Source organism: Electrophorus electricus, chromosome 8 (assembly GCF_041902795.1).
Source record: "Electrophorus electricus isolate QZ-2024a chromosome 8, ASM4190279v1, whole genome shotgun sequence".
In the NCBI taxonomy this organism is placed as follows: domain Eukaryota; kingdom Metazoa; phylum Chordata; class Actinopteri; order Gymnotiformes; family Gymnotidae; genus Electrophorus; species Electrophorus electricus.
This window is the reverse complement of record NC_137504.1, coordinates 32,746,421-32,890,599: the sequence shown is the minus strand read 5'-3', so window position 1 is coordinate 32,890,599 and position 144,179 is coordinate 32,746,421. Positions and strand designations below refer to the sequence as shown.

Genomic DNA, 144,179 nt, shown 5'->3' with positions numbered 1-144,179 from the left:
ATGGCAGCGACTGCAAGGTCCTCCAGAGAGTAGTGAGGACTGCAGAATCCATCATAGGCAACATACTTCCAGCCTGACAGGATACCTATCAGTCTATCTTTCCGCAGCTTGAGGAAAATCAAAAATATTTAGCTAGTCAGTAGCCATCTAGCCCACGGCCGGCTCACCATGCTGCCATCTGGCAGGAGGTTTCGCAGCATACAGGCCGGAACAAACCGGCTGATAAACAGTTTCTACCCTCCGGCTATCACGCTCTTAAACAGGATGTGAAACAGTTAGTCCTTCCCAGGATAAGTCTAATGTGGTACTTTATCACCATTACTATTAATATATTAAAACACACCACTACTTGAACATTTCCACATAGTCACTATTAATCTACAATGTATAGTTTATCTACAGATTACCCTTAAGAGCAGAAGGCTCCTCCTTAGGACCCTCCTGAGATCACATTGTTTATTTTGTTGATTCTATTATGTGTATATTATGTATATTTAGAATAGTCTGTATATTTTGTGTATATTTTGTATATTGTTGTCATCTTGTTATTCATTACGTACACTGTGTGCACAATTATTAGGCAAGTTGTATTTTTGAGGATTTTATTATTGAACAACTACAGTGCTCTCGGTCAATCAAAAATGTTAATAAACCTCAAACATGAAAATTTAAGAAAGTAAAAGTGGGGTTTTGTCTTTTTTAGGAGAATATCTATGTGTGCCTAATTATTGAACAACTTTATTGAACAAATTAGTGTGCAGAATTATTATGCAACTAAGTGAAAAATGGAAATTTTCCCATTTCACTTGTTTATTTTAATCTGTTAAAGTGAGAATAATAAACAAAAGAAAATCAGTGACCAGTATGGCCACCCTTCTTTTCAGTAACAGTCATAAGCCTTCCATTCATGGAGTCTGTTAGTTTTTAATCTGTTGACGAGCAACTTTTTGTGCAGCAGGAACCATGGCCTCCCAGACACTGTTCAGAGAGCTGTACTGTTTTCCTTCACCTTACATCTACCATTTAAGGAGGGCCCATAATAGGGTTTAGGTCAGATGAGGAATGGAGCCTTGTCATTTTTCTTTCATCTTTAATCCCTTTACTGGCTAGCCACGCAGTGGAGTACTACGATGCATGTGTTGGAGCATTGTCCTGAATAAAAATCATGATCTTCTTGAAAGATGCAGACTTTTTCCTGTAACACTGTTTGAAGAAAGTGTCATCTAAAAACTGGCAGTACGTTTGGGAGTTGATTTTGAGTCCATCATCAACCCAAAAATGTCAACTAGTTCATATTTAATAATACAAGCCCATAGCAGTACCCCGCCTCCACCTTGCTGGCATCTGAGTTAAAGTGGAGCTCTGTGCTTGTTACTGATCCAGCCACAGGCCCATCCAGCTGGTCCATTAAGATTCACACTGGACTCATCAGTCCATGAAACCTTTGGAAAATCTGTCTTCAGATATTTCTTGGCCCAGTCTTGACATTTCAATTTGTGTCTCCAGGGCACTCAAGGTAGGTTGCAGTTCTGGAATATGACAGCACTCAAGGATAATGGGTTCCTGGTCGCTTCACGTTTTGATTTTTCTTAAATCTTTGACAGTAATTTGCATCTTTTTTTGTCAACATGTTTCTTGCGACCCCACTGACTATTTGCAACAAAACATTTGATGGTTCTGTGATCACGCCCCAATATCTTTGCTTATACCTGAAAAGGTTGGTAACCACTGCTGTAAACAATCCCTTAAATTTAGGTTTGAATTCATCGCTGTTTTCTAATATTTCTTCCTTTTCATATTATTTCTTTTTTACTTGGTTTTTACATATTTAATAAAGGGCCTCATAAGGGCCTCCTCTTTGTGTTCTTATATAAAATTTCTCCTTTTGTCCTAAAATCAGGAGGGACATGCCCACTTCGGTTCGGGAAAACACCTGCCTCGCTCCAAATCACCCACTTATTGATTCACTCACCTGTTCCTTGTGTGTTTCTCATTATTTAAACCCACAGGTCCCTGGGGACAGTGCTGCGCATTTGCGGACTAAACCCGGAAGTATCGAGACAGAGTACTACGTTCATCTATCTTTATTGTTTTCCTTTAGTCATTGTACTGACTTTGTTTTTGCTATGGAGAATAAAGAGCTCTATTTTTCAGCCATGCTTCTTGCTCCCTCTGTGTTGCCAACATCACAATACAACTGTGCCACCTAGGATTCAGCACATGCCTGTAAACCAGCAGACACCCAGCATTGTCATAATGTGCATATCAAGTTGAAATCTTGTGTCCGGGTTTACATTATGTCACGGTGCACCAGACAGTGTGAGACACACGCACACACACACACACACACACACACACACACACACACACACACACACACGCACACAGACACACACACCACACCTGACACAACTGTAATCATTAACAGATTTATGTATAAATGTTACATACATACAAAAAGGTTGCACACAGTGGAATGGACTATAAATTAACTTGACATGGGAATGTGGGCAGTACTAAGTAAACTATAAGTTGTGAGTCCTGTCTAATTCAGAAGCTCTTTTGACATAGAAATGTGCTTGCAGAAATTGTGGAATGAGGGACTCTAGTGCTCACTTTATCTGAATAAACAAAAGTTTGCTTTGTGGTGGAAGAGGTGTGGCAAGCACATCAAGTCAGGGCAAGTGCCACAGCACTAATCTGTGTGTATATACGGACACAATGAGAAATTATGGTAACATTTATGGTAGCATACTTCCATTGGAACAAAAATAAAATATCTATTAAAAACTCAGCAACAGTTACTGTGTTTCCCCTATGGCTTAATCTAACATTTTTTGATGTTAGTAATTTCACACAAACAAGCACAACAGATTGGAACACTACTCAAATGGTGCTATCCAGGCATCATCTTGGAAGTACACTTGAGTCCATCCTCACCTCCACCACATGCATTCAGTTTGGTTCCTCGTGAGGAGGAACAAGCCAAACTCCAGTGCATAATTAGTGCTACAGAGAAGATATAAACTGCCAACACACACAAATGCCTAGTATGTGTAACATATCTGGCTAATAAAAACAAATTCTGAGCACCTGACAGTGGTGGTTTTCTGCTGCCATTTATTGCTTCATGAGTTACCCTCTTTGCTATGAAAAAATATTTTTAACTTTAAAAGTTTCTGTGCTACCTTAACATTTTTAGATTACATTAATGGAAAAATAATGTTATTGTAAGGGTTCCCCCCTAAGTGGCGTCACTGTCATGTTACAGACTCTTTTATTTTCTTTTACTTAACTTGACATTACTCACGCTGCGGGTTTTGTTTTGTGTGGTTATCTCTCTGACTTGTTGCATGTTGTGTGTGTAATCCCTGCCAGTTATTGTATTCACCTGTGTCTTTTCATTGTTAATTACCTCTGTATTTAAACCTTATGTTCTTTTCTCTTAATTGTTGGTCATTTTTTTCCAGTGAAGGATGAAATGTGGTGAGTCAAAACAAAAAACAAATATAAAGAAATGAATAAATAAACAAATCTGCAACATAAAAGCTAAATAAATTAATACAGGACATAAAATATTGAATAGTTTTTTTATTGATACACTTGTATTTCTATGTGTAGGCTATATATTTATGCATTTATCTGTGGATATCTCTATTTATTAACTTTTTTCTTTCTTTCTCCACTATGTTAATGAAGTAAACTAAACCAACACATTTTTGGGTAATCATAGAGAAAGCACTTCTATTACATTCGTGTTGTTTTAGAATCACATTAGCACCTTAAGTCCATTTAACAGCAGGGGAGTATTTCACATAGCAGGATTTCTCAATTTAGTCATGACTTCAGCCAAAAGTCAAGACCGTCCAACAGGAGAGAAGATAACAGACCTTCCTATTGGACAGTGCTCAACTTTGATCTTAATTTATATAGATTAGCAAAAATCCTGCTTTGTGGAATTGGCCAATATCCCAGAAGAGGTGCAGCAAGCACTCCACTGTGACAATGGAACTGGGGATGAGCCTTACAGTAGACTATGTTGAAGACCAGAAGGCTTAAAAACAGAATAGAATTGGAGTAATAAAAAAGAATGCAGCCATATTTTTACTTTGTTTATTTTAATGTTATTTTTTCCTAAGTACTCATTACCTGATATTGCACCAAAATAAAGTCTGAGTGCGGTATCACGGTAGAATCACAAGAGGGCACTATTCACTGCAGTGATAGTGCAATGAGGTTCTGAAAGATCCTTCTCATAATTTAATACACTAATAACACTTTTCCACTGGCATGGTGCCGGTGCCAAAATCGCAAATGGTACCGTGCTTTTCAATCACAAAATCACAGGTTCTCGGCCAGAAAAATTGGTGCTGTGCTGGCCCTAGACAATACTCGATGTCAAAAACAAATATGGACAATCGTGCAATCTATCCCTGCATAATCATCCCAAACTTGCCGATTTTTAATGGAATAACGGGTTGTTATCAGTGATTATAATGAATTTAGAACCCAGCAAGTAACTGCTGAACTTTACAGCTGTTGCACATTTAAGTGCAAGGAGCTCCAGTTTTGTGCTACTGTACTTAATGTATTTCTTTCTCAAATGTCTGCTCGCATATGCAATGGCTCACTTAACAGCTCCTTGTTGCTGGTATAGAACAGCTCCAAGCCTGTTGTTACTTGCATCAGTCTCTGCTATGAAAGGCTGTATAAAATCAGACATACCATATTGATGACACACATTTAGAGAAAACAGCAGGTGAAATGCTGTGATACCTTTTAAGGACACAGACATATCTATATCGTGGAAAAAAAAACCCCATAAAACTAGTTAGATGTGATTGTCCCATATTAAGACATTTAATTATATAGACTTCACACAATCTGATATAACATGACTCCTTGTGTTACTCAAAGCTAACAGACTACAGAGTGCTGGTGAAAATACAACATCTGAGACAAAGATGAAATCACTATCCATACTGATCATATGTCACATGAGTTCTCCAGAGGCCACATTAATATTTCTGCTGCTCGCAACTATGAAGCAGGTTAACAACTGAGCAGTAAGCTCTGGCAGTCTGTTCATGGTAAGTGTGATGTCTCAAGTGCTGCAGGGCGAGGAACAGGACATACGGACTCCATCGACGCAGACAGACATTTACTAGAGGACACGTATAATTGGCACTCACATGCAACATCAACGATAAACACAAACGCGGACAGTGACTGACAGACACTAACACGTTTAAAATCGATAATGCGAACAAACACTACACGACATGAACAAAGGCAATGACCAACAAAGATGCACACGCCAACAGGAGTTTAAATACATACCGACAATCACATTAAACCATGTGCAGGTGTGTGCGAACAAGGGAGGCGTGGTTACAAATAATACAAAGTGAAGCCTCACTGCACTCAGCGGGCCGTACCACGTGACCAGTGGGACTGGGAGCAGTCCTTGACAGTGAGTGTGGTTTAATTTGTCTGTTCAGATTTCAAATACGTGCTTTGAGTTCAGGACATATAAGTAGTTTTGAATTAAAAAATCAACATCTTATAACAACATATAATGGAGTACAAACTATTGCACAAAAGCCTACATAAATAAATTTAATTTTTAATATACTGTCGTTTTACATTGAAACACTGCAAAACTCAAATGTCTTCACTAATCTGACACTGAAAATCCCACACTATCTTTAAATAAAATGAATAACAACAAAACAAAAGCCCTCATACCCAACAAAGACAAGAATACATATCTGGAATCATTTGTTGGTGTCTGTTTTTTTTCAAGACTTTTCAGTATCAGCAGAAGTGTCAAGTGTGGATATACAAATTTATTCATTCCAGTAGGCCATTACAAATACCTGACTGCATAGTGGTCCACTGTAACAGAGTGAATAATTTTTGTAACAACCTTGTCTAGGTAATTAGGTTGTAGCAAAAGTAGTGATGTAACACAGCTAACAAATGCATGTGGAGCAGAATAAAAAACATAGTGTGTTTTCTATTGTGGATTTGTTATTACTAAGACTACCCAGAGAAAGAAATAAACACACAGGACTACACTAACTCCCTAACAGTCACAACACCTCAAACCCAACAAAAACATTAGCCACTCCCTCCTAACAGTACACCAAACCAAAACATTAAATATAGAAATTTAAAGCAATAGCCAGAGGTGCAAGTGAAACACAAGCTCAGTGTCCAGCTGGGAAGCAAAGTCATATGAGAAACAAAAAACAGCCAAAGTATCACAATCAGAATCCACTAACAGATCCACTAACACACAAACAGATATATTAGTTAGATATATTATTCACACCCGATTTACCCAGAACGTCATTGATTTTTGGCACCAGCTGAGTCCCAAAGTCCCAAACCCTGTAATCAATCATAAGGCTCTCCTTTCCTAGGCTTCCAAGTTCCACATCATTGAACTGCAACACTCTGGCCGTGTCTTTAGGAACATACAAAGTTTCACCATACTTCTGTAAGGCATAAAACACAGCACTCTGCTTAATTGCTCTTGGGTTCACAATCATCTTGGTAGACTTGAAATCATCTGGACTAATAGGTATTTTGTAAACATATTTAAGTATGTTAACTCCAGGCACAGACCTCCATTCTGGAAAATCAAATCTCCCTTCATCATCTGAAACCGATATGGGATGAATGTGGGTCTCAAAAAGAAATTCTGTAACATCAGAGTTCTGATTCTGGAGTTCTATCAGTAGCAATGGCAAGGTGGCATGTTTGTAAGGCAAAATGATCTGCTCCATGTCAGCCAGCAAAACATAACGGGACAAATCCATGTTTCTGTAGATACAGTCGTTCATGATCGTTAGCTGCCCATAGTTATGAACCTGACCCTTAAAAGACCATTCAATGTCACTCTCAATGTACTCATCTATTGGCCTTGATATAATATCTAGAGCATGTTCTTTTTGGTAGTACTGTAAGACTTTCTCCATCTCAGGGCCACAGCTATTGTTGTAGATGAGCATCTTCTGCACACCCAGATGTTTATAAATCTATGCTTTGGATTACAAACAGTAATGTCAAAAGGAAAGTCCAGGTCTCTAATTTCTTTGTTCTGAATTGGCAAAAAGGGGAGAACCGGCTTTCCACCTTGCACATATGGGATAACACTAACATGGGTTGCATTGCATGATGGTTGCTCTGGGCAAATTATGTTGGCTGCTCTGTATGGGAACCCATAATGCATGCTATGAAAAATGACCTCAGCTGCTATAGTTTGCACTGTGTCTTGAGTGCAACAGAACTTGCAGTGGAGTGGAGTTTGTAGAGTGAGGTTTATGATACTAATGACACATATCATCGCTCCTTCTCGGTGATCTCTGTAGGCTGAAATTATTAAACATCTTGCCTCCTTTATGAAAATTAGAGTCTCAGCAGATGTATGCATCGGACATTTATTGTGGTAATGATGAGTGTTTGGCTGCAGACCAAAATAAGTTTTTAAAACAATCCACAAAATAATAATATGTAGAAAGTACATAGCAAACATTTTCCAATTTTTCCTTTGAATTTGGTTTTCTTGGATGATATCATACATGTGTTTGTCTGATGCTTCCTTTCTATGGAAGTATGATGCTTCCTGTATGTGGTAGTCTGATGTTTCCTGCCTGTGGTGGTCTGATGCCTGAAGGGTATCTGAGGTGGTATTAAACTAAAAAGAGAAAAAGAGTTGTAAACTTCCTTAAGTGTGAAACATTGGGGTTTTGGTTCATGTTTCTTTTGTAGGTTATTATCATGGCTGGACTGGGAGCTACATTTCTGGAATAGCCCACTACAATTACAGTGAATCCTTACACCCAGGAAAAATATATACCCTCTACAAGCCATATTGTCAATTATACTGATTCAGAAATTTGATTAACTGAGACATGTATGAAGCCCTGTAAAAGAAAAAACTCGATAAGCAACAGTAATTACAAATTAAATTAATTACATAATAAAGCAATTATACAACCATTAAAACCAACCAACAGACAAGCTATTAAGCGCTCATAAAGCAGTTCCTACAATCTCTGACAGGTATATAAAGTGAATAAGGTGTGCATGGCCACCTGTCTGCCTGTCCTGTTAAACCACGCTGCTATATTACATGGGTTTCCAATTTTCTCAACGCTTACACGACAACGAGCAAGCAATCGCTTTTTTGGGTTGAAGACATATAAACCGAGATTCGTTCAATGCATATATGCAAGTGAAGGCGAACGTAAGGGCAAATATGCGAGGACGCATGCGGAATAACCAGTTTATGCGTTTTATGCGTGTGTATGAGTTTAGTTTTTTCATAGTTCATCAGAGCTTTCCAGTGAGTTTCAAACGTGCCCCTACTCCGCAGTTCACCCTCTGATTTTTTTTCTGAACCTAGGTTCAGACCAGCACAAGATGATGAAGGTCATAAAAGAAAAAATACATATGTGGAAAGTCACTAAAAACAAACAAAAAATGAAGTGTTTTCTTAAGATAATTTGTGTTAATGAGGATTAATCCTGTTTTAACGGTGTCTTCGTACGCATGCTTGGCAGATTGCGCGTTTCTATTCTTTTAAGGTATTCGGATAGTATTGTGAAAGTCCCAGCCTGTCAAAACTTTACTACGGAGGGTCTCCCCGCATCTGTCCCGCTAAAGAGAACTGTGTATGTGTCCTTTTCCCTCCGCATTCACGTTACAAAACGCTGACTATAGTGAAATATCAGATTTAACCTATATAGTATAATTAAACTCTAAATAGACTTATTGGTAAAAGAGTTGAGATTAGAATATTACATGTGCATAACAAAGTCTGCTGTTACTCTTACGAGTTCGTCGAATGAGATTGAAAAGACTGCAGTGCATCTGTCTTTCAAAACCCACATTCTTCGTCAAACGAGCGTTTATACTATTTTAGTCCAATTTGACATAAATAAATAGACCCTAGTCAAACTTGACTGGTTTGGCGCTTTGATCTACGCACTGACATTCACCCAGTGGTTCTTTCGGAATCATAAATTAACCATATGTGCGATCTTAAAATTATGTAATTATGCTTTTTTTTTTTAAATGACTGTCTCAAATTTTAGATTCTTCAAAGCAGCTCCTTAACCAGCTCCTGTGATGTTTTCTCTCATCCATGAAAACATTCTCACATATGCTAAATACTTGTAGGGTGATGGACTAAAGTTATGAATGAAAACTATTTGCTGAGGGAATATTTAAAATTAATTTTATGTTGTAACTTTTATGATCATTATACATATATATTTGTTTGGAAATGAATTCTTATATAAGATATCAACTTTTACTATTTATACTTCTCTTAAAAACAAATACAGTTATAAACCATTAGATGAGCCTACATTCAAACAGGTATGTCCAAGGTTTTGACAGTATATTTGAAAGTGTAGCGTTACTTACTGTCTTTGTTGTTTATTAGCAGAGCATAAAGAGCAGTGTTTCATCAACCGCGGTCACACCATATGCACTTAAGAAAAGCTCGGATATCCACATGGAAAGGTGGGGTGCGCGTCTACATCTCCCATTACGGTAGCCCGTTTTTGAAACGCCGTATCAAAAAGATGCTCCCGCTTTCGATGCAGAAACTGAAAATGTAAAAGAAACTTCCACATTCCTACACTAAAATGACAAATGAATATATACTGGGCCAAATAGACATTTCAGAAAATTGTAACATCCTATTACTCCAAATTCCTACAGTGAAAAAGGACTGAGGAGCGTTTCAAAGACAAAGTTTAAATCAAGACTGGAATATGCCTTATTAATCTGGAATAGCTAATCATGTCTTTAGGGATTTCCGAAACACAGATTAACTACTGATTACTAACACTTGGGCTATGAAGTCCTGAACTAAAGTAAACAATATTAATTTAAAACCACCTGTGCTAGTCTGAATTAGCCGAAGCAAAGTTGCCTATAAAACAATGGAGCTAGATTCTGAGATCCGGCAATCTTTGGAGAACATACAAGATGATGGATCCACACACCTACTTTAAGTAAATGAATTCATTTCGCCTTGCCATTACTTTTCACTCCTGTTTTAATTTACTGCTCTTTTGTAATTTAATCCCAGACAATTTGTTTAATTTGTGGAACTGTGCCCAGTCCTTTTGGATAAGTGTCATTTTCAATAACCATAACAGCACAAATTAATAGACATGAACATCTCTAAATAAATATACATATAAATATAAAGTGGGAGGTTACCAAAGTATAAAAACGGATTTTTTTTTCTGGGATGGACCTGCTACAGTTCTTCGCGTTACGAAGATTTTGAGAAAAGCACCACGGAATTATTCCACAGAACATCACGTATTAGTAGGGACATTCAAAACATATATTTTTTTTTTTTTCTTTTTCTTTTTGTCGCTATTTTCTCCTTTGGGATTCCAGTAACCTAATTTTGGGACAGTATAATTGCGCATTAAGAACTTTAAACAGTTTTAAGCAGATTTTTCCAAATTATCTGATCAGCGTCAAATAGATGTATCCAGAAAACGGATTATTATTAAATAACTCACAAATTTAGCGAGACTATACTGAAATAGCAGATCTTACTTATATAGTATAAATAAACGGTAAATACACTTAATGGTAAAGAATTGATATTAGATAATTACTTATGCATAACAAATAGCCAACTGTTACTCTTAGCACGAGAATGTAACGAGTTCGTCGAATGATGTCGTATCCTAAACGATCGAAAAGACTACAGCGCGTTGTCTTTCAAAACCCACATCCTTCTTCAAACGAGCGTTTATAATAGTTTAATTTAATTGGAGATAAATAAACACTAGTCTCTGTGAACAGAATGACAGTGACACAAGTTCATGTTTCAGACATGATATGAGGTTGGTTCATGTCATATTGACTGGTTTGGCGCTTTGATCTACGCAGCGACGTTCACCCATTGGCTCTTTCTGAATAATAAATTATTCTGATTATCTAAACATCTGTGCTATATTAAGTAAATAATGCTATAACATCTGTAAAATAAAAAATAAAAAAAGGATCTAATTTAAAATGTTTATCAGTGAAAAAAAAAGACCTTTTGCGATATACACTACCTATCAAGAGTTTGGACACACCTACCGTTTTTGTTCATTTTCACTCATTTTTGGAAAACAGCAAATGTAACAAAAACGCACATATATTTGTTTAACAAGCATTTGTAATTATGCTTGTTAAACAAATATTGGCTGTCTTAGATTTTAGATTTTTCAAAGCAGACGGGCTCTCTGCGTGCTCTGAACCAGCTCCTGTGATGTTTCTGTCAGCCATGAAAACATTCTCACATATGCCGAGCATGATGGTAACGATGACAGGGCAGCAGCACCTCGACTTGAACCAAAGTGTTTTTTGAAGGCACCAAACATGAGCTTTGTACACATATGAGCCAGGTGTAAGGCCTTTGCTCAGTTGTTGTTGGCTCCAAGTATGGCATAAACAAAAAATCCTCTGGCCGTATTTACTGTCACTAAACAATATACCATTGTTTACTTCTCTTTCAAACTAAGCATGCAGAGATGAGTTAAGGAAAATATGGTAATCATGAGTAACACCTTTGCAATGTGCAACAATGTTTGAAAACTGCAATTGGTGAGAGCATACACCCTGGACATTTATGGAAAACCAATCCATTCGTTTCCTGCATTCCTCAGAATCTGGAATAGATGGTTGTTTTATGAGAATATGGATCCCATCTATGCAGCCTAAGACTCCTGGAAAGTTCCCATTTTCATAAAATTGTTCCTTATTGTTCACCTGGATTGTTGCATCAGTGAAGTTTATGTACTGTTCTCTTAGTACACAAATGGCAAAATGTTGTAATGGGTCACTTTTGTCAGCAAGAATATGTCTAGCCACTGGCACTCATTGGTCTTCATTGACATTATCCAAATAATCAATTTGTCTTCTTTGACAAATAACATTAATCTGAAGTTAAACCTGCCTCCTGGGAGGAGGCTACGATAAACACAAAGGCATGGAGTACAAACTTAAATACATGGGCTTTCAAAAACATTCACCAAACACATAAATGCAAGCATTCAAATAAACAATGAACCTAAGACATAAAAGCATCAAACACAATGTACAGCCAAGACACAGGGCAGTCAGCAGGCTTTAAATACACGAATTCAACAAGGTAGAAATGAGGCACAGATGTAAGCAATCAAATGAGGGGTGGAGAAAATGAAATTATCGCATGGAACAAAAATACACAAGACAGGGAAAACAGGGAAAACATGGAACACGGAAGCTGGCAGGAACTAATTGTGACACTACGACTATTTCTAGCCATGACTAGCAAAGCAGATTTCTGTTAAATTGGGTTAAAAGGCCATTTTAATCAAGGACTAGGCTTAATCTCTGTCTAGGAAACCCTCCCTGAAAGTCATAAGTATGTCCACAGCACATTTGGCAGTGTGAAATCAACACCAAGTGTTAATTTAATACTTTCTCAGTGTATATATAGGTACAGAGTTAATTTTACACTATTAAGAGTTGGTATTTTACACTACCTTCAGTGTTTGGTCCTCTGGGCATCCCACTCCCTCATCACGTCTTGTTATTATAATCTCAGTCTGACTATCTCCACATTCTTTATATTTGGATCTTGCTGGAGCAAACCAACAATGGGCATGTTCATGCTGCTTTATGAAGAACAAAAATATATCAACATTACTTATGCCTAGACCATAGCATATAGCATATTGGTGGTTGCAGTTCAGTTTTAAGAGTTCGTTTTAAGAAATATGAGCATGTCAGTTAAAATGCTAGCTCTCTCCTGACTGATGGTGTCTCCTGCTGTGGACATCATCTGCTCTGATGGTGTAGAAGATGCCTGCATGCACATAACATTGTAGAAGATGCCTGTATGCACATATACTTGCATGCAAGGTCTGACATCAGCAGCAATTCCTTCTTTTCCCACTATGCATTGGTCTGATTTGCATGGTCACTATCCTTTTCTGCAAACAGCTCCTGTAAAGCCAGAGCTCAGTCAGGGAACACCTAAAAAGGTTTTTAAAAGCATCACAAAATGTTTGTCAACATGGGTAACTGTGTTCATCAATATAAACATTAGGTATTATGATAGACTGGGATTAAATACCATAGACTTAAATGATAAACTTACATTTGCAGTAGTTTTGTCATAATACTCCCCATCATTGTGATTTTCTTTTCTCCTCTCCTTGGTCTTCAACACGAGCCACTTCCACTGTATACTACACATAAAAAGAGAAAAATGTACATCTTAGATCTCTTTTATAAGGATAATGTTAACAATTATCACACCTGAATAGAGAATCTGTTACACACTTCCATTGTAGCCCATACTGTATGTGGTGCTTTACATTTACCTGACACTTTTATCCAAAGTAACTTATAATTAAGTATGACTTGAGCAATCTAGAGTTAAGTGGCTTGCTCAGGGGCCCAACAGTTGCATCTTAACAGTGGTGAGGCTTGAACCAGCAACCTTCCAAGAACAACGCAAGTAACTTAACTACTGAGCTACCACTGCTTTCTGAGCAACTTCCTACCACCTTAAAACAAATGATCTATCCCATGTATCCTACCTAAACCAGACAGAATCAACAATTGAAAAAGGCAGCAATGCTTTGACAATAAAATTGATTATTGCTCTGTGACATTCTTCCCTCCTCTCAACTGACACCCTCAGCTTTTCTGCAATAGAGAAAGGGGTTGTTTCTGCATGGACAACCACATTAGTTTGAACTGGCCCAGCACTGTCAAAGCCCTCACCTACAACATGAAAACAGCATGCAAGTAATTAATAGGGCTCACCTATGAAACCTACGGAATTTGAATTATAATTACCGATATGTTCACTTGACATCTGAATTGTAGCCAACTAACTAGAGAATACATGCTAGTTTTGGGCTAATGTTAGCTGAATCCTAACAGGCTTTTAATGATGACAAATGTAATAGTAATGTTAGTAGTGTTAGTATTCTTTGGCAAAGCCAGAAGTTAAACGTTAACAGTAAACTGTAAAAATACCTGATGATATTTTATCATTGGAACCGTTAGTGTCTGCGTGTGGTTGTAATATATATTAGCACATAATCTCCCATCTCTGTTAACGGCGTAGTCCTGTTCTAAAATTCTGCAGTTTTCTTGATGGAGATTAATTCAGTGTGTGATCAAATATTTAATCAGATTTGATGTATTACCCGTTTTGGAAACCTTTTTGAAGGAGGGCCAGACCTTCGACCTCATCCACTCTACTAGCTCTGTGCTCCCTGCGTTTCTGTGTGTCAGAGACCCAGTCATGTTCCTTTTTGTGCATTGGTAAGATTAATTACAATAATCCCTCATGATTTGCATTTTATGCCTAGTGTCCAAAATAGGCACCGATATTTTTTTAGACTTTTTAGTACTCTGTAGTACCGAGACGCTTCGATTGGTGCTTTAACGGTATCAAATTTCAGTACCCAGCCCTGTCTGTAATTGTCACGGCCCGAGTGCTGCAGGGCGTTGAGCAGGACGCACAGACTCCCTTGATGATGTGAAACATTGAATGACATAAAACAAAGGACACTCATGGCAATCACACAAAATAACACTAATAGACACATGACACTGAGACCCTGGTTCACACCCTCATCACCTCCTGTTTCACTACTGTAACTTCATTCATCTTCACTGGCATCCATAACAAAACCATCCACTCACCTCAATATGTTCAAAACTCAGCCGCAAGAATCCGCCTTCATATAAGGAAATCGGCCCACATCAACCCTAGTCCACATCAGCTACACTGGCTCCCCACCCCTCAACCCATTCAGTTTAAAACCCTCCTCCTTACACTCAAAGCTCTGCACGGTCTGTCACCTCCCTACCTAGCTGAACTCCTACACTCACACTGCCCCACCCGTACACGTCGATCCTCTATATGCAGGTATTCCTTTCCATCCCCAAGTTTATATTGGTCTCTATAGATGGAAGATCCTTTAGTGTCATGGACCCAAAATTATGGAACACTCTACCTCAATCTCTCCATCTCTGCTATTCACTTTCCTCTTTCAAATCTCAACTTAAAACATATATCTTTTCTCAACATTTTTCATAACTTTTCCTATCCATATCTGTTAAGGTGTTGATTGTGTCAATTATTGTCTTTTTTTCTCCATCTGTGTCATTGTAAAGCGACCTTGAGTCCATGAAAGGTGCTATATAAATTAAACGTATTATTATTATTATTATTATTATTAGTAGTAGTAGTAGTAGTAGTAGTAGTAGTGTCAACTAAAATGATGTTTATTATCTGGCAAAACACAGGCATTTGACTTTGGATATAACTGCAGTCATGGTGTGCTAGACACCCTGTTCTAGACACACACACACACACACCACTCACATTCTCCTAACTACCAGCACCTGTTCCTTGTTTATTTTCTCCACTATACTTTACCTCTGGTGCAGCGCATTGCTAGCCTGTGTCTCGCTATAAAGATGTCTACAATCTCCTGTATCCACGCATTGAATACTGACGGCCAGTGTGCTTTCTTTTCATTTCGTGCATTTTTAAAAAAAAAATTATTTAGTGGAATGGAGAAAAAGAGACTCCTTTTGTGTACTTACATCTTGCTTTCTCCCTCTCAGTGTCACAACTGCATAGAATAAATCCAACTGTGTATTCTGTCCCTTCAATGTTTACCCAGCTGGAACAACACAGGTCTCTCTGTGAATCCTTATTAAGCAAAGTCAGTTTTTTTGTATATGTTTTATATGTTTTAGAGGAGAGGTCTCTCCCATGGTAGGCAATTGCCATTTGATGTGTTTTAGTGAGACAGTCAGTTTTTAAAATCTTCCAGCATGTTCTAAAATAATTAATACACCTCATGCTCCACATATGTAGCAATGAACCAACTTTTTGTATTGCTGACAGGCAATGTACCATGAAGTGATGTTTTGGTATAAGATTTACATCAGGATACAGTTACTTGAAGCAATGATGTTTTTGTATAAAATGCTTTAGATAGATACAAAGGCCTAGATAGATGGTAAGATAGATCAGACAAGTAAGTCAGACAAGGGGAAAACACTATATTCATAAGGAATAGATTCTGAACAGATAATCACACTTTGAAATAACATTCTTTGTCAGACAACAGCGTCGGCTTTAACTGTGCATGATGTCAAAAGAATAATTCTGACAAAGACAGAAAAAACTGTATTCTATTAAAGGTTATAAACTCTTCTTAATGCAGTGACGGCATTATAACTGAATCAGCTGTGATTTTACAATACATTAGCTAAAGTTACTAGAATAATAGTTATTACCCATTGAACGTATCGTAATAATAATTAAATTGCTAATCTGACATCTCATGTGACTCACTAAAACAACTACAAACCTGTTTTTTAAATCATATTTCAGATTTAAATAGCCTTAGACCTCACTTGGATTTGCGAGAGGAGACGGCACATATTTTGCAAAAATCCTGTTTATATCTTTTGTAACGGGTGTAGGACGTGCAGGAAAAGAAAGGAAGTAAATGCGAGTGTCCAATTGAATCATTTAATGAAATGTATGAAAACAAAACCAAACATAAACACGCAACAACTAGAAGAGAACAAAGCCAACGTAACGACCACAACCAACAAACAGTCGGTCAGAAGAACATAACAACCCCCAGTGGTTGTGGTGAATGAGGCACAACACTCACCACCTAGAAATAATTGTAACTGTTGGCTCGCAACGACATATGTCCGCCACCAAAGGAAAGCCACGATCCTAATCCCCCACAGGTGTCGTCGCTCGTATATAGCTGCTTAACAAAGACCGCTCTCCATGAAGCTTTGGTGTGTCAACGTGTACCCTTAGCTCGCACGCAAGCGGCAGTAGAAGATTCTCCTGTTGGCTTTCCTGCCTGTTCTATGAGGGACAGTTGTCCCTCATGTCTGTCTCTCACTGCTGGGGAAGTGTTCCTCTCTCTCTCTGTTTTTTAGGAGGACACATTCCTTTGCAGGCAGTGTCCCTGTGATTTTATAGTTTGTCTTACCATTGTTACAATTTAAAATGTGTCATTATTTACCATTTACTACTAAAGCTTGCCATGGGGTCACCATGATGACATCTTTCCAGCTATTGCGTGCACACACGCGCATACATATAAACAAAAAACTAAATAAATAAATAAATTATATATATATATATATATATATATATATATATATATATATATATATATACATACATACACACACACACACACACACACACACACTATACGCACACAGACACCCCTCTTCCATATGTACTTACTCATGTAGCACACTACACTGCTTGTACATAAGAGTAATAAACATGAAAACCAATAAACTGTAGAAAAAGAAAACCTACATTAGAAGATTTAGTTACAAGGTGTAATATTTACAGAACTGGGTATATTGAAACTGCACGTTCTAAAACATTTGTCATACAAATTTCAACCGGAATCCTTTTATTTGTTTCCTTTAACTGTGGAGTTTCCCATTTAGACTCCTGTAATTCTTTCTGATAGTGACTCTGCATTAGCCATGACATGATCTTATGATCTTCAACAGTACACAGTCACACTTATTGCCCCCACATGTATTAGTGTAATTTGGTTACCCACATTTGATGAATTACTCTACAGTGCTATGTGGTTACGGCCATGATGAACCCTGTAGCTGCTGGTTATGGGAAAACAGGTGTCCAGCAGATGGCGCAAAAGTTCCAATCTCCAGCTGCTCCTTTAATAACTAAATAAGGAAAGCCATTATTTTTTAGAGGAGTTTAAGGATGAATTCCTGAGATAAAACCAGGTGTGAAATGGATGGGGTGAGACCTGTGGAGGAGTGTGGCAGGTGATTGAATTGAATTGAAAAAAACTATTCATGTCTCTGTGAGGGCAATTTGTTGCTTAGGTTGTCACATGTAAACTACATTAAAAGGTACACATATAATACAAACAGAATAAATATAGACATACATATGAACTGTTAAAAATGGATTAAGATAGAAGCAAATTACCTAGATTAACCTAATAAATCCAACTGCTGTATCCACTTGTTGGGTTTGTCCTCTCAGGATCCTGATGGCTGCAGGCATAAAAGAAGCTTCACTGATGCACATTTGAGACATCGCTATGCCAACTGTGCGGCAGTAATTCAAAAGTATAGTACAGTGGAACAGATAGGCCACCTGTGATTGAACACCATTTCCTAGCAATGTTTTCTTCATAAAAAGCAGCAAGAGACCTGAGTGGGAGGGCTGTATTTTAGAACATGTGGATAAATGACTTTAGAATGTGTACTACACTCTAAAGACCTATTTTGTTTTTTGGGGGGGTTACAAACTGAAGCCAGGAGGTTAATGAAAGTAATGCTCTCATATAAGAAACTTTAAAATGTCGACAGAATGCATGTATGAACAGAAAAAGATTGTAAGTGCTTACAATACAGTATAAACTTTGGAGAGGGTGAGTATTATAGGTAACATTATTATGGTTCAATGGTTAAAATACTATTATTCTAAACCCTATGCATAAGTCTACCCCTGTCTCAGCCTTCCTTTATAAGCCTATACTTGATGTTGAGCCTTGTGCTAGTCTTGCACAAAATCTCACCTCTGTCTTATCCTAATTCAAACCCTAAAGGGTTAGTCTTAAGAATTTGCTTAAGCTTAGACGTAGTTATCTGTCTAGCAATTTGTCAATGCCAAATCCTGGCAGCACTGGATTTGAGTTGCCTTCTCTAGAGCCTGGGCCTGAGAAGGGACTAGCTCAAATTGCTGGAAATCCTGGCATAGATCTCCCAGCTCTGGAAATCCTGGTATAGATGTCCCAGCTCAGCTTGTCTGACTGAACTATCTATCATACTCTCTATCTTAAGGAAAACATTCCTGAGTTTATTGGTCTGATGTGTGAGTCCTCCATGTTTGTGTTTCAGTCATGCTGCAACACTGATGAATATCTGCAAGGAATATAGTATATTGGCATAGGAGATTTTACAACTTATCCTGTTTGTAATTACAGTTAAGATGCTGATGTTTGTGATGGGAGTTACTTCTAGTTACAGCCACTGTTTTCAAAATATTTTGCAATGCTGATTCAGTTATATTAAGATGACTTCAAAACATGAATCCATTAGTGTCCAAACTTTGTATCCATTAGATAGTGAGCAAATTCCTGAGAACAAATTAGAGTTCACCTAAGATTAAATCTGTTGTGTTGAATATTCAGTTGATAGCACTTTTTCATTCACAAGTGTTACATACTGCTGTATGTATTGTTGGCTTTGTGCATGTCCAACTCTGTCCTCTGTCCAACCCGTACCTTCCAGTGATGGTGCCATTGTCCTGCATCATCGTCCTGCAAAAAAATCAACATCCTACAAAATACAGTGACTATAAAAGAGCTTATAGAGATGCTGTTTTGCTAGCCTACAGCTCACTTGCGTTACCTTTATTCACTTGCCTTGTTACTTTGTGTTCTGATTATTGGTTTGCTCCTTTTCACTTCTGCCCCTGTACACACAGAAAGACACATACCCACACATTTGTGTTCATATATGTTTTGAGGTTGGTTAGGGAGGGAGGTGAAAGGGTCTTGTTGTGCCTTTTTGTTTTCCACTTAGTGAGATCCTCCCTTGTACAGTTGGTGTGGTTTTTCTTGTTTGTTTGTTTCCTTTTTCAGCACTGGCCAACCTGACATCTTCCTTTCTGTGTGTTTGTCTTCTGTGTATACTGTGTCATACAACACGAGAGGGCGTGGACAACACGAGAGGGCGTGGCACCACAGACTAACGAACACACACACACACACACACACACACAGGTGTTTGAGGAGGAGGGAGGGGCCGTATCATGACACAGAGTGAAACAGCTGAAGGCAGAGTAAGGAATAATGAATTTGTATGATTTTTACAAACATAAACACACACACACTTACACACTTGTATTAATCCCCACATTTTCTGTAATGTTTCATTTCTTAATTTCCATCATTATGAAAACACAGGAATTACATTGTAGTCATGTTATGCCCCAGAGTCAGAGTGGCCTATTTCTATGGGCTGTGAGACAACGTCAGCTGATGTGACCAGTGACGCCAGCCAGATGTCCGGAGGTGGACAGAGAGACAGAGAGAGACAGAGAGAGAGTGAGAGATAGAGAGATAGAGGTCTGTGCTGGAGACACCAGCTGCAGGTTCCTACTTCCCAAGCTCTTCTTCTTAGAAACAGCTTTTAGTTCCCATCCAGACATGCACCTGGGTGCTAAGAACGCTCACATTACAAAACTACTGAATGAACAAACTGCCTTTGGTTGGCTAACACAGCCAGTAATTATCAGTGCAAATTTTTGAGTGAAGCTAAACATATGTGGTACTAATACTGTTGATGAGAATGGTGATGTCAGTCATGACACTGCTGTAGGCATCTTTCCTAATCAGTTCAATACAGTAATGGAAGATGTGTTCACTTGGGAATGTACACACTTTTTAGTTTGGCCATTTTTTCTACTCATAAATACAATCCCTCTGCAAATTGAAACTGTGTGTGTGTGTGTGTGTGTGTGTGTGTGTGTGTGTGTGTGTGTGTGTGTGTGTGTGTGTGTGTGTGTGTTCAAGGTCCACTGCCAGGATTTCCACCCTGATTGAGACTCCACTCTGTTCCTTGCCGGGTTTCCCATCCATCTGTGTCGGCTATTTAAAGGTCCTTCCCAGAAGAGAGGAAGAGAGAGAGGAAGGAGACTGTGTTATTTTGGAGTTGTTTCACTGCGACTGAAAATTTGTATGACGTTTTGTGTATGACCTTGTTTTTCCCCATTTTTGGACTCACACACACACAATTTTTTCCCCCTACACACACACACACACACCCCTCAGAAACTCCTTGTTTGAAGCACTACCATGTAATGCTTGGTAATACTGCAAAAAGATTTAATCCTGATTTTTTTCTCATGGACAATTCTCAATTGTTTTCATGTTTTGTTTTGTTTTTAATAATGGAAAATTCAAACAAAGATTATTTTTATTAGAGTGGACTTTGGCTGTTTCTTTTAATTATCCATAACAGACAAAAATGATGCAAGTACAACAAAACTGTGCAACTATAAAAGCAATATAAGAAACCTTTCCTAAATTAATTTTTATCTATATCCATTCAAGAATAAATTTGTCAATTATTTTTCTTAATGTGAAATGCCACTACATCAGTCATTTATTTAAGTCATATAAAACAGCACTAAAATTTAGCAGATAATAGTAAATATTCACTCTGTTACAGTGTGCCACTAAGCAATCAGGTTTTTGTAATGGTCTAGTTTAATTGAAGTTTGTATAAGCACACTTGACACTTCTGCTGATACTGAAAATTCAGGCACCAAAAATGATTCCAGATATGTATTATCTTGTCTTTGTTGGGTATGAGGGCTTTTGTTTTGTTGTTATTATTCTTATTTAAACATTGTGTGATTTTCAGTGTCAGATTAGTGGTCAATTGAGTTTTGCAGTGTTTCAATGTAAAATGACTGTATATTTAAAATTTAATTTATTTATGTAGACTTTTGTGCAATAGTGTGTATACCATTATTTCCAAGATTTTGATTTTTTTATCCAAAACTACTTTTATGTCCTGAACTCAAAACATGTATTTGAAATCTGAATAGACAAATGAAACCAAACTTACCATGAACAGATCTTACTGCTCAGTTGTTAACCTGCTTCAGAGTTGTGAGCAGCAGAAATATTAATGTTGACTCTGGAGAACTCATGATTTGACACATGATCAGTATGGATTGTGATTTCATGTTTGTGTTTCAGATGTTATATTTAGACCAGTATTCTGTAGTCTGTTAGCTTTGATTAACAGAAGAAGTCATGTTGTTAATGTGAGTTTGTGTGAAGTCTATATATCTAGTTGTCTTAAGATGGAACTATCTAATCTAACTAGTTTTAGGGATTTTTTCATTATATAGATATGTCTGTCCTCATCAGAGAATTGCTGTTTTCTCTAAAGGCTTGTCAACAACATGGTATCTATGGTTTCTATGTCACATGATTTTTAAATTTGGTCTCATGAAAGATAATGATGCAAGCAATCCTATGTATTCCAGTTACCTTCCAAGTGTTTTGAGTGTTTTCTTTTTTATCTGTGTGGGCGTGGACCCCAGCAGATTGATTGACAGCCTCAGTGTTAAACGTAACCGCCCAGTTAGACAGTATGGAGTCAGTATGGATCAGGCTGGAAATCAGATAGCATCAGTGTGGCTTTACTTGTACCTTTACTTGTACAAATTCTTTCGTGAAATTAGAACACGGCACAGTTCATATTTTAAGAACTTATTTTTTATCTGTGCATTTCTTATATATTAATCACTTTTACATTAAAACTGTTGGCTAACGTTTGTTAGCTAGCTATCTTATATTTGGCTGGTTTACCAGGTCTAGCTAACAGGCTTTGATTATACACAACAGGAGCAAAACATGACTATTTGCAATTTCAAAATTACAAAATGACCAGTGTATCGTATCATGAAACATTATTGTTACGTGCCAGATGTGTTTTTGGGTTGGTTGTTTTTTTCCTCTTTTCCTTTGCTATATCTTATTGCAGGTATACCAGTGAGAAGCCTTGTTTGTGGAAATCAAATCTCTTTCTTTTATTCCTTCTGAATTGGTGTTGGTCATACAGTACGTGGACCCTTGAAGCTTTTGTAAGAGTCTTTTTTGGGTACTGATGTCAATGTGTTTCGTGAAAGGTTACATAAAGCGTGGGATTGTTGCTCAGTCAGCACAGAGCATGAAGGAAATGAAGGAAACTTTCGATAAAATGGCAGTGTCTTGTAGTTTTAACCAAGGAGTCTGTGTGTTGGCTGTAATGGAAAAATTACATTGCATTTGTGTTACAAGAATGTGGAGCAGTTCTTCTTTCTCCAAAATCTGTGCATATTGCTAGAACATCACAACTATACCTAGTATAATCTGCTAATTTGGTTTCTGAGAAGAATGCTCCAATGCGGGGCAGATAAACCAGCAGGGAGCAAAATGACCCCTTTTTAGGTTGAAAGGGTTGAGAGGGCAGAGAGTAGTATAAATAAGCACAAAGGAAAAGAGGATCCTGCCTCTCCCTTACTCAGATGCCCTCATGCTGAGACAAATAAGATTTGCTTTTGCTTTATCCAGTGGTGTCTGACTCATCTTTATTTTAGGATTTTAGATTTTCATCACATTGCCTTTACTGCCTGTGTCTGGTTTGTCTGTTGCAACTTATTCATCTGAACCGTATGTTGTAGAGACAAAGCTGAGTGATACAGATTATTGTTACAACTCTTGCTAGGCTCCAGAGCATGGGGGAAAAGGATATAATGAAGTACAAGTGGTATTTATTCGTAGAGGGTTGTACCTCGGGAGATGACAATGCCAAAATAACAAACAAACAGTTCTGAAACAAAAACAAATAATATAGCTTGCCTAATGAGAAAAAAAATAAACAGAAAGGATCAATAAAAATGTGCCCTAACTCCCTAAACCAAAACAGAGGAAAAAGAAAGTACCCAAAATAAATGGCGTCATCTCCCCATAGACATAACTGAACTGTACAGACATAACCGAACTAAACACAAAATCCTTGCATACTCACGACCCAAAAACAAAACTGTTCAGTAACAAAGGTACAAAATAGACACAATGCCAAGTATGCGAAGGTAGCGCTCCAGGCTCTTCTCCTCAAATGGCTGTATATGAGGTGGGGTAAGGTAGGATCACCAATCAGGCCAGACGTTGCAATCACCGTCAATCATCAGCACCTGGTGCGGCGATGGAAATTAGGACGACAAGACAACCTGCAACAAAATACATAGAAACAGACAAACAAAATGACCCACCAAAGGTCGTAACATTATGTTATTAAGACTCCTGAACATCTGAAAAGTTCTTGTGTCTGTCACATCAACATGTTGAAATCATATAATTATAGAAATGTTCCAATAACTGATAGTGTGCCCAATTCAGTTTCTATGGGAGTTCTTGCAGCTTTGCTTGTGCCTGATACATGTAATACAGATGAGAACATGGACTGACTGACCTTTTGTAATAAATCCATTCCCACTGCCAGGATTCCTAATTCCGGGCTGTGTTACAGATATCTTCTCAAATTAGTCATTTGTCGGAAGAACAGCAGAAAGATATCATTGGTTTAATTGTTGAGTTTTGCACGATATTTGGTGATGTTCCATCTCAAACTCATGTGTTGCAACATGATGTTAAAGATACTGTTGGAAATCAGCACTCTTATCGTGTTAATGCTACCAAAAGGGCTCTCATAAAGCAAGAAGTGAAGTACCTAGTGGATCATAGCTTTGCTAAGCCCAACAATAGTCTGTGAGGTTCGCCTTGTTTGTTGGTTCCTAAGCCAGACAGAACATTTAGTCTCTGCACAGACTATTGGAAAGTAAATGCAGTCACCGTTTCTGGTTCATACCCTTTACCACATATGGATCATTGTGTTGATAATGTTGGTGCTGCTTGTTTTGTAAGTACGGTCGATATGCTGAAAGGGGTCAAAGATCCCTTTGACCCCTGAGGCTTCAGAGATTTCTGCTTTTGTCACTCCTGATGATTTTATGTAGTACACTTTATGGCTTTTGGACTAATAGTTTAACATAGGATATTTTTACTTCTTATCCTTTGTATATGTACGATGTACAATCCCTCAATTTATACCACTGAATTCTAAACATGCTTACAAAAGAAACAGTTTTTAGAAACCCTATTTTATATAGTTTACTTTTCTTTACCAGTAGCATATAAATTGTTTACAACTAGATTTTAAGCATTAAAAGCTGGTCAACTAATAATGGCTATCAATATTCTCTAAAGTTATTAAAAAAGAAAGAAAGGTGTTGCAACCTCATTTGAATGATGATGAAGTTATAAACAGATGAGTCACGAGGTTTTAATGACTTGCGGTTGCTGAATTCACTGTACGGGCTGGCCAGAATAACAGCAAAAATAAATAAATAAATAGATAGAGAGATAAATAAATAAATTACTGAGATTTTACACTTATGGGTTGTTCACTTATATCACCGCAAGGGGGAGACAGAGGCCCACATAAACCTAAAGTGAAAACATTACTTAGCTTTACATCAGTTATTGTTGAAGTATTATATAACCACTAATGCACATTAGACCAACTTAACAAAATGTTAACCAAAAGGACAGACAGACAGACAGACAGACAGACACACACACACACACACACACACACACACACACACACACACACACACACACACACACACACACTCTCTCTCTCTCTCTCTCTCTCTCGCTCTCTCTCTCTGCGCTTATTTGTTGAGTATTTATTGCTGTTGACTTTACTTTCTCTTTTGCATTTCATAGCCAGCTCACCACTGCGCTCTTGTTTTGTATTGTTTTTATGCACTGGCTTCTCGCTCCCTCCCTATCACTGTCGCAAAAATATAGCAATATTTGTAAAAAGATGAGCCTGTTCATTTTTAATTTGGGTTTTATGCAAGAACCACTACTAAGAACATATTTATTGAGCAATTTAGAAGAACTCACTGCATTCACCATTTTTCGTGCATTTAACTTTTTCTCTCGGCATGAACAACATTTACAAGTGGTCTAGACATGTTGTGGCTAACAAGTCATGTTGTCATAGGGTTAGCATTAAGTTTCAACAATGACGTTCGAGTACATCCTGACCCTAACAATAGAGTAGACATTAATTACAGCATCAAACGTTAGTGCTGTTTCAAAATAACATGATAACATGTCTGTACTGGATAACATTGTTCATTTACACCTGTCTAAAATTACTTCAGTTTAATATTGTTTATTCAGAATCTTTTTGTTTTTCTTCAAATGAGTCAAAGTTAACAGCCTCATAGCTATCTAGCTAGCTTCATTCTCTACTACATGACAGCATATTTCGATATAATGGGCCTTGTCCACGTCCAGGTTTTAGTGAGTTTGTGCACCTCTTCCACTCGACCACCAATCACCGCACCGCCACAGTAATAATCTTCCATCCCCTGAGGAATGTAGGCCTGTGACTCAGGCCTCCTCTCATATGGGAACTCATCACTCATAACTGTAATAACCAGGGTGTATCACAGCAATAATATCACCCAGAGTCTCTGCCCCCAGTGACCAGAGAAATTCTATCTACATCGAGGCTGAAGATGTAGTCGACCTCAGTGGTCAGTTGGGTCTAATCGTAAAGAAAAATGTTGGGATAAATATTAACGTGAGTGTTACATTTATAGAATTTACAGACCAAGTGAGTGTTGTATTTATAGAACTGACAGAACACAATTGCCGAAGTGTCATTTGAAATGAAAGTTTATCGTCTGACCCGTTCACATACATGAGAATGGGCGGGATTAAAAGTTGTAGCGTTACTGCACACAGCCACTAGAGGGCATTAGAAACACAGTGGCTTCAATTTCCCCCACTGTCGTCCAGTCCACGAGTGTATACAGTCTATGATACAGTATGTTATCAGCACACTGAGCAGCCTCCTCTGTGTCAGGCAGTACGTAACGTATTTGCAGGTACCGTGAACGTTCAGATAGCTCCCTCTCTTTCAGCGAGTCAAATGCTAGCATGTCTAAACCGGTCATCTTTGAAACGCGCAATTACTGGTAGGAACAATTCTGTCCTCCCAAAATATTTGTAGGAACATGTCCATACCATATACAAACCTACGCTCAACTACATGTTTCATTTAAAAAACAATATATATATATATTTTTCCTCACGTAAGTGTGTAATGGCCTCAGACTTTTCTGTCGAAGAGCTGGAACCCATTTCAAAACTTAAAAATGCGTTGTAAGTACATAGAAAGGTAAATGTGTAAAAGAGAATAGAAGAAAAATTAATGGAATAGAATAGAGTCTTCATTGTCATTATACTCAGGTAATAAGAAATCTAGCATGACTAAGTTATATTAAGGTATGTTTCATTTAAAAAAAGAATTCTAAAAAATGTTTTACCTCTCGTGAGTGTGTAATGGCCTCAGACTTTTCCCACTCCAAAACGACCAGTGCAATTTAAAACTGCGCTGTAAGTATCGGTAGATCGGTATATAAGTAAAGTAGAATAGATGAAAATGAAATGTCATAGAATGGAATAGAATCTTTATTGGCATTATACTCAGGTACAAATAAATTCTCCTGATATGAAGTTAGTTAAGGCAGACCGTATATGAGGTGATGAGTGATGTTTATTCATGGCAAATAAATTCTCATTAACCTACAGTCCATAGTCATATAATCATTACACAAAGATATTTAGCCAGAAAAAATAGGACAAAATAAAATGCATAGATATAAAGCGAAACACGGAGATAATTACAATGACCGACAACAGAAGAAAGGAAGACAAGAAGTGTAAACGGTGAATGGTGGGGGCATAAATAACACGAGAAAAGGGCGAAGACAGAAGCGAAACTAAAATAAGAGCAATGCCGCATGGGAACCACGACTAAAGATTGATCGATATGGACCTGGATTTTAAAGTCATATATGGAATAAATTATGTAAAGTGTAAGGAATGTCGAAAGACACTTACAACCAAAAGTCACAACATGATACATTTGTTTCAAGACATAAACTACGACACAAACAAAAATACAAGCTGCCCCTCAACTCCCAAAACCTCCACTGTAAGCGATTAGCTGCTTCGTTGTTAGTGCTGGTGTATTTGATTTGAAGAAATTACTGATGTAGTTATAGAAAAATGATCGACAAATTTATTCTTGAATGGATATAATTAAAAATTAATTTAGAAAAAGTTTCTTACATTGCTTTTATAGTTGTACAAGTTTTTCTTGCATAATGTTTGTCTGTTATGGATAATTAAAATTAACTCTTTCAAGATTGCCTATTATAGATTGAGCTGGTTGTTATTTTTGCACATACAAAGTACACTCTAATAAAAAGGATCTTTGTTTGAATTTTCCATTATGTAAGGACCAAAATACATGAAACCGTAATCGAGAATTGTCCGTTAGTTTGAAAAAAAAATCAAGATACTTTTTTTTTGCAATATTGCACGGCGTTACATAGTAGTGCTTCAAATAAGGTGTTACTGTGGTGTGTGTGTGTGTGTGTGTGTGTGTGTGTGTGTGTGTGTGTCTGTGTGTGTGTGCGCGTGCGTGCGTGCGTGTATCTTTGTGTGTGTGGCTGCACAGTGGCGCTTTTGGCCAGGATGCTTTCGATGGTGCTACTGTAGAACTTCACTAGCAGTAAATTAAAACATTCCTATTGTAATTGCTATTGTAAGCGAGTCACTACCAGACTGCTGATTTCTTGGTGTACTGAGTGGTTTATGAGTAAACCTCAGAAAAATGAGAAAAATAATCTTCATGTATCATGATATTGTGTGTTTGCCGTATCACCATTGCCTACTTCTGCTCAGCCTCCTTTGCTGGTCTTTTTGCATTTTTGAGAAAATTAATATTGTACTGGCTCAGGGAAGCACATGAGCATAGGCCTGTCACAAAAGCTCCTTTCATATGTTTCTGTCTTATGCATATACCCTGTCACATTCAAGCACAGCCACACCCACATGCTGTGGTCTCACACTGTATTTAAAATGCATTAGCAGCATCGGCCCTTGACTGAAATGTTGATGAAGCAGTTCTCCTTGCCTGGGGCAGATGTGCTCTCTGATACCACTGCCCTGATTCCTACTGTATACTGTCACACCAAGTTCTTCTACTAAATACAAGAATGTGAACTCAATTCATATAGCAAGTCTATCTATCTATCTATCTATCTATCTATCTATCTATCTATCTATCTATCTATCTATCTATCTATCTATCTATCTATCTATCTATCTATCTATCTATCTAATTTGCAGCGGGATTATAATTACGAGAAAAAAAATGTGTGTACATTCCCATGAGAACAGATTTTCCATTACTGCACTGAACTGATTAGAAAAGATGCCTACAGCAGTGTCACTATTACTGGCATCATCATACTCATGAATTAGTACCACATATTCACTAAAAGATGAGTAATGATGATCACTGACTGTGTCACTGACTGTCAGTGTGTAGTCAACCAAAGGCAGTTTGTTCATTCAGTAGCTTTTGTAACGTGAGTGTTCTTAGCACCAAGCAGAAGAGCTTGGGAAGTAGGAACCTGAAGTTGGTATCTCCACCACAGACCTCTATCTCACTCACTCTTTCTCTCTCTGTGTCTCTCTCTCTGTCTCTCTCTGTCTCTCTGTGCACCTCCAGACATCTGGCTGGCGTCACTGGTCACACCAACTAACATTGTCTCAAAGCCCATAGAAATAGGCCACTCTGACTCTGGGGCATAACATGACTACAATGTAATTCCTGTGTTTTCATAATGATGGAAATTAAGAAATGAAACATTACAGGAAATGTGGGGATTAAGTGTGTGTGTGTGTTTCATTATTACTTACTCTGCGTTCAGCTATTTCACTCAGGGCTTCGATGTTGGCAGGGAGGGTGTGATATGTGAGTGTGGGAATGGAGTGTTTTAATATTCTATAATAGCACAAATTCATTCTTCTTCACTCTGCCTTCAGCTATTTCACTCAGGGCTGTGAAGTTGGCTGTCATGTCTTCCACAAGAACACAATACTCTAAGGACTACAATATCCATAAAGTTCCCAGTCACCTGATTTTTAGTAGCACCTGTATCTCATTAACCCTGATATATTTCCCTATATAAGCCCATACCGTTGATTGGGCTTGTTTGCCTTTTGATTGTGAGCTGTTGCTTGGATATTTTTACTTTGGCTTGTTTTCCTGGATTCTGCTCTCTTGTCTGCCCCATACTGGTTTTTGGATAGTACTATTGTATCTTGTTTTATGAACTCTGGCCATTTTACTATGTCTTTGGATACCCCTGTGCAATTAAAGCAAGCCTGTTTTACTGCATTCAACAGTGTCATTGTTCCACAATCTTTGACACAGGCAGGGAGGGAGGGAGATGTGAGTGTTTTAATTCTGCATAGTAGCACAAGTCAAGAAACAAAGCAGCACTAGCAGTAAGACTTGGGACATCTAAGTAGTAGCAGGACCACAGTGTTGAGTAACACACAGTACTGGACGTGTGTACCTGTGGGCTTAAATACAGGGAGAAACAAAGGATTCAAAACCAGGCACAGGTGGCCATGATTAGTAAACAGGTGATTTGGAGCAGGGAAAGTGTGTGTGTGTGTGTGTGAGAGAGAGAGAGAGAGAGAGAGAGAGAGAGAGGGCGAGGGCGAGGGCTTATCCCTCAGGCGGGGTGCTTGGCACACTGCCAAGACTGTTACTGCTGTCACTGCAATGTATTATGCAGTAGTGTTCGTGCTTGTGTGAGAGAGATGTGGAGTTGCAAGACACAACTAGTCACGCACCTGAGAGAGTAGAGTTAATCGTTAATGACACAACCAGTCACGCACCCGAGAGAGTAGAGTTAATCGTTAATGACACAACCAGTCACGCACCCTAGAGAGTAGAATTCATCTTTAATGACACAACCAGTCACGCACCTGAGAGAGTAGAATTCATCTTTAATGACACAACCAGTCACTCACCCTAGAGAGTAGAATTAATCGTTAATGACACAACCAGTCACTCACCCTAGAGAGTAGAATTCATCTTTAATGACACAACCAGTCACGCACCTGAGAGAGTAGAATTCATCTTTAATGACACAACCAGTCACTCACCCTAGAGAGTAGAATTAATCGTTAATGACACAACCAGTCACTCACCCTAGAGAGTAGAATTCATCTTTAATGACACAACCAGTCACGCACCTGAGAGAGTAGAATTCATCTTTAATGACAGAACCAGTCACTCACCCTAGAGAGTAGAGTTAATCGTTAATGACACAACCAGTCACGCACCCTAGAGAGTAGAATTCATCTTTAATGTTCCACAGCAGCTCTCACAAAATGGGGCAGATCTTGACATTGGAATCTCATAGCCTTCTCCTATGTCAACAATGTAATGACAGCTGACATGCATGCATGTTTCACTGCATTTTTGTCTGTTCACCCAAACGTTACAGAAGACTTTGACAATCATGGAGTCGGTGGGTACAGGTATTTGTCGGGACACCTTAGCTGCTCAGGGCAGCTGTTAGGTCAGCATCATCAGCGACTGGAAACCTTGAGTAACATGGAAGGAGAGCTTACAAGGCAAATACAACCACATACTGCTTTGGTACCCGTGGTAACGGAATTAACGCATCATTTGGCTACCCTATCTACCAGTGAGATAAGAACTCCCAGTGCTGTCTCGCTTCCTCCAGCCGCAGCAAGCAACTCTCCTTTTCGTCTGGCTCTACCCAAAAGATACAATGGGGATCCTGCGGGCTGTAAAGATTTTTGCTACAGTGTTTGTTGTATTTTGCCCATCAGCCCCCTATGCACAGATAGAGCCCATATTGTTCTCGTCGTTTTTTTACTAAGTGGCAGGGCTTCAGACTGGGCTAACAATGCATGGACTGAGGATGCAGACCTTAATAGAGATTAAGACCTTTTTACCAGGCAGTTTTGGGCCATTTGCATTTCTGAATGATGGAGGACAACCTCCGTCTCAGCGCAGAAGAAAAGGAATACCGATACCATTTTGGGTTATGCATATATTGCGGAAAATCTGGGCATATTTTCTGTACTTGTACTGCCCGCACCCATAAAAAGTAAAAGGGAGAAGTCCCCTACATGTAATGTGGAGACATCACAATATAGAACAGTGAGTAGTCTGCCTTTCCTTACTACTCAAAAACTGTTAAAATAAAGATAAAGACTGAGCTACTCTATAAGAACTGCATTACCATTGTTCTAGAACTAAATGAGTCTGGAGGTGCTCATAGTTTTATCACAGAACAACTGGTAAGGAATTTGAAGATCAACACCGTCTCTCTGTCACCTGTATTAAGAGTAAGCTTCCTGGATGGCAAACCCATAGGATCTGGTCTCATCACTCACCAAACTGTTCCTGTTACCTTGCGTGCCAGTGCACTGCACACAGGGTCTATTTGTTTTTTTGTAGTTTCCAAGGCAATCCATTCCATGGTATTAGGCCAAGCATGGCTTCAGTCTCATTATCCCAGCATTTCCTGGAAGGATCCTGCAATTATCTCCTGGTCTACCTTTTGCAGAAAGTATGTATCAACATACCATGTCTAGTTGACGCTCAAGTGATGTGGAATGGTCTCGCTAATGTCCTGTCTGTATTCCAGAACGTATTGAGAGACATGCTCAGTAGGTTTGTGGTTGCCTATATAGGTGACATACTAGTCTACTCCTCATCTCTTCCAGAACATGTAGCTCATGTCTGGAGGGATCTCCATCGACTACTAGAGAATCATCTATATGTCAAGGGAGAGAAATGTGCCTTCCGTCTCTAGAAGATGCCCTTCCTGGGGTATATTATAAGTGACATGGGAGTCACCATGGAGGATAAAATGGTAGACCCTGTGGTGAATTGGCCGGTGCCCCATACACCAAAAGAACTACAAAGGTTCTTGGGATTTGCACATTTTTTCAGGTGTTTCATCCAAATGGAGGACCCATGAAACAACACTGGACTCCCAAAGCAGAACAGGCCTTTCTGTCTCTAAAGAATGTATTTACTGAAGTTTCTGTGCTCAACATCCAGATCCAGAGGAACCATTTGTCATAGAAGTAGATGCTTCAGAGGTGGGAGTAGGAGCCATCCTCTCTCAAAAAAGTGGTAAGCCATTAAAGCTTCATCCAATTGTTTACTTTTCATGGAAATTGTCGCCAGCAGAGAGGAATTACGATGAGGGGAACAGGGAGCTACTGACAAGTTAAGCTGATGCTGGAGGAGAGGAGGCATTGATTGGAGGGGCTAAACATCTGTTCACTGTGTTGACGGATCACAAGAACTTAGACTATACAAAGAGTGCTAAAAGATTTGTCTTGTCAAGCCAGATGGTCATTATTCTTCACAAGATTCAATTTCCTGATTACCTTCAGACCAGGCTCAAAGAATGCTAACGCAGATGCCCTACCCCAGATCTATGATGTGAGTAATGAGAAAAAAGACATAGATCCCTTACCCATTTTATCTCAAAAGGAGCTTTATAGGAGCCATACAATGGGACTTTGATGAGGAACTGAGAGGCAAACTGTGGACAGCTAGCATATTGGTGGGAGACATACATGACTTCATAGCATCATGTGCAGAATCTAAGGCTCCCTGCACTCTACCTTCTTGTAAGCTCATGCCCTTTCCAGTACCAAAGAAACCTTGGTCTCATGCAGTGGTAGATTTTGTTACCTACTTCCCCATGTCTGATGGAAAAAATACTGTTCTAACCATTGTAGACCGTTTTTCCATGGTGGTGAGATTTGTACTGTTACCCTCTCTCCCCTTCACCTTCAAGACAGCAGAGATAATGCTCCAGCATGTGTTTAGGAATTATGGAATACCTAAGGATATCGTGTCAGACCAAGGTACCCAATTCACATCCCAGGTATGGAGAGCATTCATGGAGAAGCTGGGGGTAAACATTAGCTTGACTTCTGGTTACAACCCACAAAGCAATAGTCAGGTGGAACAAGTAAACCAAGAACTGGGAAGGTTTTTAAGATTATACTGCAGAGATCAGCAAGAGGATAATATGGGTGGAGATGGCACAAAACTCCATTATCAATTCTGATACTGGATTAACATTATTTCAGTGCATTCTAGGCTACCAACCATGCCATGGAATTCTGAGTCCTCAGCATCACCAGCAGTGGATAAATGGATGAAATGGAGTGAACAGGTATGGGAGAGCACGCACCAACAAATCCAGCAAGCCATATCTTGTTTCCAGCATCAGGCAGACCAAATAAGATCACCTGCGCCAGTCTATTTACCAGGAAAGAGTGTGGTTTTCCACTAGGGATATGTATCTTAATCTTAAAGGTAGCTGTAAGTTATAACCTTAGAGAGAGATCGTATATACTAACAGTCAAAATGATTTATTGCTTGACTTGATTGATTGATTTGACAGCTGTCAATCACCCCTCCCCCCACATATTTATATTTATTTATATTTATAAACATATTTATTGTAATAATGTTATATATATATATATATATATATATATATATATATATATATATATATATATATATATATATATATATGATGTGACAATATTATATGAAAATAAAATAAAACACAATGAGGGATCCTCATTGACTTAAAAGAATCTTTAATTGAGAAATAATAAGGTGATTAATGTAAATAAAAGTTATCAGTCTTAAATGAATACGTAGCCCCCAGTCTTTAATGTCCGCTCTGCTCCGCTGCTGGTCATGTACTGATAATCAAACATGTGTATGGGTCTCAGTTGTCTCTCTCTCTCTCTCTCTCACTCACCCACTCACTCACCCATCCCACTCCCCTCCCATTGGCTAATTCTCTAAGAAGTCACACCTCTTCCCAAGTCATTCCCCCTACCCATGCAGGAATACACTTTCTAAGGGTGACAGTCCCCCTAAAACCAAACTCCTCCCAGGGTCAGAAATAGTCCAGAAAGTTCAGTTTATGCCGCCTTTTTTCTTTCTACCCAACCACCCAGTTTGACCAATCCTGTGCAGTGTGCAACTTCTCCCTCAACACCAGACCCTCGTACTCGCTCATTTAAGTTTAGTTGTACCCCCGATGTTTGAATAGGAATCATCAAATTAATTATTTAATAGTGAAATAATGTGATTAAAGTAAATAGATTCACCATTTATTTTTTAAAGTAAATAGATTCACTGACTTCGAAGTTAAAGTTTTTATATTTAGATAGCCATGAGAATAAGAATAGCTGTCGATCAAACGAGTTTTAGTCGATCAAAATGCTTCACGTACTCTTTGGCACAGCAGTCATATTACATATTGACCAATAATCATCAGAATAAAGACACTGACAATATCCTTTCCTAGATATCTCGCAAAAGAATCGTTACGATAGCTTGTACATAATACGTATTGATTGTTTGTTAAAATGTATGTTTTATCTAGACCTGAAATTAATTACAACACTAAGCCCCACCGAGATAAATCATACAATGCACTATAAAGTCTTTCAACCATTAGCTAAATAAATAGCTAAATACACGTCAGCCTTTTTAGTAACTTATACTAATATAAGGTATAGCATGAATTACTTAAGCATTACTGAATTGCTTACCTGTTGATAAAAAAAAAAACATATAATGGTTGATCCATTTCCATGTTTGTTCGGAGGTCTTGGCAGAATTTTCAAATGTATAGCTTACAGTTAGGGCTGTGAACTAAAGGAGTGAAGTACTGAAAACACGGCTTTAAGAAAAAGTCGATGGGGAAAGAAATGGTTTTCGGATAAAAGTTGTAAATTACGTCCCGCCCTCCTGCAACACTACTCTCAGTTGTAGAATGCATTGAAAGTGGTAAGGGTACAACGTATGATGACGGACAAAAACCTTGTGAGATAAAACTTATAGAGTAACCACATTCGTTAGAGAACAGAGAAAAAATAAATAAATGAAAACTTTGTGATGTTTTCTGAAAAGTTTGCTTATTGCCCTGTTTGAGTACATCTGGCAAATAAGATGTGAAGAGGTGTCTGTGTGTGTGTGTCAGTCAATGACCTCTGACTGCAGAGTGTGTGTCAGAGAGGACACTGAACAGACAGAGAAAGTGGAGAAAAACTGGTGTAGTATGAGACTGAAAAGTTTAATTTTCTTTATTTCACATTATTTCACTATTAAATAATTAATTTGATGATTTCTACTTAAACATCGGGGGTACAACTAAACTTAAATGAGCGAGTACGAGGGTCTGGTGTTGAGGGAGGACCACGTGTCACTTTTGAAGCCCTTTGTGGTAGGACCGTTAATGGCTCCTGGATCTGAGAATGCTCCCCCACCGCTGGAGATTGATGGTTCCCCTGCTTACACCCAAAGACAGATACTGGAATCCAGGAGATGTGGCAATGAGATACAATATCTCATAAACTAGGAGGGTCTATAGGTAAAGAGTTCATTTTGATACTTTATTAAGTGTCGGTATTTTACACTTCTTTTAGTGTACATGCCTGATACCACCAGTGTGGAGGTAGAGATTTCTCACTGCACTGATTCTACTTGTTCACAGTTAGTTATACTCTATGAAATACAAAAACAAGGACGATGTCGCTATGCCCAGTGCTGAAAAAGGAAACAAACACAAGAAAAACCACACTAACTACACAAGGGAGGATCTCACTAAACTGGAAAAGAAAAAGGCAAAAGAAGACCTTTTCAGCTCCCTTACTAACCTCAAACCATACATGAACAAAACCCAACAGAAACAGCCACCAACCCTACACATGGGGTGATATGTATAACATAAAAAAACAAACTATGTATGGAACTAAAAAAGCTATTTGCATGGATCTATGTATATATGTACTCTGGCAGAAGTACAAAAGGGCAAAGCAAAGCTCATTCAAAATACTGAATGGGATAGGATAATCAGAAAGTAACAATCACCAAAGTAACAGTTACAAATACAAATTGTTACAAAGTAACAATCAGTGAAAATGCAAGTGAATAATGGTAACACAAGTGAGCTTTAGTGTTTCATAGAACTGCACGGGTTGGACAGAGGACAGAGTTCCAGGTCTGATGCTGTAATCATGAACAAGCAGAACATACATACACAACACATACAGCAGAATGTAACATGTGTGAATGAAAAAGTGCTACCAAATGAATATTCAACACAACAGATTTAATCTTAGGTTAACTCTACTTTGTTCTCAGAAATTTGCTTACTATCTTATTGTGATTTTGGATCATTTTGAAGTCATCTTAATATAACTGAATTGGAAATGCAAAATGTTGTTAATTTCCATCACAAAAATCAACAAATTAACTGTAATTACACACAGGATAAGATGTAAAATATCCTATGCCAAACCATTACTCCTTGTAGATATTCGTCACTGTTGCAGCATGACTGAAACACAAACATAGAGGACTCACATCAGACCAATAAACTCAATAAAACCAATAAAATTCAATAAAATTCATTAAAACTAAGTTGCTTTATTGAAAGCATCACATTTTCATTCACCTCCTAGCTTTAGGTCGTAGCCCACAAAAAACAAAATAGGTCTTCAGAGTGTGGTACACATTCTAAAGTCGCATGTCCACATGTCATATTTCTACATGTTCTAAAGTCGTGTTCACTTGTTCTTTTTTATTGAGGAGTCAAAGAAATTGAATGACAACAAGGCAGCAAACAATAACAATGAATGTTGTCAATAGCCCTAATCAAGAGTGATCAACAGAGCGAATGGACAACATAACATTAAATATTAACAGTGGTACAAGTAGAAAAACTAAACAGAACAATGACCACCTTAAGTAAATCAGCTTGAATTAAAGATATAACGTTTTCAGAATAGGGGGATCAGATAGTAATCAGTCGGAGATAAAACGTTCAACTTTCTGGGCATTATTTGGTTCAGCAAATAAGTTTTTCAGAAAAAAGAATTATGAAGAACAGTCTCCTTATCCAAACAGGAAAATTACTTGTGTAACGTAACATCAACATTCTTGGCCTCCTCAGGTGAAGTGCAGACACGGTACTTGCCGGCGAGTGTTATCTGGAGATGCACTGGGTAGAATTTACCATATTTAACAACTTTACTAGCGCAAACCTGTTTATGAACGCTGTTGGAGGCAGCGCGAGTTCTCGCTGTCTTGGCAGTAAATTCAAGGAAGACCAAGAGCAGCATACCAGAAACAAAGATCTAAGCAGAATACCAGAAACAATTATCTTTGCTAGTTGCCATCTAGTTCATTTGAGGATATCACTGCAGTCTTCATAATAATGCAGTCTCGCTATAATAGGGCACCATGATTTGCTGAGCTTTGGCTTGGGTGTGTGGTGGAAATCTCCAGTCCTATAATAAAAATGAGCCGGACACCAATGGGTAAACCAAAACAAATCTTATTTATTATTAATATTATTTATTATTATTATTTTTGCATCTCAGTTACACACATACAAAAAGTCTGTAAGGGAGACACAGGATCCTCTTATCCTCTGTGCTTATATATACTACTCTTGGCCCTCTCAAGCAAGCGAAAAACAACACCAAAAAAGGTTTGTTTCAATGCATTTCTACCTAAAAGGGGATTGTTTTCTCCCTGCCAGTTTATCTGCCCCACAACAGAGCATTCTTCTCAGAAACCAAATTAGCAGATTATATTAGACATAGTTGTTGTGATGTTCTATCAATGCGCACCATGTTTAGAGAAAGAGGAAATGTCTGTTCCATATTCTTGTAACACAAATTCAATGTAGTTTTTTCATTGCAGGTGCAAGGGAGTGATGGGCCCTATCTACCAGCAGACTTTTATCCAGTGAAAATGCCTCTTTCAGGAACTTAGATATGGTACAAGTAGTCAGCAAAAATTAGTCGCTTTCCGGGACTCTCACAATTCGAAGATTTTGGCGGCGAGATCTGGACTCTTAAGTCCTTATAATTAGCATCAAGCATGTTGAGCTCTTTAGTAAGAAACTCAACTTTAGCTTGTAGCACAACCACCTCATCAGTACATAACAACAAGGAGTGTTCGATGTCCATGACTGTAGTCTTCATACTAGCATACTCAGACCTCAATTTTGCAAAGTCTCGAGTAAGCTCAGTCTTCATGTCATAGAGCTCCTCTTTAATGTTGGAATGGTATTCTTTCAAAACAACTTGGAGCTCCAACAGCAAGAACTAGCTCGGATCTCTATGCCGCAGTGTCTGTAGTAGGGGCCGGTGTAACGCATGCCTCTAGTTCAGTTTGGAGGTATTGCAATGAAGATGGTCGACTTGTCAGAATTAAACAAGCGACATTAAAGACTAATGGTGTTAACAAAAGCTGTAGGAGTTTCAATAGATTAAATGTTTGTTTCACTCTGCGGGAACCACCAAACACACGTTTACTCCATGCCGAAGTTGTTCACTTGTTCTAAAATACACTCCTCCCACTCTGGCCTCTTGCTGCTGTTAATAATGAACAAACTGCTAGGAAATGATGTTCAATTACAGGTGACCTGCCTCCTCATCTGCACTATGCTTTAGAATTACTACTTTTCTTCCAGTTAGTGCATGTTTATATTCAGATTTGCTTTCATTCGTTTCATTAAATTATAATGTCTTGTAAAATGAATGCACTTTGAAACAGACGTGTTCATGAGATAGGGAGCAAAGTCCTGAGAACACAGTAGAGCACCTAAGATTAACTGCTATGTTGAATATTCAGTTGGTAGCACTTTTTCATTCACAACACTTGAAAAAAATACTTTTGATCGTATTTTAGAGCCTCTAATAACTAAAGATCTGGAGAGCCATGGTAATGACATGCCCTTTTCTGATGGTCGGGTTTATAAGACATTTCTCAGATAACTTCTGGTAAAAATTAAAAATTAAGCGTTCACTCTATTCTTGCATTGAATAAATAATTTAACTACTTTTGTCATTATTGTTTGATTGAAAAAGCAGAAGTTCAGAATGCGTTCAGTGAGAGCACTACACACAGTTACAGTCAGAACAGTGTAGATTTGACTCAAAGTTGTAGTTGTTTTTATAGCGAGGCCCAGGCTAGCAACGCGCAACACTGAAGGGGAGGTCCTGTGGGTTACCAATAGGGGAGAAAACAAACAAGGAACAGGTGCTGGCAGTTAGGAGTTAGGAGAATGTGAGGGGTGGTGGGAAGGGAAACAGTGTGCGTGTCCCTAGTCGCACTGTGATAGCTGTTATATCCAAAGTCAAATGCCTGTATTTTGTGAGATAATAAATAGAATTTTAGTTGACAATAATGTGTAAAATTTGATTACACAAGAATTTAATGAACATTATCATGCTGTTTGAGTTTTTGAACATGTGGAAAAAAATTTACTCTTTGAAGCATTACAGAAAACGTGACTTGCAAATTGCCTATTCTGGCCATTACACCATGACTGTGACAGGTACACATGTCTGTTAAAAAGGAATCCAAGTTCTCACTAATGGAAGTTTCATTGTTGTTTTCTTATATTCATTAATTTGCGGTGAAGGTAGGAGTTAATGATGTTTATAAACACTGCAATTAACCCCACTGCAGAGAAGTGGTGTTAACTAACCTGTATGGTAACTGGTGTTAACTAACCAGTTATGTGAGTTGGTGTTAACTAACTGTGACCAAGTAAAATTAATGCAGTGAGAAATCTCCCTACATTATGTACATTATATACATTAGTGCTACACTATACAGTTCTAACTATAATGTGCAGTAACATAGTGGCAGTGTCATTAGTGGCACTGACAGCAGTGGAAAATCAACTCTATACCAATATACACACTGAGAAAGTGTTGCATTTTACCCTCACTGCTGATTTTACACTGCCAAATTTGTTGTGGATATACCTGGGCTATGACTTTCGGTCCTTTTTAGGAATCTCGAGTAATGGGATGTTAAAAGTTTTCCTAAATGACTATCTGGATCTGTATATATTCATTTGTCATTTTAATATAGGAATGATGATGGGTTTTTTTTTCTATTTTCAGTTCCTGTATTGAAAGGGCGAGCGGCTTTTCACATTTTTGCCGTTTCAAAAACTGACTACCGTATACCGTAGCATGTAGACGCGCACCAAACTTTCAATGTAGATGAGGATTCGAAAGTGCACATGACGTGACCGCGGTGGGGGAAACTGCTCTTGAAGCTCTGCTAATAAACAACACAGACAGTAAGTACAGTTCCCAATATACTGTCAAAATCTAATCGTTTATACCAGTATTTTTAAGAGAAGTATACTTGGTTAAAGTTCACAATTTATATTGATTTCAGAAACAAACAAACATATAATTTTCCCTCAGCAAATAGTGTTTATTCCATCACCCTACAAGTGTTCAGAATATGTGAGAATTTTTTCAAGACTGATAGAAAGGAGCTGGTTAAGAGAACGCAAACACGCAAGAATCTAAAATCTAATACAGTCAATATTTGTTTAACAAGCATAATTAAATATGTTTATATGGTTTTTGGGTTTTTTTCCTCACTTTTTTGTTACATTAGCTGTTTTCTCAAAATGTAGAAAACAGTAAAAATAAAACGAGTAGATGTGTCCAAACTTTTGATAGGTAGTGTATATTGCAAAATGCATATTTTCATTTATCAGGTTTTTAAAATGGGATCCTAATTTTTGAATTTACAATAGTTGTAGCCTTATTTACTTAGGTTTGCCCAGATATTTGGTTAATGAGAATAATTTATTATTTAAAGGTAGCCACTGGTGAACGTCGGTGCGTAGCGCCAAACCAGTAAATATGACATGAACCCTCCTCATATCATGTCTAAAACATGAACATGTCATTGCCATTCTGTTCACAAAGAATAAGGTTTATTTATGTATGTCCAGTTAGACTAAAATATTATAAACGCTCGTTTGAAGAAGAAAGTGGGTTTTGAAAGTCTCTTCAATCGTGTGGGATACGGCATAACACGCTCGACGAACTCGTTAAATTCTCATGCTGAGAGTTAACAGTAGAATTTGTTACATAAGTAATGTTCTAATGTGAATTCTAATTATTATATTCCGAGTTTACTTATAAGAAAAAGAATAAGAAAAAGAAAAAAATATTTTGAATCGCTGTAGTAATACGTAATGTTCCATGTAACTATTCTGGTGGCGCGTTTCCCAAAGGCTCCGGAATACGAAGAATTGTAGGAAGGTCCTTCCTCGGGGGGAAAAACCGTTTTCGTACTTCGATAATCTGCCACTTAATATTTATATATGTATATTTGTTTACAGATATTCATGTCAATTATTGGTGCTGGTGTGTTTTTTCAAAATGAAATTCACTTATTTACTCACTTGTACTTAATAACATAAAATTAAATAAGATGCTATGGTATCACAAGTCACATCTAGCTAGCGAGGTGAAAGGCTAAATAACTGGACTCCTGGATGGCTACTAACATTACCGGGTACTGATGGGAATGTGAACCGAATGCATAAGGCAACGTTTGGAAGAAACCAATGAGAAACGGGGTGTGTTATCTATACCATCATTAGAATACCTGTGATTTATAATTTAAAATGCCCATACCTCGTATTATAAAAAACAATAGGAATAAAATAAATTAAAACATAATTATAAAAATACAGATATCAAAAATCTGGCTGGGCACGTGTCCCAAACTTGAATGGGCATGATGTCCTTAACTAACACGACCCATTCATTATTCACAAAGTGCTTCTTTATTTGGGCCTGGATCGGACTTCTGCAGCAAAAAGGCAAAGACGCCTTGCTTGTTCTATGCATGAAAACACAGCAGCAGCAGCAGCAGCAGCAGCAGCAATAAAAATAATAACAACATTGATCATTTATTTATATAGCGCGTTTTACAACAGATATTGTCACAAAGCAGCTTTACGAATGTCCAAGTCCGAGCCCCCAGTGAGCAAGCCAAGGGCTACAATGGCAAGAAAATTTCCCTAGGGCATGAGGAACAAACTTTGAGAGGAATCAAGACTCAATATGTATGCTCTTAGGCTGTTTGCAATGCGTGTCTAAGGAATAGTACTCATTCATTAAATTTCGGATTATGAAGATTTACGAGGACCTTTGTTTGTTGTTTGTTTTATCATTTTGAGGAAATGCTTCCCAGACCAGTCTAAGAGAACATTTATGTAGTTCAAATTTTCCTACGCAGACATGAAGAAATTAGTGAAAAAAACATTTGAAACATACCACATGTGTGCCCTTCAGGGAATACAAATACAAGGTAGCTGTAACCAGAGACAGTAAAAACAGAACAAAGGGATAAATTAAACTGAGATAAACAATTAAACAATTTAGACATAGCAGGGGTGAACCCGGGGTGGGCTAACCATAGGGAGGACTGGAGCAGGTCACTTTCGAGTCGCTGTAATTGTAGTGGGCTGGTCTAGAAATTTAGCTCCCAGTCCAGCCCTGGTAATAACCTACAAAAGAAACATGAAAAATAACCATAATGCTTTACATTTATGAAACTCTTTTTCTCTTTTTGCTTTTATAAAACCTCAGCCATCCTTCAGGCATCAGACCACCACAGGCAGGAAACATCAGACCACCACTAACAGGAAACATCAGACAACCACTGGCAGGAGGCAACAAACCACCACATGGAGGAGGGAACAGACCACGATAGGCAGGGGTGAACAGACCACCACCGACAGGAGGTTTCAGACCACTACAGGAAACATCAGACCAACACAGGCAGGAGGCCTCATACCACCACACACAGGAAACATCAGACTACCACAGGAGGCATCAGACCAGCACAGGCAGAAGGCATGAGATCACCACAGGATGCATCAGGCCACCACATACAGGAAGTACCAGACCACCACATGCACGATATCATCCAAGAAAACCAAATTCAAAGGAGGAATTGGAAAACCTTTGTTAAGGTTTTTCTACATATCATTATTGTGTGGATTGTTGTAAGAATTTATTTTGCTCTGCAGCCAAATACTCATTACCACAATAAATGCCCAATGCATACATCTACTGAGACTCTAACTTTCTTAAAGGAGGCAAGATGTTTAATAGTTTCCGCTTACAGAGATCACCGAGAAGGAGCGATGATACGTGTCATTAGTATCATAAACCTCACTCTACAAACTTCACTCCACTGCAAGTTCTGTTGCACTAAAGACACAGTGCAAACTATAGCAGCCGAGGTCATTTTTCATAGCGTGCATTATGGGTTCCCATACAGAGCAGCCAACATAATTTGCCCAGAGCAACCATCATGCAATGCAACCCATGTTAGTGTTATCCCATATGTGCAAGGTGGAATTCTGGATCTCCCCTTTTTGCCAATTCAGAACAAAGAGATTAGAGACCTGCACTTTCCTTTTGACATTACTGTTTGTTTTTCCAATGTACTTGCTGGTGAAAATAACAATATTCTTCAGATAATCCAAAGCATAGAGATTTATAAACGTCTGGGTGTGCAGAAGATGGTCATCTACAACAATAGCTGTGGCCCTGAGATGGAGAAAGTCTTGCAGTACTACCAAAAAGAACATGCTCTAGATATTATATCATGGCCAATAGATGAGTACATTGAGAGTGACATTGAATGGTCTTTTAAGGGTCAGGTTCATAACTATGGGCAGCTAACAATCATGAACGACTGCATCTACAGAAACATGGATCTGTCCCGTTATGTTTTGCTGGCTGACATGGAGCAGATCATTGTACCTTACAAACATGCCACCTTGCCATTGCTACTGATAGAACTCCAGAATCAGAATCCTGATGTTACAGAATTTCTTTTTGAGACCCACTTTCATCCCATATCAGTTTCAGATGATGAAGGGAGATTTGATTTTCCAGAATGGAAGTCTGTGCCCGGAGTTAACATACTTAAGCATGTTTACACAATACCTGTTGGGCCAGATGATTTCAAGTCTACCAAGATGATTGTGAACCCAAGAGCAATTAAGCAGAGTGCTGTGTTTTATGCCTTACACAAGTATGGTGAAACTTTGTATGTTCCTAACAACATAGCCAGAGTGTGGCAGTTCAGTGATGTGCAACTTGGAGGCTTAGGAAAGGAGAACCTTACGATTGATTACAGGGTTTGGGACTTTGGAAACCAGCTGGTGACGAAAGTCAATGAAGTTCTTGGAAAATCTGTTGTGAATGGTTAACTAATAGACCTGTTTGTGTGTTAGTGGATCTGTTAGTGGATTCTGATTGTGATACTTACTTTGGCTGTTTTTTGTTCCACGGATGATTTTGCTTTCCATCTGGATGCTGAGCTTGCGTTTCCCTTGTACCTCTGGCTGTTGTACATTTGTATATAGTGTTGTTTTAGGTTGGTGTACTAGTAGTAGGGCGTGTTTATGTTGGGCTTGGGGTGTTGTTACTGTTGTGTGTTAGGGAGTTAGTGTAGTTCTGTGTGTTTCTTTATTTCCCTGGGTAGTCTTGGTGTGTTTTTCCAGTGTGGATTTGTTTATTACTATGTTTTTTTTAATTCTGCTCCACATACATTTGTAAAAATTCTTGAAAAACAGACACCAAAAATGATTCCATATATATATTCTTGTATTTGTTGGGTATGGGGGCTTTTTTTTTCATCATTATTATTTTTATTTAAACATTGTGTGGAATTTTCATTGTCAGATTAATGAATTAAGTTGAGTCTTGCAGTTTTTTAATGTTAAATAAAATGAAAAAAAGGTTATTTATAATTGGTGGTTAGCAGGTTTGCCTCTCAGTGCTAGGGTCTTGGGTTTGAGTTCCTATCTGGGTGGAGTTTCCATGTTCTCATTGTGTCTGCACGGGTTTATTCCGGGGTTCTTCTGCTTGGATACTATAAATTGTTCTGTATGAATGTGACCTATGTACGTATGTAGATATATGTGTGTATGTATGTCCAGTAATGGTTGGTGCTCTGTCCTGGTCTTAACCCCCCCTTCCCCTGCACCTGGTGCAGTCTCCCAGGGGGCTGTGGTTTGTGATAAAGAGTATGTTGTGTGCAAATTAGCTGCTGCTTCTCATTGGGTTGTGAGTGATTTGAATGTACTTTGATTTCTGTCTGTAAAATGTCCTTGAGTTTTAGAAAGGTGCTATATAAATGTGACTAACAATAATAACCAGAATATAGTCTCAGCACATTCTGTAAAATACCTGCAAATAAACTGGAGTCCATTTGACCTGGCAAATTATGAGTGTAATAATGATAATTTACTTTAAAGTATAATATAGTGTTACGGTTGGTCGGCCATCCAGCAGGTGGGACACGCCCACTCCTGCTAGTGATCACACCACTCACCCGCACCGCTCTCAATCACCCGCCTATTAATTGGTTATTCTCTATAGATAACATACAGCATGAAAGGAACTTTCGTGACTTTCATGACTATGCCCATCAAAAGGCTTCTTTGTGCTGTTACAATATTCAATTACTCAAAAATGCAGAAAGACCAGCAAAGGAAGCTGATCAGAGGTAGGCAATGGTGATACGGCAAACACACAATATCACATACTTGAAGATGTTCACGATGCACAATATGCATCATGATATTTAGATTTGGATTGGATTGAATTAGATTTTTATTTCACACTCACATAGCAGTTTTACAGAACCAAATTAGCTTATAGCCATTTATACTGTATTACAGACTTAGAGAGTTTCAAGTAAAGTGTTACGACCCTTGGTGGGTCATTTTCTTTGTCTGTTTCTTTGTATTTTGTTGCAGGTTGTCATGTTGTCCTCGTTTCCATCGTCATACCAGGTGCTGACGATTGACGGTGATTGCAACGTGTGGCCTGATTGGTTATCCTACCTCACACCACCTCACATATAGCCGTTCGAGGAGGAGAGCCCAGATCCCTACCTTCGCATACTTGGCATTGTGTATTTTTGTACCTTTGTTACTGAACAGTTTTGTTTTTGGGTTGTGATTTGGGAGATGACGCCATTTATTTTGGATACTTTCTTTATCCTCTGTTTTGATTTAAGTAGTTAAGGCACATTTTTGTTGATCCTTTATGTTTATTCTTTTTCTTGTTAGGCAAGTTATTTAATCCATTTTTGTTCCAGACCTGTTTATTTGTTATTTTGGCATTGTAATCTCCTGAGGTACACCCCTCTACGAATAAATACCACTTTTACTTTGTTATATCCTTTTCCCCATCTCTCCTTTTTTCTGTTACAGTCTGGAGCCTAGACCGGGTCGTAACAGAATTGGGTGGTGGCGGTGGGATCTGAACCCATGCCTGAAACAACACCTGAACCCACGCCCACAGAGTCTCCATTTCATCAATAGATTATCAATGATAGATAGATATATATTGTAACCCAGTTATAAGAACTTGTATTTGTGAGCCCTGATATCCCTCTGTTCGCATTTTTCTGAGGTTTAGTCATAAAGCATTTACAGTGCACTGGCACATGAGCAGACGAGTATTGTCCAACTTACAAAAGGAATCAGTGCAAAAGGTTTTTAATTTACTGATGGTGAAGTTTTACAGGAGCAGCATCAAAAGCATCCTGGCCAACAGCGCCACAGTGCGGTACAGCACAGCACAGTCACCAAGCGAGAGGATCTGCATGATGTTGGGAAGTCAGTAGATTACATTGCAGCCTTTGGATACTATTTATACTAGACTGAAGAAGAAGGTTAGCAGAGTCAAAGACATCACCACATAACCCACACATGGACACACACACACACACCACACGTCACACATGCACACACACGCACACACACACACACACACACACACACACACACACACACACACACACACACACACACACACACACACACACACACACACACAAAATACTTGGCAATACTGCAAAAAAAAATGTATCTTGATTTTTTATTCTTATGGACAATTCCTGATTATTTTCATGTTTTTTTTTAAATAATGGAAAATTCAAACAAAGATTATTTTTTATTAGAGTGGACTTTGGAAGTTTCTTTCAAATATCCATAACAGACAGAAATGGTGCAAGTACAACAAAACTGTGCAACTATAAAATAAATTTTTATTTGTCTAACATTTTACTTAATGTGAAATGCCACTACATCAGTAATGTATTCAAGTCATATAGAACAACACTAAAATGAAGCAGCTAATCACTTATAGTGGGGTTTTTGGGAGTTGCTCACATTACCTGCAAATACATTACGTACTGCCTGACACGGAGAAGACTGATCAGTGTGCTGATAACATACTGTATCATAGATTGTATACACTCGTGGACTGGACGACAGTGGGGTAAATTGAAGCCACTGTGTTTCTAATGCCCTCTAGTGGCTGAGGGTAGTACAACTTTTAATCCCGCCCATAACCATGTACGTGAATGTGAATTTACACCTTTTTTGGCAATTGTGTTTTGTAATTGAATAATATAACACTGACGTTAATATTTCCCCCAACATTTTTCTTTGCGATTAACTGGCTTTATTTAAGGCGATGAGGTGACAGCTAATACTGACAGTCAAGTGTGAATGTACAGGTAGCTGACTCGACATTAGCTATATGAAACTTCACTTGACCTTTTTTGTACTTTTCACTGTGTTAATAACGTTGACAGTTCAATTTGACATTTTGTAAGTAAAGCAAGTTCTTGTTCAAGTTCTTTTCAGTTTGCTAAAGTAGCTAGCTAAGTGGCTAGCTACTAGCATTAACTTTCTCTAATGCTACTTGAATGTCAAGTGAATCCTGTTACATTCACATAGCAGTTTACATTTACGATGTACAATCATGGCTCCCTGGAGTAACATAGGGGCCACTAATAGGGGCCACTTGTTATGGTTGAGTATGGTGTCAAACCAGTGGGCCCTGATGAAGAAAAGTCATTGAATTATTGTTATTAGAGCTGGAATACTAACTTTTATTAACATCAATATTTCATTTCAGTTTGTCATCTTTCCTGGGTTCTTAAGAACACTACAAAAGCAGGGACTTACTCACCGTTAACTAATTACTATTTATATATATTTTAATTTGATCATTTGTAATTCATTGGCAATCATGTAAACTGAATGCTATATCTCTGTACATTTTCTTTTCAAGTTTCAAGTTTCAAGTTTCAAGTTTGGTTTATTCGTCACATACATAGTCATACACAGTATAACTTGCAGTGAAATGGTGGAGAGTGCTCTGTCCAAACTGAGGAAATGAAACAGGGGTGCATAGAGAAATATAGATATTCTCTATATGTGAAATATATATATGCAAGATAAATATATATATTCTATGTATGTACAAAATATATTAACAATGTATGCACAATATATGTATATCATGATTATATACACAATGTACAATGTATATGGTTGTGTATATATGTACACAATCTACAGAATGTACAGATCCATTTCATATAATAACATATCTACAGTTGTTGTATAACAAGGTAATTGAATATAAATATACAGATATACAGTTATGTTACATGGTGGTGGTGGTCCCCACAGTTTATCAGTTTCCCTGATTCAGGGCCCGAATGGCCTGTGGGAAGAAGCTCCTCTTCAGCCTCTCTGTCTTGGTCTTCAGGGAGCGAAAGCGCCTCCCTGACCTCAACAGAGAGAAGAGTCTATTGTTGGGATGGGTGGGGTCCTTCACAATTCTGCTGGCCTTAGTCTGGCACCGCTTGTAGTAGATGGTCTGCAGGTCAGGAAGTTCCGTGCGAGTGATGCACTCTGCTGAACGCACTACCCTTTGGAGTGCTTGTCTGTCCTGCTTGGTGCTATTCCCAAACCAGACTGTGATGTTCCCCGTGAGGATGCTCTCGATAGTGCAGGAGTAGAAGTTCCGCAGTACCTTGGAGGGCAGTCTGAAGTCTCTTAGGCATCTGAGGTGGTAAAGATGCTGATGAGCCTTCTTTGCCAGGGAGTTGGTATGGCGGGACCAGGACATGTCCTGCGAGATGTGAACACCAAGGTACCTGAAACTATCTACTCTCTCCACCGTGGTTCCACTGATCCTCACAGGTTGGTAGTGCCGCTCCTGCTTCTTGCTGCAATCCACGATCAGCTCCTTTGTCTTACTGACGTTTAGGAGGAGATTATTTTCCTGGCACCAGTTTTCCAGGTGTTTAATCTCCTCCAGGTAGGCCCTCTCGTCGTTGTCCGAGATCAGACCCATGACAACGGTGTCGTCAGCAAACTTGACAATGATGGTGGAGCTGGAAGTGGCTGTGCAGTCGTAGGTGGACAGTGAGTAGAGCAGGGGACTATAATTCATTGGCATTTATTTTATTAGGCTTTTGTACAAGCAGCCCAGTGTGCTAAACAAGTAAGTACATATTAAATAGTGTAACGGGGGGTCGGCCTCTCCGCAGGGGAATCACACCCACTCGCCGTGGGTTCCACGGTAAACACCTACCTCGTTCCCAATCACCAGCCTACTAACCCGGTGCACCTGTTCCTTGTCTCTCCCGTCACCTATTTCAACCCGCAGGTCAGTAGGGAGGACGCTGCGCATTAACGGATTACTGCGTGAGGAGTTCCCATGCCAAACCAAGCCAAGCATTTGTAATTTTGTTGCCAAACATTTGGGCCTTTGCCATGTAGAATAAAGAGCACTTTCTGGCAACCTTGCCTCTTGCTCCTTCTGTGCCGCCACTGTCACAAATTGGTGTGTGTGTGTCCAACAGCAGGAAAGATCATGGTGACGCCATGGCTTGCTCCAGGGGTGTGGGAGGAAACATTTGACACAACTCTGACTGACATCATTTACAAAATGCAGAACATCACCGTGGCAACCACTGTGTTTGTTCTGGGGAATTATCACCAGCTGATGGTGTTTAAGAACCTTTTTTTGTGGGCAGTAATGTGTAACTAATTTTAATATTGCATTTTTTTAGAAAATCATCTTTTGAAACATGACAAAATAAGTTATTGGTTATTGTTACACCCGATATAAATACAATATGTCATTTTTAGTACAGTCTAGAGATATCATCAATTAAAAACAGCTCCTAAAAAAGCACAAAAATTGTCTGGCAGCGAAGCACTACCTACAGAGAAGCACTATATGCAGGGTTACCTGCATTATTATATCTTTATAGACCAGCCAGAGGTCATTCCTATGGTAACACTGGGTGCCAACCATAGTTTGACTGCACTGAAAATTCCAAGTTCAAACCACTGGCAGGAGTTCACACTACACAGGACGGAGAGGCTTGGGAAACCCAACTGACCAATGAGGTCGACTACATGTTCAGCCTTGAAGTGGATACCAAATTCTATGGTCACTGGGGGGCGGAGACTCTGGGTGATATTGTTGCCGTGATACACCCTGGTTATTACAGTAGATCATACGATGAGTTCCCATATGAGAGGAGGTCTGAGTCACAGGCCTACATTCCTCAGGGGATGGGAGATTATTACTGTGGTGTTGCGGTGATTGGTGGTCTAGTGTAAGAGGTGCACAAACCCACTAAAAACCTGCCGCATGCAGCTGGACATGGACAAGGCCAATTCTATTGAAGCAGCGTGGCAGGAGGAGTCTCACCTGAAAAAGTACTTCTGTACAACAAACCCAGCAAGGTCCTGTCACCTGAGACTTTTCACTCATTTATACACACCCTCACAAACATTTTGTCATGCAGTCCTTCACTGATTCTCCCAGTATTCACTGCTAGAAATTGGCAGTTATTCACATTTAATGCTTGGAAAATATAGATGGTCTTACAAATACAATTTTCCCAGTCAGTATGCAGCAGTTTGATTATTTGTTTCTCTTCAGAAGAAATGTCTTAATGCTTGTTATTAGCATGAGAAAAAGGTGCTTTCCATCTGAGGCACATTTGCACATTTGTGGCTGATTCAAAAGCAGACGTCAGGTATATGAAACAAGGATCTGATTCAGAAGGACTTTTATTTTACAATAAATACAACTTCTTATTTTTAATCCTGACATGATGTAAAGCTTAAGTCACTTAGTACAGACTACATACATTGTTTGGTGAAGATACATAGTGCTAGGTAAATTTTTTTCTTTGCAAAGGTGGAGGTAGTACATTGATTGCCGTAGAAATACAAACAGAAAGAAGGCATGACACACCTGCAAGTTCATCGAGAGCTCCAGGTACAACTTATATAGGTTTACACACACACACCACTCACATTCTCCTAACTGCTAACTACCAGCACCTGTTCCTTGTTTGTTTTCTCCCGTTTTACAACCCACAGGACCGCTCCTCTGGCGCTGCGCATTGCTAGCCTGGGCCTCGCTATAAAGACGTCTACAACTTTGAGTCAGTCCTACGCTGTGGTCCTTTAGTTTGGTCCTGGAATGAAAAAGAAAGAGACTCCTTTTTTTTACTCACATATGGGTACATTTGCTTGAACATTGAATGATGTTTGTGTTTGTCAATTCTGACACACATGGAAAAAACTGTAAAATATTAAAGGTACAACATTTTCTTACACCACAGTCTGAAGATTGGTGCTGTTCTGATTGTAATTGTGTGTAGTGCACTCATTGAATACATTCTGAGCATCTGCTTTTTCAATGAGAAAAGTAGTTAAACGACTCATTGAATTCAAGAATAGGGTGAATCCCTAATTTTTTATTTGACCTAAAAATGTCCCATAAATCCAACTATCAAAAAAGGGAATGTTGATACCATGGCTTTCCAGAGCTTTAATTATTAGGGGCTCTAAAATAGGATGAAAACTATTTTTTCAGCTCTTGTGAATGAAAAAGTGCTAAAAATTTGAATACTCAACACAGCAGATGTAATCTTGCTGCTGGCCCGAGTGCCGATGGCCGTGGAGCAGGACGCAGACTCCCTCGATAGATACATTTATTAACACAGAACATATACTATGACAGTGGTACTCACACACAACATTAACAATGGACATGACTATAGATTTAACTGGACACAAACTACACAAACATTTAACAAACATCAGCAAACATTGACCAACACACACTAGGAGAGGTTTAAATAGACAGAGAAACACTCGATGTTAAACCCCATGCAGATGCGTGCAATCACGGAGGGTGTGGCTACAAAGGAGGGTGAACCCCTTGCATGCGGCAGGCCATACCATGTGACTCGTGGGGGCGAGCGCCCCGTGATAGCAGAGTTAATCTTTTGTGCTCTACTTTGTTCTCAGGAATTTGCCCCCTATCTTATGGACACATCTGTTTCAAAGTTCATTACTTTGATTAAATCTGAATGTGTCACAGTAGCCATACATTGTATTCAGTGATACACTCATCATCAATCCAGTAGTGTCAGTAAGAATTAACTCCACATCCAACCAGTAGCACTCCTACCAGTGTCAGTTGAGAATTCTGTAGTAATTGTAATGCTGATGTTTTTCCATTGTGCAAAACTGCAATGGTAAGCAATAAGGAGGCATACATGTGGAGAAGAGTGAGATTTATTATGGGTAAATCCAGAGTTCGTGTCATTGTAATAGTCCAGGGTCAAATTACCAACATAGAGAGTCTGAGAATAGAGGATAAACTAAAGAACAGCACAAAAAGACAAACAGGGGATGCAGGCTATAACAAAGAGCCTAGGAAACAAACAACTAGGAATAACAAACAAGGTTTGATTCACATACACAGAGGCTACTATTAACAAACAGAGGCTAGATTTACAGAACGATAACATGGAAGACACAAACAACAAACAAACAAACAAAGACACAAGACAAAACAAACCATGGAGACATGGATGCTAGGAGGGAGGCCAATCATGACCAAAACTGAAGAAACAATGAAGGTGATGAATAATCTAAACTCATCATAACAATCATAATAACATCAGGCTGCAGAACTCATCTTGGAAATTACCAATCTGTAATAGGCAAACAATACTCCAAAGAGCTTCACTTGTTACGAACCCCAGGAACAACCATCAGCCCCGCACAGCCATGCCCACTCACGCACACCCTCGATCTAACTCACCAGAATTCAAACACACCTGATTCACATTCCCCTCATTAGCAACCCCTCTATAAGATTCCCTTCCCCGGGCACACGTTGCGAAGTATCGTTCCCATGTGGCGTACCAAGTGTTTCCTCATTCTGTGTGCCCTCCTGGTTATTGACTCCTGCTTGCCTTCTAGACTTCATCTCCTGCCTGACCCTCAGACACCTCCTGAACGCTACCCTGTGCATCGACCTCGGACCGACCTGACCACGCTTACCCGTTTCACAAAATATATAAGTTTGATTGCTAACATAAAACCTCAGGAACTGGATCCACTCCAACATGTGTGCATTCATTACACCACTATGCTACTTTATCTAATTATGGATCACCATCTGAAATACAGTGCATGGAATTACTAGATTCTGAACCATTTTCAAATTAATAATTTTTGAATGATAGTTGTCCACCCCCACATTTTGGTCCCATATTGAATAGGCTCTCACTCAACCATTAACAGTAGTGTAGTGTAGTATAGTGTAACGCGTGGTGGCCCGAGTGCCGCAGGGCCAGGGGCAGGACGCACAGACTTCCTCGACAGGGATGAACATTTATTAACATAAACGACAGCAGCACTCACACGTATTGCAAACGATGAACATGAAACGATTGATGTTAAACAAACACGATATACAAGAATACATCTAACATAAACACGTTACATTCCGACATTACGCCGACAATGACCAACCATGCCGCACACCCTGACGTGAGTTTAAATACATACAGACAAAACGAGGTGCAGGTGTGTGCAGGTGTGGTTACAAACGAAAGTCCTCTTACTACACGTGGCTGGCCGAACCACGTGACTCACGGGAGGCGAGCGTTCCATGACATATTGTAGTACCAGTAGTAGTACTACTAGTAGTAGTATAGTAGGTGTTTAAGGAGACAGTACCCAGATTAACTAGAGTAATTTCATTTATGACTATGATTATGATTATTGCTAAATTAAATTATTATTTGGCTAGATTAAATTATTATTTTATTTTAGTTTGCATATGACAATGTTCCAAATATAATCCCAAGTTTGAGGATATTCACATTCCCATGTAAATAATATTCTTTACAATGTGTTATGCTCCTGGACTGCTGCAGTGCACTCCTGGTCCAGTTCGGGATTTGGGTCTTAATGGCAACCTCCTTACTGTCTCCGCCCTGCTTTAAGTGCTTGCTGTGGCCTATATAAGGACCCTGCGGGGAGAAGATGTGAGTTTGCCCAAGTTAACACTAGAGTCAGTGGAACAGTGTATGAGGTGCCTTAGTTTTTTGGGGTCTTGGCTATACTTACCTTGTCTTTTGATATCCTTATTCAGTTTGTGTTTGTGGATATCTAGATCTGTATGTAAACATACACTGGGTTTTACATGTGTTGTCCTATTGTGTTCTATTCATAATTGTGATCCCTGTGTTAGAGTACATGATCTAGTGTATATTTATGTATATAGTTACTGATCGTAGGGAGTGGTGCCTGTTTGTTTGGGATTGGGGTTATTGTCTGTTTATTGTCAAGGAGTTAATGTAAGATTTTTTTTTTTTTTTGTGAAGTGTAGTTAGATGTGGTGTTTCTTTTGCAATGTGGCTTTTGTTTATGTTGGCATTCAGCCACTCCTGAAGCTAATCAGTGTTTAAATATATGTGTGGTGTTGGTCTGTTTGTCAGGCTTGAAAACGTTTGCAGTAAAATTTCGTCACCAAACTAGGAGATGATTTGATCACAAACGTTTCGTCACCAAACTAGGAGATGTCTCCTATGTTTTTGTAACATTGGACGGTTAAACAGGATGCGGGGACAAGGCATGTTGAACAAAAACATATGTTTTAATTAAAATTTAACTTTCATTACTTAACACACACAAACACCCTACTTGGGTCAACCACCGACAACTTCACTGATATGACACGAGACTTATATACACGCATAACAATTACAAACAACAAGGATCAGGTGAACGACATGAGAGGGTGTGGCAATACAGACACACACATTTGAGGGGGAGGGGCCGTACCGTGACAGAGCCCCCCCCACAAGGGGCTGCGGCCCCGAGACCAACGCCAAAAGGCGAGGTTGGAGGACCGGACAACCAAACACGGGCCAGCGCGAGCAGGGCAGCAGGAGGAAGGACAGGGACCAGGACGATGACACAGGGATGCACACATTAACGGGCATGGGCGCAGACATAAAGGGGAACAAAGTGACCGGTACATTTAGTGTAATCAGGACAGGCATGGTGACGGGGACAGGCACATGAACAATGCCACACACATTAAATAGTCCGGGGAAGGGGGAAGGAACCCCAGCCAGTCCCCCGGTCGTCAGCTGGGTTGGAGACCAACCAGCCTGGCAGGGATTGTCCCTCGCCAGCTTCGGTAGCGGCGACTGTTCTGGTTTCAGCGCATGCACGTTGGGAAGCACACCAGCTGTGTTGCCTGGTTCTGGTGCTGGCACTGGTGCCGCTGCTCTTTTGCCTCCATGAGGCTTAGGCATAGGCACATGCTCTCTGGGGCTCTTCGCCTTAGGCGGAGTAGTGTCCTCTGACGACGATGTCTCCCTGCTACCCACCCGGGGCAGCCTGCTTGCTCCTGGGCGGTGTGCCCTGGGCAGTGACTTAGACGGAGACTTAGGTGCTGGAGGCTCATCATTCTCGGAGCTTTTGGCATCACTGTGGGAGGGAAGATCCCTATGAGGGTCCTCTTCCACCTCCATTGGAGTGTCCTCCTCATGATCGGAATCTATATCCGACCGCAGACAGATGTTGCTACACTCCCCTGTCTATCCATAATCCGTATAGCCATGATAATTGCCCAGGCAAGGGTCGTAGGACCCAGCAGGGTCCATCTCTCAGTGCCGGTTCTCATGGTCCGGCTGGACTCCGTAGGACTCCGCAAAGTCCGATCCTGGAGCACACACAGGGCCCCCTCAAAATCGTTCAATGGGTTCCTCCTTCCTTGTGGCTCCTTGCAGCGAGGCCAGGATGAGGGAAGGTCTCTGGTGGATAGTAGGAGTCCACAGAGTCCGACTCCGAGGACTGGAAATCGTTATACCAGTCCCGGGTGCCAGACGTGGTTCCGTACGACTCCCCTGCTTCCGCACCTGGACCTGGAATCAGGAGGTGCCCAAGAACATGGGGGGCTTTGCTGCACAGGCTGTGGGACAACATTGACTTCCCTTCTTTCCCTTCTTTTTTCCTTTTCCAGGCATCCATTGTACGTCGGTGTTTCTGTAACGCTGGAGAGTTAAACAGGATGCAGGGACGACGCACGTTGAACAAAAACATATGTTTTAATTTAAATGTAACATTCATGACTCAACACACAAAAACACAATACTTGGGTCAAACACCGACAACCTCACCGATACGACACAAGACTTATATACACACATAATAATTGCACACAACAAGGATCAGGTGAACGACATGAAAGGCCGTGGCAATACAGACACACACACACAGTTGAGGGGGAGGGGCCGTACCATGACAGTTTTTAAATAAAACGTTTGCAATCAAATATCAAGCATGGCGAACAGACCAACAACTGCACCGACCTGGGCTACCAACACCATCAATGTTTAGAACTGCTTTGAACAACTTGGGGCACTTCAAAGCAGCTCTGCGTTGGGAAAATTTCACCTGTAAGCATGCCTCCACACGTGAACAGCTATTTTTACTTCATGAATGTCTGCGTCAGGATATTCTACCTTGTAGTTTTAACTATTGGCCACCTATCAATAACCCAACAGTCTGGACATCTTCACAACAAAAGCACATCTTTCATCTGATGATAACTGATGCCCATAACTCCCTCAGGAAATAAAGTGTTTAGACCAATACAAGGATGAATGCACCAGAATAGTAGGATCACAACTCACAGAAGACCTGAGTTTAGCAATACATTGCAGAGTTTCCACTTCCAAAATGAACATACGTGTTAGCTTACAAAGCAAACTGCCTAAACTGATGCATAACAACCAACAACACCTGAATGATGCTTGGAACATAACTGACAACTTACAGATGGACAAAAGCAGTTCCTTGTCAATTGACTCACTTTCAATCTCAAAGATGCATCACACACTGAATTTCTAGCCAATCCAGAAAGCGGCATTACATCACAAGGACTCAAGGAAGAATCACAACAACAAATACGCCAAATCATAGTACCTGCCACTGACATGCTATTGGTAACCTAAGGCCACATCAAGGTAAAACACAGAGGCTATAAAAGATGACAAAACTATCATAATCCTACTGGCTCATTTAAACAGTCTTCCAGAAAAAAATGGTGGTTTATTTAAATGAGAAAGAGGTGGGCAATTTTTAATCTGCAGCTACATTGGCAGACAAATATGTTTTAATACATAAAACCATCTTTTACTCAACTCAGCATAGTAAGACTGCAGGTTGTTTGATGACTAGTAAATCAATCAGCAAAGCCACAGTTAGTTCAGAGCTGCCACCACCACTGGATGAGACCACTGTTTCACACCCATGAGTGTTTTTATTGTCATGACCAGGGGCATATTGTTGTCATGTGTCCTGTTTTGAAACACAAAAATGCTCGTAAGAGCGCATCTGTGAAAAAAGTAAATGTGTATTGCAAGGTGACTATCGACCCTGGGAATTGTGAAGTACCTACTGCTGATGTTGATCCTGTCTTTAAGCCTTTTATGTTCTCAGAAACTGTTGCACTGACAGAAGGTGAGCAGAGCAAATCCATAACTATCCTGTGAAATACTAGGGCAGCTCAATCTTTTGTTTTGGAATAGGGTTTCATTTATCTTTGGTAATGATATTGCTGGTGGTACACTGTTTCGCCTTCTTGAGGTTATGGCTGAACCTTTGGAAAATATGGCCATTTCTGATCAGACTTTGAGCCTGTATTCCCTGCTTGCATCAAGTTCAGTGAGGTGAGCTTGTCAGAAACATTTTTAGGTAATGAGTTGGTCTTAGAGTTTAGAGTGCTCACTACTCAGAAAGATGATGCTAGTTGTGCCACTTGTACAGACAACTCTGGTATGGCAATGGACGACTTCATATCAAACGAGGTTTTAATGAGAAAATTGTCTCCTGCAAATACCAGTGGTGAATGGGAGGAGGTGCAGCAGATTGTAGTTCCTAAACCCTATAGAACATGCCATGTCTTTGGCTCATGATCACCCTTTATTGGTATCCTAGGTATCTGAAAAACAAATGGCCGTTTGTTGAAACTTTTCTTTTTGCCTGCTATGAAGTCAGATGTAGTTAGTTACTGTCGATATTGTCATACATGTCAGCTTGTTGGAAAACCAAATCAAGTCATCCCTCCTGCTCCCTTGTGTCCCATTCCGGTAACAGGTGAACCTTCTGAGAGATTGTTGATTGATTCTGTAGGACTCTTACCAAAGACTAGTTATAGAAATTATTTGCTTATGTGCACAGCCACTAGATTCCCAGAAGCAATCCCACTGTGTTCATTAAAGTCAAAAACCACAATAATGGAACTTAAGTAGATTCAGCCTGATCAGGGTTCCAACTTCACATTAAAACTCTTTGCTCAGTTCATGTTAGAGTTAAAAATGCCACACCAGGTTTCAAGTGCATATCATCCTGAAAGTCAAGGAGTATTAGAGCGATTCCATCAGATGTTTAAGAATATGCCCTGCTCTTATTGTTTGGAAGCAAATAAAGTCTGGGATGAGAGTGTTCCCTTGCTGATGTTCGCAATACGTGATGCTGTTCAAGAGTCTTTGGAGTTCGGTCCAAATACCCTAGTTTTTGGTCGTGAAGTTTGTGATTCCCTCAAACGGTTATATAAGAAGTGGTTAGCTCCCAGTACAACAAACTCTTCATTATCTGTGGATAAGTTTGTAATTATGCTCTGTGAACAGTTAAATGCCACTTGTATCAAAGCTAGACAATTTAATGCAGCTCAGGAATCTATGAAAGGTAAATACGACCATGCTGCAGTCAATTAATCATTCGAGATAGGAGATAGTGTTGGTGCTTCTACCCATGTCTGGTTCAACCCTTTGGACACATTTTTTTGGTCCATATGTAGTTCACCAAAAACTGTCATCCACAAACTACATTGTGATTACCCCTGATCGAAGACATAATGTTAAAGCCTTATGTTGATCATAATGCTGAGTTGAAGGTTACTGCCATAGCTCATTCTTCACCTTCTGTTCAACCACTGTAATGTCAGATTACACTCCAGATCAAGATTATCTTAGTCTGGGTAGAAACAGCTTTCCTACTGCCAGATTACCAAATTCAGAAGCATTGAAACAATTGGCTACCGATTCATCACATTTATTTTTAGCCGCTCAGTCCAATCTGTTCACATTGGTTGACTGGTACCCTTCTTTTTGTTGATGTACCTACCCATACATCAATTTTAGAACATGATATTGATGTACAAGGTCTTTCTCCAATTAAAAAACATCCCTATCCTGTGAGTTCTCAGAAATGATTGTTTCTGAATAGAGACTGAATATTTGTTGGCCAATAATCTTGCAAAGCCCTGTAGCAGCTCCTGGTGTTCACCATATTTGTTAGTAGCGAAGCCTGATGGTACTTTCTGTTTTTGCACAGACTACTCGGAAGTAAATAACGTTACAGTACAAGATTCATTCCCTCTCCCCAGAATGGATGATTGTGTCGATAGAGCGCATTCTGCAAAGTTTGTCAGCAACTTAGATTTACTACTGATCGTGCATCAGAGTTCTCCACTTTTGCTACAGCAGACACTTTTCTGCACTACCCCATTATGCCTTTGGATTATGTAATGCCCCTGCTACCTTCCACAGTCTTATGACTATTGTTTTGAAAGGTGTATAGAATTGTGAAGCTTATCTCCATGACCTTGTTGTATATTCAACATGGGAACAGCATTTGAGGACACTGGAGGCTGTATTCACTAGGTTGCAATGTGCTTCATTAGTCTTAAATTTGGAAAAGTGTGACTTTGGAATAAGCATGATTAGCTACCTTGGAAAAATGGTAGTTCAAGGGCAGGTGTTTCCCTTGGATGCTAAGGTACAAGCAATTTAAGGCTTTTTCGGTTCCCCACACAAAAGGGGATCTACGTCCATTTTTGGGGATGGCTGGCTACTATCATTGCTTTTGTAAAAGCTTTTCAGATGTTGCCTCATCTTTGATTTCACTTATATGTGTGGAGGAAAAATCAGTTGGACTTGAGCCAGATGTGCAGATGAGCGAGCTTTATTGGTTCTGTCCCTTATGCACCGAGGGATAGAAGCCTCAAACTTCTCTCGCACATGAGTTCATATACCCCCACCATTCCCTGTTGTTCTCTCATGTGCTAATCTCTTGACTCCAGGTGCCAGGCATCTCAACCGTCCTTGAACATTCTTTCCTGCTAAAAAACAAGTTGTTACCCCCTGCTGCTGCACCCCTGCCCAGCAACAGCTAAGCGATAACTGTCATACTCCATCACTTCTCTATTGGCCTTTCTTGCAGACTGGTCAAGACAAGGGCAAAGGTCACATATTTCTTACTTCCTCTTTTAAGCAAGCATTAAGCATTTTCCCTCACAATATGCAAAAACACTTCTGTTGTATGGACTTCCGTTTGTCAAAATGCTTTTGACTCTGTGAAAAGTTTCCTGTGTAGTTCCCCTGTACTCCTTGCTCCAGATGTTACAAAGCCTTTTAAGCTTGACGTGGATGCTAGTGGTACTGGTGCAGGTGCGGTACTACTACAGGAGGATTCGGCTGGTACTGACCAACCTGTCTGTTACTTTTTTATATATATATTAGGGGTGGGACTTTAACGCGTTAATTTCGATTAATTAATTACAGGGAAAATAACGAATCAAAACATTTAACGCATTTTAATCACACTTTTGCACCGTGGAACGTTTCTAAGTGCACGAGTTCCAGGCATACAGATTATATTGACGCACAATGTGATGAGCATGATGGAAATGACGGAAGAGGCTATGCTGGTGGGTGGTAAATTTAAATACAAGAAACTTCCAGATGGAAGTACAAACAAAAATGTTGTTATTTCCACTTTATGCATGAAGGAGTTTGCTTATCACAGGAGCACTTCCACCCTTCGTTATCACCTCAACGCAAAACATGTTGGGGCTAGCGCGCAGGTCAGTAATATTAACTTAGCTGCTAAATGTGATAGTATTCCTAGTACGAGCAAACAGTGTCGCCAGTCAACACTCGACCACATGTCGGGGTTCACATTCAGAAACAAAATGTCAAAGTCCACGTCAGACAAATTGACCAATTCACTGGCGAGATGAATTGCTGTGGACTGTAGACCGCTATCTGTGGTCGAAGATAAAGGGTTACAAGAGACGCTGTCAATTGCGTCAGCTGATGCAAGTTACGAACTGCCGTCCAGAAAGACGTCGAAAAAAATCCAGCAGCTGTATGATGAGGAAAGGGAAGTAAAACAGGTTATTGTGAAGATTAATTAATTACAAAGCTTCTAATTAATTAGATTCATTTTATAATCGAGTCCCACCCCTAATTATATATATAACAATTGTGCACACAGAATATATCTCTGTCTGTGTTCACAATTGTTTACTCAGTACATCCAAGTTTCACTTCATCTACTAGTCCATTGGTTAGTCATTTCACATACCATTCCACTATCAAATAAGTCTTATCACATTGCTGTTGCGACCTCACTGCCTAGACAGGGTCATAAAAAATGTAGTTAATATAATTTCCACCACCCCAAAAATATATTGATGTTTTATGTAAGAAATAAAGATTTTAGTCCCCAGTGTACAAATTTAATTAAACTTATTCTTTGTGTGGGTTCCCAGTGTGTGTTTGTGTGGCTGGATGTGTGACACCTCATTTACACCAGGTATTACAAGTGGTCAGTTGAAACACATCCATTTACACCTCATCTTTTCATCTGTGTTGTCTCACTTGTGTTCAGATTTCATGCCAACATTTCTTCTGCTGGTAGGTAAGAGTGGTGCACATATAAATTATATCAGTACTAAAAGTGACTCTGCATTAGCCATGAAATGTTTTCAACAGGACACACTCACACTTATTGCCCCCACATGTATTAGTGTAATTTGGTTACCCACATTTGATGAATTACTCTACAGTCCTATAGGGTTACGAAATGCTATGTTCAACCCTGTAGCTGCTGGTTATGGGAAAACAGGTGTCCAGCAGATGGCGCCAAAGTAGCAATCTTCTCTTCCATCTTCTCCCTCTGACATCTAGACCCAAGAAGAACAAAATGTCTCCCTCTATGGCTGTGTACAGACTTCCTTAAAGTCAGATACACTGTTAAGGAAAACCATTCCTGAGTTAATTGGTCTGATGTGAGTCCTCCATGTTCGAGTTTCAGTCATTCTGCAACACTGATGAATATCTGCAAGGAATATAGTATATTGGCATAGGAGATTTTACATCTTATCCTGTGTGTAATTACAGTTAAGATGCTTAAACAAAATAGTGCACAAGGCTCAGGTGATTTTTGTAATGAAAGTTATTTCTGTGCACATTTTTGCATTTTGCATTGCAAATTAGGTTATATTAAGATGACTTAAAACATGAATCCATTAGGGTTCAAGCATTGTGTTCATAAGATAGTAAGCAAATTCCTGAGAACAAATTGGAAATCACCTAAGATTAAATCTGTTGTGTTGAATATTCAGTTGGTAGCACTTTTTCATTCACACATGTTACATTCTGCTGTATGTGTTGTGGACTTTATGTATGTTCTTCTTGTCCATGATTACAGCATCAGACCTGGAACTCTGTCATCTGTCCAACCCGTGCAGTTCAGCGTTGGCATCATTGTCCTGCGTCAACATCCCACAAAATCTGGTGACTATGAAACACTAGAGCTCACTTGTGTTAACATTATTCACTTGCATTTTCACTGATTGTTACTTCGTAACAATTTGTATTTGTAACTGTTACTTTGGTGATTGTTACTTTCTGATTATCCCATTCAGTATTTTGACTGAGCTTTGCTTTGCCCTCTTGTACTTCTGCCAGAGTACATATGTACATAGATCCATGCAAATAGCTTTGTGTAGTTCCGAGCATAGCTTTTCTCTGTTATATGCATCACGCGAGGTGCAGGGTTGGAGGCTGTTTCTGTTGGGTTTTGATTGTATATGTTTTGAGGTTCGTTAGGGAGGGAGGGAGAGAGGTGACGGAGTCTTGTTGTGCCTTTTTGTGTTCCAGTTTAGTGACATCTTCCCTTGTACAGTTAGTGTGGTTTTTCTTGTTTGTTTTTTTTTTTTTCACCGTTGGCCATCCTGACATCTTCCTGGTTTGTGTGTTGTCCTCTGTGTTTCACACAATATAACTAACTAACTGTAAACAAGTAAAATCAATTCAGTGAGAAATCTCCATTGCCTCCATTGCAATGTGAAATGTACATTAGCACTACAATATACAGGTCTAACTGTAACGTGCAGTAATATAGTGGTGTGAGAACCACACTGGTGGTGTCAGGCATAAACACTGACAGCAGTGTAAAATACCATCAATTAATAAATGTAAAATTAACTCTGTACCTCTGTAGACACTGAGAGTTACATTAAACACTCACAGTGTTGATTCTACACTGCCAAATTTGCCAAAATTGTAATGGGATGTTACAAATTTTCTTAAATGTCTACCTGGTTCTGTATATATTCAACTGTAATATTACTGTAGGAATGTTGATATTTCTTTTAGATGTTTAGTTTCTGCATTGAAAGCAGGAGCATCTTTTGACAGCAACGCCGTTTCAAAAACGGGCTACCGTAATGAATGGTCTTTCCATGTTGGTAGCGCGCCCGAGTTTTTGGTAAGTGCATATGGTGCGACCGCGGTGGGTGAAACACTGCTCTTTAAGATCTGCTAATAAACAACAGACAGTAAGTAACGCTGCAGTTTCAAATATACTGTCAAAACATTGGACATTCCGGTTTGAATGTAGGCTAATGATTTATACCTGTTTGTGTTTTAGAGAGTATATATAGTGAAAGTTAATATAAGAATTATATAAGAATATGTTTATAAATAAAGTTTAGATAAGAATAGATTTCATATATATATATATATATATATATATATATATATATATATATATATATATATATATATATATATATATAGAACAGTAAAAACATTTAAATAATACAATTCATTTTAAATATTCCCTCAACAAATAGTCTTCATTCAGAACTTTAGTCCATCACCTTATAAGTATTTAGCAAATGTGACAATCCAAGCATGTTAATAAAACTCAAAGGCACAAGGGTGATTGCTTTAAAAAATCTAAAATCTAAGACAGTCAATATTTGCTTAATAAGCATAATTACATAAGTGTTATTTCATTGTTTTTGTTACATTTGCTGTTTTCCTAAAATGTAGAAAAGTAAAAATGAACAAAAAGAGTAAGTGTGTCCATAGTTTCAATTATCTTTTCAGTAATCAAAGTTTAAAAATTAGATCCACAGATGCTTGGATAATGAGAATCGTTTATGATTCAGAAAGAGCCACTGGGTGAATGTCGGTGCATAGATCAAAGTACCAACCCAGTCAATATGACATGAAGCCTCATATCATGTCTGAAACATGAACATGTGTCATTGCCATTCTGTTCACTGTGTACATCACAAAGACTACGGTTTATTTATTTATGTCCAATTAGAATAAAATGTTATCTGTTAGTGTGCCATTACGCCCATTTGAAGACCAACGTAGGTTTTGAAAAACTCTTAAGGCGCAATACTGTCCCCCAGAATTAGGCTAATGGAAACCCAAAGGTGAAAATAATGACAAAAAGAAAAAGAATTTCTCTACTGATATGTAATGTTCCATGTAACTATTCTGGTGTGCATTTCCCAAAAGCTTCTGAAACCTAAGAACTGTTAGGGGTCCATCCCCAGAAAACAAAATCTGTTTTTGTACCTCCCACTTCATATTTATCTGTATCTTATTTGAAGATTTTCATGTCAATTGTTTGTGCTGTTATGGTTATTGAAAATGACACTTATTCACTCACTTCTACACTAGCATACCAATATTTTAAAAAATGCTATGCTATCTATCACAAGCCACGTGTAGCTAGCAGAATGATGTCATCACAGAGAACACACACACACACACACAAACACACACATACACACATACACATACACACACACACACACTGCTTTTTTTTAACCCCTTGTGGAATTGGTCCCACTCCTACAGCTTTTGGATATCTGTTCATTTATTTTTTCAGAAAATTCTCTCCTTTTTTTGAAAATGTGTTGTTTGGTTTCATAAAGATCTTCCCTTCTGAGACAAATACTTTATAATCTTATTTTATTGTTAGCCAAATTCCATATTCATAAATGCAAATATTCAAATCAAAAGCCCTCTTTGAATTTTTTGTTACCTGAAAACTGGTTCTGATAATAAACAAAACACTGAACTTATGTAAAGCCTTTGATATCTTTGTATAATAACTCTTCTTCTGTTTCAATCCTCTGGCTGGTTGGTAGTCACTCTTTTACTTCTTCTGGTTTATTTTATTTGTTGTTCCTACTCTGTTTCACTTTGCAATGCGCCCGATTTTCTTAGTGTTTTGTAAAGTGAATGCAGAGGAAAATGAAATCAAAAATTCTCTTTAGCGGTTCAGATGCAGGGAGACCCTCCATAGTAGAGTTTTGACAGGCTGGCACTTTCAAGAATTTAGCTCCCAGTCCCACCCTCATAATAAATTACAAGAGAAACATGAAAAATAACAATAATGTTTTTCACTTATGGAAGTTTGCAATTCTTTTTCTCTTTTTGCTTTTATACCACCACAGACATCCTTCAGGCATCAGACCACCACAAGAAGCATCAGACCACCACAGGCAGAATATCATCCCAGAAAACCAAATTCAAATGGGGAACTGGAAAGCTTTTCTTATGGCCTGTGTAAATGTCATTATTTTGTGGATTGTTATAAGAAGTTATTTTGGTCTGCAGCCAAACACTCATAATTACCACAATATATGCCCAGTGGATACATCTACTGAGACTCTAATTGTCATGAGGGAGGAAAAATGCTTCTTAGTTTCAGCCTACAGAGATCACAGAGAAGGAGAAGTGATACGTGTCATTAGCATCATAAACCACGATCTACAAAATCTACTCTACTGCATTTTCTGTTGTACTCAAGACACAGTGCAAGCTGTAGCAGCCAAGGTCATTTTTCATAGCATGGATTATGGGTTCCTGTACAGATCAGCTGACATCATTTGCCAAGAGCAACCATCATGCAGTGCAACCCATGTTAGTGTTATCCCATATGTGCAAGGTGGGAGTCCGGCTCTCCTCTTTTTGCCAATTCAGAACAAAGAGATTAGAGGCCTGGACTTTCCTTTTGACATTACTGTTTGTTTTTCCAATGTACTTGCTGGTGAAAATAACAATATTCTTCAGTTAATCCAAAGCATAGAGATATATAAACTTCTGGGTGTGCAGAAGATGGTCGTCTACAACAATAGCTGTGGCCCTGAGATGGAGAAGGTCTTACAGTACTACCAAAAAGAACATTCTCTAGATATTATATCATGGCCAATAGATGAGTACATTGAGAGTGACACTGAATGGTCTTTTAAGGGTCAGGTTCATAACTATGGGCAGCTAACGATCATGAACGACTGCATCTACAGAAACATGGATCTGTCCCGTTATGTTTTGCTGGCTGACATGGAGCAGATTATTGTGCCTTACAAACATGCCACCTTGCCATTGCTATTGAAAGAACTCCAGAATCAGAACTCTGATGTCACAGAATTTCTTTTTGAGACCCACATTCATCCCATATTGGTTTCAGATGATGAAGGGAGATTTGATCTTCCCAAATGGAAGTCTGTACCTGGAGTTAACATACTTAAGCATGTTTACAAAATACCTGTTGGGCCAGATGATTTCAAGTCTACCAAGATGATTGTAAACCCAAGAGCAATTAAGCAGAGTGCTGTGTTTTATACCTTACACAAGTATGGTGAAGTTTTGGATGTTCCTAATGACATGGCCAGAGTGTTGCAGTTCAGTGATGTGGAACTTGGAGGCTTAGTCAAGGAGAACCTTATGATTGATTACAAGGTTTGGGATTTTGGGAACCAGTTGGTGCCAAAAATCAATGACGTTCTGGGTAAATCAGGTGTGAATAATATATCTAACTAATATATCTGTTTGTGTGTTAGTGGATCTGTTAGTGGATTCTGATTGTTATACTTTGGCTGTTTTTTGTTTCTCATATGACTTTGCTTCCCAGCTGGACACTGAGCTTGCATTTCTCTTGCACCTCTGGCTGTTGTTGTACATTTGTATATAGTGTTGTTTTGTTTTGGTGTACTGGTAGGACGGAGTGGCTGCTGTTTTTGTTGGCTTTGGTGTGTTGTCACTGTTGTCCATTAGGGAGTTAGTGTAGTCCTGTTTTAATTCTTTCTCTGGAAAGTCTTAGTCAGTGTGTTTTTGTTTCTAGTGTCTGTCTGTTTTTTAATTTTTCCTGGGTCATAGCTGAACACAACTACACAAGTTGTGTATATATTTGTATATTTTGTGTATAATACACCAGCAGTATTTGAACTACTGTAACGGCCCGTGTACCGAAGGGTGATGGGCAGGACGCACAGGCTCCAGTGACGTGGATGAACATTTATTCCCATACAAGCACAACGGCACTCACACTTATTACAAACAAGGAACATGATACGGTTAACGTTAAACAGACACGATAAACAAGAATACATCTTACATTAACACGTTACATTCACACATTACACCAACAATAACCCACAACACTGCACACAATGACGAGTTTAAATACACATAAGAATAACACAATACAGGTGTGTGTAGGTGTGGCTACGAACATGACCCTTCCACTGCACACAGAGGGCCAAACCACGTGACTCGCGGGAGGCGAGCGTTCTGTGACAACTACCATGATCTCTCTCTGGGTTTTTCATTCTGATGCACATACATTTGTTAGCCATGTTACCTCACTACTCTTGTTACAGCCTAATTGTCTAGACAAGATCATAACAGTAAATATTCACTCTGTTACAGTGGGCCACTAAGAAATCTGGGATTTTGTAGTGGTCTAGTTGTATTAAGGAGGTTGTATATCCACACTTGAAACTCCTACTGATACTTAAACTTCTTTAAAAAAAAAGAACAGACACCAACAAATGATTCCAGATATTTATTCTTGCATTTGTTGAGCATGAGGGCTTTTGTTTTATTTTTTATTTTTATTTAAACATTGTGTTGGGTTTTCAGTGTCATAATAGTGAAGTCAATTGAGTCTTGCAGTGTTTCAATATATAATGACTGTATATTTAAAATTTCAGTTTATGTATGCTTTTTTGCAGTAGTTTTGGCTCCAGTAGATATTGTTGTGTTGATTTTTTTATTCAAAAGTACATGTACATCCTTAACTTAGCACTTTGAATTGCCACTGTATATGAAGTGGCTTGCCTTGCCTATATATTGCACCATTATCTGTTAAGGTAAAGACACACCTGCAGGAAACTTTGTAATCATTAAGTAAATGACAACATCCTAGTTTTAGCATTTTTGACACTGGTTACATGGACATTTAGCCAGCACATAATCTAACAATCCTTTATTAGTCACAGGTTGATAAGGATAAAAGCAGAAACCCTTAAAATCGTAGCCGTGACATGGAAGAAGAGTCAAAAGATATCTTTTTTTTTGCAAAAGATGCTTTTAAAAAGGCTCACATGCATAAAATGGAACAGCATCTAAACAGGGAATAGGAGAAGCTAACTACAAAGACAGACATGAGGAGGCTGACAATAAACAAATGCTAATAACACTGAACTGAATATACAAATTCACACACAAATCAACAAATTCTAAACAACATTTAAACATTCACTGTAAGCTGTTCACCATCTCTCTGTCTCTGGCAGTAGCCGTCATAATATAAACCTTGCATTCTTCCATTTACCTGACACTTATATACAAAATGACTTACAATTATTACCGAACACAACTTTAGGAACCAAGGGTTAAGGGTCCTGCTCAGGGGACCAACAGTGGCAAATTGGCAGTGGTGGACTTGAACTGGCAAACTTCAGATTACGAGTACCTTAACCAGCTAGTTTCCAATTACAAGTCGAGTATTAAGTCATCAGTGCCCCACACTGCATTACATAAACACTGCACTAGAAGTACAACTCTGTTGAAAATACATACAAACAAACAAAGAAAATGTCCCACAGGGTCCTTCCAGAGCACATTTGGCTAAGAATGAAATATTTTCAGATATGATAAAAACACAAGCAAGTTTTGGACAGATTACGGCTGTTCAAGATGTACACGGATACAGTCAGCAGACTACTGTGTTTATGGTCCATACAAAGAGCTGTCTGTACACTTTACATCGGAATGGTCTCCTTCAGGCTGACAGCAGTCTAATGATGTGGGCCAGAAATGAGGGATTTGTGTGATGCGTCATCCTTTTTCATTTTTCCTTTCCTATTCTTATTCCTATCAAAATAAAAGTGGTATTGAAAAAAACATTTACAAGTATATTACAGAGTTGACTTTAAGGTATTATTGGTGGTTAAATCACTCATATGGTATGTAGCTGTGTTATATGAACTCTCAGCTCATTAGGAATTAATCTTGCCAAAGGTAAAGTCTAAACATGGAGAGGGAGCATTTAGCTATTTTAGAGTATTTAAATTGAACCAGTTGTCAGAGGATATTAGAAGAGCCCCAACACTAGATGTTTTAAAATCTAAACTAAAAATGTTCTTTTAGGCCAGTGTTGTACCACCCCGCGTGCTGCAGGGCCCGGTGTAGGACGCACAGTCTCCTTCGACGCAGGCAGACGTTTATTTACATATAACGCAGAAAACAGTGGCACTCACACAACGTAATCAGTGAACATGGATACACATAACCATCTCGATGTGGATATTAACAAGGCGACACGAACACAGACGTTTAACATAGATACTCATCAACACGAACAACGACGAGGTGCACACTGACAGCGGTTTCATTAGTCATGCAAACACTTCACGTCTAAACCCCGTGCAGGTGCGCACCCTCACAGAGGGCGTGGCTACACGTAAGGGCGAACCCCCCTGCACGCGGCAGGCCGGGCAGTAGCGTCCCGTGACAGCCAGCTTTCAACTCAGGTTAAGCACTGTCCCCACAGACAACTCTTATGCACTGTGGTGCTTTTCTATTTCTTTTAATCTTAATTTATGATGTCTTTATTTTCATCTTTATCTCAACACTTTATATGCACTGTACGCACTTTATATGTTTTATTAATCTTATTTTAATTCAACATTTATCTCTATTTAGTTTTTCATTTCTATACATCTAACTGTATTTAGCTTTATATTAATACATTGGTTTTGTGATGTTTTCTTTTTATTTTTGGCAAAAACCCTGCAGAGGTGATAGATCTCACGATGTAATTGTCACGGCACGGCCCCCTCATCCCAGACGTCTCCCTGTGTGTGTGTGTGTGTGTGTGTGTGTGTGTGTGTGTGTGTGTGTGTGTGTGTGTGTGTGTGTTCGTTTGCATGGCCAAGCCCTTCCCGTGTATCACCTGTTCCTCGTTTTACATCGTTACTGTGTATGTATATAAAGTCCTGTTTAGGTGTTGGTGTGTGAGCCCATATAAGCAGTGTGGTTCATTGTGCTCAGTTCAGAGTTCGTTCGTAGCAGTCTTCGTTGTGCTCGTTTTGTTAAGTGTATTAAATAAACGTCTGTGTGCGACACGGCTCATTTGTCCATCATGCCTCGCCTCCGGCGTCACAGTAATATGTTTTACTATTTTGCTATGTCTATGTGACACAGCACTTTGAATTGCCACTGTATATGAAGTGGTTTGCCTTGCCTATATATTGCACCATTATCTGTTAAGGTAAAGACACACCTGCAGGAAACTTTGTAATCATTAAATAAATGACAACATCCTAGTTTTAGCATTTTTGACACTGGTTACATGGACATTTAGCCAGCACATAATCTAACAATCCTTTATTAGTCACAGGTTGATAAGGATAAAAGCAGAAACCCTTAAAATCGTAGCCGTGACATGGAAGAAGAGTCAAAAGATATTTTTTTTTTTTTTTGCAAAAGATGCTTTTAAAAAGGCTCACATGCAGAAAATGGAACAGCATCTAAACAGGGAATAGGAGAAGCTAACTACAAAGACAGACATGAGGAGGCTGACAATAAACAAATGCTAATAACACTGAACTGAATATACAAATTCACACACAAATCAACAAATTCTAAACAACATTTAAGCATTCACTGTAAGCTAAGTACAATGTTCACCATCTCTCTGTCTCTGGCAGTAGCCGTCATAATATAAACCTTGCATTCTTCCATTTACCTGACACTTATATACAAAATGACTTACAATTATTACCGAACACAACTTTAGGAATCAAGGGTTGAGGGTCCTGCTCAGGGGACCAACAGTGGCAAATTGGCAGTGGTGGACTTGAACTGGCAAACTTCAGATTACGAGTACCTTAACCAGCTAGTTTCCAATTACAAGTCGAGTATTAAGTCATCAGTGCCCCCACACTGCATTACATAAACACTGCACTAGAAGTACAACTCTGTTGAAAATACATACAAACAAACAAAGAAAATGTCCCACAGGGTCCTTCCAGAGCACATTTGGCTAAGAATGAAATATTTTCAGATATGATAAAAACACAAGCAAGTTTTGGACAGATTACGGCTGTTCAAGATGTACACGGATACAGTCAGCAGACTACTGTGTTTATGGTCCATACAAAGAGCTGTCTGTACACTTTACATCGGAATGGTCTCCTTCAGGCTGACAGCAGTCTAATGATGTGGGCCAGAAATGAGGGATTTGTGTGATGCGTCATCCTTTTTCATTTTTCCTTTCCTATTCTTATTCCTATCAAAATAAAAGTGGTATTGAAAAAAACATTTACCTCATAACTCTAAATTTTAAAAACAGTATTATTTAGGGGGTTTTTTGGCCAATTTTTTCCCCAATTATTTATTTTTTCCAATCAATATTAATTTTTTACAATCAATATTAAACTCTATTTATTTTCTGCATTAGGAAAAAGGAAAAAGCATAATAAAAACAAACAGTGTTTGGGTTTGACTTTATATGCGTTATATGCAATTAATCATCACAAATACAGACTGCCACTATAAGACACGGACGGGAAGGCACAAATTATCTACGGTGATATTTCCACCAGAATTAACTTATGGGTATGTGGGGGGTGGAGTGGTATTATTTAATGTTGGACCTTACTTAATACAATTGTGCTGGAAAGGAATAGCTTTTATCTAATGTTTACTATATGTGCAACATTTTGTGACTCATATGATTATATGATGAGACATTTCATTAAAATGAAAGAAATATTAAAAGAAATATTTGACTCACATGATACAATATTTGCATGCTCATCTTTTCTTAGAAATGTAATTCGCTGGATCTAATGGTTCAGGACTAGTGGTTCAGGAGTAATGGTTCAGGACAGATCCAGAGCTTTAAAGGTTTGGTTAAAGCATAAGTAGCAGATAATACTGCAGTGTTAGAAGGATCAGTATTGTGAAATAGAAGTCCCCAGTTCATGACTATGAATAGAAAATAGAAAAACTAAACTCAAGCAGTGAAACTTAAATGATTGTTGTCTGCCACCATTCTACCCTGATTTTTGGAATTTGTCATACATTTTCACTCTGTGATGTAGATGGCAGATATGGCACACTTTGGAAAGCCACATGAGAAACAACTGTATTACTTGTCAGCAGTATATGTCAGTACTACTTAAGTTACATGGCTTCTTACTTCTGGAATGTAAATGTGTCATTTTTAAGCATATAATAATAAAGGTTCAACATAATTAGGCTTGAAGCCACCAGTATTGATTTATCCAGTTTATCCAGGACAACACCCAGCACTGAGTGCCATCCATGTAGGAATACAATCATTCACACACACTTTTGCAACAGGCCAATTTTTACCTAACCTTCATGTTTTTGGACTATGGGATGGAAAACTGCACAGATACAGGGAAACGTTGAAATTCCACCCAGCTGGGGACAAAAACATATTAACCACTAAGCCCCATTTGTAGGACCCTAGAACCTGAAGCTCTAGATCATAGCTTTTCTCACACTTCTGTACTGCCTGAACCTGTTGACTCTCACATGTGCAATCTTGTCCAGAGCAACTTACAAGCCCAATCATATTACAGAGGTAGACAAACAGGGTTAGGGGCCTGACCAGTAACTGCTATTAATATACGGTGATACACTAAACACTCTTTTGTTAGTATGAATAAACAGAGAAGGAAATATAATTACATACCCGACTAGCAGAACTCCTAGCAATGACAGTAGAAACAGGTGACAGCTCTGTGTGGATCTCATGGTGATGATCATTCTGCAACCCGTGTTGAGGCATCTTGTAAATAATCCCAAACTTCAATCGTCAAAATAAAACCATTTGCGGGGGGGTGGTGGGGGGTTGCAGATCTCTCTTTTAAAATTATGTACGTTCAATGGGCAAACAAGATATTTGCTACAAACAGCTCCACTGTAAATCTTTATCTAAAGATATTAACATTTGAAATGCATCACGTGGAATTTTTAGATGCAGAATCATTTTAAATCAACAACTGTCCACCCCTACATATTGGACTTTCCCAGACTGTATCCCAGGCAGTAGAGGAGAAGGTGGGAAAAGAGTGGAAAAGAAGAAAAAAAGAGAAAGTCTTTAAAGTGACAGGAACCAAATTAATAAGTAAATCGAGGCTAGAGTTAACTGAGTTATGAGTATGATTAGAAATAAGCTCAATACTTTTATTATTTGTATTATTATTATTATTGTTATAATAATGAATAATAATAATAATAATAATAGTTATTATAGTTCTAATAATAATACTTATTATTATTAATGTTTTATATAATATCAAGGACAGAAGAACCACAGCATTCAGACATACCAAAGCAAAAACTTGAGAAAACTGACAATGTACAAACAAGACATAAATGCTGACAACAGCATGCAAAACGCAAAGTAAAAAAATATTACTAATCACAAAATTCAAAAGGTAATACACTAAAGTGGAAGTGGAAGGAACAGAAAGAGGAAACCAGTTTATGTTCAAAGCAATAGATATTTATATCATAATGTTTACACTCTTACAACTTTAAAACTCCATAAGACAAAATGTTTTCACAATTTTTGAAGCCCTTCTAAGAACTTCAAAACCTATATAGTGCTTTCACAACAGATGTAGCTGATCTCTGAATGTTTTCTTTCACTGGTAACATTGTGTATTAAACCTGACAACATAAAGAATGGTTATATCAGTGAAAAATGACTAAAACTAAAACCTGCGGTAAGGTCAGTACCAGTGACCTCCAGGCTTTCAGTTAAACTGCCGTCAGATACATAACAGGCTCCACAAACCCAACACATTTAAGCCTGACGCCTTTCTCCACCACACCTCAGAAGACTCACTTTGCAAGCTGTTCAACAGACTACTGTTTACCATTCACAGGTGCAAGCAATTTGGATAACCTGCTGGTATCTCCACCCCACAAACCATGGAACTAAGGAGAACACACTCAGGCTACAGAACCCCAGACCAGACATGTCCCCCTACAGGAACTGCTATGAGTGTGCTTCCAATCAATCTGTGGTATGGTTATGTATGCAGCCCAGTGACAGACAAAAATGAGTATGGGATCTAAATGCAAGTTTAATCCAAAATCAGGGTCAATGCACAGTGTATTGTTCAAAAGCTAGATGACATGACAGCGTTTGAGGGAACCAAAATAGGAATAACCTGTAAGACAAACCCATCAACAGCAATAGATGAGATAACACTATGATAGCAAACAGGTCTAATGAAAACAGCAGGTGATCTGAGTTCCAACAGCGAGGGACAAATACAGCTCTTCTGAGAACACATGCAACTGTGCTCAGTTGTGTCACACCCAACTCGTGACCTCTGTTTTGACCTTAACATTTTTATGACATCAATGAATGCCAATGTATTCCTTTTTTTCTTTTCTAAAGCTCTCATTTAATTTTTTTTTTGTCTGCTTTCATCCTTGCCAACATAAAGCACTCTTTTTTTGCGTGTGAAATGTATGCTGTAGGCCTACAAATAAATTTGCTTTGGCTTATGTATTGTCCACTAAGTTCCTCCGAGTACAACAGACATTATTGACAAGATTTTTAAAAGTTAATGATTCACTTCCACTATAGCCATACTGCTTTTATCTATCTGCTGACATACATTATGATACAGGTAAGAGTCAATAGGCAGGGCAATCCCTCTCACTGATAAACCAGAGCGACTGCGTGAAGTTCAGACATTTTCTGTCACCATCCATAACCCAGCAGCCACACTCATGACCTTTTTTGTGAAAACAAAAACAAACAAAAAACAATGTACACAAAAAAAAAAAAAGGTTTAATGAGTATGACTGTGTGGGAAGGTCATTATCAAAATGTTTTCTGAATAAGAACAATTACTGGCATCAAAATGGTAAATCCATACATATACTGTAGGAATCCATTTCAAACTACAATCTTAATGTGTGTAGCTTTCATTACTGTTAGTGCAAACTAGTATGTGAAGAATTATATATGCAGTTATTTAAAGTTTAGCATTTGTGCATATTTGTGATTTTTTTTTTCAGTTGGTAAATACCTACATTTGCTGATTTTCTGGTAACAGTGTTCATTGTATGAAAACAAAGAAGTTAATCTGTTAGAACATAAAGGTGTAATATAATCTGTTAGTGCATAAAGCGTAAATATGTAATATAAATGCGAGTATGCATGTTTATATATAGAAACCTGAGGAAGATCTAAAACATGACAAACATTTCTAGTTTGTTTGTTAAGGCCCCCTGTAAAAAATAGCAAAACAAAAAAAAACAGGATCCAACAGCATCCATCTTCCTCCTCCATCAGCCCAAGTCCCCACCATGCTGAGAAACAGAGACAGAGAAACAGGGAGAAACAGGGAGAAAAAAAGGAGAAACAGAGAAGCATATACAGTGGTACTGGTGTGGTACTGGTGTAGCATATCTATGGTACTGGTGTCATGAGGTAATCACCTGAAGGCTCATAATAGTGGCAATCCACTCTATGAATTCATCTTCAGAATCACAGCAAAAGTACCTGGAGAGAAAGAAATGACTTTTATGTCTTAATGCTTACAGTGTATGGTTTACAGTGTATGGCACACACCCGAGCTTTGTAGTCTCTGTCATAAATAAATCTTATTAATGTGGATTGCCAGTGGAAACGGCAGCTTGACAAAGCCAAGCTATGTGTCAAATCTAACACAAACATTACACCTAAGGCAAATAGGTTTGATCACTCTCAGTCGTCACACTTCTTTCTCCATGGATGATTCAGGAGTGTAAATCCACACTAATATTCCAGGAGAGGGGCGGGGCCAGAGCCTTTTTTTGTTGCCTAGTGCTGTTATTTAACATATAAGCAACATACAACCCTCAATGTGGGTGCCAAAGTACTTTAGTCATGTACGAATTGTACTGTTAGCCTTGCTTGTATTTATTAAAAATGTATTTTGTAAGTTTAGCGTATTGTTGTAATGCCATAAATAGTATAAGTGCATAAATGATTGTAATTATTGTAATTAAATTATTGTAATTTATTATAATACTCATATAGATGGCACGAGTGTAATTTCTATTGTTTAAGTACAAGTTAAAGGCATAGGATGCTTTTCTTTATGTTTTGGATTATGTTCATAAACCTTTGCATATGGTCACTTTAATTAAGATACACGTTTTGATTCCTGGGACCAACACAGTTTTCGTACCTTGTTGCATTTCAAATTAGGAATAACTGTTTTAGAATGTCCCTTGAGATGTGATTTTGTTGCTAATCTGCAATAAACACCTTTATTGCTTGTACTTTTTACACTGACTCATGTGGACGTTTCTCTTTTCTTTTTACGAACACGTGTGACAAACACTGTGACTACTGCCGAATCCCGTATTTAACACAACCTAAACACAATTCCTACCCAAATGCAAACAGTTTAGACCCTCCGACCACATTAATGAAGAGAAATAGAGATTAAAAAACAAGAAGTGTAGCGATCAATAGGACGGACATATGCTGGATACAGCAATAGTTCAGGAGTCATCCTAGGTAAGGAACACAGAAACAGACAAGAGTTGTCACAATGCCCAGGCACCCAGAGAGAGGGACATGCCCACTGACACACACACACTTTAGTTCTGCCTTGCCTTTTGGCTTCTTAAAGAGTCTTCTCATCCACACTAACGTATCACTCTCTCACTGCCGCCATCACAGCAGTCTTGTAATCAAACCCATTTTTGCTGTAAGGCTTGGCAGACATACCTATAGCATCTCCTTTATTCCAACCAATGCTAAGTGCCCTGTGAGGGAATTATATTACGCTGTGATTATCTTCCCCAAATGAAGAGCATGTAAAATACATCAACATATGCAGAGAAAATGCATTTAACATAACTTAAAATCAACTACCTGGATGCTATGGGATCCCACACTACCAAATCATGCCTACTATATCTATTTATAGGATTATAGGTAGGGACATGGGTACCTGTCATCTGTCTTGACATGACAACTGGTCCAGGCACTACCTTTCCACACATATATGAGTGACTCACTCAAGAAATGAGTCTACAGTCTTTGTTTGAAGACAGCCAGTGACTCAGCTGTAGGAACAGCCAGTGGAAGTTAATTCCACCACCTGGGGGCCAAGACACAGAACAGTTGGTGTCTTGAGGGATATGGTGCTTTGAGTCGATCAGTACTAGAGGCTCTAAGGCAGTGTGGGGAACAATGAGTAGTGCCTTTAGGTAGATGGGATCTGACCCTGTTCTGGCTTTGTAGGAGATTGTCACTGTTTTAATCTGATGGAACTGCTACAGAGAGCCAGTGGAGGGAACACTGCAGGGGGGTAAGAGGTGAGAACTTTGGGAGATTAAAAACAAGCCAAGCGGCTGCATTCTGGATGAGCTGCAGGAGTCTGATGGCACAGAGGAGAAGACCTGCCAGGAGTGAGTTGCAGTAGGCCAGTCTGACAAGGGCCCGAACAAACACCTGAGGGCCTTCTGTGGAGAGAAATGGATGGATTTCCCTGATATTATAGAGGAGGAACCTGCATAACTGAGTCAATTTAGCAACATGAACAGAGAATGATTGTCCTGAAGTATCCCAAGATTGTGTGCCTTGTCAGCTGGAGTGATCCAAAAATTCTAACAACATCCTAGAATCTTACATCTCTCATGATAATCAAAACTATGTATGATTGTTCTGGATTATGTGGATTATGTGAATTATGTGAATTATGTGGATTATATGGATTAAGTGGATTAAGTGGATTAAGGCATTATTGCCATGCCAATGGTGAATCAGTTCCAGGTTTTTTGTTGTCTTTGCTTAGTCTTAATCCAATAATTTGTACTGTTTCTCACCACTGCTGTTGGTCATGAAACACTGTTAAGCCCCACCTGCAAGCAAACAAATAAATTACAGTGCATTAACAATAACTTTCAGAAATATTACTCTTAAAAATTGTGTGTGTTATTTACAGTATATGTGGCTGTACTTTGTGTGTGAGGTGAGTGTGTGTGTAATTTCAGAGTAGGTAGCAGTAGTTTGTGTGTGTATATAATTATGTTGTAGGTGTCTGTAATCTGTGTAAATGTATATGTGTAATTATAGCATACGTGGCTGTAATTACAGTGTAGTTGGCTGTAGTTTGTATGTGTGTATATGCATGTGTGTGTCTGTGTGTGTAATATATTTACAATGAAGGTGTTTGAAGTTTGTGTGTCTGTGTGTATATATATATATATGTGTGTGTCTACGTGTCTGTACTTTCTGTGTGTGTGTATTTACTGCGTAGATGGCTGCAGTTTGTGTGTGTGTGTGAGTGTGTGTGTGTGTGTGTGTGTGTGTGTGTGTGTGTGTGTGTGTGTGTGTGTGTGTGTGTGTGTGTGTGTACCTACGGTGTCGGTGGCTGGAGTTTACTCATATAGCCTTGGTAGACCTTTATTTCTTGTACTGGCCATTCCTTCTCACACTGAGAGCCCTGCAATAAAAGTACACACACACACACACACACACACACACACACACACACACACACACACACACACACACACACACACACATAGAGCTGTCTTTATAGGGGCCTTAGACTGAACAACTCCTGATCAAATTAAGTTTATTCAGAGTATTTCTCCACTATTATATCACATATATTATGTCATATATTCAGGTTTATACCCATGTATAGACACACCTGCAGTTCTTTGTACAGCCTGAAGGTGGAGCCACTCAGCTCACAATGGCGGTTGGAAAAGCTCTTGCATTTGCCCCCTTTAACTTCACTCATGCGTAGTGCTCCCAGCTTGCACACTTCCTCTTTACCACCTGATTGAAGAAACAGAGGTGGGCTTGTGTAAAGAGTCAAGAGACAAAGTGTAAAGAGAAAGTGAGGTCACCACTATAATAATAATAATAATAATAATAATAATAATAATAATAATAATAATAATAATAATTTCAATGTATATAGTGCCTTTCACAAGTGGGAAACTTGGAAGACCCAAGAGCAGTGAAGAGGAAAGTTTTTAGTTCATATTTAAAGGAACCTTGGTTACATGTAGCTCAGTGGTGAAGGTACTGGACTTGTAATTGGAAACTTGCTGGTCCAAGCCCCACCACTGCCAAGTTAACACTGTTGGACACTGGATAAAAGTGTCATAAAAGTGCTAAATGCCATAAATGTAAGTCAAGTTTGTGGGACAGTAAAAAGAACAGAGCTAGAGGATCTATGGGAGTATGAGGGACCGTATAAGTGAATGAACTCAGAGACGCAGGTAGTAGCACTCTGAACTGTAGAAGGATCTTATACTTAATCTGGGAGATAACAGGAAGCTGATGCAGAATTGCACATACTCAAATACATATTGATGTCACTGGTGTAATGGCTTCTCTTGACCAACAGGTGGCTCTGTGGGCTGAGGGAGTAACAGACTGGCAGCACTGCTTCCTTGTAGTGCAGCTCTCGCTCTGATAAACAGACATTTTTATGACTCTATTTTTAAATCTTTGAATCTGTATTTATACCTGTTTCATTAATGCTATTATCAGTTGGTTTTAAAGCAATGTGCAGGGTATAAAACAACAACCATATTCCAGTCACTGCAAATGTATCAAAATTTATCCATCTGTTTTCAGTCCTTCCACTTGTGTTACTGTGTGGACATGGTTTAAGCTTAGAGATATATATTAATAGTTTATATTCTTAGACTATTTACATGCACTTCAGTCGGACCTTCATTTAAAACAATATTTCATTTCAAAGAATATTTAAGAATATTGTTTTCTGCACTTAAATAAAGAAAAACAGCTTGACAACTCTGTTTGAGGAATGTTTTCTGACCAATCTCTTCCTTGGTCTCATAACACCTCCAAAACTCTCCATCTGCTGGCTGGATTCCACACATCTCTAAAACCTCCAGGACCAATTCCTCTACTGTTGTACTCATCCCGACCTCACACACACACACACACACACACACACACACACACACACACACACACACATACACACACACACACACACACACACACACACACACACACACACACACACACAGAGAGAGAGAGAGAGAGAGAGAGAGAGAGAGAGAGAGAGAGAGAGAGAGAGAGAGAGAGCACTCTTTATTTCATCTGTGTATTCTACTTTAATTTTGCTTATGTATACTGAATCAGAATTAACTTAAATTCCAAGTCCCTTAGAGCTCCTGACCAGTGCTTTTGAGAAAAATGAAAATGAAAACATGCTTAAAGCTGAAGGCTTCTGTCAACATGGCTAAGTGGTATAATTTTTTGGGATATTAGCTAAGCTAACATGGGAATGTCTGGTTCAGTATGCGCAGCTCTGGTCAACAAATCCTTAAAACAGTGGACGTGCTTTGTTTCACAGGCTGGAGTGTACTGACAGTTGGTACAGGACTTGAAATACTGTCTGTGTAGTTACTAAATATTGCATTTTATATACAGATTACACTTTAAGGCCATGATGTAATTCTTGAATCCCTAGTAAAAAAAAAAAAAAAAAAAAAGCCCATTGTCATATAGGAGCAGGTGAAGCTTCAAGCTCGAGCTTGAGCTGAACACTGCTGAAAGGTGACTCACCTGCACAAGGAGTTCTGCATCCTCCTCCCTCTTCTCCAGGTAAATGGCACAGACGGTGTGGGAGGGGACAGGTGTCAGAGAGGCCTGGTACACAGTGACAACATCAGTCATCCGAAGAAGGCAGGAAGTTGCACATGTGAACATGTTCAGACTGTGCCATGGGTTTCACCAAGGTGTGCACTGTGTGGAGATGCAAGGTGTTGAGCGTCTAAATTACCCAGAGGCCCTTTGAAACCTTGAACTCTCACCTGGTCTTTGAGCTTGTTTAGAATGAGAAGGGTCATGTCCATCTGCTTCTGAAGCTCTGCATCTGAGATCTGGGGAAAAACATTTGTTTAGCTGTGTGTTTAGCTGTCTTTCAAATGTCAGTGCAATGTCACAGCATCTATGACTGAGGTGCTTTCCATTTCTTCTGAGTATACAAGTAATTCTAGAGACTATTAGACTTGTGTCAGATGTGTAAAAAAGAAATTCTATTACTGCCACCATTGTAAAGAAAGATTATCTCATTATTCAGTGTGACGTTAACAATGACGCATGTGAACCATAGCAATTTTAACAAGCACTCAGGTCCTCATGGACAGTCAAGGAGACAGGCATTACTTTAAAGGTTGTGACCTGCTGGTTTCAGGCTGGACTCACATTAAAGATGGCACAGTAACTTCCAATCAAGTCCTCCACCACTTTGAAGGTCCTGGGGTCGGCTTTATCCGTCTGAAAGAGAGTCGGCCCGAACACGAGTCCCAGATTCCGTGTCGTCATGTGGTTTATGTTGGAGAAGTTCTGCACGCTAACAGAAAGTGGTTAGCACTTAGACACACAGTTCCTCAAAGCAAAGGGGAATATATATACCAGAAAGACTTTTCCCAGTCCTGAAATCTGAAAAACTTCCTTTTTTGGAAGAGTCCCAAAAGGCAGCGCACGTATAAGATAACACTTCGCTAATCCCTAACGGGAAATTAGACACAAAGGTCTGTCTGTCTTGAAAAAGGCAATGAAACCTCAGATGTTGGTGTTTGGTTTGTGGAAGTGAAAACAACAATGAAAATAATAATATGAATTTTTGTCTCCTTCACGTGCTTTCTTCCTGAATTGTGAACCTAACAAACAAAGCTTTTGAAAACATCTACAGCAAAGTAATGACGGGTACCAGTAGAGGTGGTTAAAGAGAGCTTTGAAGGTCTCTCTGTTGACTTCAGGCAAGCTGGACAGGAGTGTCTGGTATCTGCTGGTTTTGTTACAGTTATCTGTTAACTCTGCAGAAAGTATGACACAATGACACCAGGATTAAAACACCAAAAAACAAAAAACAAAAACAAACAAAAAAGCAATATTGGATGGAAGCAGCTTTATCTATGGCCACCATATATGTGAGAAGAGGCTAAAAGTACTGACATTGCAAAGAAATGTAAATGTAAATGACACTGCAGTCCAGTGCAGGCAGCAGTGAGAAAGGTTTTACAGCACTGTTCTAATCTCACAGTAGTCTTCAATATTTCTACACTATTTCCCCACCACCAACACCATATCCCCCACAGTATCACAGAGGGCTGTACACACACACACACACACACACACACACACACACACACACACACACACACACACACACCCTTGTTCTCATTGTCAACCTCTCGAACACTACCTCTCAAAGATTGTAGTTTTTTTTGGAAGAGGGATGATAACAGGTGCTTGTGTATGTGTGCATGTCATTAACCTGCAGTACAAAGCCAGTTCTGTGAGTTTTGCTGTCCATTAAACAATCCTTCTCTGACCTCTCGGAGAAAACGCTTCAGTGTGTTCGTCACATTGTCTACTGCAATATCTTCGGGAACACAAACACTCCGTGCATCACGCAGGAATTCTTCCAGCAGAGCTGACACATGGGAATGAACACCACACTTCCTGTAGATGCCAGTGGACATGAGACCTGACAGTACACACACACATCACACATCATGGTACACACAAATACACACACGCGCATACACACACACACACACACACACACACACACACACACACACACACACACACACACATACACACACACACACAAACCCAATACACTTATGAACACTCTATTTATATGCAAGAAATACAGTATTTGAAAACAAGGTACTTGTTACAGTTTTGCTTATTTGGAAAATTGTGTGTGTGTGTGTGTGTGTGTGTGTGTGTGTGTGTGTGTGTGTGTGTGTGTGTGTGTGTACCATGACGTGTGATGTGGTCGAGACAGCGGTCAACAGCGATGGGGATGCCTGACTCGGTGAGCTGCTGCAGGGAGAGTGGCTGGTCTCCTGCCCCGCCACAGAGTCCGATGGACCGTACCCAGCCCGGAAAATGGGGCTTGTTCTCTGCTATGACATGTAGAGATCCACCTCTCCACGAAAACACCATATCCCCCACACTGTCACTGAGGGCTGTATACACACAGACATAAACACACATGCATGCACACCTGAATATCAGCAACCAGCAAAAAAATGATATGATTGTTTTTTAAAGCTGAATTATGTAGGCATATTGTGTGTGTGTGTGTGTGTGTGTGTGTGTGTGTGTGTGTGTGTGTGTGTGTGTGTGTGTGTGTGTGTACTGGTTTAATTATAATTGGTTGTAGAGTTACAGCTGCATCCTCTAGTAATGGCTGAAAGATGTTTTCCTCCAAAGAAGGAAAGTGGGTTTCTTTACTGTACACTTTGTTGATGCACAATAAAGAAAGCAGAGAAAAGAATGGCCCAATTAGACTACCAGTGCACCACGTCTGTCTGTATCCAGGCTGGCCTGCAATGCCAGTTGCTGATGGACAAATGGCAACCGTGTTTCAGACGTTGATGTGCAGAAGCCAAGATTCTCATTGGTGGGAAGTAGTGACCCGGCAAATAAACTGTCCAATCATGGAATAATAATGGGGCTGGACAACAGAGATTTTGAATGTGGTGCATAAATAAAGGTTCTTCATTACAGTGTACAAAATAAAAGCCCTTCATTACAGTGTGTGTGCTCTGTCACTCACTGAGTGTAAGTAGCTTGCGCAGGTCAACATTCTGTACTGAATCATGAAGAAGAACTTGCAGTCTAGAGCCACTAAGGCAGAACCAACCAATTCCAGAACTGCCTTCAGCACAGCGTAGGCGGCCCAGACGATCACAGAGTCCACAAACATCACTCAGAACAGCAGGAAGCAGTGCCTGGATGAACATACAGAGATACAGACAGACAGACAAAACTTTGGTTTGTCTCTCCAGAAGAAAATAATGGAATTTCCTTTCATCCTTTTAACCTCTCTTCAAGTAAAAATAATCCCTGGTTCCCTGAGAAAAGCATGTAGTGTCTGACTGGTTATCACTGGTTATCCATATTGTGATCATTGAATTCAGTCCAATTTAGAAGGGGGTAACTACATAGCCTCACAGTGCAGAGAGATAATCAACACTACAGTTTGAGTTTACCTTACACTTATATTGTAATAGTACAGTCATAATAGTACAGTCTCAGTTTGAGATGTTAAAAATGGCACAGTCTGAGTGTGAAAAAACAGTAATGGTACAGTCTGAGTTTGAGGTGATAGAAATGGTCCAGTATGAGTTTGAGATGGTAGTAAAGGTACAGTTTGTGTTTGAAGGAGCAGGGTGTGAGTAATATAAGTAATCTTGGTTACTATAGCAAATGCCCTGATCCACTCTTTGATAGTAACGATGTCATCAGCTCCAAAAAGATAGACCCGCCCACTATCAGTGTACAGCTCAAAGGTATGTTCATACCTGCCAACCAATCAAAAGAGACACCATAGCCATGTTGGACTAAACAACTGAAAGTACAGTCATTAAATAATGAAAAGTATCAGGCCAGAGCTGGAGAGTGTTACCCATGAATCCCTGGACTGTTGAAGGACAGGCAGATGATGTCACTCATTTTTATGCAGCCACACCTGTTAGTGCTCTGCTCAGTCTTATAGTAACTGAACAGTCCGTTGCCCAGGCAACACCACCTCTGAGAAAAATCTACAAAACACAGATAAGAACATTACTTCTGTTTTATGAAAGCCTTCAAACTCATGGCTCCCCACAAACTCAAACAACACACAAGACATTTGCTGAGTAAATTAAATTAACATAACAATGACTTTTATGTGTATCTGTATTCTATGAGTAAATGACAAAGCACTTTTGTAAGTCGCTCTGGAAAAGAGCGTCTTTTAAATGCCATGAATGTAATTGTAAATGCATCTGTTTCACTTTGCCATATCTAACATGTCAGGTCAAAGACATGATTCACACACATCATCTACAGTCAAATTTAATGTGCATCATTAAAGGGGTCTGGGTGCTGCCATCCACTCCTCCTTACTTAAAGGATTTACTGACAAGATTGATTCTACATCAATACTTAAAATAAGCTTAAAATATGATATGAAAACCAACATCTTTATTGGGAAGCATACCATTCAGCACAACACAAATCAGCACGTAATGAATTGTTTACAAGTTTAGAATGTCCAATATGGATAAGACATCAGTCTTTAGAGCTGAAGACTGTGAGTTTAATTCCCACCTGGATTGCTTTATATCCTGAATTTCTGTTCAGGGATCAGTCAAGTCCACCTTTTGATGGGTGTTTGTGGTTGGCAGTAGCACAGGGGTGGGGATGGTGTCTCTGTAGAGGGCCAGTGTGGTAGGTGCATGATGCAGCTAAGACTGAACAAGTGTAATCAGGAACCTGTCTCATAAAGCAGGATTTACTGCTGCTTGTAGAGTGCTAAGGGTTAGGGTTAACCCTGTATAGAGTGGTATGGGTTAGAGTTAACCCTGTATAGAGTGGTAAGGGTTAGAGTTAACCTCTATAGAGTGGTAAGGGTTAGAGTTAACTTCTATAGAGTGGTAAGGGTTAGAGTTAACCCTGTATAGAGTGGTAAGGGTTAGAGTTAACCTCTATAGAGTGGTAAGGGTTAGAGTTAACCCTCATGTAGAGTGGTAAGGGTTAGGGTTAACCCTTATGTAGAGAGGTAAGCGTTAGGGATAACCCTCATATAGAGTGGTAAGGGTTAGGGTTAACCCTCATGTAGACTGGTAAGGGTTAGGGTTAACCTTCATGTAGAGTGGTAAGGGTTAGGGTTAACCCTCATGTAGAGAGGTAAGGGTTAGGGTTAACTCTCATGTAGACTGGTAAGGGTTAGGATTAACCCTCATGTAGAGAGGTAAGGGTTAGGGTTAACCCTCATGTAGAGAGGTAAGGGTTAGGGATAACCCTCATGTAGAATGGTAAGGGTTAGGGTTAACCTTCATGTAGAGAGGTAAGGGTTAGGGTTAACCCTCATGTAGAATGGTAAGGGTTAGGGTTAACGCTCATGTAGAGAGGTAAGGGTTAGGGTTAACCCTCATGTAGAATGGTAAGGGTTAGGGTTAACCCTCATGTAGAGTGGTAAGGGTTAGGGTTAACCCTCATGTAGAGAGGTAAGGGTTAGGGTTAACTCTCATGTAGAGAGGTAAGGGTTAGGGTTAACTCTCATGTAGAGAGGTAAGGGTTAGGGTTAACTCTCATGTAGACTGGTAAGGGTTAGGATTAACCCTCATGTAGACTGGTAAGGGTTAGGGTTAACCTTCATGTAGAGTGATAAGGGTTAGGGTTAACCCTCATGTAGAGAGGTAAGGGTTAGGGTTAACCCTCATGTAGAGAGGTAAGGGTTAGGGATAACCCTCATATAGAATGGTAAGGGTTAGGGTTAACCCTCATGTAGAGAGGTAAGGGTTAGGGTTAACCCTCATGTAAAGAGGTAAGGGTTAGGGTTAACTCTCATGTAGCGAGGTAAGGGTTAGGGATAACCCTCATATAGAATGGTAAGGGTTAGGGTTAACCCTCATGTAGAGAGGTAAGGGTCAAGTCAGAGTCACCTACCTGCTTGCGGTTTGTAGTCAGTGATTGGCCTTGCAGAGGAAGCAACCTTGAATAGGTATCCATTATGACAGAGAACAGACGTGTGACCGACTGTGTGGAAAGAGGATATTGTGAGCATGCCTTAAAGGATAACCTAGTATTTAAACACCTTTATTATTATTATTATTATTATTATTATTATGTAGACTACAGACTGAAACATTTGTTATTTTTATCTTCAGCTTGTGTATTTTGCCCTTGAGCACCATGTCTGGAAAATAATACCAGACTCAGTGTTGACAGATCTTTAACTGAGCTTTGACCGATCTTTGAGCTTTGACCAAGGTTTGACTGATCTTTGACTGATCTTTGACTGATCTTTGAGCGTTGACTGATCTTTGAATGACCTTTGAACTTTGATCTTTGAATAATTGTTGAGCTTTGACTAATCTTTGACTGATCATTGACTAATATTTGAGATTTGACCAAGGTTTGACTGATCTTTGACTGATCTTTGACTGATCTTTGAGCGTTGACTGATCTTTGAATGACCTTTGAACTTTGATCTTTGAATAATTGTTGAGCTTTGACTAATCTTTGACTGATCATTGACTAATATTTGAGCGTTGACTGATTTTTGACTGAGCTTTGACTGAACTCAGCTTGTTTGACATTTTGAATATCGTGGCATTTGTGACACTTTCTTTGAATGAGCCACCAGTTTTTTTTTTCTATGTTCTATGTTATGTTTACCTATGTACCTGTCATAACGGCAGATCCCAATGCAGACTACAGAACCCAGCAGCCCATTCGTCACCCAGTCAATGACGCAACCAATCGGAGGCGTCCAATCAGATCTGTGTCTGGTAGTGTTCACTCCAACTATCCCTTTCCCAGTCCTGGATCGGAAGTCAGAGAAGAACCCATGGTGGAATCTATGCAATGTGACTCCTTTCGCTTATCTGGGGAGGAACGATGATGCTGGTTCCAAGGAGGTCTGTGTTTATACTGTGGATCAGCAGGCCATCTAGTCAGGGACTGTCGTCTCCTACCTAACCTAAATCATTCACATTGACAGTTTATATTGGGTCTCATACTCCGTCCTCTATGTTCACAGCCCTAGTTGATTGCGGGCCAGAGGGCAACTTCATTCATGCCCATCTGGTACACGACCTGATCATCCCATATCTCTCTGCACAACCCCTGTACAACTCACCACCAGTTCCCTCCACTCTGAACTCATATCCTTTCTAGTCTTGCAAGCTTCATCATTTCCAGTCATTCTGGGCCTGCTGTGGCTGGAGCAACATAACCCAAATATATTTCATGGCCCCAGAATGGAGATAACCCAGTGGTCGGCTTATTGTCAGGAGAACTGTTGGACTTTACCCACACTATGACTCTGCGCCACGATGATTGAGAGCCCTGCTGACGAACAAGTTTTCGTTCCCCCCCAGCAGGGCGAAGGCAACCCTGTTACTCCATCACCATTCATGTGATTGTTCTGTCAAACTCCTAGAGGGTACAACTTTACCAAAGGCATGCATCTATCCCCTCTCCCAAGAAGAGGAAAGAGCCATGGAACAATATATAGAGGAGGCACTAGGGCAGGGTTTCATTCAGCCATCCACTTCCCCCATGACATCAGGTTTTTTCTTCGTAAAGAAAAAGGACAGTGGCCTTCTTCTCTGCATTGATTACCGAAACCAAAACCTGATCTCAAGGAAGTATGCTTATCCGCTACCACTCAGCCCCTGAAACAGCTAAGAGACAAAGGTCTTCACAGAATTGGACCTCTGTAACATGTATAATCTTATATGGATCAAGAAGGGACATGAATGGAAAACCACCTTTGTCACCACAAGGGGCATTATGAGTACAAGGTGATGCTGTATGGTCTCAGCATCACACCCTCGATATTCCTAGCATTCATCAATGATGTTCTTCGAACGGTAATAGGATGATATGTCATCACGTATATTGACAACATTCTTATTTACTCACCTGATCTTCCGATGCACATCCGACATGTGCGTTCAGTACTAGAGATTCTCCTGGAGAATGTACTGTATGTAAAGGGGGAGAAATGTAAATTCCATATCATGACCATGACCTTCCTGGGGTATGTAGTAAGCCATGGGGGAGTTACTATGGATGACAAAAAAATAGAAGCCATCCTTCATTGGCCGGTATCCACCACCGTCAAAAGGCTACAGAGTTTCCTGGGCTTCGTGAACTTCTATCCACACTTCATAAGAAACTTCAGTAGCATAGTGGCCCCCCTCACATCTGTCCTTAAATGGTCTTCTACTAAATGGGATTGGACTCTGGCAGCTGAGGATGCATTCGTCAAGTTAAAGGAGGCTTTCACCATGGCCCCCATCCTTTGACACCTGGATCCTACAGTCTTGTTTATTGTAGAAGCAGATGCATCTAATATTGGAATCAGGGCCGTGCTCTCGCAGAGGCATCAAGGGGACAAACTTCGTCCAGTGGCCTATTTCTCCAAGAAACCTTCCCCTGCAGAGCAAAATTATGGGATCGGAGACTATTGGCCATTAAATTGGCCCTAGAGGAATGGAGACACTGGCTGGAGGATTCTAATCATCCCTTTCTAGTGATTACAGACAATAGGAACCTGGAGTATATGCGTATGGCCAGATAACCCAACCCCCGCCAAGCCCGTTGGTCATTGTTGTTCTCCAGATTCAATTTCAAGATTATGTCCAGGATTATATCGTCCAGGAACTCGGAATACTACAGCAGATACCCTTTCCCATGTCCATCTGGGGGAGTGAAAGGAGACACTGGAGGAAAAGGAAACCATTCTACCTGGGTCCACTTGGCCTCTATCCAATGAGAGATTGAACAAGCCACACAAGGTGCTGTTACACCAATGGAATGCCCAACGCATAAGCGTTATGTACCTGCTTCTTGCCTGGACCGTTTGTTAGCATGGGCTCATTCCTCCCTCGCTACGGGTCATCCAGTGGAGAAATGTACATGTCAGCTCATAGCTCACCGGTATGGGTGGGAGACGATGACGAATGATGTCCACTGTTACGTTTTGTCCTGCTCTGTCTGTAGCCAAAGCAAGACACCTAAGACCCTCCCTGCCAGTAAACTCATGCCACTTCCTGTGCCTGAGAGACCTTGGTCGCACATTGCTTTGGACTTCGTCACTGATCTTCCCTGTTCAGAGGGTAACACTACCATCCTCATAGTTGTGGATCAGTTCTCTAGAGGGGTAAGATTCGTTGCATTCTCGAGACTGCTGAGATACTGTTCATGCAGGTGTTCCGAATATTCGGCATATTATCCGACAGAGGTCTGCAATTTGTGTCTCGATTCTGCTCTGCCTTTCTGGATAGGATAGGAGTTACTGTAAGCCTCACGTCTGGTTATCACCCACAGTCTAACGGGCAGTGTGAGCGAACTAATCAGGAACTGGACAAATTTCTTAGGTGTTTCTGCATGAACAATCCTTTAGACTGGTCCAAGTTCCTACTTTGGGTGGAGATGGCATAGAATTTGCTCACCAGTTCCTCTACCAGTTCAACCCCTTTTTAGTGCATTCTGGGCTATCAACCCCTTATGGCTCCATGGGCCCCTGTCACCGCTGACATCCCGGCAGTGGACAATTGGATGCAACTCAGTGAGAAGGTATGGGATGAGACTCATCAATGTATCGAAAGTGCCCTCCTTAGGTACAAGGAAATGGCAGACAGGCACAGGGGGGAGACCTCTGTCTACCTACCAGGTGACTGGGTTTGGCTGTCCATGAGGTATTTCCACAAGCTGGGTTCATGCAGCAAACTGGGCCCCAAGTATATCGGCCCTTTCAAAATCATCAAGCGTATCAAGGAGGTAACATATCAGCTAAACCTTCCTGCTCACTACCGTGTCTCGAGGTCATTTCATGTCTCTCCTTAAGCCTGTTATAGCTGGCCCATTGGACGAGGATTCTCCGAAAGAGACTCCTCCTCAGAGCCTAGATTATGATGGAAGTCCGGTTTACATGGTGTGTCGCATCCTGGATTCTAGGAGGAGGGGTGGCTCACTACAATACTTGGTGGACTGGGAGGGATTCGGCCCCAAGGGACAAAGCTGGGTCCCTTGAAGTGATGTACTGGATTGGACGTACACCCGAAATACCTGGACAGACCTGTGCCCCATCCACAGGGTCGCCCTTGCTGCATTCCTAAGGATAGAGCCTGCACTAGACCGGAGTCCACCATGATGGCAAGGGGACTTCGCTGTTGACCTTGTGCCTCTTTGGGGGAGGGTACTGTCATAATGCCAGATTCCAATTCAGACTACAGTACCCAGCAACCCGTTCGTCACCTGGTCAACGACGCAACCAATCGCCAGAGTCGCCAGAGTATTGAACCCGCCTGTATGTCTTGATTACAAGTGTATATAAGAATGTTTCAGACTCACAGTCTTTGCAAAGTATTGCTGACAGATTATCTTAAAGCATACCGAGCATTCTTTTTGGATAGCCTTTCTGTGTATTGTACCCTGTTCTTATATTTCTGGTTTTTGTCTTTTTGCCTACCCCTTTTGTATTTTCTGCCTGGTTCTTTTTGTCATTGCTCTTTTGGTTTCGGACTTGGACTGGTTATTTCTTTACGTTTTGGAGTTCCCCTTCATGTACCTTGGATTATTCCCCTATCCTTGTACAATTAATAAATCACCTCCTTTTTCATATCCACAAGCATCTGGTTTTGCCAGACCCCTCAGAGTACCTATGTTATGATGACCTACACACCCAAAATCTTCCAGAAATGTATTGCCTTTAAGATGCAGGTTGCAATAATTGCAATTATTCTATAATGCTTTTAAGTAGCACAGACATATATTTTGAAACATGTCTCCAGTAGTAAATCTCCCCAGCACCCTTTTATATAAAAAAGCAATACATAATTTTCCAATGATTCTTTCTCAAATTATTAATCATCTTTTATTCTGGATGTTTCAGAGATTCTGTTTTGAATCTATTTTAATTTTGGCTACCTCAATGTTGGGGGCCCTCTCTATGGAGCATAAACTGGTTCATTTGAGTGCTACAAAGAAATTTGACTCATGTGCTCTCATGTGCTCTGCACTTCATAGAAAAAATGTACACATAATAAATAATTACTTTCATAAATATAATTTGTTACTTCTCGGTTCTAAAATGACCTTTTGCTTCTTTAAAGAAGCATGTTATCAAAGCCTCAAAGCTTATCTTTGTTTTGATACTGTAGTGCTCCTACTTAAGTGTGTATTTCCTGTTTGAATATCAAGTTTCACTTCTAAAGGTGATTTCCTCATCTCACCTCTCACCACATAAGTTTCAATACATTATAATTTCCTCATCATGTCTTCAATAGTTAAGTTCCACATCACTATTTACATTTATTTAAAAATACAAATTGTCTTGCTTTACCAGGTATGTAAACATACGTGTGAGTGCATGTGTGTGGCAGTGTCTACCTGTGGTCAGGTGATGCCGCAGTAGCTCCACCTGTGCTGGCTGTCCTGTGTGCTTCGCCAGAGCTAGAGGAGAAGGGAATTCTGGGATGCCTGTGTAACATCTGATTTCTGCACCAGAGAACAGCAGAGAGAGAGTCTCCACCAAATTATCAGTCTGTACTGTAGTGCACAGTGCCTGAGGACAGAAAAGGAATTTGTTTAGGAATAAGCATGTTAAACCCCATAACAATATTTTAAATAATCCCTCATGTGTAACATTATACAATTAGGTAATTGGAGTGTGTACATACATTGTTGAGTTCCTTCTGCTGACCATAGAGGGTGTGGCGTTTACAGTACATGGCATCTTGGTATTTAGCAGTGATGTGTTTGACACGCTCGGAACTGCTGGCATTCTGACTCAGCCTCTCACAAGCAGGAACATCCACTGCCCAGAACTGGTTGGCTTTACTGTTGCCTATTAAAAGGAAAACCTACCAGCAAAGAACAACAACTGTGAATCACACCCTGAAGGAATTTTCCCAAGGATGAAGAAAACAGACAGATAACTTTAGGTTAGATGACTTAAATAAAATAATAAAAATCTCAAAGTGCATTACATAATATGGAATACATATTAAAGTTTCATTTAAACACAATACATAATAATGCTACAAATTGTAATGTTGCTGCTGGCCCGAGTGCCGCAGGGCATGGGGAGGGACGCACAGACTCCCTTGACAATGTGAAACATTTAATGACATTAAATATGTACAACAAGGGTGGCACTCACACAAACACCGATGGAAAACATGACTGTACACTTAACATTAAACATAGAACACCGATACATTAATATACGATTACACAAAACAATGTTACGGCTATACTAATCAGGATTGACACAGACGTAGAGACAATGACCAACAAAGGGAGCACACACGGACAGGGGTTTAAATAGACACACAAGACATTAACATTAAACCCTATACACGTGTGTGCAATCCCGTGGGGCGTGGTTACAACACAAACACGGTACATGTGGATCCCCCTGCACACGGTGGGCCGTACCACGTGACTTATGGGGAGGAGCACTCCGTGACAAAAATGAAATATATCAAATAAAATCTATAATAAATGATAAAGGAATGACCTTAAAAATGAATTCTGGGCCAAACTAAACAAATATATTTTGATCTGGATTTTAAAAACCTCTCAAGCTGGTTGTCCATATAAGAGAGTTGTACAGAGAGAAAAAGTCTTTCTAGTTGCAGGTGGTTCCAAGAATTATCAGAGAGAAGAGGCTGGGATGGGTTATAACACTGATCAAAGCCATTAAAGGCTTTAATCACTGTAAGCAAGACATTGTTCAGTAAGACAGACATGACTAAAGTGCTTAAGGTACATGACTAGTAATCAGAAGGTTGCCCGTTCAAACACCACCACTGCCAATTAGCTACTGTTGGGCCCTTAATCCTCAATTGCTCAAGTTTTATTCAATCATAATTGTACCTGGATTTGCATAAAAGTGTCAGCTAAATGCTGTAAATGTAAGCGATTCACTCTGGTCCGGGGAATTACACAAGCTGCTACATTCAGAGCCAGCTGAAGACACAGCAGCTCACCACACACTGCATTAGTCTCATCTAGACATTATGAAAGCACCTACTGGTTTCGCAGCAATGTATAGGATTATGTAATGTGTCATTCTGCATGGCTGTTGACAGCAGTTAGATGACAGTTATATGGGCCTTAAATTATAAGATAACACCAAGGTACTAAGCAGTACATTCAGATTGCTCAGAAAAAAGCGTCAAAGCCTGCTTTAAAAGTAGAGCTCTTATACTTGGTAGACATAGTAACTAATATCAGTATTTCTGTTTTAGTTTTATCAGAAAAAAATTCTGATCACATAGACTTTTTAAACTTTACAGTTTTCCGTTTTGTACATCTGTGTAGCGGAAAAATTATACACAAAAAAATAACAACAAGTGGAGTGAATTTCTAACCATCTGAAAAACTGATTCAGACAGAATTAAGTTCATTCTAATGGAAACTGTATTATTATTATTATTATTACTATTAATATTATTATTATTAGTTACACATATATAGTATCTTTCTCATTCCCAATGATGCTTAGGAATTGCTTAGGCAATTCCTATAAATTATGTAAACTGAACACTAGAATGTTAAAAAAATACAGGTTTTAGTACACTTGAGCAGTGTAGAGTGTGGTTGTTAGATCAGAGCTCACTATACCTTAATGAGATCATCAGTCCACACACACTCATCTGACTTCAGATTGTAAACCTTGGATACAGATTGTCCTAAAGACTGGTGCACACCTGTCATCTCACACACACACACACACACACACACACATACACACACAAACACACACACACACACACACACACACACACAGGGGCACGTGTAACTGTATTTACACAGACATGACTCTATAAGCAGTGGTATACCGTGTGTGTGTGTGTGTGTGTGTGTGTGTGAGTGTGTGTGTGTGTGTTTGTTTTTACCTGCACATTGTTCACACAGCAGCACACACAGGTTGACTGAGGCCCACTCTGGCATTACAGCACCACAGTCTGCACACGCACGATTTGTCTCCAAACTCCAAACCCTCTCACACACACTGTCTGATGATGACTGGCTCACACATGCCATCAGACAAGCATACCAATGCTGCCACTCCACTTGTGAGTCCACCATGAAACTACATTATAAAAGACAAGGAGAAAGGGGTTTTTTTTGTGTGTGTTTGTGAAAGAAAGAAATAAAAGAAATGTAAAAATGACACTTATAAAGTTCATTATACATGTCATTGAGCTATTATTATTATTATTATTATTATTATTATTATTATTATTATTATTATTATTGTGGTCGTTGTTGTTAAGTTAAAGTGTACCTGAAGGTCCGGTAAGAGGTGGTAATTTTGACAAATTTGCTGGTCTGTTTCACACTTGCTCTAGACATGTCAATGTCAGTGATTCCTATACCCTGCAAATACTCCTGCACACACATATACACATACACATGCCATGCAACATTTTCAAAGGTGTACGTTTACAGAAATGTGAGCATCCCATAACACTTATGAACACACATATACTGTACACACACCTCACGATTTCTGAACAGGTACACCTTGTGGTTATTAACCACTGTATAGAGTTTGTTGCGTGGTGATGTCATTTCCAGGTAGCCCTCAGTACTGACAACAGCAGTTTTAAAAAAGCCATTCCCACACTTTTTCTCTTGTCGACTATCTAGAACCTTCCATAGACAGCTCAGCCAGTCATCTCTCTGTTCTAAAACACACACACACACACACACACACACACACACACACACACACATGCATGCACAAAGACACACATCAACACACACACAACCTTTGAGTATGTTCAGATTGCTTAATACATCATTTTTAAGAAGTATGTTAGTGCAATTTAGTGTAATGAGATTAGTGAGAAGTGAGATCAGAGTGTAGTGTTTAGTGAGTTTAGTGTATAATGGCATTGGTGTGTAGTCAAATTAGAGTGCAGGGAGTTAAGTGTGTAGTAGGCAGTTATAAGTGAGTTAAGCATGTAGTGAAAACTCAACTGCTATTTGGTGCACGGAAGAGAAAAGTTCGTCCCTGAGTTATGATCTCAAAACGCTTCTCACCCACACGCACTACCTCGCTCACACAAGCCAGGGCCACCATGCGCTTAGAGTACACCTCCTGCAGAGCATGATGAGGATAAGAGAGAGGGATGAGATGGAGGGATGTAGAGAGAGAGGGATGGAGAGAGAGAGAGAGAGAGAGAGAGAGAGAGAGAGAGAGAGAGGTAGTGAATGATCAAAGGGAATATAGAGAGACACCAAATGGGAAGTTACAGGAATAGAAGGACATATACTCTGATACTATGAACGTTTACTGAATGTTTGAACTGATGACTGGTTGAACCTTGTTGTTCTGAAAATATCTCAGATACTCCCAATCCAGCTGCACCCACCTCCTCTGAAACTGCCGGCCTCTGAAAAAAAAAAAAAATTGCCACTACACGTTCAACACTATTTGCAAATGAAGGTAAAAAGAATTATATTGCTATGTATAAATGAAGAATACACAATACACAGTATTTGGTCACATTACCAAAAATGTGTTGCTTAATTATGAAATGATTCCTAAGTATTTGTTCATTTTAGCTCTTCCAAAGAAAATTCTGATTTCCTGATTACAGACTGATGAGAGATGGGCTGAATCTCGAGTTCCTGAAATTACAAGTACAGCTGAAGCTTTGCAGATATGGTTGTGAAAATAAAATGCCAACATGTTTCTGAAACACACACACACCCACACACAAACACTATGGTTGTGAAAAGAAAATGCTAAAAATTAAATTCAATACACAGACACACAAACAAACACACAAACACACATACACCCTGTTTCCCAAACTCACACATACTTACCCATTAGGGGGAGTTTTATCAAGCCAACCTGATTTAATTATCAGTTGCAGATTCAGATCCTCTGGATGATCAGGAAAACCCACACAGTGTATATCAATACTCTCGTCACTACATACATCACACACACACACACACACACACACACACACACACACACACACACACACACACACACACACAGACCAATAGATACACAAATATGCAGAGATAGTGTTAAATGTTCATACTCTTCAATACACAGGCCATGTTGCCCATCATTTATTACTATATGTAGACATCAGTTAATCCTTAAAACCACACACATCACACACACACAAACACACCGCTCTCTTTTAAAAAAATTGTGTGTCCCGCCTTCTTCTACAGAAAGACTTCGAATACTCTTTAGGCCCGCCACTGCAATGGACCCCTATTGGACAAACAAATAAATACATAACAATGTAAAGAGACAAAATGTCAGTAATGCAGTAGCTCGATTCTACTCAATATATGTGTATTGAATATACACAAGCACACAGAAAGAGACAAGAACTCACCTTTTTATCCACCATGTCAGTCTGTGTGTAAATCCTTAATGGAGATATAAGGAGATATATGCTAAGACTATGTCCTGACTACATTTACTGTAGTCTGCAGCCAAGCATAAATACCTGCTCTGTAACTTTGCTATTTATTTCTAATAATACTACTCTACACAGTACTCTGACATGAGGTCAAGAACCACCACACACTGGTCCCAGCTCAAAAGCTTCTGTCTGATGAATTTCCAACACACACTTCTTTATATGAACAATGAGGAAGCTATGCTGTTGTTTTGTATGTGTGGTTATGTGTGTGTGTGTGTGTGTGTGTGTGTTTGTTTGTGTGTGTGTGTGTGTGTGTGTGTGTGTGTGTGTGTGTGTGTGTGTGTGTGTGTGTGTGTGTGTGTGTGTGTGTGCAAAACTCTGATGGAGTTTTAATTTTTACTGGCATGCAGAACATATGATGTGAATGATGTGCAGTATACTATCACAGGTTATAACACATTTACATACATCTGCATACACTTTAGCTTTCATATGCTGTTTAATTGACAAGAGAGAGATTTGTCTATATATGAGCTGTTTATGACAGGTTATAATCTGGCAGAGCTAGAAGAACATGAACCCAGAACCAGCCTAACCTGACACGAGTCTGTTCGGTCACACATACCATGCATGACTTTTTGCCAAGTACTAAAGCCTGCTTTAAATGTCACTAATTGTCTCTAGATGATGCCATGTGCTAATTAGCATATCTATGACATCATTGTCATATTTGCCTGCTGCCTAGTGTCAGATGGTGTCAGCCTTTCACATCTGGTTGCTTCTCTCCTACTCTGTGTTAACATACATTGTATTTTAATATAGCCAAATTCCCAGGAAAGCTGTTCTTATTTCCATATGTTATTTGGGAGAAATATGAAATAGTGACTAAAAGGTGTCCCATTTACGCTACACGTTAACCAGCACTCTAGTAACCTGACATCTAGTAACCTGGTTGTTTCAGAGATGTTTCACAGTCTTAAATTTATTTTAAACATGGTCACCTCCATGTGGAAGACCTGCTCTATGGAGAATAAACTGGTTCATTTAAGGACTACAAAGCAATCTGATTCTTAATGTGAACTGCACATTATATTTTTACAAAATGTAAAAATATTATATTTTACAAAATGTAAAAATATTACAATATTAAAAATAACTTTTTTGCTAATTTTTGGTGGTAAATTATTTTTTTTTCCCCTCTGTTCTCAACCTTCTTTTGGTGTAGAGTGCCAAGTCAACACAGTGTTTTGTTCTTTTTTCAGTTTAGTTGAGAGTCTATACAGATCTCCAAAACTGTCCATATACCGTGACCAAGACTGTGAATTTAAAAGGCTGTCTAACACTCAGTGGGCATGCAGAAATGATACACTGAGATCCCTGAAGGTTCTTTCTGCCATGATGAAGCTACTCCAGAACATGGCTGAGCATGACCCACCAGACCCTATATGAGGTGATGCCTGGATGCTCTTGTGTAGCATAGATTATAAATGTATTCTGTGCATGGACATTGCCACACCCATTGTCAATGAGACTGCCATTGCATCTGCTTCACTTCTGAGCAAAGACCTTTGATCTGATGGTGTATGATGATGGTGCATCCTACACCATTGTGGAGGGTGTCATGCAATGAATGAAAGCAATAAGGAAGGATGAAGAGTTCAAGGTAATTTTTTCAGAAGCAAAAGGACAAGCAGAGGCAATAGGCACTGAGGGTCCAGATGAAATACCTGGACAAGCATAACACAGGAAGGTACCTCAAAGGTACAAGTACAGCTCCCTGTTTGATACAGAGGATAGCCAAGCCCAAGGCTTAGAGGAGCACTACCAGGAAAAGGTGTTCTCTGCCTTTCTTGACATATTCTCCCAGGAGCCACACTGGAGATTCAAGGGGCAGGATGACACACCAACTAGATCAAGCCTATCACATCTTCACTGCCTTACCACCTCAGATAACGATATGAGCATGACAACTGACAGAGATGCCCTATCTGTCAGAGACATGTGCCAGTTTTATGATATGAAAGATGAAAATTATGTCACTGAATACCGAAGGTATTCCACTCATCATGTGCTCTCACATCCAGAAAGGTCAAAGCTGTGCTAAGGTGCCTTAAAGACAACAACATGGAATCTGACTATGCTCCTCGAAACATATGCTACAGTCCCAGTGACAGCTGCTTTAGGAGAGTGATAATTCTTTAAACGAAAGTTGATCAAACCTCATGTCAGAAACCAATGTGGGGAAAGAAGTTTCTTTGATCTTCTGCTACTGTCAATTGAGGGGGATATTGAGGTTGATCACAGTGAGGTCACTGACAGAAACACAATTCTGCTATTCCCACCAGCTCTCTTTCCTGAGTATAAGCTCCCTAATCATAGCTTTCTTTTTAACATCATCACATCTGTGTGTGTGTGTGTGTGTGTGTGTGTGTGTGTGTGTGTGTGTGTGTGTGTGTGTGAAACAAATGTTAATAGTTCCCCTCTGTGTTTTACTTTGGAGGTGTTTGTGAAATACATATTTTAAAGGTTTTAATTCCCCTCGTGTTTTTAACATAGAGAAACGATTATAATTTAATAGTATTACCTAATAACATAATGATAAACTAATGAAGAATGAAAACTATACATGATGCATCACGTGTGGCCACGTGTCGTGCAGTAGATGCCTTTTTTAATGCTTCCTTTTTGTTTTTTCACCTTTGCCCTTCAAACACTTCCCCTGCAGATTAATATTCTTTCTCCACCATGTTGAAGGCTCCGAAACTCTCGCGTCTCGATAGTGGGTAGTAGCGCGGTGTGAGTGTTCGCCGCCAGCGAATAAGAAAAAGAGCCGCTGGTCAGCCTTGTCACTGATTGGTCAGCATCATGGCGGGAAAAAAACCCCAAACTAGTTTAAGCGCTTTGCCCGTGTTTACCTCGGCTCGAGCGTTGCCTTTGGACGTTCGGTGTGTTTGACAGTAAATATGGACTTATTGTCGGAGAAGTTTGATCAGTAAGTGATTAATAAAGTTGTTTATTTGTAGGAGATGTAGTTAGAGATAAGTAGTTAGCTCGTTCTCCGTTTCTGATGTCGAGTCACGAGTATTTAGACTAGCTAAGCTGTCCTAGCCTGTCTTGGCTAACCTAGCATAGGCGTGTTGGGCAGAATGAAGGCAAATGCCGAGTTGCTGTTTAGTCAAGCTTGTTGAAAATGATCGCATTTGATGCGCTAACTTCGCTGCTTGCTTGTTATTTATGGTTTCAACAAAAAAGGTAGCTAGCTAGCTAGTGATTGTTGTCTCCAGAAGTTGGATATTGAAACTTGGGTAAGTTGATTTCTAGCTACGACTGCTGGCGTCGAGTGTACGTTTTACTCGACTGGCGTCGGACTGTAATGATGAACCTGGCTACCTAATTTTAATGCTGTGTGCCAGTATAGAAATGAATAACGCAAGACTACATTTTCATGATGAGTGCTGCTTCTGTGGTTTTCTGTTTTCGCCCCTCACCCGGCATCTCTGGTCTCAAAAGCAAAAGTGGTTTTGAAAAAAAAATACCTGATTAAAATGAAACCAACAACAGGACCTCAGAAATGAAAGGAACGGAGAGAGCGAAAGTGGGGTAGACAACTGAAACATTTATATTTACGGAATTTAGCAGACGCTCGTATCCAGAGGGACTTACAAAAGTGTTTTGCCGTTTGCTCATAGAACACGTCCTAGCCAGTAGATTAGGTTTAAGTCCAATATACCAATGAACTAGAATACTGTAGAAATACAGGGATCACTGCTGATGCCTAGAAGTACAAAATGCATAATCTCACACAACAATAAGTGCAATAAAGAGGTACTAGAGTTTGTTAGTCAACAAAGGAGCAGTCAACATCAGTGTAATAAACAATACTCCACAATAAGTACTAGTCTCAGTCAACATAGGATCAGTGGTCATTTAAATATTCTACAAATATATGGGTCTTTAGTCTGCATTTGAAGTGTTTGAAACATAAGTTGTTCGATTTGCTACAATGGATAGGTGAAATAGATAACGAGTAAAATTATTATTCTTGTTATTCACTGACTCAGAGTGGAAAAGTGGGCATGATGTAATGCTGTATTGCTTCTTGTGTAGGTCCCTCAACATTAATGCAGACAACCTGGAAAAATACTACAGGTATGTGTTTTGAAGTTAGGAGAACATCAGTTTACAGTCAAAGCACAACATGCATGGTAGTTGTCATTAGGGTTTTGTTTTTGAGGTGTTGGCCTAACACACTTTACAGTCAAAGCATTACATTCATTGCATGTCACTAGTGTTAGTTCCTTGTGTTATACAGATATTTGAATTCAGCAGCAGCATCACTAACAATGTGAAAGTTGTCTAATGTATGCTTGCATTTGTGTGTATGTATGTGCATTTGTGCATGCATGCGTGCGCTCAGGTACAGGCAGGAGGGGAAGGAGGCTGCCCAGCGGGGCGAGTTGGAGCGCTCTCTGGAACTCTTCCGCCTGGCCTTCGAGATCCAGCCCAGCGCCAAGCTGCAGAACCGAATACAGCGCCTACAGGAGGCCATCCAGGACCTTGCAGCGTCCCCAGAAGACGAAGCCTTTGTGAATGTAAACAACAGCGGCTTGATGCTATATAAAGGCCTGTACGATAAACTGTATGAGCATCAGAAGGAGGGCGTGGCCTTCCTCTACAGCCTGCATCGCGACAGGCGCAAAGGGGGGATCTTGGCTGATGACATGGGACTGGGTAAGACCATCCAGGTGATCTTCTTCTTGTCAGGCATGTATGACACTGGGCTGGCCATTCACACGCTGCTGGTCATGCCCACCTCCTTGATCAAGAACTGGGTGCAGGAGTTTAGCAAGTGGACGCCAGGCATGCGGGTTAAGGAGTTCCATGGTACCAGTATAGCAGAGCGCAACCGAAAACTGGAGCGGGTCCAGCGCAAAGGGGGCGTGGTCATCACCACCTACCAGATGCTCATCAACAACTGGCAACAGCTGGCATCATCTGCCAGACAGGAGTTCATTTGGGACTATGTCATCCTGGACGAAGGGCACAAGATCAAGACTTCGTCCACCAAGACGTCAAAGTGCGCCCACGCCATTCCGGCCCGGCACCGCCTGCTGCTCACCGGCACGCCTGTGCAGAACAACCTGCGTGAGATGTGGGCGCTCTTTGACTTCACCTGCAAGGGCTCACTGCTGGGCACTGCCAAGACGTTCAAGGCTGAGTACGAGAACCCGATCACGCGGGCCCGGGAGAAAGACGCCACACCTGGGGAGAAGGCGCTTGGCCTGAAGATCTCCCAGAACCTGATGGAGCTCATCAAACCCTACTTCCTGAGGAGGACCAAGGCTGAGGTGCAGAGCAGGAAACGGGTGATGAAGAGGAGGACAAATGCCTGAATGCAGGTGAGACCGCCAAGATGCCGTCCCTGACACGCAAGAACGATTTGATAGTGTGGACCTACCTGAGCCCAATCCAGGAGGACATCTACAACCAGTTCATCTCCCTGGATCACATTAAACAGCTGCTGACAACAACGCGCTCACCACTGGCTGAGCTCACAGTGCTGAAGAAGCTCTGTGACCACCCCAGGCTGCTCTCCACTCGAGCAGTCACTCAGCTGGGCCTGGAGAAGGGCTCTGCCGCTAACCCTGCCCTTGAAGAGGAGGAGCAGAGCGAGTCGGCAGCCAGCCGCATCGACCACGTGCCGGACGAGACTCTGGTGGAGGAGTCTGGGAAGCTGCGCTTCCTGGTGTCTCTGCTGGAGCGGTTGAGGGAGGACGGGCACCGCACGCTCGTCTTCTCGCAGTCCAGGAAGATGCTGGACATCATGGAGCGCGTGCTGCATAACAGGAGCTTCCAGCTGCTCCGCGTGGATGGTACGGTCACCCAGCTGTCCGAGAGGGAGAAGCGCATCACTCTGTTCCAGACAGACAGGCGCTACTCCATTTTTCTCCTCACCACGCAGGTCGGCGGGGTCGGCCTCACTCTGACGGCTGCTAATAGGGTCGTGATCTTTGACCCCAGCTGGAACCCGGCGACTGATGCCCAAGCGGTGGACCGCGCTTATCGAATCGGCCAAACGGACAATGTTGTCATCTATCGGCTCATCACCTGTGGAACTGTTGAGGAGAAAATTTACCGCCGGCAGGTAAATGGGGTGCAAATTGAATCTCAAATGGTTAAACAAGTCTCACATCCCATGATGATCAGTATAAAGAGGCAAATGTAATGTTGTGTTTATAAATATTTACACTGAGCAAAGCCCGCTTTGATTAATTGAATTCATATTGTGTGACAAAGTACTGGCTTGAAATTGTACTTTACTGGAAAATGCAGGCTATGGTGTGAACACTTATGTTTAGTGGTTGGATATTTTATAGCCACTGATTAATTCTGTAAAAATAATCATATTACAGCATAGTTTAGTCAAAAGTAGTCTGCACCATCTTTAATTGTAAAGATGTAATCCAGAGTGAGTGAGTGAGTGAGTGTGTGTGTGTGTGTGTGTGTAAATACTGCACAATCATTACCTCTGCATTGCCTCTGTAGTTACATAGAAGGTTTACTGTTCATCACTGTAACTTCTTCCATTAAGCATTTTTTTTTTTAGGTCTTTTAAGCTTTGTCTTTAAAATAAGTGTGATCCATTATGTCGCATCTTGTCACTCTTGCAGGTGTTTAAAGACTCTCTGATCTGCCAGAAAACAGGCGACAAGAAGAACCCTTTCCGTTATTTCAGCAAACAGGAGCTGAAGGAGCTGTTCATCCTGGAGGACACACGCAGCTCCTCCACACAGCAGCAGCTGCAGTCTATGCATGGGCAGCACCGCCACTCGGACCCCGCTTTGGACCGCCACATCGCCTGCCTGCACACCATGGAGATGTTCGGCATCTCCGACCACGACTTGCTGTTCTCCAGGGAGGCCGGGGTGGATGCACCGCAGGATGCAGAGTTGCATCGCTACATCGAGACGCGCGTGCAGAAGGCCCAGGAGCTGGTGCGGGCCGAGTCAGAGCTACATGGGCAGCTACTGGAGAGCATTGCACATGACACAGAGCCTGCATGGCTTGCCCGGAACCGTGATGGAGATGAGGCTGACGTGAGAGCGCGTAGGGCACCATCCACTCCCCAAAGTCCCCCACCCACGGTGGATCTGACGCAGTCCAGGTCTGACGACCCCACTCAGAGCGAGAGTGAGCAGGACGTGGAGGTGCTGCATCGTGACGGTAGTGTGGAGATTGTTGCCGAGGGCGGGGGAATGGAAACCAGGAATGAGTCTGTTCTGTCTGCTGGAGTAATAGAGCTGTCCTCCCAGCCGGTGGAGGAGAATGCAGCTGCAGAGAGCTCAAGAATCAGTGGGTGTAGATATCACGATGGTGAGTCTGAGATGGTCCCCGAGGATGGGGGAACGGAAGGCAGGGATGAGTCTATGCTGTCTGCTGGGACAATAGAGCTGTCTTCCCGGCCGGTGGAAGAGAATGCAGCTGCAGAGAGCTCAAGAATCGGTGGGTGTAGATATCACGATGGTGAGTCTGAGATGGCCTCCGAGGATGGGGGAACGGAAGGCAGGGATGAGTCTGTGCTGTCTGCTGGGGCAATAGAGCTGTCCTCCCAGCTGGTGGAGGAGAATGCAGCTGCAGAGAGCTCAAGAATCGACGGGTGTAGATATCACGATGGTGAGTCTGAGATGGCCCCTGAGGACTGGGGAACGGAAGGCAGGGACGAGTCTGTGCTGTCTGCTGGGGCAATAGAGCTGTCCTCCCGGCTGGTGGAGGAGAATGCAGCTGCAGAGAGCTCAAGAATCAGCGGGCGCGTGCTAGCGGTGGGAGACAATGTGGCCCTGCTGGCAGAATCCTGCAGCCAGGACCTGAAGGAGCAGCACCCTGATCCGAAGAACCTCTATCCAGAGAGTGGAGAAAGCTCCATGGTGCTGACCACTAGCATAAAAGCTCAGCTCCTCCCCCAGCACTTCTCCCTCCTTGGCCAGTTAGATTCATCCAAAGCCCTGCTTGGGGCGGAGCTAGATGCATCAGTAGCATCTGTGGAGGCAGAGCCTTTCCAGGGCAACTTTAACCTGCAGTTAGACGACAGTGCAGACATGTTTGAGGAGGGCGAGGAGAGGTCGTCTATGGACGAGGAAGGCTTCCTGCTGCAGATGGAAGTAAGTGGCAGTGAGCTGAACGAGGCTGCTAAGCTGGAGAACACCAGCCCCTGTGGCTCTCCTGTGATGACGCATTCCGTCGTGTCCATGTCAGCAGACGACTCTCTCCTGTGCTTGGGCAGCAGGAAGAAAAGGGCCCAAGTCATCTATGACAGCGAGGAGGATGAGCTGAAGGAAGAGGAGGCAGAGAAGCCGTGTTTAGCGAGCAGCCCGTTGGCTAGTAGCTTTAGGAGTTCCTCCACACCCAAATCCATTTTGACCAGCAGCGCCCCCCGAAGGCACGGTATGAATACTTCGGTAGCAGCACGTCGCTCGTTTGTGGAGTCTCTGCTGGAGGACTTGGAAGAAGAAGAGATAGAAGAGGAAGAGGACTGCAGTTCTGATGGGGCAGAGCTTAGCCAGACATCAGAGGCCAATGGAACATCTGTTGATGAATCAGTTGAAGAGGAGAAGGAAGAAGGGTGCTGTAGCTCTGGAGGGATGTGTCTTAGCCAGGCATCAAATGCCAATGGAACATCTGTTGATGAATCGGTTGAAGAGGAAGAGGTCAATGGAGAGATGCTGAGTTCAGAGAACACGGGTGAGGAAGTGACTTGTGAGGAGCATGAAAGTGAAGAAGGAGAGGAAGAGCAGAGTGCTTTTGAGGAATCGACAGGCAATGTGGAACTAGACTCCAGTGAAGCCATGGAACAGTTTGCACCAGTACCCACTCCAGAAACCTGTTTGCAATTGGTCAGCCCATCTGAGAGCACTGTAGAAGTCCCTCAGGAGCCAGAGGAAACATACGAGGCACTGGTGCATTCTGGGAAACGCTGTCTGGCAGAGGGCAAGAAGAAACAAGCCTTGGATCTATTCCTGAAGGCAATAGACATTAATAGTGGAGATGGTGAAGTCCAATTGCTCATCATTCAGCTTTACAGAATACTTAGCCAACCAAGATCGTAGCAGCATGTAACCCAGTGTTACATGCTGGAAGCACCTGCTCATCTAAAGATCGGGACCCAGATTAATCCCCCACATACCCCCACTCACAGATCTTCACCATGTCATAGTGTCTCAAAGCTATTAGTGTTGGCCCTGCTTTCCACAAAGCCCCGATGAAGCATCGGGCATTGATGTTCATTCATGGAACCTGATTACTACTTTCATATCCCATGGTTTATCGGTACAGTTTAACAGACACTACCAATACAGAATGCACAGAAAAGAGAGTACCTTTTGATGTTTCCTGTTTGACAGACAGGCCAAGCCTGACTAACCGAGCACACTTTTAGTTTTTCTGAGGGTGAGCGTCACTCGTAGTGAAGGCAAAGTACCAAAGGGGAATTGGGCCAGTCTCGCTCTCTCTCTTGCTCTCTCTCTCGCTCATACACACAATGCAAATCTGTCAATTTCTTCTGTTTTTTATATTCAATTCAAGCTCTGTCAATCAAGTGCACTTTTGTAAATTCTTCATTTTTTGAAAATGTACAAAAAATACAATAAAAACATTCTAAAGTAAGCCACAGAAGATTAGTGTTGAGGCTTATTTACAGTCTGAAATGTCAGTTTGAAATGAAAAGGAAAATTGTTGCTTTCATTTGTATAATTTTTTATTAAACCTTTGCAGACTCTTCTGTATGTTTGTCAGTTCTAACTTATACAAGTAACAAAGGATTTGATATAGACAGTCAAATAAAATTAGAAGAAATTATTTTTGATCTTTATTTCATGTATGAATCATCCTTTTCAATTTGTCATTTGTCTAAATGGATCAGACTGCCCCCTGCAGTCTGAGCTGTGTACACGTTTTATTACAAACTCCAATTGCCTTTTATTGACATTAACATAAATACATGCTCAGCAAAGAGTTTAACCACAATGTGAATGGGATAACAACACTCCAAAATGGCTTAAGGGGAGAGGAGAAAAACAAAGCAAGATCAGATTAGCGATGGCCACTTTAGGCCTCTGACCATACTGCTTTGGTAAGGGTCTTCATTAAAACATTTACTGTTCTTTTAGATATCTGAGGGAGTCAGACTGACCTGGACTTTAGCTCTTTAGGTAAGGCACTGCTGCACATCACAAAATCTTTCCCATGTTTTTGGTAGTACTGCAGCAGGATTATAAAATTGTTCAAATGCTGAATTTTTTTTAAATTAATTACTTTTCTTTTTTTTTTCAGCAAATGTAGCCTGAATTGTTTACACTTTTGGGGGTTTGGCAGCCACTCTAATCCAGTGCTTTACCTATTTACGAGTATGATGGTACATGAGCTCCCTAAGAATCAGACCCATAACCAGCTGCTACTTAACTCCTTTACCTGGTGAGCTTCATGGCCACATTTTGAAAGGACTAGTTTTTGTTAGGGAATATGCCACTTTGAACAGTGAATGGGTCTCCTTTAATAAAGCTGACTGCATGCAGACTATTTCTCAGATCACTCCTGGTGCCACAACTGTACTCTGACATCAGCTGACTATCAGAGGCCTGTATCTTTTAAGTGTCAACTTTTATTTGGCCTTTTTTGTCCAAAGGGCAGATGTCCAGTGGATGCGTTTAATATAATTTTACACTGTATGCACTCGTAAACGCATGCAAACGTTTATGCAAAAGTAGAGGTTTGATGAATGTATGAGTGTATACAACACTATAAAACCAGTATCCCCAACCCCGATTTAGGCTACAGGGATGCTACATAAAACCAATTTCCAAGACACAGACTAATCCTAAATCGGATTTAAAAGTATTTCTAAAATTAGAACAGATCTAATAGGTGTCACGGAAACCACCGTACGTCCGAAAAAGCCCCAAAAGTCCCGAATGAGAACAGTCGCTAATGTAACAGGCCGCTTCTCCACGCCCTCGCCCACGTGATGCCGCTTACGCTTACCGCGGGTTTTGCTGCTTGTTAGCGTGTCACCACGTACCTTGTGTTTACATTCCCCCCACATGTTGCCCTGCCTCGGGTTAGTAGTGTTAACCGCTTCACCTGCGTCTTGTTTCGTCCCTTAATCATCGTGTATATATGCTTTCCTGTTCTCTCCCTTTGTTCGTGCGTATGGACGAATGCCATTGGGGATGAGTTGTCTTGTACCTGTTATTAAATAAATTTTTAGGTTACAGGTTACAACTGTAGGTTACAGTTTGGTGTCCTCCTGGCCACACTACATTAGTAAGAACCTAATACTTAAGCTTTACTATCAGGTTCACTACAGTTAGTTAAAACTTCCACAAATGTATATAAACAATGTTGCTATAAGTATTGGACATGCATTTTGCACCTTGTCAGTGGAAAGTATAAACACTAACGCCATGGTCCATGATAGAATAGTGTACAATGATCACATTCCCTATTGAGCAACGAACAAGTTAAGGTGGGTTGACGCGGCTCTGCGCACAGCACTTGTTTCCCCTTCGCTTCTGTTTTTAACAGATACAGGACTTGCTAATTTACGACCAGGTTGATTTAGGCATGTCGAGATTAAGAGAGGTATAGAAATGTGCATTGCATGGGGTCACCAAGGCCAGGATTTGGGAAACGCCAACTTAAATGCTCACATATTATATTTTTAGTCTGTCTATGACGCCCTCTAGTGGTATGACCATATTTATTTACAGTATTACCACAATGGTATTACAGCTAAATATTGAGTGGAACTTTGCAATATTAAGGAAATGAAGAACACTATGTTTTAAAAATGTCATGTAAAAAGAACTGTAATTACCATGAAAGAATCCTTGAAGTCAAGAAGTAAAAATAAATAATAATGAGAAGAGCTAGGTTTGGCAAAACCCATCTTTTTGGTTAAACCTCTGTGTGTCTGAGTACAATTTTCAAAATTTCAAATTGAAAATGGCTACTGTAAATCAGAATTTTCTCAGGAGGTTTGGCTCGGACAGTCCAATTTTTTCCAAATAAACAGTCAATTTCTCTCTGATTTCAGATCCTTTTGAAATGGAGGCTCACATTTTCTCCTTTTACAACTTTGCAACCAAATAAATTTGGGTTGCTAAATACGAAACATAGTTTGGCTTCTCCAATACCCCTTGTTATACTGTAGTATTATACTAACAATAGCATAAGTACCACACCACAAGTACCACACCACAAGTACCACACCACAAGTTGATGGTATTGGTTGGTTTGTGACTTATGAATAGCTGGCTCTTTGAATCCATGTTTTTGGTACAGTGCAGTTCCAAATATATATATATATATATATATATATATATATATATATATATATATATATATATATAAATGAAATGTTAGTTTGACAAATTAATGATTGCACCATGATGTGTGCTTGTCGATTCATGCAAATTGAGTATTAAGAGTTATGAATCATGTAAACTCACTTAAAGTTTAATTGCATTGCAGCATTCTATACTGTTGATAATATGTAGTATGAAGTATACAGTATGTTGATAGCTACAATACTCAATGTTTCTCATATTTAGAACTTATTTACACAGTAGATGGTAATTGACTGTGCTATGTTGGCTTGTCTTCCTATTACTATTCTTTTATTATGGGATAATGTTACTTTAAAAATTGTTCACAGTAATATGGATGTCTTGAACTGAAGCTGTGTTTTTAAAATTATCTGGTTGGATTTAAGTATGAGAGTTTTTCTCTCAGCTAAGTGTTCTTAAGACTTTAAAAAATTGTCTCTTCCATGTGTCCAGTTTTACAGTTCTGTAACAGCGTGACATGTTCACATTTGCAATAAATTGAAAAGGTTGAGTTACATGACTAACTAACTTAATGTTGTAAATAAAGTTTGAGTTTGTTTACAAAACAGTTGTTGCTTATGCAGACTTGAGTAGCCTCAGTCTCAAAAGTCACACTAGTGCCTTTGTAGGTTATATGTTGTAAGTATTACATTCATCCAAACCATTATAAGACATATGCTTGATCACAGAACAAAATCTAAAATATTTGATACATTTTATTGCTTGATGACAAAAGCATATATGCTTTGAGTTCATTGTTTGCCCTTTTGTGGCTGGATTGTGCTCATTAACACAGGATCTGCTCACTTCTGTGTGTTTTGTGGTTCATGTCTGTGCTCATAAACCATGTGAGATCTTATTAACACTCATTAGGTCATATCTTTTTAAGGATAAAAAGCAAGGTATATATTTCCATAACATAAAAGTAAAAACACTGATTTGAACTTGGATACATCTCCAACATGTTTAAATCATTTTTTGGGAATTACATGCACATCACTGTCATAAATGGAAAGCTACTGAATCAGGTTACCCAGGCACTATGCTTGTGTGGCTGTGATTACTGGAAGAGAAAAATAGAAACTGGAATTTAAATAGGGTGTGGGCAACAAGACAACCAGTTTAATTTCTGGCCTTACTTAAAAGTTAAATTTGTCAAAGATGTCTTCATTTTGATTTACAAACTCGAATATTTACAGTATAAACTGAAAGTTGCTTACAGATTTAGCTTTTCTGTTGATCACTGAAATAATATTTAGTTTATAACCTTTATTTCTGATAACTGCTTTACATCTGTGTGGCATGGAGTCAACTAACATCTGACACCTGAAAACATGTTCCTGCCCAAGCTGACTGGACTACATTCCCCAGTTCTTCTGCATTCTTGGGTTTTGCAACAAAAACAGAATTTTTGATGTCACTCCACAAATTCTCAATCAGATTGAGCCCTGGGGATTGGGCTGGCCACTTCATAACATCAATCTTGTTGGTCTGGAACCAGGATGTTGCCCGCTTGCTGGTGTGTTTGGGGTTGTTGCACTGCTTAAACACCCATTTCAAGGGCATTTCTTCTTCAGCATAAGGCAACATGACGTCTTCCAGTATTTGATATATTCAAACTGGTCCATGGTGCCGGGTATGTGATAAATGGGTCCGACTCCAAAGTATGAGAAACATCCCCAAACCATTATACTTGCACCTCCATGTTTTACAGTCTTCAAAGTGTACTGTGGCTTGAATTAATTGTTTATGGGTCGTCTGTGACGACCCTGAGCTTGATGTCTGTCTATAACACAGTAGTAGTTCCAATTCCTGTGCTACCCAGTGCCAGCTCTAACCAGTTCACCTTTAGTCCTGATGGGAAAGTCTTCTGATGGGAAACCAAAGTCTTAACTGTGTTACATCTGGAGTTACTCTAGTTAATTTGTGTACACTCTCTTTAAACATGTTACTACCTTCCGCTAATCTGCTTGGATGAGAGCCTAGTATGGAAAAGTCCAAAATGGAGGTTGGGGTGTGTGTGTGTGTGTGTGTGTGTGTGTGACTATAACTGTAAAATTATCCTCTCGTCAGCAGATCTGTCACAATCTGTTCTTAGTAGGTTCTTGCATACGGCCCAATATAAAATGAATAGGCTCATCATTTTTTTTTCCAAATGTTGCTATATCTTAATGACAGTATATCTTATTCTCATCATCTCCTTGTAGATTTATATATTAGTTTAATATTGGCATATATCGGTAAGTTGGTCTAATGTGCATTGGTGGTTATATAATACTTCCAACAGCTGATGTAATATTTTCATCTTAGCTTTGCGTTTATGTATAAGATTAAAAAAAAATCAACCCTTTAGTTTAAAATCTCAAGAAATGGAATGTGCCATATCAATCTCTTTCAGTAACTTATTTATTTTTGCTGTTATTCTGTTCAGCTCTTACAGTGAATTCAGGAACCTCAAGGCATTAAAATTTCATGACTCGTCTGTTTATAACATCAGTATCACTTAAATGGGGTTACAACACCTTTCTCTTACTGTACAGTTATTTATTTTTAATAAATTTACTTTATACAGCATTGATAAGCCATTATTAGATGATGTGTAATCCATTTTTTAATGCTTAAAACCTGGTTGTAATTAATTTATATGCTAAATATATATCCACATCTACATGGCTCTTCTGAACTTTTCACTTGCTTTTTTTTTGCAGTTTCTGAAGATGGACTTCTTGCCTTAGCTGCCTAGTAACTTCAAAACAGTGTTGCTGCATGTAGGGCTGGGTATCCACATTAAAGCTTCTCCAGTTCTTTAGTCTCAACACCCGACTAAAGTAAAGGGGAATATGTCTCAAAGGTCGGGCTGCCAATGTTATGCTCTCATTGATGTGCAAGCTGATCTGCTTTGTCTGAGGCTTTTGTGCTTTTTCCATCAAGCGTGTCACTTTACATGAAGTTGCAGGTGTGGCGGATTGGGAGCAATACAAAGAGCAAGCTTGTGCCAATGGAAGAAAGGGCGTGTGTTCAATAGCACATGGATATAAGGTGTAAATACCTTGATCAACAGACTTTTGTTCTCTCTCTGAATAATACATTGAGACTGATCTAATTAATAATAGCAATTAATAATAACTGATTAATAATTGAGGCATAGTAAATCATATGTAGTCTAAATAGGTAAAACCCCTACAAAGGCTTTTTTATTCTCACTCACCCAGTCTGTTTATTTCTCTCAGAGGAACAGTATGGAAGCACGCTGAATTATAAATCTCTTAGATCCGAATCTTAGCGATGCATAATTCAGAGTGCTTCCATACTGTTCCTCTGATAATAATTTTAGAAGCAAAAAAGATTTACATTTGAAAAACGTAAAAAAAGAAATAGTGCTTAATACTGTTATTGCAGATGTCTAGCGCGAACTACAATGAAATAGGGAGAGGCAGCTGTGGCATTTTCTCTGGGATGTGGGTTTATGGAGATTCAGATTCAGGGGTCAACAAGGCTAAAACATAAAACAAAACAACACTTACTAGAGACAGAGAGAGAGAGAGAGAGAGAGAGAGAGAGAGAGAGAGAATGAATTCCTGACCAGCGTTAACCAGTAGAAACTTCCTATGAATCATGTATTTATAATGCATTATAAGTGCTTTTATGTGTTATATGGCATACATTATATTTTATAATGCCTGCCACAAGCCTGTATAATACTCATATGTAGTTATAGCTATATGCACACCTTATAAAGCAAGAGTTTATGACTTCATAAAGTCAAGTTTTATGAAGCCTTTGTTCAGAAGCTCAATATCAGGCTCTTACAAAACTTTGTTTTCTCAAATTGCCCTTGACCAATTCATTATAGAAGTATGTAACGCATGTATATGACACATAATTTAACATTATACCAGGTCATTACACATTTAAGTTAAATGTGTTTACTTTATAAGTGCACTTTACAGGCTTAAAGTGAGACCATCACATCTAAGATGATTAACAAACAGGACATACAACTCACAATGTGTATTCAATAATGCTGACAAACATCTGTGAAATACCAAAAAAAACCAAAAAAACAAAAACCCAAATATTTAACTAATGTTACAAATTTATGTGGTTATGCTTTACTTTCAGTTACATGGTTTTATTTGCACACAAAAAGTAGCTTGCTGTCTCTTATCAGTATATATTTGAATGAAATGTGTGTGTTTACAGAAAGCTGTGTCAGAGATTTTTTATTTACAATATACTGGTAGCTAGCTATCTCAGTCAACATTATCCTATTAGCTACCGGTATTGCATGTTGGTTACAGTGAGTCTTGAGAATTACACAGATGGAATGAGAAAGAAACACCAACTGGCATAAACACTCAGTTAAACACTCAATGGCAAAAATGATCAACTAGTTTAGGTTACAGAGCAAAGTCTTTTGGTGATTTAATCATGTTCAGATTTCACTTGAATTGGAAATAAAGCATGGAAAATCATTTGAAGGCACACTGATCACATTTTTAATCAAAGTGGGAATTGGAATATAGAGCATTCTTTTGGGAAACATTTTTCACATGTCACAAACTGCATTTTTTTTCTGTCACTGTAAATAAAAGAATTACATGAAAATGGCAAGATCCCAACACGTGGAATATCATCACATGCTAAAATAACCAACCATTATCAACAACACCAATAATAAAATTCTCTCCTCTGCCTCCTAAATGAAGAAGACTTCAAAAGAATTGATGTGGATTTAGGGAAATTTAACCCTTGATTAACCATGTGTCCCTTAGTGCGATTCCTCTCCTCACCTTCAGAGGTCACTGTTGCTTCACTACTAATGCCTTAGTAACTTGCCTGTCTGTACTTCAGTTCATTGCAAAGTCTTACATGATTATTTGCAATTCTAAGTCTTTTCCAGTGTTAGTTCTTAAGTGTTATCTTGTTTATTTCAGTCAGTAATTTAGTATTACAGGAACTGGGTTGGAACCTGAGCACCAACTTGTTTTGTGAATTTTTTTCTATGCAGAAATGGGAGAATCTGGAGGTTGAGAGACAGAGAGAGAAATTGTTGTTTACTGAGCTTGATGTCTGTCTTCAACACAGTAGTAGTTCCAATTCCTGTGCTACCCAGTGCCAGCTCTAACCAGTTCACCTCTAGTCCTGATGGGAAAGACTTCTGATGGGAAACCAAAGTCTTAACTGTGTTACATCTGGAGTTACTCTAGTTAATTTGTGTACACTCTCTTTAAACATGTTACTACCTTCTGCTTTTCTGCTTTGATGAGAGCCTAGTATGGAAAAGTCCAAAATGGAGGTTTGGGGGGGGGGGGGGGGTGTGTGTGACTATAACTGTAAAATTATTCTGTGTATAGTTATTATATTGAATGTTTTTCACCTGGTAATATATGATAGGATACAGTAACACAGTGGTAACATTTGGAGAAAATATATTGTCTGCCCATTAAACATTGCTGATTTCGAAGGTGAGGTCTGCACACCCCTGCAACTTAGTTTTATTCTGATGACTATGAAGGTTTGGATTTTTTAAAACTCCTATCTGCCACTTCTCTTTTTGGGACCATCTGGGGCCAAGAATACACATCACCATGCAATTACTACAGCACAGTCACCTGTTTTTACTGTCATTGGTAGGAGTTCTATTGATTGGGTATGTAATTACTTTTTACTGATACTACTGGAATGGGGTGACTGTATCGATCAATAAAGGTGATGGTTATTGTGACACATTAAACTTTAATTAGATTTATTGTAGATTATAGATAAAGATGAAAATGCTTCTGTTTAAAATAAAACATTTTACACTTTCAAAAGAAAATGTTTTTTTTAAATGTAACATTTTAATGAGTTCAATTTATTAGCCGTACTACCTCTCCTGTTCATTTTAAACCTTTTACATTTTAAAAGTCTTGATCTTCTGAATCACAAACAGTGACTATCAAAATAATCATCTTTTTAAAAAAATCACTTACAACGTTCAACAAAAATGTCTCGTTTAATATTGGCTTTGTCAAAGTTATATAAACGTTGATAAACTCGATGGACATTACTGCAGCTCAGTAAATGTAAATGTAAAAGTAAATGTATTGCTTACACTCTATATGTGATTGTGTGTATGTATATGAATAAAATGTTTCTACATTTGCATGATGTTACTAACGCTGCTACACAAGGTGCAAGAAAATATTTCCCTGAGGAGGCAATTAAGTTGATCTTACGCATATGTCAGTTATGTTTATTATGCTGCTCTTTTAAAGGCAAATTTTGTTAAACTTTTTATTCATGGGTGCTGAAAAGACGATAAGAAGAAAGAATAAAAAAGCATGAAAAAGTTGAATGAGAGGCTATTTCTGTTCATTAACAGAGCATAAGCTCACTCATTACATAATTATCTGTTACATCAATCAGATTTTTGGGGCCTTTCATTGTAACAGAAACAGCACTTCAGAATGTTCTTCACCTTTATGCAAGCTTTTGACCACAAGATACTGGGTTACTGAGCCACAAAGCTGGGATGACATTTCTGTTCCCTGCCAGCCGCCAACCCAAACAATGAACCTTTCTGTATATCCTTGTTCCACACATGTATTCAAATACATGCATGTTGAGCTAATTTTTAAAGTTAACCATTACCACAAACCCTGTTGGTTTAATTCTTTTTTTTTTTTTTTTTAACATTTCCTATTTACCAGATCTTTCTAAACTGGTTATGGTCAGCACAGAAACTCAAACCCTCCATTCTCAAGAACTATCAACAATAGAACTATAGTCTTTTCAACACAGTGTGTTGATTATCAGGCCTCTCCTGAAAAAAACCCTCAAATCCACCATTGTCAGCAATGAAAGACCAATTTCAAATATCCCCTTCCTATGCTAAATCATTGAACATGTGGTTTCAATTCAATTCTCAGTAATTCTCAAATCTCAGTAATCATTAATTTTCTGGGTGTGTCATCACAGAAAAAAAAAAAATATATATATATATTTTAAAAACCCCAGTACAACGAGAACTGTGACAGAAACACGTCTAACCAGACAGCCGCCAAGCTCCTCTCCACTGAGAAATGTTGTGAAGTTTTTTGCAATGATAAAATCAAACCCATTAGACTAAGGTTATCTTGATACTTTACGAACTGAGAAACTGAAGTTTCTCAAAGACATATTAAATTTTGTAGCTGGTGTTCTGCTGCAATAACATAATGGCTCCCTCTGATGAGGAATATTCCCTCAGAAGCAACTCTGGATGCTTCTTTATTTAACAGTTACAATCTGTCTCAAATCTTGCTTTTATATATATATATATATATATATATATATATATATATATATATATATATGTGTGTGTGTGTGTGTGTGTGTGTGTGTGTGTGTGTTTAATTTTATGATTGCAAATTTGTCTTTTTAATGTATTTAAGTTATTTCATTAATTTTATTACTTCATTATTTAATTTTAAATTTATATTTTGTATTTAAATCAGTTGTTTCATGTAACTTTGTTGTATTCTTTTATTTTGCCAAAAACTCTCCTGAAGTATTAGATCTCAGGATGTAATAAGGATTCTTATTCTAATTTTGTTTCTGTAAAGCACTTTGAATTGCCAATTCCTTTGAAAATTACAAATAACCTTGCCTTGCCAAAGTAGAGGCGACTGTAATACCCACCTTAGTGTCTTAAAATTGGCAAATTTATTATATACACAAATAAACAATTTATATTTCATCTAAAAAAGTAAATGTTTTACAGACCACTTCATGGACTGAATGTAGTAGATTCAATAGTGTGTCATAGTGTGACATAGTGTGATACTAAAACATTTAGCTGGTTTCACTACTATAAAAATGTGCATGCACATGGTCTAAAGTATGCATAGTAGTGTTGAAGTCTCTAAATGTGCAACCTTTCTACCCATATGTGGTATTTATACACACGGCCCTTACTGATCACAGTTCAGCTACTGACGGTATACTCTCTCCCTTCAGGTGCATTTACCTGGGCTACACTTCCTCCTGGATTAGGTGAAGTGTTAATACACACACACACACACACACACACACACACACACACATATATATATATATATATATATATATATATATATATATATATATATATGCACAATATAAACAGAATCATATACACAATCATGCTTAGGTTACTATGCATTTCTCTGTACTAGCTAATTTACATGTGTTGTATGTTTACAGAGTGGATGTACAGCTAAAGGAATTCATGTGCTACTCGAGTGTGAAGTAAGTCGTGTTATTATTACATTTAGCGGGTACAAAGTGGCTCCCTCTCATGCTTGCATCATCTGGGATCTTGGCTCCCATGGCTACAAGTGCTATGTGCTCTATGGTTTTTTTTCTTCAATTTCTGTCTTGGGCATTGTCACATCATGTGTATCCCTGCCCTCGATTTCATGTTTCGTGTTTCATGTTGATTTGTAATCGTCTTGTGCAGTGCTCAAAGTGGGCTGGTACTGATTTTTATGCAATACTGACACTTCAGCATTTTCCAGTACTATATGTTAAGCTAATGTTAGTGCCACTCCAATCAGCAAGAGCCCGGTAATGCAAAATCAGCAAAAACACCTAAAGCTATTGCTACCGCAGACAGCTATGACCTTAACAATAGCGCCAGTAAAGATGAACGGCCTGATTGTTGGTCAAAGGGTCAAATAATGTATTGATGTTTGTTTTTCCTCAGGGAAGATGTACAGTACAAAAACATGGAATTGCTCTCTCCTCAGGGGTACAGACCATACACAGACACACACACACACACACACACACACACACACACACACACACACACACACACACACACAGACACTACGCAATCACTGCTAACTAATTACTGTTTATCTAGATATAATTTGGTCATTTGTAGTGATTTGGCAATCATATATATTGAATTACTGACCTCTATAGGTTTTCTTTCTCTAGTTCATTGGCTTTTATGTGTTTTAATAGGCTTTTGTACAAGCAGCCCAGTGTGCTAAATGGGTAAGTACTTGCGGAGTAATGTGTGAGTGTGTGTGTGTGTGTGTGTGTATGTGTGTGTGTGCATGTGTGTGTACATGTACTTACATATGTGTGTGTGTGTGTGTGCAACAGAAGGAAAGATGTCATCACAGTGACCCCATGGCTTGCTCCGGTGGTGTGGGAGGAAACATTTGACACAACTCTGATTGATGCCATCTACAAAACGCAGAACATTACCGTGGCAACCACTGTCTTTGCTCCCGGGAAGTATGTATCTACTACAGGCTGATGGTCTTTTACTGTGTGCAGTAATGTGTAATTAACTTTAATATTGCATTGATTAATGTTTTTGGAAAAACATTTCAGAGCAGCATGAAAAAATAAGATACTTTCTGGCAAATAATAGAAACTAATGCTACTCTAATATAACAAACAGGCACAAAACCTAATTAACAACTCCTTCCCCCAATTCCTCAGATACGTATGGTTCCTTAAGGACTTTCTGGAGTCAGCAGAGAGGCACTACATGCAGGGTTACCATGTGCATTATTACATCTTTACGGACCAGCCAGAGGCAGTTCCTATGGTAACACTGGGTGCCAACCGTAGTTTGACTACATTGAAAATTCCAAGCTCAAACCACTGGCAGGAGATCACATTACACAGGATGGAGAAGCTCCAAAAACTCATTAAGACCCAACTGACCAATGAGGTCGACTACATGTTCAGCCTCAATGTGGATACCAAATTCTCTGGTCACTGGGGGGCGGAGACTCTGGGTGATATTGTTGCTGTGATACACCCTGGTTATTACAGTAGACCATACAATGAGTTCCCATATGAGAGGAGGCCTGAGTCACAGGCCTACATTCCTCAGGGGATGGGAGATTATTACTATGGTGGTGCGGTGTTTGGTGGTCGAGTGGAAGAGGTGCACAGACTCGTTAAAACTTGCCTCATGCAGCTGGAGTTGGACAAGGCCAATTCTATTGAAGCAGCGTGGCATGAGGAGTCTCATCTGAACAAGTACTTCCTGTACAACAAACCCACCAAGATCCTGTCACCTGAGTACCAGTGGCAGGAATTGAAATTCAAAATCAATGATATAAAAATCATTCGTGTTTCACAAGTCACTCCAAACCTCACTGAGATGAACCCCGACTTCTTATCCGACTCCATGTGAGCATCGACTTCTTAGCACACACTAACCCACACACACACACACACACATACACACACACACACATATATGTAAGTACATGTACACACACATGCACACACACACACACACACACACACACACACACACACACACACATGCACATTTTCCCCCTAATGTTTACCTACTGCAAATGACCCCTTAAAACTTAGGGTTGATGTTTTTGTGCTTTGTTATGTAGTTGAGTTTACTTATTTTTTTATTTAACCTGCATTTTATGTAGTTAATAGTGAGCCCCATGCAACCCTCATACTTTTGTCATAAAGTCAGTTTGTACTATTGTCCTCCATTTGAACAGCGATTTAGGCATCATTCATGAGAACTGTGAATTACAATATTTAACAGCCCAAAAATGACGTATGATTATAAGTTCTCTGTACAATTGCTCCACAAGAGTCATTCATCTAAAGGTGAAAAGACCCTTTTTTTAACTTTCAGAGATCTGTAAACAAAAACATGATAACTTTAGCATCAGTAGTACAATTGCTAAAGCCAAGGAATGAGAAACAAAAAGTAGCTCATTTTACTTGAGCTGTCATTTATGGTCCATACTGCAACATAAGTAAAGAAGAAACAGTATAAAGAAATACTGGGACTGTGGACGCGCACTGTCAATGAACGGGCACACCATGGAGCTGGAGCCATCCAGGGCAGCTGGTGAACTGGGACATGGCTGCAGGAGAGGTACATTAGAGGGCTGTATAGGTCACTGGGATTGCTGTCCTTTAAGGGAAAGTAATATGCCATCCGCCACTGGCCAGAGAAAGAGAGCGCAGGGAGCTCGGCTAGGTTTCCCAGGTTACCATTGCCGTGCACGTCGACGCAGCTTGTAATTTTAAATTGTAAAGTTTAAAAGGAATGTTGTTAATGTATTTATCTGTTGTGTCAATGTTGTGTATTTGTTTTAGGTAGCTTTACGGTCTCCTTTGAGACAATGAGTGGGGGCTCTGTAATGATGAGGATGCACGCAGTACAAGTGGTGAAATCAGAGGAGTCAGAGGAGTTGAAATATTTGGGGTCAACAGCGAGTGTGGAAGAGAGGTGTAGAGAATGCAGGTATTGTGGAGTGAGTGTTTTTGTTGAGGTAGAACAATTATTTGTATTTGTGGTTGAATAAAAGGGGAAGAAGCATAATCTAAAAAATAGTGAAGTTGGATAGGGGGTTGTTAGGTTTTGTCAAAATTACACATAATTACACATAAAAATATTGCATTCATAAAAAGAGAACTGTTGCTGTTTACAATAAACGAATTTTATTCCACCCAGTTCTGTACTTCTTGTTTTCTGTGGGGATAGGCTTTGTTAATCAGACCTATTATAAGTGTGTTGATAGTTTACTGTAATGTATGTGTGGAACTATGTTAATATGCATTGCTGAATGAATAAGTCAAGAACATCAAAATACATGTGTAACGCGGAGTGAACACGAGGCAGATGCTGACAAGAGTGAGATTTATTAAGGGCAGATCCAGAATCATAGTCATAGTGGATGCTAGAACTCTGGAATGAGAATAAGGAGATTTAAAGGTTCTATTTATGGCTGTCTTGTGTGTTGTAATGTTTTTTTTCTTCTTTTTCCCTGTTTGGTGTTGTAGCGGTGGTATTTTATTTTCCTTAATTTTTAAGGGAAGTTAGTGGTCGGTTGGCTTTAGTTCATTTTTGCTTGTTGTGCTGGCGTAAGCACACCCAGAAGAAATATTATTTGGTTTGGTTTATATTGTGATTATGTTTTTTGATGCATTACACAGATAAAACAAAATGTGATTGAAGCGAGTCCATGATTTTTGTTTTATGTTGTGCCATTTTTGATTCTAGACTAGTGAGTACTTGAGAGGTGTGTGCAATCATACAGTCAGTTTGTACAGCTGTGCCATTTAGGATTCAGCATATGCCTGTAACTCAGCAGGAATGTCACGCTGTGCAGATCACAATGAATCAGCATTGCTGTCTTGAGGATGTCAACATGTACATTTATGTGCAAGATCCTCTGAGTTGACAGATTAAAGGCATCTAGACATGTTTTCCTCATCTATTTGGACTTTTTCTCTCAGCTAATGTTACATTAATGATCAAAAACGTTTTTGTCATTGTTGAGTATATTAAAAAGAAGACATACTTCCAAAGGAAAGGCATGCTGTCACATGCACTACAGGGTGATGCCAACTTGATAGCTATCAGGTTGTTCATTTTGATTCATTTGAAAAAAGATTCTGAACAAACAAAATTACATTGAAGTAATTGGAGTAAAGGACCAATATTATCCAGTGTTGATATGTTGCCACGTCACGTTGAAACAACATGGATGTTTGATGCTGTAATTAACGTCTACTCTAAGGACAGAGCTGAAACTTAACGCTAACCCCTGGCCATGAATTGAAAGCTATGAAGGGTCTGGATCACTTGTAAATTTTGCTCATGCTGAGAGAAAATCCTGATATACTTGGACTGTAATAAATCTCTTCCGCCACTCTTCCTCTCGTCAGCAGATCTCTCACAATCTGTTCTTAGTAGGTTCTTGCATACGGCCCAATATAAAATGAATAGGCTCATCATTTTTTTTCCAAATGTTGCTATATCTTAATGACAGTATATCTTATTCTCATCATCTCCTTGTAGATTTATATATTAGTTTAATATTGGCATATATCGGTAAGTTGGTCTAATGTGCATTGGTGGTTATATAATACTTCAACAGCTGATGTAATATTTTCATCTTAGCTTTGCGTTTATGTATAAGATAAAAAAAATCAACCCTTTAGTGTAAAATCTCAAGAAATGGAATGTGCCATATCAATCTCTTTCAGTAACTTATTTATTTTTGCTGTTATTCTGTTCAGCTCTTACAGTGAATTCAGGAACCTCAAGGCATTAAAATTTCATGACTCGTCTGTTTATAACATCAGTATCACTTAAATGGGGTTACAACACCTTTCTCTTACTGTACAGTTATTTATTTTTAATAAATTTACTTTATACAGCATTGATAAGCCATTATTAGATGACATGTAATCCATTTTTTAATGCTTAAAACCTGGTTGTAATTAATTTATATGCTAAATATATATCCACATCTACATGGCTCTTCTGAACTTTTCACTTGCTTTTTTTTGCAGTCTCTGGTCCATCTTCTTGCCTTAGCTGCCTAGTAACTTCAAAACAGTATTGCTGCATGTAGGGCTGGGTATCCACATTAAAGCTTCACCAGTTCTTTAGTCTCAACACCCGACTAAAGTAAAGGGGAATATGTCTCAAAGGTCGGGCTGCCGATGTTACGCTCTCATTGATGTGCAAGCTGATCTGCTTTGTCTGAGGCTTTGTCTGCTTTGTGTTTTTTCCATCAAGCGTGTCACTTTACATGAAGTTGCAGGTGTGGCGGATTGGGAGCAATACAAAGAGCAAGCTTGTGCCAATGGAAGAAAGGGCGTGTGTTCAATAGCACATGGATATAAGGTGTAAATACCTTGATCAACAGACTTTTGTTCTCTTTCTGAATAATACACTGAGACTGATCTAATTAATAATAGCAATTAATAATAACTGATTAATAATTGAGGCATAGTAAATCATATGTAGTCTAAATAGGTAAAACCCCTACAAAGGCTTTTTTATTCTCACTCACCCAGTCTGTTTATTTCTCTCAGAGGAACAGTATGGAAGCACGCTGAATTATAAATCTCTTAGATCCGAATCTTAGCGATGCATAATTCAGAGTGCTTCCATACTGTTCCTCTGATAATAATTTTAGAAGCAAAAAAGATTTACATTTGAAAAACGTAAAAAAAGAAATAGTGCTTAATACTGTTATTGCAGATGTCTAGCGCGAACTACAATGAAATAGGGAGAGGCAGCTGTGGCGTTTTCTCTGGGATGTGGGTTTATGGAGATTCAGATTCAGGGGTCAACAAGGCTAAAACATAAAACAAAACAACACTTACTAGAGACAGAGAGAGAGAGAGAGAGAGAGAATTCCTGACCAGCGTTAAGCAGTAGAAACTTCCTATAAATCATGTATTTATAATGCATTATAAGTGCTTTTATGTGTTATATGGCATACATTATAATTTATAATGCCTGCCACAAGCCTCTATAATACTCATATGTAGTTATAGCTATATGCACACCTTATAAAGCAAGAGTATATGACTTCATAAAGTCAAGTTTTATGAAGCCTTTGTTCAGAAGCTCAATATCAGGGTCTTACAAAACTTTGTTTTCTCAAATTGCCCTTGACCAATTCATTATAGAAGTATGTAACGCATGTATATGACACATAATTTAACATTATACCAGGTCATTACACATTTAAGTTAAATGTGTTTACTTTATAAGTGCACTTTACAGGCTTAAAGTGAGACCATCACATCTAAGATGATTAACAAACAAGACATACAATGTGTATTCAATAATGCTGACAAACATCTTTGAAATACCAAAAAAAAAACAAAAAAAACCCCCAAATATTTAACTAATGTTACAAATGTATGTGGTTATGCTTTACTTTCAGTTAAATGTTTTTATTTGCACACAAAAAGTAGCTTGCTGTCTCTTATCAGTATATATTTGAATGAAATGTGTGTGTTTACAGAAAGCTGTGTCAAAGATTTTTTATTTACAATATACTGGTAGCTAGCTATCTCACTCAACAGTCTTAGCTACCGGTACTGCATGTTGGTTACAGTGAGTCTTGAGAATTACACAGATGGAATGAGAAAGAAACACCAACTGGCTTAAACACTCAGTTAAACATTCAATGGCAAAAATGATCAACTAGTTTAGGTTACAGAGCAAAGTCTTCTGGAGATTTAATCATTCAGATTTCACAGATCACAAACTGCATTTTTTTTTCTGTCACTGTAAATAAAAGAATTACATGAAAATGGCAAGATCCCAACACGTGGAATATCATCACATGCTAAAATAACCAACCATCATCAACAACACCAATAATAAACTTGATCTGCATTTCTTGAAAGAAACACATAGTGCTTGAAAACAGTTGAAAGTGTGCGTCTGTACGCATGTGTGTGTGTGTGTGTGTGTGTGTGTGTGTGTGTGTGTGTGTGTGCTTGCAATGTTGTTACTGGGTGGTTACCAAGTGGTTGCTACGGTCTTACTAGGTGGTCATGTTGTTCCTAAATACCTCCATATGCTGGCATAATTATTTTTATTTCATTCAGAATTATATTTTAGAATTATTTGTAAAAATGCAGACTTGAAAATTAGTTGAAGAGAATAGCTGGCTCTGTTTTTTATTGCAGGTCAATATTAACAAATATTATTTAGGCTCTGGAGAATGTCTGACAATCACACAAAGATCTTACAGTTTTAGAGTTTTCAGGAATGATTACGTAATTGCCCCACCTTCTTTTACATACCAGTGTTTGAAATCTCCACCATTACATCCAAACCACATTGTCACGTTATGGCCCCGCCCCCTCCTCAAACATCTTGGTGTGTGTGTGCGTGTGTATTAGTCCGTGTTGCCACGCCCTTTCGTGTCGTCCACCTGTTCTGTATTGTGTGTAATCTTCTTGTGTGTATATATATTTCTTGTGTTGTAGTACGTGTTGTTGGTGTTTGAAAGGTGTTTAGTGAGGTGTGCGGTGTTAGATGTGTCGTCTGTGTGTTCAATAAAAACGTATGTTTGAACATACCCCTTCTCCGCATCCTGTTAGCCTCGAATCGTCACAAAAACACCAACTGAAGAAGGATGCCTGGGAAGGGCAAGAAGAAGGGGAAGAAGGGGAAAAGACTCACTTCCCCAAATCGTGCCTGCAATCCCTCCGTGCTCTTCGGTACCCTCTTGACTCCCGCTACAGGAGAGCGTGGTCCGGAAGCGGAGATGGAGGAGTCACACGGGATTGTGTCTGACCATAATGACTGGTATAACAATTTCCAGTCCTCGCAGTTGGACATCGCAAACTTTTCCCGTACCAGGGTGAGACCATCACTCATCCTGGCTTTGCTCCATGGGATCACAACGGAGGAGGGACTCACTGGGTACTATGGAGACCTACCTACTTACGAGGACAGGTACTCGGAGGTGGAATCTGCAGAGTCCTGCATGGACCTTACAAAGGGATATGAGGAGTATGGAGAGCAAGGGGAGCACAGTGACATTACCATGGAGTTGGACCGGGGGTGCAATTGTGAGGAGGATCAGTCGATGGAGGTGAAGGAGGTACCTCAGGGGGAGCCCTCCTTTCAGACTGACGTCACAGGCTCCGAGGGTGATGAGTCCCCAGCAGCTAAGGCTCTACTTAAGGCTCTGCCCAGGGCAAGGCGCTCTAGGGGGAAACTTCCCCCTCCACGCGACATCACGGGCTCCGAGGACGACGAGCCCCTAGCTCCGAAGCCTCCACCTAAGGCTCGGCTCAGAGCTAGGCGCTCTGGAGCCAGCAAGCAGTCCTGGGTGACTGGCGGAGAGATGGAGTCGTCGGCAGAGGACGACACTCCTCCCCCTAGGGTGAGGACCGCCAAAGCACAAGCCTACGCCTAAACCCCGGGGAGGTAAAAAGGCAGCGGCACCGGAGTCTGGTGCGCCTACCCAAGCGCATGCGCCGGGGTCTGGTCAGGCTCCGCCAACCGAGCCGACGAGTGACCATCCATCCCAGGCTGGTTGGCGTACAACCCAGCCAACGGCTGGGGCTTCCCCACTCTTCTCCCGACTGTTTAATTTGTGTAGTGTTGTGCCTGTTTTTGTCACTGTGTCTCTCCCCGTTACCATAAACATGCCTGTCCCTTTGTTCTCCTTGGTGTGCATGTCAGTCCCTGTCAGGGTGTGCATTCCCGTGTCTGTTGTTGTGTTAGTCCTGGTGTTCCCCCGCCACGCTCCTGCTCGCACTAGCCCGGGGCAGACTGCCTGGTCCTCTGGCCTCGCCGTTTGGCATTGGTCTCAGGTCCGCAGCCCGTTACGCATGCTCTCCGGGAGTTGCGCCTTTGAGGGGGGGTTATGTACCATTATGGCCCTGCCCCCTTCTCAAACGTCTTGGTGTGTGTGTGCATGTGTGTGTTCGTCCGTGTTGCCACGCCCTTTTGTGTTATCCACCTGTTCTGTATTATGTGTGATCCTCTTGTGTGTATATATATTTCTTGTGTTGTAGTACGTGTTGTTGGTGTTTGAAAGATGTTTAGTGAGGTGTGTGGTGTTATATGTGTCATCTGTTTGTTTAATAAAAACATGTTTGAACATGCCCCTTCTCGGCATCTTGTTAGCCTCAAATCGTCACACACACACAAACTAAGATCCACCATTATGCAAGTTGAAGCTTGACACAATTATATCCCACTGGAAGATTTTCCTTTTTTTAAACAAAGATGATCTCAACTCACACCACCCTGTCTGCTCCATGTTCTTATAGCACAAATGTAATGGAAAAATTACAATGCATTTGTGCTACGAGAACATGGAGCAGACAGTTTCTCTTTCTCCAAACTCTGTGTGTGTTGCTAGAACATCACAACAACTATACCTAGTATAATCTGCTAATTTGGTTTCTGACAAAAATGCTCTGTTGCAGGTCAGATAATCCGGCCCGCTGGACAAGACCGAGAGTAGTATAAAGACGCGCAGAGGAAAAGGGGAACCTGTCAAAAATGACACCTCAGGCTGAGACAAATAATAAATAAGATTTGCTTTTGCTGTGCCCATTGGTGTCTGACTCATCTTTATTATAGGATTGGAGATTTTCAACATAATAACAAAACTTGATAGCCACAGAACTGTCAGTGAGACTCTGCACCTAAAGACGCACAATGGGCCCACAATGTTCCATTTTCTAGGCTTTACCTTGGGGTTTCTTATTCAATTCCCAATATACATTTACTATATCACTAGAGAGATCTGCAGACCCCTGCAAGACGGTTTCACTCTGACGGTCATGATGGTTTGGGATAATATTCAATCTGCCACTTCTCTTGTTGCATCCTCCTGGGGCAAAGAATAAATATGCGATTAATACAGAACTGCCACCTGTTTCTACTGTCATTGGTAGGAGTGCTGCTGGTTGGGTATGTAAATACTTTTTACTGACACTACTGGATTGATGACAACTATATCAATCAATAGAAATGATGGAATGATGGCTATTCTGATACATTCAATAATCCAATTGAATGCAGATTCAGGATGCATACATTGTAAATGCTTCTGTTTCCACTGGAGATCAAAATAAACATTTTATTGTTAAATTATTTGTAATCACTGTAGAGGCCCTGTGTCACGATTAGTCCCTCCCAGCTTCCATGTTCCATGTTTTCTCTGTCTTGTGTATTTTAGTTCCATGCCATAGTTTCGTTTTCTCTGCCCCTCGTTTGATTGCTTACATCTGTCCATCGTTTCTACCTTGTTAAGTTCATGTATTTAAACCCTGTCTGATTCCCTGTTTGTTTGCTGTTCACTGCATGCGTTTGTGTGGAATATATTGAATGGTTGGATGTATGTATGCCCGTCTTTGTTTCGAAGTCTCTGTATCTGTTAGCCTGTTTGATTCTAGATGTTTTGTTTTTCCTTACCACCGTATGTTACTTCTTAGTTTCTGTTATATCATGCTTTCCTTATTTGCCTTTGTGCGCTTTGGTTTATTTCTAGCCTTCATTTATCCTAGCCCTAGGTTTAGTTATCATGTCTTCTTAGACTCTCCGTATTGGTAATATGACCCTGGGCTAACGAGGGCAGGGTAGAAAAGGAAGTAAATGCCCTACCACAACCCCCACAGAAAGACCTTCATTCATCCTGGCCTCACTCCACACTCTCAAAACAGGGGATGTGGTCACTGGACGATTTTGGGGGGGCCCTGAGTATGGTCCAGGGCCAGACTCTCCGGAATCCAGCCGGACTACGAGGATCGGTACTTGGAAGTGGGCTCTGCTGGGTCTTTATGACCCCTACATGGACTATTATGAGGGCTATGATGATTGTGGAGAGATAGGGGAATAGAGCAAGGTCAGTCTTCGGTCGGACTTGGGGTCCGATTATGTGGAGGATCTTTCGAGGGAGGTGGAGGAGGTCCTCTATGGGGATTGTCTCACTGACAGTGACATTCAGTCTGTCGTCTCCGGTAACAACGAGACTCCAGCACCTATGATACTGCCCAAGGCTCCTTCCAGGAGGTATCACCTAGGTGCAAGCAAGCCAGCCCATGTGAAACACCTCGAGGTGACCTAGTTTGAGGAGGAAACTCCCTTAACTAGGGCACACAGCCCCGCAACTTGTGCACCATACCAAAGCCTCATACAGTCAGGAAGGAGGCAACACCAGTGTCCACCCCAGAGACAAGCAAGGTGGCTGGTGTGCCTCCTGAGGCAGGACAGCAAAGGTTGTGCCCCCCAAATCCGCGAGGGGTGATTCCAGACTGACAGATTGGACTGCAGCCCAGCCAACAACTGGGAAACAGCCTGAGGCTCTTGCCATCTTACCTGGACTCGTTAATCTGTTGAATAATGTTGTACCCATCCCAGTCACTGTGTCTGTGCCACATTGTTTGTACCAGTCCTTTTGTCCCTTTTGGTGTCTGTGCCTATGCCCGTTAGTGTGTCTGTCCCTGTGTCTGTTGTAGTCTTGTTCCGGTCCCTGTCCTTCCCCCCTCTGTCTTGCTCATGCTGGCCCGTGTCGGGTCATTCGGTCCTCTGGCCTCGCGATTTGGAGTTGGTCTTATCGAGCTGCAGCCCGATAAGATGGCTCGCCGGGAGTCGAGCCGTTGGGGAGGGCCTCTGTCATGGTATGGCCCCTCGCCCTGAATGTCTCATGTGTGTTCATCAGTGTGACTATGCCCTAAATGTGTCTCACACCTGCCCTTCTTTGTGTCATTAGTATACGTGTATAAATGTCTATCGTTTGTGTGTCTGTGGGGTTGGTGTTTGAACAAAATAGCCTGCATGCTACATTGTGTGTGTTATATGTGAAAGTAAAATGTGTTCTTGTTTATGCAACTCATCCCCGCATCCTGCTTAACCTCCATGTCACAGTTATAACAAATTTTGTCTTTTATAAATTGAGTGACTTCTCATGAGGTCCATTTTTTTTACAGGATCAGATAAAAAAAAATGAACAAAACAACACTGCATACTTTGTTACCAAAAATGAAAAAAAACAATAGTTTTCCATTTGAATAACGTAAAACAAATGTACTTGTACCATTTTACAATTATACATGCTGCATTAGAGAGGAAGGATAAGTTATGGAAAACCAGAAGTGATGTAAGTTAAGTCTATATATATTTGAAAGTCATAACCTTTGTTACATATATAAAGTGATATGACTAAAATGCATTCTGCCAGTGCTTGTTTAATGCTAACACCACAACTTGTTAATATCAACTAATTAAATTAGCTAGCTATCTTATTACTAGCTAACTACATTAGTTAGAAGGCTAATGCTCACTTGGTTGGGAACAACAAAAAAATATAATGTGCATTTCAACACTCTCACACTGTCAACTTGAGCTTTTGAAGTTGTTGGCAACATTTCCAAAGAACCAAAGTGCTAATTTTGCTGTTAATTTGCTAGTGAGTTTTTTCATCGGGGTTGTAGATTTAGACCACAGATTTAGTAGATGACATGGCAGCTGAAGTAGTTAGCTAGCAAAAGTAGCCGAAGTTGACCGCTAAACTGCTAGTGTGATAAGGGTATTAAGGCTAATTTCTGCAGTCCTGAAGAAGTTGTAATAACATTATTTTTTTGTTTCTGCCTTTAAAAATGTCTTTGGGCAGCTGGTGGTGATTTTTGCATCTTTTTGGTGGTTCTCCCCAATAAAATGTGAAAGGGTACACTACTACAAGCAAGTTAATCTTCTCTTTTAATTAAAATAAGTATGATTTGTGATCAGCAGCCAGTATGGTAATTTTTGTTGTTGTTGAATAAGCGTCAGAACGTGCAGGGAGGGGATGGATCAACACTGGTTCAAAAATAGCCAATAAATGTTAATTAATTATTAATTACATGCACTTGTAAAACATTATTATTCCTCATACCTTTTTTCTTAACTTTTATCTATTACTTTTGAACTTGCACACTATCCTAGAGAGACTGTCCTCTGCCTATCCAAGTTTCAGATCAACAATAGATCCTTTGTGGCATAGCACGGCCCCCTCTCCTAGACTCCTCCCCGCTTGTGTGTGTGTTTGTCCATTGTCACACCCCTGATGTATTGATTGTCCATGTTACACCTATTTGTAGTTATGTTCCTTGTTTAACATGTGTACTTAAATCCCTATTGTTCTGTTGTCTGGTATTGATGTATAACCCAGTCTGTATTTTGTATCATATGTGAACACACATACCGCTTAATGTATACGCTCATTGTCTTGTTAATGTTTGGTGAGTCAGATGTTATTCTTCATGTTGATTACTTTCAGTTTGTGTTTATTATGTTAAATAAAGACCAGTTTAGTTGTGGAGACTTGTCTTGGCATCCCACTCTCACGACACGATCATTACACTTTGCTGTTGAAGATGTTAACTAAGTCTTTCAACTTAAGTGGAATGTGGTTTCATAGCAAAAACAAAGTGGATTTTCTGGCTTCACAAATCAAGTGTCTCTTAACATGCATGGTGTGATCTAAACATCTAAATATAAAACTGTGTCCTACTTAAACAACTACAGCTCCAAAAAATGGTTGGCAATGTACATGGGTTTGTCATACATTAGCTAAAAGACTAATCTAACCTGTGGTTTGTTCCTCTTTAGATGCTGTCATTAGTACATATAAAACCATGCACAAAGGTCATGAAGGCCATGGCAAAATACCTCAAGTGTATACCGGTAATGAATGGGTCATTGCATCCAAAAGAAATTAAGATATGTTGAACATCCTGACTGTGCCATTTCATCACATTCAATATGACTTAAATGTATGGCATGGCAAGATAAACATGAACAGTAATGCATTGAAAACATCCAATATGTAAATGATTTAATTCCAATCTAGCATAAAAAATAATGTAATGCCTAATTGTGTAAAGGTCTAGAATGAAAAGGAAACAGTGTATTCAGTGTTTAAAAAGACATAACGCTTTTCGACAATGAGTCACTTTTAAAAACTGAAAAAAAATTCAATGGTGGTAAATTGTTGATGCAATTACAATTGAACATTGAAATCCTTATTCAATGTTTCAATGTTATCAAAGTTGATTCAGTTTTCAAAATCAAAATTCAACAGTGCATAAAGATCAAAACGCCTGCTTTATTGTTGAGAAGCCAGACATTGAAAAAATGTTGCTTTTTCAATGTTAATTCACTTTTCAAAATTGAAACAAAGTTCAACAGTGATTCAACCTTGGTCCATGACATTTAGTCAACAGTGAATAAACATTGAAATGCTAACAAGGAAGAAGATATAAAATCAGAAAACACTGTACTGCTGACACATTCTATGCCAAATAATTTGCCCTGTCATGTCATGGCTTTCAATTCTATAATCCTGAAACAAAAATGTCATTTAAAGTAATACATCAATGCAAAATCTCATTAAGCAGGGCAAAAATAATATCAGTAGTGTGCAATAGAGGAAAGTAAAATTTTCAATAATGGTTTGCAAGAAATAAACTATAGCCTTTGTTTGAATATTTTGAACAACTGATGAGATTTAATTCCTGCTTGCTGCTAATTTGTGACTACAATATCATAACTGTAGCTAGCTAGATAGCTAACTAGCTAACGTAATGTTAGTTTTGAAAGCCTTGTTGAAAGTTTAGCTAATGTTAGATATCATGGACACCAATTACCCTATTAAGAATGAAAATAAATGGCTTTTTAACCTAGGAAGAGGTTAGCTAGATATAGAGTAGTCAGTGAGGCCCCCATTTCCATTCATGCTTACCAAGTTAATTTTATCTAGCTATGTTAGCTATCTACCTATATTGGCCAAGGTGGCACAGTGCTTATGTTCACAAATAAAAACGTTTTGTGCTAAGATAAATATTAATTGATTCACATGCTTGTGAATCAATTCTTGAGTAGCTAACACCCATCGAAGTCAAGAGAATTTATGTAAATGCTGACAAGTCATTTTCAGTGTGTCATATGTAACTGTGTGACTAGTATTAGTCCAAAGGTTACTAGAGAAAACAGTGGAGTCTTCTTCTGAACTGATACCAAAATCTAATTAGCTAGTGATTTAATCCACAATGTTTTAAAGTTTAACATTTAAATCAACCCATATTTTTTTTACATAAAGCCTATAGCATTAAGGGTACATCTCTGCTATCATTAGCAAAGTTTGTAGCTACCTGGAGAGTTAAATTATATTGACGACTTGAAGAGGCCAAATGAAAACCATCAGGGAATCAGACATAATGTTGGCATTATTTCAAGTATATTTTTATGATTAAAAGTATTAAAATGAATTTGCAACACTTAGCTAAATATGTGGCTGTTACAGACCATCCCTTTGCTGATTATTGCTAGTTTGCCATTTCTACTGTGCCGATACAAATGTAAATTAATGTGTGTGAGGAATATTGAGTCATTTTTATGCCAAAAACTAAATGGCACAAAAACCCAGGGTGAAAAATGATAACATGCACATGTTAATATCTTTAAACATCTTTAAACAATCTTTAAACCCCCACATCTTTAAACCTCGCTAACGCATCTTTCTACTTTCCTCATCTGCCAACTTCTGCAAAAAGCTTTTAGTAGTCTACTAATGAACCATTAAGATTCAGTAACAAAAACACTTGAGTCTGCTCACAACTTGCAACCCCCCCCCCCAAAAAAAAACCCCACAGCTGAAGGAAATATACTTGCCCCGTGCAGACAACAATCAAGTAAACAAATGAAAAACATTTTTGAATGATAAATGCTGAGAAATGGAGTATAGAGGACAAAAAGTGAGAAATCAATCAGTAAATAAATAAACAAATAAAACTATGCCTCAATGAATTAATAAATAAATGTAACATAAATACTAGCTAATGAAATGTAAATGAATAGAAGCCTCTGAATTAGACGCTCTCATTCAGAGTGACCTACAAAAGTACTCTGCCATTTCCTCATAGAATACATCCTAGCCAGAACTAGAATAGTTTTATTCTCATTGGTACTTGAACTTTTTGTGGGAAAACTGCCAGAACTCCTCAGAGCTGAACTTGTTTTAGATTAAACCACATGGGGAAAACACAGTGAGCATTACTGAGTTGTTCAGAGATTTTATTTTTGTTCCCATGAGAGTAGGCCAAAGCTCATCCCCAATCCCACTGACACAATGGAGATTTTCTCATTGTATCCCTGTACACATGGTGTCGCTTGCTGTGACTTGCTGTGCTCATAACTTTTCTGGGGTATAGCAGGATTTTTTGTTTCTCCAGATAAAGGACCACATTCCATCATTTATCAGTTCCCCAAGCACATCTTCAGTCTGCAAGACCACATCCTCATTCCACAAGTTCTTTATGTCTAAAGCTCATCTGAGTAAGGCAGAACTCACCTTGTAGTTTTCTTAGTGCTGCCCATATTCCCATGGCATTCTGAGCAGGTTAAGAAGTGTTACTGTATTTTCTTCTTTGTGTTTTCTGTCTCTGTTCTCCTCACTTTTTGCTGATGAGCAAATGGTGGCAGTGGGTAGAGCCAGACCCATGGCTTCACTGCTGCATGGAGAGTGTTACGTCTCTGTGTATAGTACCTGTGTATATGCGTGCTTGTGCATGCAGGTGCTTGCGTGTTAACTGTGTTATCTGATCCTCTGTGGAGCTGGGTTTCCTTTTCTGCATGCAATCCACGTGACATATGCTCCTTGCTAGACTTTCGCACCAGCTCACACCTGCTATTACAAGCCTCCCCTTCACCAGCTCACCCCAACCCATATAAACCCCCCCTTCCCCAGCTCACCCCAGCCCATATAAACCCCCCTTCACCAGCTCACCCCAGCCCATATAAACCCCCCCTTCCCCAGCTCACCCCAGCCCATATAAACCCCCCTTCACCAGCTCACCCCAGCCCATATAAACCCCCCCCCTTCCCCAGCTCACCCCAGCCCATATAAACCCCCCCTTCACCAGCTCACCCAAGCCCATATAAACCCCCCTTCACCAGCTCACCCCAGCCCATATAAACCCCCCTTCACCAGCTCACCCCAGCCCATATAAACCCCCCCCCCTTCCCCAGCTCACCCCAGCCCATATAAACCCCCCCCTTCCCCAGCTCACCCCAGCCCATATAAACCCCCCCCTTCACCAGCTCACCCAAGCCCATATAAACCCCCCTTCACCAGCTCACCCCAGCCCATATAAACCCCCCTTCACCAGCTCACCCCAGCCCATATAAACCCCCCCTTCCCCAGCTCACCCCAGCCCATATAAACCCCCCCCCTTCCCCAGCTCACCCCAGCCCATATAAACCCCCCCCTTCACCAGCTCACCCAAGCCCATATAAACCCCCCTTCACCAGCTCACCCCAGCCCATATAAACCCCCCTTCACCAGCTCACCCCAGCCCATATAAACCCCCCCTTCCCCAGCTCACCCCAGCCCATATAAACCCCCCCCCTTCCCCAGCTCACCCCAGCCCATATAAACCCCCCCTTCACCAGCTCACCCAAGCCCATATAAACCCCCCTTCACCAGCTCACCCCAGCCCATATAAACCCCCCTTCACCAGCTCACCCCAGCCCATATAAACCCCCCTTCACCAGCTCACCCCAGCCCATATAAACCCCCCTTCACCAGCTCACCCCAGCCCATATAAACCCCCCTTCACCAGCTCACCCCAGCCCATATAAACCCGCCCTTCACCAGCTAACCGCAGCCCATATAAACCCCCCCTTCACCAGCTCACCCAAGCCCATACAAACCTCCCCCCCCCTTCCCCAGCTCATATAAACCCCCCCTTCCCCAGCTCACCCCAGCCCATATAAAGCAATTTCAACTACATTTATCCCTTCGGGGAAGACGGTAGAAGAAAGCAACAGGAAAGAGAGAGGGAAAGCTTGAAGACTGATTTGTTGGTCCTTGTCTTTTTATGTATGTGTTCCCCATTTACTGTATCACTACAGCTTATCTTCTTACAGTTTTGTATGCTGTTGTACATGGCTCTTTGTGCACTGGGAGTACGGAGTGGCTATCTGGTTCTTTAGGACTGGGTTTTGGCCCTCTGTTTTTTGTGTTAAGGAATTAGGTGAGAAATTGTGTCTTTTTGTCTTAGGTTACTATTAGGTGGGTTGCTAATTTTCTTTTTAGTATGGCTTTTGTTATTTTGGCATTATGGCCATTCCAGATGTTCGATCCAGCTGTACCCCTGCTTTGTAAAAACATTTATTCACACCAAAATGGCCTGTTTTTTCATGTGTTTTTAAAATTTTTTTTTTTACTTCATCCACATACCATAGCTATCCATAACTCTCATACGTTTCGGCTACCTGCCTAGATGTAATCGTAGCAAGAGCTTCATCCTGTCCCTGCACTATTACTCCCAGTAAAGTGGTATAAAGTGAGAGGTGAGGCAGGCTGCACAGATGAGCCATGTCGCACACACAGATGTTTATGAATAAATGTTTATTAACAAAATTACAAACCAAACAGCAGACACGAATGAGAACAGCTTTGATTAACACACAACAAATGGCTAAACAATGTAGAACATGGGGTCAAACACCAATGCCTAAACAGGGCTTTATATATACACGGTATCAACAAAATGTTCACAGTGCCACTGAAAGTGTCTTCCTCATTCCTACCCTCATTCTTTCCTTTTGTTCATTCACGCGTTTTCTTCAGTTTTATATATTCCACCCATTCTGCTATTTATAACTTGTCATTTACAGAGTTGATCAAGAAACCATGAAGTTCTACCACTAGCAATCTACATTTTGTGTTTGAAGATTTTTCTTAATTATCCACTTCAAGTGTGTAGACTAACGAGAACTAAATGAGAGAAAAGTGCAAGAAATCAGGAACAGCAAAGCAAACCAAAAGCAAAAACCTGAAAAACATGGACGTGACAAGTGACCATAGAGGCAGGGGATTCTCAGGGATGGAGCGACAGTAAAAATAGGGGCGAGGGGATAAGGGGGGTGGGTTTGAGCTGTTACTGGGGTAGAAGCAGGAGCGTCACCAGAACTTGACATTGGAACAGGGGTTAGTACTAGAAACAGCCACAGATGTAAGAAACTTAAGGGCAACAGGAATAGGCAGAGGAACAAAAACAGATAACAGATACAAGCACCATATAGTGTCTCTCAAACTCAGGGTCACTTTACAATAACAATACAGATGGAGAAAAAAAGAACAAAAAAAACCTAACTATTAAAAGGAAAAAATGTAGTGAAATGTTTAAAGAAGCATGTCTTAAGTTGGGATTTGAAAGAGGAAAGTAAATAGCAGAGATGGAGAGATTGAGGGTAGTGTTCCATAATTTTGGAGCCCTGACACTAAAAGATCTGCCTCCTGCAGAGACCAATCTAAACTTGGGCATGGAGAGGAGACATGTATCAGAAGACTGTATACGAGTCGGGCAGTATGCGTGCGGGAGTTCAGCTAGGTAGGGAGGTGCAAGACCATGCAGAGCTTTGCATGCAAGGCAGGAGGATTTGAACATTTGAGCTTCAATACAAACAAAAACCAAAACCAGGAATAGCAGCAGGCAAAATAGGAGTCACTGGAGTGAGCCTGGGGGCTGACTGAGCAGTCATCCACAGCATCCTGGCCAAAAGCGACACAGTAGTACGGCACTGCACAGCCACTGAGCGATAGGATCTGCATGTGGTGAAGGCAGTATGCACTGCAGATTGAAATGTGCAGATTTACTTCCCCTCTTCATCGGGAGACTTCTATCTGATATGTGGGAGATGGGGTTAGAGGCACTGGTTTGTCTTTTACACTACATTCAACCTGATGTGACGGGCAGAACACCACTTAAGGCAAGGATTAGTTTAAAAATGAATTATGTTCCAAAATATAATTCCAGGATAATTTCAGGCAATATGATCAAATAAATAACTGATAAATCCAACATAACCCGCTCCTGTAACTAAAACATACCTCTGACTAGCTTAGTCAACCAAACTGGGTCATCAGTCTATTCAGGCTGGTCTAATTATCTTTGTCATACTGAAAAGCTGGTCTTATCTGGATTTTTCAGCAGGGCCGTTTGTTTTATGATGTTATAACAGTTAGTTAACTATTAATAACATATTATTATTTAGTATTATATATGTGTGTGTTTGTGTGTGTGCGTGCCTGTCTCCATAACCACACCCCTACATTGTTAATTGGACATGTTTACACTTGTCCTTAGTTATCGTTCTTGTTAGTATGTATATTTAAAGCCATGTTTAACTGTTGTGCTTTGTCGGTGTTTGGCCCAATGTTGCACATGCTTCTTTAGTGTTATTTATATCATATCTTGCTCTACCGTCTTTTGTGTTTTGTATGTTAGTGTCATGCTTCGTGTTTTAAATTTGTTTTTGTTTACATATTTAAATAAATGTTTTAATAACGGCAAGCCTCGACATCCTGCCTCGCCTCCCGTGACACTCATCCTATGTGTATGCCTGTTCAGAAAAAATAAAGAAGCTAACTGCAACACAATTAATTTGAAACAACTTCAGCATTACCCCAGTATATATACTTAGGCAATATAGTGTGATTTACAAGTGCTTAGCTAACCAAAAAAAACAACAACCATTAAAGGCTCTTTTCATCAAAGAGAAAAGCACTGTTATCCAGCTATCACAGTAAATCAGTGCAGCCCAGTTTGTTTAAGCTCAAGATGTGTCAACAAGCAAGCTAATATTATCTAAATTGGCTACATACCCAACTTTAATGGCCTAAATTGGGGTCAGTAGCATGTGTTTAAACAAAAAATCATCTATGTCACAAGTTATAAGCTAGATTCACTATAAACAAATTTTATTACCTAGTATAATTCCAGTAAGGCTAAAGAGTTTATTATTAGAATCTTGTTATGGTGGTCAGCCAACTTGTGATTGTTAGCTAACCCATTAGCAAGGTGCTGCAGCATCATGCAGGAGTCAATACTGATTGAGTACCTAAATAAATCATTTTAAACTCTGACCTTCGGGTCATGCTGGTGTGCAGGTGAAGGAGTAGGTTGGAAAGTTGGAAAAGTAGGTTGGAAAGTTGGGAGCTCCTCTGATATTTCTAATCAAAATTATGTTTTTGGTGCTATGCAGAAAAAAAGAGGCACTGGACGTTTGTGTGAATATGTCGTGTGAACCTCTGGAACTTTCTGTGTTATTGTCTTTGGGTAAATGGCCAAAAGAACATTGTTAACACAAGCAAGAACACCACTAACAGGCCTATCACCACTGACAGGAGTCACTCGATGCCCTCAGAGAAAATATCGGAGCTGGCAAATGTAATAGCCAAGATTCTTTCAACTTTGATAAGAATAACTGTTATTGATGTCAAAGACTGCCTCCACTGACAAAATGTGATGGTATCAAGTCTGAGATATAGGTTGTGAAGGAGGAACTGATAATGGCATTGCTCTGCTTTGTACTGATGTGGAAGCTATGAAAACATCTGTTAGTACATTCGAGCACAGCCTTTCCACATGCTCAGATGAGGTTACCAACTTGCAAAGAATATAAGTTCGATCTAGAAGTAGCCAGACTTCAAGAAAAATGTCGATATGGATGGGCGAATGAGGATATTGAATATTCACATATTAAATGTTGCAGAGAGTCAGGGCTTGAGTTCTCCTGTTGCTATTTCAAAGTTGCTGAAGTCCTGCATATGGAAAGGTATGTTATGCTAAATTGGTTACATCACAGCCTTTAGTCAAGACAGTCAGGTGGGAGACCTTGCGTCATTATGGCGAAACTACACTGTTATCAGGATTGCGTGCGGATTTTACGCAGAGTCAGAGAAGCTGGCCCCTTGCAATATGCTGGGGCAAGGATCTCCATATTTTTGGATTACCCTCCCAGCATGGCATGTGCTCAATCCGCATATACCAAAGTCAAGTACCTGCTTCGCGGATGCAGTGGTGTTCATTTCAGCATCTTCTATCCAGCTAGACTTCGCATCACATACAGAGTTTCAGGATCTATTGGCAGCAATGGCTTATGTGAAGTCCAATATCATATAGATTGAATGGATACAGTAAATTTGATCTGTCTCTGAACCTAAATGATGATACTAGAATACGCTACGATAGGTGAACGATTGAACAGTTGCTCTTTTGAGTTGGCCTCATAACATAGCGCTCAAGTTCGAGAAAGATGTTATGGAGCAATATTCTGATGTCTCAATTTGTTTCGTGCTTCAAGGTTGTTACTATGTTTTTTATTTTCATGTGGCATTCCTTTTATTTTCCTTCTTAATTCTGTGGAAGCAGCAGAACAACCTATTGAACTAGCTCTCCTTAATAAGCACTATAATATGTGGATATTGCTATGTAGGGTTTATAGATATGGGTAGGGAACTAACTGCATCTAATGTCAAGATTTCATTTTTTTTTTGTGCCACACTGATCTAATGATGAGGCATTTCTTTGCTATACTGTGGTCTGTTTTCTTTAAATGCAAATGTATCTGTTTTTTCAGTGACTTTATGTGGCTAATGTACATTCAAATAACAAACATGCAGGCTGCCAGGTAAAATCCTTAAACAATCCAGTAAAATGTATCAGAGTACTATCCAACTTGAAATGGCTTTGGGTAGAATTGCCTTTCTACAAGAAACACATCTGCACACACCTGATCACTTCAGATTGAGAAGTGGGTGGGTGAGTCAGTTATACCACTCCACGCTTAACTACGTTTAAATCAAGGGGAACAGCAATACTTATTAACAAACTGGTTCCTTTTGTTATTTCAGGAGTGGAGGCAGATCCAGTGGGCAGATATGTTCTAGTAACAAGCAGAGTTTATATTTAGGTCATTCTTGCTAATGTTTATGCACCAAATTGAGATTATAGTTCTTTTTTCACAAATCACCTTTTCCCGATTACTCAGTAGGACTACACATCATTTAGGACATGAACTGCGTTTTGTCATCTTTGGATCAAAGCTCACCCACCTATCTTGCCCCTTCAGAATTGGCCAATTAAATCAAACTTTTCTTTAAACATATGGCGGTTCCGTAACCATTTATCTAGGAGCTACTCTTTTTCTATCACATGGTCATAAAACATGCTCGCATATAGATTACTCTTTTCTTTACTCTGTATGCCGAGTCATCGTCGTAGCTGATGAGGCCCACTACCATGGTATCATCTGCAAATTTGATGATGTGATTCGAGTTGTACTTGGCACAACAATCATGAGTCATCAGGCTGAACAACAGAGGGCTTAGCACACAGCCCTGGGGAACTCCTGTGTTCATGATGATGGTTTCAGAGGTGTTTACTCCAAATCGTACTGTCTGTGGTCTGTCTGAGATGAAGTCCAATAACCAGTTGCTGAGTTTCTTTTCCAAGTGTTGGGGTATGACTATGCTGAAGGCAGAGCTGAAGTCAATGAAAAAAATCCGTACATAACTGTTCTTATTCTCCAGATGGGTCAGGCTTCGGTGAAGCACTGCTGGTATGGCATCATCAGTGGAGCGGTTAGGGCGGTACACAAACTGGAGCGAGTCAAGCGTTGCAGGAAGTCTTGACATTATGTGGTCTTTCACCAGTCTTTCAAAGCACTTCATCATGATGGGAGTGAGTGCTACGGGGTGGTAGTCATTGAGTGTTAATGCTGGTGACTTCTTTGGCAGTGATACAATAGTAGTTGCCTTGAAGCACCGAGGAACAATGGCTTGGCTCAGGGAGGTGTTATAGATGTCTGTGAGGACATGCACCAGTTGGTCAGCACACTCCCTGAACACTTACCCTGGTATGTTGGCAGGACCTGCAGCTTTCCTAAGGTTGACCCTGCGTAGGGTCCTCCGGACGTCAGCTGAGTCAAGACAGAGTACTTCATCATCCTTGCTGAGGGCTGCTTTTGTTATTGTGGTAGTGTTTGCCTCCTCAAACCGTCTGAAGTAGGTGTTAAGTATGTTGAGGAAGTCAGTGTCGTCATCACTGGGTACTGGGCATGGTTTATAGACCGTGATCGATTGGATGCCTTGCCACAAGCACCAGGGGTCTTTTGAGTCAGTGAAGTGACTCTGGATTTTGTGCCAATACGCACGCTTTGCCACTCTCATGCTCCGCTTCAAGTTGGCTCTAGCAGATCTTAGAGCATCTTTGTCCCCAGACTTGAATGCAAACTTACATGCCCTTAGAAGCATATGCACCTCTCTGGTGAGCCAGGGTTTTTGGTTGGCACGTGTGGTGATATTTTTCATAACGGCCCCATCTTCCACACACTTGGATATGAATCCCATCACAGACTCGGCATACTCCCCTAAAAGGATGTGCTGATTGACATTGGCAGCCTCTTTGAACACATTCCAGTCAGTACATTCAAAACAGTCCTGTAGTGCTGAGACTGCTCCCTCTGGACCAGCCCTTATTTGCTTCCCAGCCGGCTTGCCTCTGGTTAGCAGTGGTCTTTATGCTGGAATTACCATGACAGAGAGGTAGTCTGAGTTTCCAAGGTGGGGCGGGGGACTGCCCTGAATGCCTGCTTGATATTTGTGTAAGCCCGGCCTAGTGTGTTTTCTCCCTGGTCACAAAGTCCACATGTTGGTAATAATGTGGCAGTACTGTCCTCAGGTTGGTCTGATTAAAGTCTCCAGCAATTATATAAACTAAGTTGGGGTTGGCATTTTTTTTTTTTTTTCTTTTTTTTACCATTTTTAGAATGTCCCCCTCAACTATTTTGGAATCAATGAATGCATATTTAAGAGGACAGATTATGTCCTACTCCTCCTTCATTAGGAAAACTAAAAGAAACACCTTGAGAAATTAACAAGTCATTTTCATTGGTTGTGTGACGTGGTGAGGAGGCAAAGCAGGATGTGGGGACGAGTCGCGTTACATGTAATGAACGTTTATTATAACACAAAACAAAGACGACTACGTGGCTAGTAGGCTAACTGGGTTTAAACATCAACAACATTCACATTTAAACAAAACTAATGATACACAATGAGGAGCAGGTGTGGGAGGGTGTGGCCATACAGATGAACGCAGACACACACAAACACACAAACACACACGGAGACGTTTGGGAGGAGGGGCCGTACCGTGACAGGCTGGATAGGGTAATGGCAGAGTCTCCATCTCTAGATTTGTATAAACACCAACTAATCATGCAAACATTGTACATTGTGTATATAATCATAATATACATATATTGTACATACATTGTTAATATATTTTGTACATACATAGAGTATATATATTTATCTTTATGCATATATACATTTTTCTCTATGCACCCCTGTTTCCTTTCCTCAGTTTGGACAGAGCACTCTCCACCATTTCATTGCGAGTTATAGTGCGTATGACTATGTATGTGACGAATAAACCGAACTTGAACAAACAGAATATAAACTCTTATCTACAAAACAGTCTGAC

At 39.8% G+C, this 144,179-nt stretch overlaps 2 protein-coding genes and 2 pseudogenes across 8 annotated transcripts; 3 read left to right on the top strand and 1 right to left on the bottom strand.

Annotated features, from left to right (window-relative positions):
* Positions 1 to 23,225: 23,225 nt before the first annotated feature.
* On the bottom strand, positions 23,226 to 98,363 carry arap1a (ArfGAP with RhoGAP domain, ankyrin repeat and PH domain 1a). 5 transcript variants are annotated; one of them, XM_081719769.1, is made up of 29 exons: positions 98,149 to 98,363; positions 97,936 to 98,021; positions 97,613 to 97,720; positions 97,104 to 97,173; positions 96,758 to 96,878; positions 96,275 to 96,462; positions 96,060 to 96,163; positions 95,668 to 95,864; positions 95,393 to 95,478; positions 93,442 to 93,624; positions 93,152 to 93,326; positions 87,695 to 87,784; positions 85,668 to 85,803; positions 85,461 to 85,563; positions 84,816 to 84,990; positions 84,013 to 84,222; positions 83,517 to 83,729; positions 82,950 to 83,055; positions 82,442 to 82,589; positions 82,048 to 82,116; positions 81,800 to 81,883; positions 81,042 to 81,153; positions 80,555 to 80,668; positions 79,896 to 80,026; positions 79,600 to 79,682; positions 79,063 to 79,098; positions 76,678 to 76,741; positions 73,904 to 76,548; positions 23,226 to 23,884 (listed from the first exon to the last, which is right to left on the bottom strand). In XM_081719769.1, exons 1-28 carry the CDS (start codon positions 98,161 to 98,163, stop codon positions 76,528 to 76,530), a joined length of 3,228 nt encoding a protein of 1,075 aa, XP_081575895.1. In that variant the 5' UTR covers positions 98,164 to 98,363; the 3' UTR covers positions 23,226 to 23,884; positions 73,904 to 76,527. The 5 variants fall into 5 exon arrangements, with proteins under 5 accessions (XP_081575895.1, XP_081575896.1, XP_081575899.1 ...); XM_081719770.1 differs by lacking the exon at positions 23,226 to 23,884 and having other exon boundaries at positions 75,288 to 76,548; positions 79,596 to 79,682; XM_081719773.1 differs by lacking the exons at positions 23,226 to 23,884; positions 98,149 to 98,363 and adding an exon at positions 97,293 to 97,411 and having other exon boundaries at positions 75,288 to 76,548; positions 96,275 to 96,457; positions 97,936 to 97,957.
* LOC145659044 (globoside alpha-1,3-N-acetylgalactosaminyltransferase 1 pseudogene) lies at positions 50,256 to 51,875 on the top strand (annotated as a pseudogene).
* A 2,580-nt stretch (positions 98,364 to 100,943) lies between the features above and the next one.
* LOC145659098 (DNA excision repair protein ERCC-6-like) lies at positions 100,944 to 108,043 on the top strand (annotated as a pseudogene).
* Positions 108,044 to 116,090: 8,047 nt separating this feature from the next.
* On the top strand, positions 116,091 to 122,538 carry LOC145659099 (globoside alpha-1,3-N-acetylgalactosaminyltransferase 1-like). Of its 3 annotated transcripts, none has more exons than XM_081720081.1 (8): positions 116,091 to 116,211; positions 118,542 to 118,577; positions 118,767 to 118,811; positions 119,269 to 119,313; positions 119,535 to 119,567; positions 119,679 to 119,813; positions 120,024 to 120,725; positions 121,674 to 122,538. In XM_081720081.1, exons 1-8 carry the CDS (start codon positions 116,150 to 116,152, stop codon positions 121,675 to 121,677), a joined length of 1,062 nt encoding a protein of 353 aa, XP_081576207.1. In that variant the 5' UTR covers positions 116,091 to 116,149; the 3' UTR covers positions 121,678 to 122,538. The 3 variants fall into 3 exon arrangements, with proteins under 3 accessions (XP_081576207.1, XP_081576206.1, XP_081576208.1); XM_081720080.1 differs by having other exon boundaries at positions 121,204 to 122,538; XM_081720082.1 differs by lacking the exon at positions 119,269 to 119,313 and having other exon boundaries at positions 121,204 to 122,538.
* Positions 122,539 to 144,179: the final 21,641 nt, after the last annotated feature.

What these genes read in the sequence shown, in the direction of transcription:
- arap1a (XM_081719769.1), bottom strand. An exon ending in CGACCACATCACACGTCATG is followed by an intron (nt 83,730 to 84,012) that starts GTACACACACAC and finishes GTGTACTGTCAG; the next exon opens with GTCTCATGTCCACTGGCATC. An exon ending in ATGCAGAACTCCTTGTGCAG is followed by an intron (nt 81,154 to 81,799) that starts GTGAGTCACCTT and finishes TGTGTGTGTGAG; the next exon opens with GTCGGGATGAGTACAACAGT.
- LOC145659099 (XM_081720080.1), top strand. Translation starts at nt 116,150, where the DNA reads ATGCAATTACTACAGCACAGTCACCTGTTTTTACTGTCATTGGTAGGA. An exon ending in GAATTGCTCTCTCCTCAGGG is followed by an intron (nt 119,314 to 119,534) that starts GTACAGACCATA and finishes GTGTTTTAATAG; the next exon opens with GCTTTTGTACAAGCAGCCCA. An exon ending in CAGCCCAGTGTGCTAAATGG is followed by an intron (nt 119,568 to 119,678) that starts GTAAGTACTTGC and finishes TGTGTGCAACAG; the next exon opens with AAGGAAAGATGTCATCACAG.